Source organism: Grampus griseus (assembly GCF_964374135.1).
Source record: "Grampus griseus genome assembly, chromosome: 4".
In the NCBI taxonomy this organism is placed as follows: domain Eukaryota; kingdom Metazoa; phylum Chordata; class Mammalia; order Artiodactyla; family Delphinidae; genus Grampus; species Grampus griseus.
The window spans coordinates 117,871,224-118,015,402 of NC_138997.1; the positions used below are offsets into that span (position 1 = coordinate 117,871,224).

Here is a 144,179-nt window from a genome sequence, read left to right on the forward strand (position 1 = left end):
GAAAAATTCTCATGGGTACAGACATAAATTTTTTCTTACGAGAATATTTTAATGATGTCAGTTCTTCCCAAATTAATTTATGTACTTCTTGCAACTCTAAGTGAAAATAATAGTAGGATCATTTTAATACTCTGAAATAAAGATTTGAATATTTATTTGGAATGATTAAAAAAGGAAAACTGAGATGATCTAAATTTATTTTTTCTTCTTCCTTTTTTTTGAGTGGAAAAGTTGGACTGGGATCTTGCCCTAATAATGAATAGATTTTTAAAATATATTATTATAAAACTAGAAATAATGCTATTCATTGCCATAAGAATTGGTAGATAAATTAATTAGACCATAGTATGTGAATGTGTGTGTGTATGTATGTATAGACAAAATATGATATATTACAATTTACACATATATATGTAATTGTGGATGGATGAATTCTTCAATAAATGGCGTTAGAAACAGCCTTTACTTCGAGGGGATGTGTTAGCTTAAACCTTCTCATTTCATCATATATCAGAATAAAACCCAAGTGAATAAAAAAGTTAAGTACAGAAACTTCTAAATTATACTAGAAGAAAATTTAACTGAATACTTAATATCTCAGGATGGGGGTGGAATATCTGAGGATATACGCTATGGGAGAAAATACAAATGAAAAGAGTGATAGATTTCAAAAGTAAGACATTTTTAAGTTTTTCTGGAAGAAAAACATCAGAAAAGCAGATGAGAAATTAGGGAAACATAATAAGTTATAAAAAGAAGTTAATATACTTTTTTATAGGAAGACTTTTTTCTTCATTGATTTTATTTATTTATTTTTTTTAAGTTAATTTTTATTGGAGTATGGTTACTTTACAATGTTGTGTTAGCCACCACTGCACAACACAGGAAGACTTTTAAAGATAAATGAAAAACAAATTTAGTTCCAACAGAAAAACTGGAAATGATGCAGATAATTCATACATGAAAATATGCAAGTGGCCAATACACATGTTTTAAAAAATATCAAACTCACTAATAATAAAGGAAAAGAAAAAATACATTGTCATAAATTTTAAAAACTGCAGAAATACCCAAAGGTGCTGAAGATATGATTAGAAAGACTGTTATATGCACTGCTGGTCAAAGTCTAAGTGGAAATAACATTTCTTGGAAAGAAATTTTTAGGAAAACACATTTATAGTTATTTATATACATTTATCTTTGCATGATTTAATGGGAAAAATTATAAACAACCTAAATATTCAATTATAAGGGAATAGTGTATCACTTTTGTTGCATCTATATAATGGAATATCAGGCTACTAGTAAAAATTCAGCTTTTAGAAAATTATATTTATTATTATTTTCTAATACAGAAGTAATATCATTTATGGAAAATCAGAAAATACTGAAAAACCTAATAAACAAACAAACAAAAAGATTAGCCTAACCACACAGAGAAATCTTCACTTTTTTCCTTTTTAAATTGAAGTATAGTTGATATATAATATTATATCAGTTTCAGGTGTACAATGTAGTGATTTGATATTTACATATATTAGGAATTGATCAGCATGGTAAGTCTAGTAACCATCTGCCACCATACAAAATTATTAAAATATTATTGACTATATTCCCACTGCTGTACATGATGTCCCTATGACTTATTTATTTTATAACTGGAAGTTTGTACCTCTCTATCCCCTTCATCTATTTCCTACAACTCCCCTTACTCCCACTCCCTGCCCCAAGAAGACTTTTTCACGCGTGATTTTTTTCCTATCTTTAAAGTTAGGATTAACCTTATATTTAATTTTTAATCTATCACTTTACATAATTTTAATCCTGGGAGATTATATATGTGTGTGTATGTGTGTGGTGCAGAGAGGGAGAGTAAGAATGAGAGCTCGGGGAATTAGAGAGCTAGAGGGTAAGAAAGAGGGAAAGAGGGAATAGGAATTCCTTGGTAAAAAAAAAAGACTTAAGTCAGACACTACTGTTGCCTGGCTGTCTTTTGATCTACTACAGTTTTTTCTAATCAGTGATTGGAATAGGAGCATCTATGTGCATCGGATTATTTGCAAAGATGGCCACCCCAAATTCCTTCCATCCCTGTGATACCCCTCCTTCCATCAAGAGGTAGAGTCTGTCTTCCTCTGTCCTTGAATCTGGGCTGGTCCCATGACTTGCTTTGACTAGGAGACTGTGGAAATGCTGTTGATTGAATTCCGGGCCTATGTCTGAAGAGACCTTGCAGCTTCTGTTTTTTCACTCTCTTAGAAGCCAGGCGTCATGTAAAGAATTTTAACTATCTGGCTAGGAAAAGTTCATGAGGAGATAGAGAAGGGCCTTGGAGGATGAGAAATTATGAAGGAAAGGAGAGAGACCTAGTCAATCCCCAGTCATTCTGAGTGCCCAGCTGAGTGCCAGGTTTGTGAGTAAAGCCATTTTGGATCCTCCAGCCCCAGCTGAGCCGCCTCTGCTAACATCACCTGGAGCAGGGACTAGCTTCCCCTAGTGAAACCTATCCAAAAGGCAGAATTGTCAGCCATTTCATTGTTGTTTTAAGCCATTAAGTATTGGGATAATTTGTTATGCAGTACTGAGTTAACTGAAATACTATATGAACCAGATTTGGCTAATGATGAGAGGGGCTTCTGAGGCACAGAGCCATGGGTATGATCCTTTTTCTCCCACCCACCCCCCTTCTTTCTCCTTCCTGAAACATGACAGTTACAGGTGCAGCGGCCACCATATGACCACAAGGTGACGGGTATAAGGATGAAGCCCTATATGCTAAGGAGAGCAAGAAGAAGGATGGAGAGAGCCAGACTGCTGATGGCATCCTTGAACTACTATCCTGCCTTACATCTGCCTCTCTCTAGAATTCTTGTACTTGAAGAAGCAATTACATGTTTAAATGTTAAACTTATCTGTTAGGTTTGCTGTCCCTTCTAGCTGAATGTAATTTAAACTGACTTGACAGGATTTTAAATTTTTGGTAAAATTTCAAGGCATGGAAAAAATGCATGATATAATTGTACGTGGCTGAATCAGGTTTCAAATACAGCTGTCCTAACAATAAGAAAAGTATATCTATCTATGTATCTATCTATGTATGTATCTATGTATCTATATATCTATCATCTATCTCTTTATCTTGCTGTCTATCATCTATCAAAATGAATAAGTGAATAAAAAATGAGATGCAATACATCCACTTTCACCTTTTATGATTAGTGGTCCATTCACTTAATCACTTAAGTAACTTCACTAGTCTTGTTTTCTTCATCTATCAGATAGGGGTAAGCAGTGTAGTTACTGTGCAGTGCTGTTGGGAGGTAGAGAAAATGTATGTAAGATGCTTAGATTTGTGTTCACACTAAGTAAGCGCTGAACAAATGCTAGCTATAGTTATTTCTATGAAGTTTTCATTTGTCTACTTTTTTGCTTCTTTCATTTTCTACAATAAGAATAATTAATTTTATAATCAGAAAACAAAGCAAAGCAAAAAGTCTTGGAGAAAAATCTCTGCATGGTACTTATCTAATATTGAGCTCCAAAACAAATACAAAGTTCCATGGAGTAGAGGTTGAGTTTCAAAGTTTTGTGGCTTGGAAATATTTATTCACTACCTGAAATATTTATCAGTATTATTTAAATATTTTGTTTAATATTAAATGGCAAAAATAAATCTTTGTGGCAAATGAATCTTTATATCATGCTCATCTATGTATTCTTGACTAAATGTGTACTTTAAAATTGCCACAAAACCCCACCCGGTAAAGCTGCAGTGTTTCTAGATGGGTATTCACAAAACATCAAGTTGAACTTGTCTAAGATTTTTCTGACCATATGGCAAAAAGTGGGGAGCTAACACTTTGTTACTTATACTCACTGGATTTGCCTGGGTTGACATACTTCTGGAACTTTAATATTACTCAAAATAAAGTAGAGAAAACAGCACAAGGAATTTGATTATTTCTGACTGGTGGTTGATCCCCAGTGTTGATGGAAATCTGGCAATTATAGCAACAGAGTCTGATGGCTTTGGATTCTTGAATTTTAAGTTATTTCATAACTTGAAGGTGGATGTTCCAATTTCCGTTCTGCTACTGACTGGATGCCTATAATTACCACATTGTCCTGGTTTTTTTAATGTGTAAAATTGGGTTATAATGCTGAACTTTTCTTTGTTTTTCTCTCTTTCAGAGTGTTACTGTTTTCCAAATTCTTTACAGTGCAGTATAACAATGCATATAATGTATCCAGATAAAATAAAAATATGTAACTAAGGAAGTCAGCACAGCTGATCACAAGCTTTCTGATGGAGCACCTAGAGAGACATGGAAGGATTGCACAACTTTTAAGCAGTCTAAGCGACCACGTTTCTTTCAAATAAGGCTTTGTTAAGAACTGGATTGCTTTTACGACACATTGCCAGTTACACTTGAAGTTAATTGCCAGTTAAGTTTCAACGGACCTGGCAAGCAGAATTCACGTTCTCTTGTGCAAGTTGAGCTTAGCAAGCACGGTGCCAGAGCAGAGAGCCATCCTACTGCTTCATGCAGATGGGCTAAGGAGTCATCTGTGGGCAGGGCCAGGATTCTCCTCATGAACATGAGCCATGGAATGAGGTTGTTCAACAGAACAGAAAAAAAGTTAAAATGAAATAATAAATGAAAAACCAGACATTTAAGTAGGTGAAGTCTAACCAAAAGGCAGAAATAAGGTATAATTTTAATGCAAGAGAATTTATCCCAAAGACTCATATAAATTTTAAAATTTGGAAAAAGCAAGTAAGTTAAGAAAATGAAACTTGAAAAGAGACGCCAAAGAAGCTAGGTCTAAATGGTAAAAAGTTAAGAAAGAGGTTATTAAGACTAAAAGTGTTTTTTAAGACTACAAAATAAAGTTAAATTATGTTTATTAAAAATGTAGGAATAAGTGTTTAAGTTAAAAAATAAGCAGAAAATCTAAAATATAAAAATGAAATAAATTAGAAAAAAAATCAGGAGTAAACATCATAGGCGGTATTAATAATAAGTTTTAAGTCAGTGTTGAGGTGGTGAACCACAGACATCAGTTTTAGTTAAGGGAGATAACTCAACCACGCTGTAGGCAGGCTAGCAAAAGGAGCCCTTAGCTAGGACAGGTGCTTGGTTGAGAGGTGACCTCCCAAGTTGAGTCATCAGAAGGTGTTTCCTTCCTGAAAGAGCAGAGCTATGCAAATTCTTTAGCCTATATTTTTAGTTCAGGGGCTCACTCTTGTTAGAAACATTCACAATTATAAACAAAATTGTGATAAACATTTGTGTATCTACATCTTTACACATATTTAAAATTTTTTTTTTAGGAAAAAGTACTGAAAGTTTAGTAGGTTAAAGTATATACACATTTTAAAAAAGGTTTTTAATGACACACAGTGTCAATATGTCCCCCTGTGGCTGGGAGCAATTTATATTTAAACTAACAGTGCATAAAACATTGATTTCACTTCTCCCTTGTCTAACCCTGGTATTATACACTGTTTTCTTTGGTAATCTGACAGTTGAAAAATATCTTGTTTAAAATTGTATTTCTTTGACTGTTATTGAGATTGAGCCAATTCTTATGAAAGGAAAATTTATTTATTCAGAACTTTTCCCTTCCTCTTTTCTCGGTCTGCTAATCTTGATATAAACACTAGGATATTTCTTACAAGGTACATAACTTAATTGGCAAATAACTTTGGAGTAGTCACTACATACAAAACATGTTTGTTCATATTCCTTTGGTTAAACAGGTCTTTACCAAACCTCCTGCTTACTAGTTAGTTCTCAAATCTGGCTTGATTCATAAGAAAATGGAAATAATGATTAATTAGTGACAACAGTTGTTTGAATTCCCAACGTTATTTGGTAACATAAAACACGTTGACTCTTATGAACTTCCAGCTAGTTTAATTATAATTAAAAATGAGACAATAAATTAAACTCAAACTGCTCTATTGAAAAATCAAGACTAGTTGTCTTTTATGATAATCAAGTTGTATTATCAACTTTGGGTTTTAAAAAAATTTTTTTTGTATTATCAGAACTTGAAAATTAAAACAAAGTGACAAAATTAATATATTTAAGTTGCAGGTAATATACTATGCAATGCAAATTTTATTTTCTGAGTATAATTTATGAACCTACACATTTATATTCTTGTCTACTGCATACTGAGTTTTCTTTGGCTTTTAAAATGTTTTCTTACCACCCATTTAGAGGATATTGAGTTTTCAGAAGATAGGGTCGATAACTTCTGTATTTTAAGATCAGTGAATGAGAAAATTTAGTCTGTATATTAGAAATATTTACATCCCTCACACAAATAGTTTCAATATTGAAAAAGGAAGACAGATGTTCTCACATTTTAAAATTAGATTTCAGATTGCAACATATATAACTACAGGAAAGGTTTAAAATTTCTTAGAGAAAATAATAATTACAAAACATTTGGTCAAAATTTTGAAGTAGCTTATATGTTTGTGGCAATTGTTCAAAATGTACAAAACTGTTTGAAAACCCTAAAAAACTTCAAGATTAAAATTTCATTAGATACTATTTTAGGATTTTTTCCCCTTGCTTTTAATAGAGTTTATTGAATAACTTTCAGCACGCAAAGAGACATTAAAGTGTAAATCTAAGACTTTAATTTTGGCAAAATGGTTGACCAGTCAAGCAGAAAAACCCCTCCTAACATCAAATGCCTGAAATAATGGGTTAAATGTTAAAAAATATTTTAAAAATCATTGCTAATGTGGTAGTAAATTAAGAAAAACCATTAGAGGGCAGAATTGACAAAAAACACAAATCCAGAGCAGTAAGTGAGCACTGGAGTCACTGTTTGCCTGGAGAAAACCTGACAATTGTCAGTAAACTTGGGCCTGGATTTTAAAGTCCCGTGCACCCACGGAGCTGGAGGCAAAGCATGGGTCTGAGTGTCCTAGAAGGCTGGGTCAGAGATAACCTCAAAAATCTGAGACGCCACTTCCCAGAGGACAATACACTCAGTGACTGAAAAAAAGAGGCGAAATCCCCTTTCAGAGGAAGATGTTGAGAGTACTTGCCTGTCTAGCCTTGTGTATTATGATTTTTAATATTTTATGATGCTTTTATATCTTGGGGCCTTGCTGATTTGGGAGAGACTGCCCTACCCAGGGGTAACTAATTCCTAGAGTTAGCAACTACCTGTGAGCATGCCTTTCATATGCAAAACAAATAATCCTGCGTCCATATCCTCAGCCACCTCCTTTAGGTAACTCTCACATACCAAGTTAAGATTCCTTTTGCCCTAAATCACCCCAAGACCATGGATATCGAGCATTAATTCATACTACTGTGTGACTTAAAACCCAAGCCAATAATTAAGTCAAAGTGATTCTGGTTTGGCAGTGACCCCAAGAGCCCAGCAAAAGAAAGCACAAATCTGCTATGGAGGAAAGAAAACACAATTTTTAAACATTTCTCAGAGTTCCAAAGAATATCATCCCCTAATAAAAATATTAAAAACGTGAAGAAATAAGCCGTAAGCAAGGTTAACAGAAACAGAATGTTATGAACCATATTTGCAAAGCCTGTAGATACTGTAATAATCAGAAGAATATAAATGAGTACTTTTTAGTTCCTTAAGGAAAAAGAGTGAATCAAAAATATAAACAAAGACCAAATTACTATCAATTAAGAACCAAACAGAGTTGTAAAAATTAAAATATAAAATTAGATTAAAAAACCTGATTGATGGATAAAATAACACATTACACAGTTGAAGAAAGAATCATTAAATGATACAAAGAAATTACCCAGGATGCAGCAAAGAAAGAAAAGGAAAGGAAAATATGAGAGGACAGAGGGAAGAGTTCCCAGACACTCCTAATGATAGTTCCAGAATAATAAAATATAAAGATGGTGAGAAGAAAATATTTGAAGAGATAATTGCCATTTCAGATACACCAATATCAAATTCAGGAAACTCAATGAATCCCAAGGAGGTAAATAAAAACAAACATACACCTAGACGTAGTGAAATTAAGATATTAATGAAGAAGAAGAGATATTTAAAATATTAGAGAATAAAATAGAATAATCACAAAGGACAAACTATTAGATTAAAAATTGGTTACTCAGCAGTAGAAACTGAGGCCAGAAAATAGTGAAATAATATATTCTAAATACTGAGAAAAAATAATTGGTACCATAGAATTACAGATGAAGCAGAACTTTCTTTTACAAATGAGATGTACGTAGGTATTTTACATAAGAAAAAGAATACAAGTTACTGGTTGTTAATATGAAGTCTTATCTACTTTAGAATATAAATCTTGTAATCAATATAAGCTCTCCTTTCCCCAGAGTCCAGCGACTTAGAAATTGTGCTTAATGATGGGAGTGGAAAAAATCTCTCATAACCCTGTGTCTTTTCAAGCCCTTTGTCCACTGGTGTTGAGGCAGGGAGGAAGAGTCAAAATGTGTAAATACGTAACTGCCTACGGATAATTGGCTGACATTTACTTTGTTAGCTGAAACTGCTCTCCCATTACTTAAACTAATCCTCCACGGGTGGATTGCTCTTCACTTTCTGTCACTTGCAGCCACTTCTCTGTGGCAGGCATCTAAGTGCTGGTTTTCTAATGGGCAGGTATTTGCTAGTTCTCTGAAGGGCTCTGAGGGACTCTTAGCCTTTGTAGTCTGGCTTGGGAAAGTCAGCTGATGCTTAACCACCTATTATCCCTCACTTCTGCCAGGGGAAGTTTGCTTCATTACCTCTTGTGGTTGGGGATTCCTATCCTAGTTTGTAGTTCTCTTAGGGAGTGCTAGTAAAATAACTCAATGTCTAACCTACACTCACAGTGACTGTGGGAAACAAAGATATCCTTTTCACACCACACAGTGGGAGTACAGGCTGTGCCCCCTTGTGGTTCTCTCCTCTTTATGTCTCTTGCCCTTCTCTTCTCTAATCAGCAGCTTTAAATCTAGGATACCAAATGCTCTGCTGGTTCAGTAGCTTAGTAACTCATAGTTTTTTGATTTTAGAATTTGACATTACTTGACATTAGAATGTGGATTTGGGCACTAATTCTGGGAAAATAGGAAGATATGCTTGCATTACTTGGTGTTACACTGTGGACCCTAAGGCATTAATCCTGGGACAGTAAGAAAGTTTTCAACTGGCGCTCTGCCAACACCATGTTATAACAACATATCATCAAAGACAGAAATTGTCTTTTGCATAAATATTATGCAAACATCATTGAAGATCATTGAATTCTCTGCACTACGTTAGAAATTAATGTTTGTGGTGATACAGTACAAGTTTTAAAATATGGACAACTGTGGTTTTTGGTGATAACAGTAAACTATAAATAGCATTAGAAATACACAATGAAGGTAAAGCATGTGCAGGTAAATATGGATAAGAAAGCATTGTGGTTTGCAGAATTGTCCAGAATGAATACTATACACAGCTACTCAACCTGAGAACTTTCAGGGTACTAATTTCCTTTATAAATTCAATTTCATACTTCTGAGACTTATTCTGAATCCTAACCTACATAACACTTCCAAACTCATTTTCTATTCTCATTTCTATTCCCTCTATTCTTAGTCAGATTAGTACAGTAATAATAAAAAACTGGGGTGACTATGCAAAATGTTTTAATCTAGTCTTTCTATAAATTAGTATAAGAAAAAGGCAAGTTCTTTCTACCCAGAATATTCAGCCAAGGTATAATTAAATGAAAAGTTGAGCCAAGGCCCTGCCTTCTCATCTGATGGTCAAAGATCAGTTGAGTTTGTTTTTATTTAATATTTATTTCTTTATAAATTCTTACTGATTTTATACTAACAGTTATTTTCAGACTTTTGTCCTTTGAGAAAAACTCAAATCCCTGTCACATCTAGCCTCTTTCAAAGCCATTATATTTCTTTAGGGAAAAAAACAATTTAAGAAATCCTAACTTAAAGGTATGACAATAGGCTTATCCACTGATACGCTTCTTAATAATTAAAAAGCAAAGAGTAGTTGTAATGAATGAAGATTGATTCTGATGTAATGCTCAGCATATGCCTATGAATGAATTTAGCACACTTGTAGTTGATGTGATTAGGAGAAATGACGGCTCTTAGAAATACAGCTAAGGCTTATGAACTGACTCTTTTCTGCTGCAACACCTTGAGCTCTCTAGGGAGACTTGATCACAAACATCTGCATCATATGAATGGCAGCTGGCTGAATGAAATTTGGCAATAATTGGTCTGTACCTAATGTTTCCATATACAGTTAAAATAAAGAGCAATACTTTTCATAAATCCACAAAGCCACTCTCTGAAAAAAAAAAATTCATTTTATGGAAGAAATATATCTTCAAGATATATTCTCAGAACTTCATTTTCGAAATGTCTGTTACCTTATAACGATTCAAAACAAACATAAATGAAATGGTTCCCTCATTTACTATTTTTAAAAAGTAATTAACTGGTTAAGATGCATAAGAAAGAATATGTCCTCTGACCTCTTTCCCAAGCCACCTATTTAAAAATCCTATGATTTATAGAAAAGAGCTAACCTTAATTAAAGTTCCTTAAGTTGCTTCTTCAGTTTTGAATATATGAGAGGAAAAGGCAGAATATTTTATTGGCAAGAACTATTGTTTCTGATTGTCCCTTCTTTTTGAGAAAACTCTACTGCTGAGAATGGTTTGTTTCAATATGCTAAGAAAATTTGCTGTTATAAAGTTTCACTTTTGTAAGCTATTTTTGCCCTTTTAACATTTTCATCATTTTGAATAAGCTAAAATATTATACTTCATTATGTTATTTGTGAACATACTTTTCTCTTCCAATATTCAATATGCGTTAATGATGCAAGCAGACACTTCTGGGGTCCTCTGGTGTCACTCTTCCTGTCTCTTATAATCACATGGAATAGTTTAATGTATAATCTAATGTCAACATTATGGCTTCTGATATTCTTTTTCTCTAAAATATTCCAGAACTTCTTGAAATATAGATGACTCTACCTCATAAGATTGGAAAAATAAGAATGGGTTTGACATATCTTAATGTTATCAAAAACAAGGATGCTTTCAGAAATATCTGAGGTAGTATGAAAAAAGGCAAAGAGGGTAGTTTATGAGAGGTCTTCCCATGCCCAGGATATCAAATTTAACATCAAAAACATCAAAAATCAAAAGGGAAAAAAATGATTACAGTCGATTTGACCATGTTAAGTATGTTAAAGAAGACATGATTCTGTGATGAAACTAAAACAGCACAAGTTAAAAAGTGGTTGTAATGCTCATATAGGCTTCCACTGATTCTATAAAAATGCAATATATTAACCTCAATTATTTGAGACATACACTGAAGTTTTGATCAAATATAAGCTTTTAAATTACAGAAGTTGATCCCTCTTTACTTTTTTAATGGAGATAAAAATTCTGAGACAGACGTATGTAAAAGATGGGAAAACGATCTCACTTTCAAGGTGGGGAAATGTATTTGAGTTAGTCAGTAAAAATAAAATGTCAGCGAATCAAAGGAAAAGAGTATAGATCAACAAGACCCTGTAAAAAATAGGAAAAATAATAAGCGAGAAACTACAGAACGCTTGCATTTTAATAACACAAAAGTGAGGCCACAAGAATACAGAAGGAATTTGACCAGGTAGCATCTGTTTTAAGGAAACAAATTGTGCATTTAGGTTGCCCTGGCAGCAGGTGTGTCTTCTTATGCCAAGACATTATAATGAGAAAATCACATGAACTTAAAGTGAATTACAAATAGAGGTGACCCTATCTCCCTTGGAAATAGGTTTGGAAAAAGAGTTTGGAGCAGGTGTATGCCATCAACTAAAGATGAAATCATGAGAGTGAACATTTGATGTTCCAGGGGGAGAAGTTGAGCCTGTATGCTCACAAGCTTCTGAGTGTAGCACAAACCTGTTGTTTTTTCCTACTGATTTCAGTTGAAGACAGGGAAAATAAATAATATACACACCTATTCACATCATTAGAATCACTGCTGGGAAGGAACCTTGGACTGGGAAACCGTGGAAGGTCATTTTTCTGGTTGTCTGTGTAAGGTGGTTTTGTACCCAAACTACTGTAGCAGTCTGGGCTCTGGGCGACTCTCCCGGCTCTAATTAACACACAGAGTCTGGATGTGTCTCTCGCATGTAATGATTCCACTTTTGTTAGAGTTCTCTCAATAGCAGAAACACAGTGTTTTTTGAGTCTACCACATTCCACTGAAGGCAGCACTAGTACTAGAAAGGTCTTGCTTATATTGAACTAACACTTGCCTCTCAGTAATTTCAGTCTGTTAGTCCTAGGTTTGCTTTAGAGAGTCACCTATGCAGTTTTAAAAACATTTTAATCTAGTCATGAGCTCTAATGAGTGAGTTTAAGCTAATGCCTCTTTTTTTAAAAATTAATTTTTTAAAAAAATTAATAATTTTTTGGCTGTGTTGGGTCTTCACTGCTGCGTGCAGGCTTTCTCTAGTTGCAGCGAGCGGGAGCTACTCTTCACTGTGGTGAGCGGGCTTCTCATTGCAGTGGTTCCTCTTGTTGTGGAGCACGGGCTCTAGGCACGCAAGCTTCAGTAGTTGTGGTTCACCGGCTCTAGAGCACAGGCTCAGTAGTTGTGGCTCAGGGGCTTAGTTGCTCCGCGGTATGTGGGATCTTCCCCGACCAGGGCTCAAACCTGTGTCCCCTGCATTGGCAGGTGGATTCTTAACCACTGCACCACCAGGGAAGTCCCTATAATGCCTCTTAAAATGTGCCTAACAATGATATGCCTCCTAGTAACGTACTTCTGTTATTAACCATAATAAATAAGAAGAATATACTTCTCTTATTTATAATAATGATAATAATATTATGATTTGTTATTAGGCACACACTACTTTATATTTTATAAACAAATAGGAACAGCAACATTCCCTGCGTGTGGGTCTCTCCAGGCTGGAGAATAAGTGTGACGTACTGAAAGGAGAAGAGTGGTTGAACTCATCATTTGACTGATTTCAGACTTTTTATTGTTTAATGTTCTGTTAACTACCTACAGCTAAAGGATGAGATGAGACTCAGATGAGACTCCTGAGGGATTTGTCAAGCTCAAGGAAATTAGTGTTAAACATTTTTAAACATATTTTTTAAACATATTTTTAAACATTATGATCTGTGAAAAATCAGTTTTGCCTTTTACTGTCTTACTTTGATTTAGTCCAAACTTCTCTTGTTGTAGGAAATTAAGGCCCTGTACGAATGGTTGGTCTAAGAGAACACAGCTTTCCTACAAAGTTCTCATGTTTTTCATCTTGCAAAAACCCCCAAAAACCAAAAAATTAAAGAACTGGATCTGAGTAGTAATTTTGTTGTGTCTTTTCTCTGTAGAGGACATACACCAGCAATGTGAAGCTTCTAGCTACCTATTTTTCTTCCACTTACGTATCAAGGTTGGTTTTCCCATTCAGAGAAGGCAGTAAAATAAATAAAATGAAGTTACCAACGTTTTTATGAAATAGGCATTTCCCCTCTTTTCACACACAATTATAGGAAGTTCATTTAGTAACGCTGGTTAAATTTTTGATTCCTGGAGAATTTCTAAGATGACATATATTGTGAATGTGAGGTGAGAACAGGTGAATGGTTTTAGCATGGCAAATTCGATCATATTGCTTATTATTTATAAGATACACTCAATCTTAAAGGATACTTCAAGGTTTTAAAATAGTAAGAGTATCAGTAGTACATTTTGTAAGATAAAGAGATATTAGAACATTTGAACAATAGTTGAAATCTATTTGTTCAAGTTCCTTCACTCCTTGAAATTGAGATACTAGACTTTGGAAGTCAGATTTCAGAAATTTATATTTTGCATGTAAATAGTATACAAAATACTTTTTTAGTATAAGAGGAAAGACAAGTAATGATAGGGAAAATTTTCAAGGATTTACTTAGTATTTCACAAGCATGTACAGCATCAAAATCAGCTGATGAAATGTCTCAGCTCAAAGGCATCTTACAAAGACATTTTAAAGACATCAAAAGAGAAAGATGTTATAAAGGGCAAATAAATTAAGAAGTAAATTAGCATTAATAACAAGTTATAAGGAAATTAGAATATTTCCATATTGACCCAAAATCCCAAAATTATTTAACAATTTTAAAGGAAACAAAATAATTCATGGCGGGGTCTTCCCTGGTGGCGCAGTAGTTGAGAGTCCGCCTGCCGATGCAGGGGACACGGGTTCGTGCCCTGGTCCGGGAAGATCCCACATGCCACTGAGCGGCTGGGCCCGTGAGCCATGGCCGCTGGGCCTGCGCGTCCGGAGCCTGTGCTCCGCAACGGGAGAGGCCACAACAGTGAGAGGCCCACATACCGCAAAAAAAATAAAATAATAATTCATGGTGGAAAAAATAGTCAAATGATGTTTAGAGGGAAAAGGAGAACTACAATGTATTAATAATCTGAAGTTTATTGAAACCATAACTTTGTTTTTAATAGGAAGGTTTAGGAGAAATTTAGAGGTAGAACTAGGTAATTCATAAAATAACTATGGTTTCTTTAAATTTATCAGTCAATTTAAGACAGTTTAGAATAATTCAAAATATATTCTACTGAAATTATCCCATAACACAGCCTATTAGGTAATTTGACAAATGTGTCATGATGGAAGTCAGTAGGATATAATTTAATAAACTACTTCTTGCTGGAAAGAATTAATGCAGCTTAATAGAAAATGGTGATTCATCTTTTTGTTCATAAGTACTTAAATCTTACATTGATTTTACTTACAAAAATGATCATAAATATAAAAATATTGACAATTCAGGCAAACAAATATTTAACAATTCATAATCTAGAAAGCAGAGACTTGCTTATTGTTTTATTATGCAGGGTAATAATGTGAATCCAGTTAAAACTAGTTAATATCCTGTTAGTATATGCCTTTTTCCACTAGAAAATCTAACAAGACAAATTTTTGAGCTGCAAATGCATTTCCTCATTTAATGGTCAGTAATAGCTATAATTAGTTCTGGAACCATAATTCAAGCAAACATTATATGATTATAATTAAATATACAAACATATACACAAAGATATTTGTAAATCTGGCAATAGTAAATAAAGTTATCTTTTTTGAATATCATTACTACCTTTGACTGTAGGTAAAAATACAACTTTCAATCAGTAGTCTTTGTCACTCTTAGATTAGGTTGGAACATAAGTGGCAATTTGGCATAGCATATCCTAATGTGAAAGTTTGCTCAAAGACTTTTTTAAAGATAGGTGCACAGAACTAACATAAGTTAATATTAAATTTCAACAAGTGGGTTTGTTTAGTTTTTAGAGATATTAAATACAATATATTTATTGAAAGATGGGGAAGGAAAGGTAAGCATGAGAAACGGAAAAGAGCCAAAGAGGAGTGGTAGATAGACAAATAGGCAGAAGAAAGAGTGGCAGTGGTGGAGTGGGGCAGGGCAGAGAAGCAGAAGGATAGTCACTGCAAAGATGGGAACGACAGAGAGGAATTTGAGGGGAATTCTCATTTTCTTAGTAGAGTATCATATAATCAGAGGAAGGCATATATGCATGCCTTTTAATTTCAGTTTATATTTATTAGCAATTTTGGTTAGAATTGAGTTTTAATTGTGATTATTAGACATGAATCAATTGTGAATGAAATGTATATACAGATTTAATTGCACTTACCATTCAATATATCATTCACACTGCCTCAGTTTCATGGTTTAATTTTAAAGGACGTAGATTTAAATAATTAAAAATTAGTTACATACAGTTTCAGCCAGTTGAAAGAAACCTGTTGACATGACACCTGGTGGCAGTCATCTGTAACATGTAATTGGAGAGATGTTTATTTAGGTTCCACTAATTTCAACATGCTAGTTAACATGGTAGGAAAATTATTAAAATATCGAGTGATTATATTAGGCCTTTTTTGTTCTGTGTTCAATGTTAATTAAATACTACAGTGTACAAGACACTTTGCTAGGTATGTAATGGTTTTATTACTGGTTTTGGGTAAATATCTGGGAGTGGAATTGCTGTCATAGGGTAAGCATGTAGTAGACATTCCTACTGTCAACCAAAATAAAATAATGCAGGATGCTGCAGATAAGAAAAGAGTTTATTTGGGGTCTTAATGAAACCATATACAACTCCCTATGTCCCCATCTTTTGAAATAAAAGGCTTTTGGTTTAGTCTCTCAGGTTTTCCCCGAGTCTCAAAAGCTGGTTCAAGAGTTAATGATCAGGAAATGTGAAGATGCAGAAACAAAGAATAGCTGTTGAGCTGGGAAACAGGTAACAATTTAGACGATAAATCAGCCACATAGCAGAGTCACCGAACTCCCAGTTCCCTCAAAGATATAAAGGTCTGACACACATTCCAAAGTTGTTTTTATAGGAACTAGACCCCTACCAGATGAAAATTGCTGACCAAAAGCATGTAGACCCCAGACCAGTTGAAACCAGAAGATTGATGATGCTGGAAACTTCACCTTGATGTCAGCCAATACGGGAATTGAGCACAAGCTAATGAGGCACCTGCAGCCCTCTCCCTCACACTGCCTTTGAGAACCCTTCCCCAGAAGCCACTGGGGAGTTCGGGTCTTTTGAGCATGAGCTGCGCATTTTCCTTGCTTGGTGCCCTGCAAATAAACACTACTTTCCTTCACCACAACCCAGTGTCAGTACATTGGCTTTGCTGCGCTTAAGACCCAAGTCCAGATTCAGTAACATTAAGAACTGCGGTTCGGGAGACACAGATTCTGGTAACCCTGAAGGAGGGAAACTGGTGCAAGTCACTATACTCAGTAATGACAATGACAATGACAATGACTCTGATCTCTGCTCTGGAAGCTTCATGGTTGCTTTCGGGATAACAATGAAGAACTAGAGTAAAAATGTATCACTTTTGCTGACAAAGATGGGTTCCTGTTTGAAACATGGTTTGCTGAGAGAGACGGAGGAGATCCTCACAGGCTGGCAGGATTTGAGAAAAGTCCACAGAAATCAGTAGCAGACATGTTGAAAGGACTGAGACATTTGCTGGCTGAGGACTGTGAGGTAGGATTGGAACGAGCAGTCTAAATGGTGCTTTTGGCTTTTGCTTTCTATTCCAGGCAAGGGAAGAAAGGGTCCAGGCATTCCCGAAATTGGGCTGTGGGTGGCAGAGAATGTTAGAAGCCTCTGTTGCTCTCTCCTCTATGCTACATGAGAAAGAGCAGGAATTCCCAAAGGTAAGAAACAATAGAGAGAAAGCATTAATTAGATCCCCAAACTGAAGCAAGTCTTTGGGCTTTGCAGCTGTTGAGCTCTTTGAACCTGAAAGGAGATATAGCTCACTTATGCATGCACAAACACTTTATCTGCTTCCCCCAATGGCCCACTCCCCTTCTACCTTGATCTTGGCTGACTTAAGTTTAGGGGTAGCGCTCAGGGCTTCTTGTCACCAGCAGATGGGGGTAGCTCTACACACCCACCTCTTTATTCCAGGGAACTTCAGGAGGGGAGGGATTTAAATGTTAATAATCTGTTGGACACAGGTGTCTATGTGCCTAGTTCTGGGGCAGGAAGGGGTGTGGGACTCAGAGATGGACAATAAAGGAACCAAGAATAAAATGTGAAGCCATGGTTCTATGTGAGAGGACATAAAGAAACAGTCCAGCCACAGCCCAGGTGCTGGGAAGTGCACAGGCATGGAGTCAAAGAAAAAAACAAGGGAAGAACCTCTCTGCTTATCCCCCTCACTACACTGTCACTGCAGCCACTTGTCCCAGTAGGGAGATAATAGCTTACCCTGGCATCTGTGACTGTAATCTTTGAAATGCTAAGTTAACTCTTAGGGCTTTGAGCAAAACTTGAAGAAAAGAAAAACAAGTTTAATAAAAAGACTGTATATTTTATTTTTACATATGCATGGGCACCTTCACAGGAAAATGAAGACCCAAAGAAGCAATCAGAGCTGGATGCTTATGTCCTGGGTTGGACAAAGTATAGTAAACATTGAGGATGTGACAAGGCAAAGGGGTTTGGGCTAGGACAGTGAATTGTGGAAAAGTGACTAGAAAGATGAGGGTTAGTTTAACAAGTTCTTTTGTACAGATTTCTCTCAGCTTTGACTTCCCATCTCTGGTGATAAGAATGTCTTCTTTCCTCCTGATACAGAGAGGGCACCTTTCACTTGGGATTTTTATCTCCTCCTTTCAGGAAGAAAAAGGAAGGTCAAGGTGTCCTGATTGATCTGCTATTTTTAAGGTGCCTTTAACTCACTCAAAATAACCAATATTCCAAGGGGGCATATTTTGGGATGACACGCTCTGAACCCCTGCATTTTGTTGCTGTTAAGTCTGAATGTGTAGTAGAAATTATGTGGTGTTATATGCTTATAATTCCCTACCTTCTTGATGCTAGAGACAGTTGATTATTCCAATCAGGGAAACCTTAAAATAGAGAAATGTTAGTGGGACATGTATTAGAGACAGAATGAGTCTCCATGACTGATGAGTTATGCTATCACTTTTGTTGAAAAGGAGCCTCTGGAAGTTCTGGTGATGGTGATATAAGAAGATACAGTTTCAGATTATTAAGTAAAATCAAGGTTTTATTTTTTTAACCTTTGTTATGAAAATATTCTTTCTCACAGTTGTTTAGAATTTAGATGTTCAGTCGAAAGTAATCCCCAGTCATTCACAACTCTTAAGGCTGAAGAAACTTTAATTATTAAAGTATTGTTTCCAGAGCATTAATATGTCATATTGGGCTTCCCTGGTGGCGCAGTGGTTAAGAATCCGCCTGCCAGTGCAGGGGACATGGGTTCGAGCCCTGGTCCGGGAAGATCTCACATGCTGTGGAGCAACTAAGCCCATGTGCCACAGCTACTGAGCCTGCATTCTAGAGCCCGCGAGCCACAACTACTGAGCCCATGCGTCTAGAGCCCGTGCTCTACAACAAGAGAAGCCACCGCAGTGAGAAGCCCGCCCACTGCAACAGAGTAGCCCCTGCTCGCCGCAACTAGAGAAAGCCCGCGTCCAGCAATGAAGACCCAACGCAGCCAAAAAAAAAATAAATTTATAAAAAAAAGTCATATTAAAAATTGTTTTTGGATATTTATTCTGAAAGATAAATTTTACTTTTATTTGATTCATTAGATAAGATGCCCTCCATTTATAATTAACAGCTAAAGAATTTCTGCAAAGAATCAATACACATTTTTAATGAGCATATGTTATTTTCTTGGACCTTTTAAGTCGGTGGGATTGATTTTATCCAAAACTGCATAACCCAATTGACAAAGAATATTATAGGATTGTAGTACATTTGAGAGGAAGGAAATTTCAAATCATAGATATGAAATGGAAAGTTAAGTAAATATGTTCAAGTCTACCTAACTCCCACGGACAACATTTTCATGTCGTGTGTTTTATAATGTCATATCTAATCAATGAATCAATGGACTTCACAGAGATACTACGACCAATAAAATACTTAAGAAAAACTTACCTTTAAAGAAACAGATTTCTTTCTTTGCCAATTTGGAGAGCTTCGTAATAAGATACCCAAGGATGTGGGATATAGTCCATTTGGCTTCATAATTCTGTGAAGACACAGAGGTTTATTTGCTATTTATATTTTTCCCTTCTATGGCTTGCTACAAAAATTATTCACAATTTAATCCCCATTTCTCCTTTCTGGAAACTCTCATTTATACTGTATTCTGTTACATTCAAAGTAGTGTTAGAATAATTATGTTGTACTCTGTTAGGTAATAAAGATAAAATTTGCTCTCAGAATTGTATGATTTTTGCTTGGTTTTTGCTGTTAACACTCTGTTCCTATAACTATACATTACTCAAGTTAGTTTTTTCTAATGCTAGAAATTTCTTCATTTCACAACAATGCTATTATTATGAGGAATGGTATTAGGGATGATTAGTTCTATTTTTCAACAGTGAAATTCCTATACAACCGTGGAAAGTGGAAACCCAAGCAAATGTAGCTGAACATATGAATATTTGTGATTATCTTACCTATTCATGCAAAAAATAAATATATATTGAACACTGACTAGGAGCCAGGCATTGTTTTACATACTGGCAATACAGATGTAGATAGAGCAGACATAAAACTATTTTTGTTAAGAAGCTTACACTCTAGTGGGAAGAGCCAGAGAATAAATAAAATATGTAAGTAAAATATGAAATATATTAAAGGGTGATAAGTCTATGGAGAAAGATCAAGTAGGGGAAGAGAGTGGAGAAGAGGAGGGTGTTTGGTTATTTGACTAATGGCTGTGTCTCCCAGGAGCATGCAGACTACCTGAAAACAGGGACTCTGTCTCATGTTGCTAGTCACCATATCACAGCGTCTATCATATGTGGCACTTACCAAGTGCTGAACAAATGGATGGGTAAACTTGGTGTTGAATGAGTCCTCCCCTTATCCTGAGCTACTCTTTCTTTTCCACACTACTTTATATAGTATATAATTTATTTATATAGTATATAATTTATTTATTTATGTTTATTACTTATTGTTTGCATCACTTGGCTAGAATATCACCTGCACAAGGAATAAGAATTTTAATAAGAATTTTTATTTTGTTCACTGATGGATTTCAAGCACCAAGAACATTGCCTGCCAAGCAGGCAGTAGGATTTAACAAACATTTGTAGAACGAATGAATTTTAATAAGTAATTTCGCTAAGAGGAAACAATGAAATTACTAACTTCTGACACAAGAATTTTGTTTGCTGCTTCTGGCAAGCCAGTTTATTCCTGCCAACAACACACATTCTGATGGCTACTGACAAATTCACAGTGTATGTACTCAAGAATCCCAGGAATAAAATGCTTAAGAAGCTAATCCTGATGCCAAATGCATGTACCTTGGAATATCAAATGTTACAATGTATTAACTATCTACTCATTCAGCTATCAAAGGGACAGTTTCTCCTCTATTCTTAAGATTCTTAACAGGGAAAAGTGAGGGAAAAGTATGTAAATACAGATGAAACAAGACTTGACAGCCATGGTGTGGCTGTTTTTCACTGATTGAAAGGTACCACAGAGTTTTGTTTGTTTTGTCGTTTGAATAAAATGATTTAGATTCTTTCCCATCCAAGACACATAAGCCACATCCACAATTTATTTTCTGACAAAGCAAGGGGGATACTTATATTTCATTCCAGGGGTTTCCTTTGGTGTCCTAATAAAAGGATCAGAGGTTTTAAAGTGGTGCTATTTACACTTGAAAAAGCCACAGGCAACTCTCAGGTTGCAAAAGAAATGCAACCTGAGAATCACAGTTCAGGAAAATGAACTGTGAATAAAGGCCCCACGTGAACATAGTTTTAATGGTTAAGGCATAAAAGTCAAGTGCAGAGTATTTTCCTCCCTGGACATCTTGAAACACCTAGTGATTTGTTGACAGCATTTTGGAAACATTTCTGTTCATTATTTATACATGACTATTGTATTAGATTTTAGTTTCTTAAGGGCAAGACACAGACTTCTCCTAAATCGCCTACCCAGAGTCATGGGGGGGAGGGCAGGTACTCTCCTAAAAATAGTAAATAAGGTCCTTGAAGTCATTTCCAGGTAGAAAACTGTGGGCTAATTTATTTTCATTGAGAAAGTTATGGTCATTTACAGAGAATTTAAAATCACACCATATTACATAATATCTACTGGCCTCAAATGTGAGTTAATTTTCATGATCCTAATTTGCCTCTTTTCTCCTTTTTGTTTTGCTAGCGATTTCTAGAAGATTCTATGTTTACACTAAAAATTTCTGAGGTCTGTTCCATACTTTGCCTAGTCCTGTGTAATGTGCTATAGACAAGGGTTTTATGGTGAAATAAATTAGAAAACACTATATAAAAATTTCCTTCTGTTAGAGATTTACAAGGCAAGCTAAGATTTTAAAAACTGTAAGAAAGTCTGCATAAACTGAACCCTTTAACCTTGTTTAACTCCACATATCCTGAACTCATTTTTCCTCAGAACTCTTTTTTAATGTAATAATAACTATCTTTTGAATTATAAGATACTATCTATTTTATGACACCTCATTAATTTATGTGCCACTGAGAGGAAAACACTGACAGTATGCCTTTGATTTTTAAGACCCATTTAAATATACAGTTGACAAAACACAAACTCAGGAAGTAGTACTTAATCCTATATAATGAAACGGAGATATATATTCTAGAACTGAAATATTAAAATTTTTTAAATATTAAATTATTTTTGTCCATTTTAGTAATTTTGGTAACAGTCTATCAATTCTTTTATAGATTTCCATGAACTGTGAGAAGCTATCCTCTGAATTCTGATATAAATGTATTTAATAGTATGCTGCCATACTGCCACGTACATTTCTTTGATCACAATTGTAACTTCACATATCACAGTTCTAGCCCTCTGTGATTTTTTGAGTGCAAACTATGAGACTTACAGGTAATATTAGGAGAGGGCACCTTAAAGAAAACTCCAGGGCCCATGGGAACCACATCAACCTGTCCTCACTGATCACCAATGATAAACTTCATTACAGATCACGTTCTTTTAATCCTCCTCATGGCATTTGCATGCGTGAGTTTCAAATTCGATTTTTAACAACGCCAGATAGGACCCATATATTCATTTCTCTGTATCTCCCCACCAAGTCCACTTTGTATAAGAGTAGGGTCATTACAAGTCTTATTTATTAACAAGAGAACACTTTTCTCCATGCAGTGGCCAAGTGGAAATATCTCTTATTTGCAAAATCCATATTATATTACTATGGTTGTTAGCAAATCATACCTTCATTTGCCTATTTGCCTATTTGTAAAGATTTGTTAAAATGAATAATATAATTCTATATAGATGTTAAATCAGAAAAGCCACACAATCTGCTGGTGCTATAAAATATGTCATTTTAATAATTAAGATACATAAATAAAGTGTTTATGACAGAAACAATAAAGTTGTCTCTCAATTCTGTACAAACGCTGAATTTCCAAGTAATTTGTAAGGAATATATTCATCTTATTACATTCAAAATAATGGTTGAACAATGATGATTATCATTTTTTTCTTTTTATATTCTATAAATTCACACACTATTAATTTATAGTATTACAGTGCTTGATAATCTTGATAATATGAAATAAAATTCTTCTAATGGTATGTAGAAAATAAAAATAAAATAATTAAAAGTCATTTGTATAACTATTTATGAAAACAAAATAATTAATATTTTTTCTGTAAAAATAAATTATGTACTTTATTCTGAAACATCATTCTATTAAAGTGTTTAGAAAATAGTTACATTCACGTTTTGGCAGTGTGCTCAAACTTTCTTATTTGCCATTCCCTTATGCATGATAAAGTGAGGTGCAAGCTGTTCACATGTGAGAAAAACAGCTTATTTTCACAGGAAAGGAAATGATATATGAAATAGAATTAATTAAAAAAACCCAAGTGCCCTATGATAGATATACAAAAATTCTCTAAGAAAAAAATGTTCTTCAAGGCCTTTGAGGTGATGCAACCTTTGACTACACTTCATCAAAGGTGGTTTTTAATCATGCTGCTCTGTAACTTCCATCAAAGTAGCATGTCCATCAATTGCAGGTTACAGTCCAATGTTATAATTTAAAGCATAGTGTTTGGTCACTTGACTGAAGCACAACAGCTGGACTCGTCACTGACCACCTTTTATAAACCACCAAGAGAAACAAACATCTCCTTTCTGCTCTAAGCATGGCTTCCAAGAGTAGCACCTTTGGCACTGAGCACAAGTTTTCCAGGTGGCAGAAGTCTCTGGAGTAGCACAACACGAAAACAGCGAGGCTGATGGCAGGAATCCTACTGAGCCAAAAACATGCTGGTTCACCTAGAAAACTGGTGAAAGACTAAGTACTGATTTAAGTTTAACCAGACAGGAAAAAATTTGTACCTATCCACGAGGAACACCCAATCGGCAATTTGTAAACGAACCCACTTTCTGCTGTTTCTTCTTTGTCTTACTTTTCTTCTGCTTCTTCTCAGTCTTATTTTTGCGTAACTTCTGTTTCTTGTTTTCCTCTTTATACCATGGTCCCCAGACTCCTCCATTGAGCCGAGGGTTACTTCTGGGGTCTTTGGGGGGGTATCTGACAGGCACCGCGGTCTTGTTGAACTGTGAGAGCCTCCGGAGGAGCTGCTTCACAACTCCGGGATACCTGTTAGAAAGGTCCACTCTCTCGTAGGGGTCGGCTGTGATGTTGAACAGCCATACACTTTTGCCAGTTGACAACGTAATCCGTTCGTTGTGCCACCGGTTCGGCCCTAGGTTGCTGAATGACTGAGGGGGCACCCAGTCACTGTACCCGGGGTTCCCTGTGAGCAGTTTCCAGTGCTGCACTCTGATGGCCGACTGGATGGCAGTGTTCCAGATCCCATAGCCTGCCGCCCAGGAGCCATTTTTCGCCTTGGTATAAATGGGGTCGATGTTGTGCAAAATATCTATTCGGGGAGAACGAAGGCCTTCACTTATGGTCTCCCAGATGTCATAGCCATCCAGTTGAATGTCCTCATCAATTTGTCCTTCAGCCAGTGAAATCAGAGTGGGGTACCAGTCAGTGATGTGCACAAGCTCCTTACACACCGTTCCCTTGTTTTTCAGAAGTGGACTGTGCACGAAGCCAACAGCCCGGATCCCCCCTTCCCAGTAGGTTCCTTTGCTACCTCTGAGGGGCCAGTTACTTCCTCCTGCTGTGGGCTGGCCGCCGTTATCTGAAGAGTATATGATAATGCTGTTGTTATAGAAACCATATGTCTTTAGAGCCAGGGTCACATTGTTGATTGCTTCGTCTAAGCAGGAAAGCATGGCAGCATACCTGCGCCTATTTATGTTGATAATGGACCTGTAGTGTTCAAAATACCTGCCAGGGGCTTGTAGTGGAGAGTGCACAGCTTGGTAGGCAATATATAAAAATAGAGGCTTTCTGGGGTCATGAGAAGCTAAGATTTGCTGCACTCTCTGAGTGTACATCTGTGTGGAGTATATGCCATTGTCGTAGTCCCAGGCAGCATTGTCATTTTCGTACAAGTCATAGCCACACATCCCGGGACTGTCACATTTGTAGTGTGTATAGTAATCGCCACTTCCCAAGAGGGAACCAAAAAAGGTATCAAATCCTCTCTTGGTGGGCATACATTCTTTTCTATAAAAACCCAAATGCCATTTTCCAACCATATGTGTTGAATATCCAACCTCTTTCAGCTTCTGAGGTAGGGTTGCATTGTCCAGAGGTAAGCAGTTGGGCTGTGTAGGTCTTATGATAGAATGCTGAAGTCCGGTATGTATCTGATACCTTGACAAAAGAGTAAAAATTGTGTCAGTGCAGGATAAAAGATAGATTCCACATAAAACAATGATTCTTAAATTAAACAATGTTTCTATGAAGAGAAATGTACCCCAAATAAAATATGACCAATTCAGTATTCTACTGTTGCTCAAAAGTCCTACCCTAATTAGCTACATGTTTAACATTTGAAATGCATTTAAATCAGTACTTTTGAAACTAAGGTTTCACCACCTATCTCAAAATCTTTTTAAAGTTCTTATAACAGAATTAATCTGAATAAACTTTAATCTTTTAATTAATTACATAACAAACTAACATGAGAAAGGAAAGTATATAAATTTCAGAGTGTTTGTAACCCAGCAGGATCCTGTGGAGCCTTCTCAGGATAGACCCCACCTCCCAGCCCCCTCCCACCATGCCATGTCCTCTGTCTGCTTCTTGTTCTCAGAAAAACTTTAGCCTCCGAGGCCTTCCCCAAGTTCCAAAGAATAAATTTAATCAGAGAAGTGAGAAAATGTAGAAAGAAAGGAAAACAGTCAAGCAAGACAAAATAGTAATAGTTTAGCCATTAAACAAAGTCAAGGACCTTTAGTTCCTCCTCAAGGGCTAGAGATAATATTCTGAGCCATATCTTTGAACTATTTTGTCGATTCTGAAACCCCCACCAGGTGGGAGAAGTTAACTGAATGCTGCCCACAAGCACATAGACTCCAGGCTGGTTGGAACCAGAAGGTTGAAGATGTTGACTCCTGGTTACCTCACCACCAACCAATCAGAAGAATGTCTATGAGCTGATCACACACCCCATAACCGTCTCCCTCACTGTGTCTTTAAAAACCTTTCCCTGAAAGCCATTTCAGGGTCTTTTGAGCACTAGCTGCCTAGACTCCTTGCTTGGGGACTGCAATAAATGCTGCACTTTCCTTCACCACAACCCGGTGGCAGTAGACTGGCTTTACTGGGCACTGCGCACAGGTGAGTGGACTCAAGTTTGCTTTGGTAACATGCTGTTGTTATTGTTGTTGTCGGTTTTGGTCTAAGGACCTCACATTAGTTCCTAAATCATTTTCTGAAATAATTTCCAGCCGAGTAGGAAGAACTAAACATTCATGCAAAAATTATACAAAAATCTCCTGTTTGATTGTCAAAACCTGTTAAATCTCTGTAACGAGAAAGAAAATATTTCTGACTCACAATACACTATTGTTGAAAAGCCATTTTAGGTAAATCTTTTAGCTAATGCTACAGAAGAATTACATTTTTCCAAAAACAGCAGGAAATGAATCCTTTCATATGTTTCCCACAGTGTCTCCTTTTTAAGAAAATTATATTCACTTACAATGTAGTCTAAGAAAACAAGGTAACTCTTTCTATACATTAAAATTAAGCAGTTGTTAGTTTCTGGTATTGTTCTCTTCCCAAGGATATTTTGCCAAGGGACTTTTTTCCAGAGAATGGTATGAATTTTCAATTGGGTCAAGATGTACCCATTAGTTCATGCCATTTTAAAAGTGATTAATATCTATAGTTATTACATAAGTTTAAAAAGACTTTTTAAATAGGAACTATAGAGATTTTGAGAAAATGAAGTTTTTAGAGAGTGTTAGTGTAAAAGTAAAAATATTCTTGGAATCAAATTACAAAGAGTAATATTGAGATCAAAAAGAATTTTTTTTTCCAAATCGATTGAACCTGAAAGGTCAACGTATCACACATGTCTTTGGTGAATAGTTCAATTTATTTTCAAATGTTCAAATGATAGTATAATGCAACTGAGAGTTCTTTCAAAGTGTCAACAGCAGTAACAGGCTGATGGTTTCATAGAAGTTGTAGGGATGTCCGGTCACTAACACAAGGCAGCATTCATATGGGTCCTGTCTACACAGCTGATCATTTAGCTGTCAAAGTTCACAATTAACACACTTGTGGTAATTTAAGTAATAAATTGCCAAAGAAATAAGCTTTTCATATGTATTATTTAGCACTAAATTCATAAAGTGTTATTGCTCTTGATAATTATTGATTCAGTTCAGGATCATTCACTTCTGAAACCACTAAGTTTTGTATAAGCACATGACAAATTGGTAACACCTATCAATATAAACATTGAGGATATTTAAAAAGGAGAAATCTGTATGATGTAAGAATTTGAGGGAGGATTTGTGGGCATGGGTTACTAACTAATTACCTTATGCAGAAAATGTACTTGGCCAGAAATCTATTCAAGTAATTGAACAGGTAACCAACTAAAGTCTTTCTAATTAAATTGGGCATTTTTGCACCTAGTATTAAAGGCAAAGGGAATTGAGGCTTTTGAAATTGTAAAATAGAGAAAATGTTCATACAAAAAGAGTACGAAAGAAGAGGGCTGCTGCTTTCAGAAGATGGTACAGTGTTAGCAGATAAATAAGAGAGTTCAGCGCTATTAATCAACTATGTGGTTTCTGTCTTCTCCAGAATAGAATGGTTTTCATATTGCAAAATTTAGCATCAACAGTATAAAGGTTGGCAGCAGTTCCTAACAGAAGAGAGCTTTTCAGGGCAGCTCCTGCTTAAATGAGTTCAACGCTGTAGGGCCAAATAGGAGGGAGTATGAGGTAAAACTGGAGGCAAGGGTTAAGGGTATAGGTTTTGGGGCCAGACATAACTGGGTTTGAATTTGCTCGACTGCGAATTAGCTGTGTGACTTTGGGCAGTACTTATCCCCTCTGATCCTCAGCTTCCTCATTTGTAAAATAGGGATAATAATACATATTGGGTTGTTGTAGCATCAAAAGAGAGCACAGAGTCTGGTAAGGAGAGTACATTCAGTAAATGATAGCTTTTATTATTATTATCCCAGAGTTCTGAATCATATGTTACTAACACATTTCTTTAAAGTTTTATCATTTATAGGCCTTATTTCACATGCATTATTGCATTTAGTCCTCATTACAACAGTGAGAAGTAGGATTCTTTACGTTCATTTTATAGATGGAAGATAGAGACATAGAGATGTCCCCCAACTCCCCAACCTGCCCCCAGGCTGTGAAACATGTTCCTGAACAACAAGGGCTAAGCCTGATGCTTTCTCTAGTCTCTTAAAGAGTTAATTCCACTACTTCTTGAAAAATCAAGGAGCAGAGGAAAGATGCCACGTCAGTCTTGAGAAATGAATCTGTTCTAACTTTCTAATTAAAGATAGGAAGAATTTATAAACCAAATAGTGAGGCTTATGCTGACCTCCCCAAATTTTGAGAACTTTTTAAGTAGATAATTTGTGAGCATTAAACAAACAAACACACAAATTAGGTAGGATCAAAAGAAAAGTCCTGCCAAGTTAGCTTCATTTTCTTTTTTAAAAAAGGATCAGAATTAGGAGAATAGCTTAGGAAAATGATAGGCATTTGAAAAGGCTGCCCATGATTCTTTTCTTATAAAATAACAGAAAATCAACTGTATGACAGCACTATATATTTGTGATAAGAATGATAATCTTACACTTTCATACCAGTTAATTGCATACAGAAACTTTTCATTTACATGATATTCTCTGGCTTCTACAACAGTGTGGAGCAGGCAGGAGGGCTTCATTTATTAGTTCCATCTAACAACAACAATAAAAGGACACTGAAACTCAGAGTAATTTAGTGGCTTTCCCAAGTTTTACAGCTGTAAGTCTTGGGTTCTATACTGGAATCCAGATTTTTGGCTTTGGAGACTCACATTGTACACTCACAGCTAACTGAACAGTTAGACCCATGTAAAGTTTGGGTTAATTTATTTGCATTAATCTTCAGTATTTATTCATTTCCGTAGTTAAGTTATATTACTGAGTTTATAACATGTGCTAAGAATTAAGTTTTTGTTTTGTTCTGTTTCTCCCCCTGCCCCCAGAGCTGTTATATTACAAAGTGGGTTGTAAGTAAAGATCCTACTGGCAATGAGGGTGACATGAAGCTAAGAGTTCTCTGAACCCTGGGATCAGACGGAGATGGTGCTGTCAGTCATGAAGAGCAGCATGCTAAAAATGCTAAAAAAATTTTTTCTTTCAGGAAGGAGATGGTTGGGCTCTAGGGAAAATCTTGATAGAGTTTTTGGCTTGTCAGTGACCTTGACTTGGCAGCAGCAACTAGCTGGAAGACTAATCAGATAATTCTTCAAAATAAACTAAAAAATAGTATATTAATTAATATTAACTGATTAACTGGTTGAGAATCCCCGATCTGGAAAGAAGTTTCTGGAGCAGCACAACTGGGCCCTTTCTTTGGCTTCAACTCATTGATTATTATTATCCACGAATTGAATAAAGATATAGAAGACATGCTTATTATGTAAGAGGAATAGTGAAAAGCGGCATAATGAAGATTCAAAGTAATCTAAATGACCCGAAATGTTGTTGAAACAGATGATAAAATGTACATAGAAAGTTAAAGAAGGGCTTAAAGACTGAAAGGGAATATGTCAAAAAGACGTAGAAACCTGAATTAAGGGGCTCTTAACTGGCCAAATCTGGGACAAGGCAAGCATCAAAATAAACAGTAATAAATTACACCCGCTGAATAAAATAGGAGACCCTGAGTCCATACTAATATAAGTAAATAAGTAAATGGGAAAAGTTTGGTATGCAATGGGATATTGATAGAGTCTCAAAGTACCTCCCCACAAAACACTTATTAATTATATATATGGAAAAGAGTAACCACACACTGGAAGTGCTTGATAAACACCATATTAATCAAGTGATCAAAGTTAACATCATCAGTAATCAGGATAAATCGATATCATGTGCCACCAGATAGGATGCAATGAGAATATAGCATTGTTTCTACAGTGTTCCACCCTAAGGTACACAATCTGAATCTAATTCTCAGTAAATATCAGGCAAAACTAAACTGAGGGACATTCTACAAAATAACTGACCTAAAATCTTCAGAAGTATCAAGGTTATATAAGTCAAAGAAGGACTGAGGAACTCTTCCAATTTGAAAGAGACTAAGGAGACATGAATAAATGTAATAACGCGATTCTGAATTGGAATGGTTACAATAAAGGACATACTTTGAGGACTAAATAGGAATAATAATGTTCTCCTGTTTTTGATAGTTCTTTTGTGGCTAATGTAGGAAAATATCTTTGTAGGACATACACACTAAAGTATTGGAGATGATGGGGCATCAGGTTGGCAACTAACTCTCAAATGGTTCAGGAAAAAATGTTTTTTGTGCTGTACTTGAATTTTTTCTGTAGGTATAAGATAGTTTCAAAATTTTAAAAAAATGTGTAAGAAAATCTAAATGGGTTAAACGAAAGGCACTACATGTTATTTAAAAAAATCAACTCTTTACATGTTAGTTATATAAGACTATGTAAATAGATGTGGGAAGTTGGATCTATCAGACTATGAATTTAATAAAAAGCAAAAAAGAAAAATAAGAGCTAAAATATATACACTGTACTAATTTATAAACATTATAGAAACTTATACAAAAATAGAAATTAAGACAGATGAGATAAAAATAAATATAAATAGAACTTCTGGTATCTCTTCTTACATTCTAATGAATCATCTTGTGTTGTCCTAAGGTGTCAGGACTACAATTTGTAGATCGTTGGTATAGGAAGGAGATTGTAGGGAGATGAAAATCGAAGCACAGAGGTTTTTTTTTTAAGGCTATTAAAGTAGTTTGGGTCAAAGATGATGGTGGCTTGGACTACCATCTAGTGGCAGTAAAAATGGAAGTAAGTGGATGGATCAAATGTACACTTTGGACTTAGAACTGATAGGACAATTTCAATGAGGGGAGGGAGGATAATGAGAGAGGAAAGGGAAGAAAATAATGACTTATAGATTTGTGGCTTTCATCATTCGGTGAATAGCAGATGGACCAGCTGGTCTCTGTTTTATTCCAAAGTATATAATTGGGACTAATGGGTAACATTACAAGGAGGCAGATTTCAATTCAATGCAAAAAAAAAAAAAAAAAAAAAAAAAATTCTAAAAAAGAAAAGAAACAAAGACCACAAAAAAATAGGTTAGATGATCATCTACCAAAGATTCTGTAAAAGATATACCTGAATTGGAAAAGAAGTACTAAATGACCTCTAAGGTTCCTTCTATAAAAATTCATGTGTCAAGGACTATAGCTTGGTGTTTCCATAAAGAACTCCATACGACCTCAGAGCAGCTTTACAAAACCAAGTTTATAATATTTATGTACAAGTATTTGATAAACAGGTTTCCACAATGCATCAACATATATTTAACTTCTTTCTTTGATAATGTAAAGTTAGATTAAAAAATAGGTTTTTCACATAATGCATTCTGAATACATACTGTAATCATGTTTGCTAAAAAATAAACTAATTTTGAAATTTAGTGGATTTTTTTGGTCTCCATCTGGCTACCATGTGAAGAAAATTCCATATGAACAACAGTAAAACTAGAGTTGATGCCAAATCTGCTTAAAACAATAGCTATCATTCTCACTTTCTGGCCAACTTAGAAGAAAAAAGCTAAGTGAGTCTTTCAGCTTGGCATTAGAACATGTGAAGAGTTTTGTAATCTTTTAAAATATTAATTTATATTACTGAGTGCTGGCAGTGGCGGTAGTTTTTGAATTCTCCTTTTTCTAATAATATCTAATACAATATTATTATTTTAATCCAATTACATATTTAATGTATCCCTGTAAGTACAAACACTTACAAGGATAAAAAATGAATTCTAATAGTTTCATTCAGGCTCTAAAATCCAGGATGGTTACAGGGTACAAAAGCAGCCAATAGTGCAGTAGAAACTGATAGTTTGAAGGGAAGGAAACAGGTATAACTGACTATAGTTTACGAATCAAATGTCATACAGATATTTATAAGCTAGAAATATATAACTTATTTTCCATATGCTGAAAGGAGTTCCTTTATTACTTTCTTCCAAAGACTTTTTTTTATCTCAAAGACTATAATTCTATTTGTAGGCCTTAATTTCATTATTTAGTACTTATATATTCTGGTGGGAGGTGGAGGTTGTGGAGGGTTGTCATACCAAGTCTATGCCAAGTTTTTCATCTCATGAACAAATATCCACTCATTTATGAGATGCAAACTAGGCATAGTTTAGAATGAATTACTTATTTAACACTCTTTCATCCACCACGAGTCAGACACTGCTAGCTTTGGGGGGGTCACAAAGTTGAATAAGATGGGTTCTGCTCTCAAGGAACTCAGTCTATGTGAGATGCAGACGACAATCAGAGGATTATCACGACAGGAATAAATGCTACAGCAAAGACAACCACAGCCTTCTCTGAGTGCTCATAGCAGGATCAGGAAATGCTCTCAGAAGGGACCATGTTAGATGTGAATGCATTCACAGGAGTATCTGGGTGAATCTGGGAAAAGGACAGACATTTCAAACACTTGCAACAACATGGACAAAAGCAAAGTCACAGGGGAACACGAATCAGAGATGATTCTTGAGGGAGGAGGAGCCATCCAGGTAAAGGGCTGAAAGGAAGGCAAAGAGCATTTCAGTAAGGAGTGGAATGTTCAAATACAGAAAGGGAGAGAGAGTTTGGCCCTCTGTGGATCAACAGTTCAGAACACAGATTCAGACATATCTTGACGAGAGATGAGAGTATATAGACAAGTAGGTGCCAAATTACAGAGAGCTGTATTACAGCCTACAGCTCTACTAAGGTTTTTGTACTTAATGTAGAGCTCACAGGAAGCCACAGAAATGCTTTTGAAAAAAGAATAACATAATAAGTTTTGCATTAGAGAAAGCACTCTGGCTGTAGTGTGAAGAATGCATTGGAATGGAACAGGACTTAGGCAAGGGGATTTGCCCTAATCTAAGAGATAAATGTTGATAGTCAAAACTGAGATGGGTGACAGTAAGGATGAGAGAAGGGGATTAGAGATTATAAAGAGGGACATTTAATAGGGTTACAGACTGTAGGTGAAGAGCATGGGACAGAGAAATGTTGAGAATGAGGCCAGAATGTCTGGTCTGGGTGGCTGAGTAAAAGGAGGCTTCTTGCACTAAGAAATTCAGGAAGAGGAAAAGGGATGAGTGGGAAGACAATGAATCCTGCTCTGCATTAAGCTGGAGGCACCTGTGAGATACCCATCAGGAGGTGTACAGGATGACATAACATAAAGATCTGAGACTACTTAGCATATAGGTGGTATGTGAATTCACGGGAGCACATGACACTATCTACAGACAGAATGGAGACTGAGGGCCAAGGAAATAATACCATCATCTAGAAGAAAAGCAAGGAGCACCAGCGAAAGAGTCTGAGATGAAACAGCTATTGTGTGAACTAGAGCAGTGGAGGGGAGTTATACAGAGTGGCCTGTATCCCATACTGTGAAGGAGCCAAAGAAGGTGAGAACTGAACAGTGTCAACTGGATTTCACAACAAGCACATGGGAACTGATAAACAATATTTTAGTAGAACGGTGTGGGAAGAAGCCCAGACTTTTGTAAGTTGAGACATGATTGGAAAGTGAAAATGTATAGATGGTGAGCATAGACTACTTCAAGACTATAAATGGAAAAAGAAAATAAAAAAGGAGTATAGTGGGGCTCTAAGTGCTGATGCGGAAAAGTGCTTATGATGTACTGCTGCCTGGAAGGACATCTGGCTATGGCAGAATATCTTATTTATTATTAGCTCTTTATAATAAAAAATGTAAAGTCCCATAAGGGCAGGGACTAGTCACTGCTGTATCCACACCCCCTAAAACAATATTTGGCTCATTATAGGACATCAATAAATATTTTTTAAATGAATGAACGAATAAATGTGAGTGTGCATGTATTCGCTGAGAGAGAAAGAGAAAGAAAAAAATGTAAAGATATACACCAAACCCTTGGACATGATTATTTTCAGGGGAATAACAATTGTGGGAGAAGAGGAAGCTTTCACTTTCTGTTATATAAATTTATATATAGATGAAATTTAGATGAATGGGTTTCAAAATAACTAGCTTATTCTACTCAGACTAATTGTTAATACGGGATTAATTTTACCAAGGCAATTTGTTAGCAATTTAAAATAAAAAAACAAATCTAAATGCCAACAGAACGAAAAAACTCATTCATCTTATCAAGGAACGTTCTTTCTAGTAAGGACGTCTACTCGGAAGATTACCTTTAGACCAGAAGAAAGGGGATGGAATGTGCTAAATTAATTCTGTAATTATCCCCTAAAAGCCAGAGAAAATGTCTCCTTTCACTAAATAAACAAAAGGATAGATAACTTGTCACATAATTTTAAAAATTCCTACCTTTGAATGGTCTTTGCTGGTCATCGGAGGCTGCTGTTTATCCTTGCAATTGCCTTTGTCATCCACAAAGATTTTGCTACACTGATTACAGTTTTCCTGGTCTCATAAGAAACATGGCTGCAAATCACACGGTAAGTGGTTTCTTTCTGAAAACATTCTTTTTACTCTCATCTATAGTGTGTGTAAATTCTTGGTAGTTTCCATCAAAAAATAAGTTTAGTCCCTAACCAGAGGGACTTTGCCATGACCCCCTTTTTCCATGTTATCTTTTGGAAGTATTCCTTTTAAAGACCCGGACTTTCTACACTCCATTATTTAAACAAAATAAAGTTTAATACATAAATTAAAGACTACCAAACATCTATCTAAATGAACATTCACTTATATAGTTAACTGATTCCTCATCTATAAAATTATTTACAGAGTAAAATTTAAGAGGGAACTCCAGAGGTGCATTTAAAATGATTTAACTTAGACTTTTTCAAGGACACATGTATTCCAAAAAGCAAAGTGTACCCATACTGCCAAAATAAAATTTCTACTTTTCTTGCTATTTTTACTACTACCACAGAGTATTATTAAATCAATTTAGAAAAATTTTGATTTATCTCTTCTATTCTAAACAGAAAATGTGCTTTGAGGTGTAGAACAGAGAGCAGCTTAAATATTAAACCACATTTCACATTACCAACTTTGCCCTGAGACAGGATGTGTTACGAAAAATATTCTTAGCTAATATTCTATTGATATTAGTTAAAATTATCAATGTAAAGTGCAGATTCCTTAGGAAAAAATTCTTTAAATTTTTTTGAAAATACGATCTATTCATTTTCCTCTGTATGCATCAGTCCATCATTTATTTAATTCCCCTAGAAATAGGACTGCCATATTTTCAAATGGTGGAAAAGTCCAATGTTTTCTTTGTAGTTCTGACTTTGAAGAAAAAAAAATTATGAAGAGCTTGACGTTTCTGTTCACCAGGTGTCTTCTCTAGAAATTAGCCCAACAAAAAAGTGGTAACATTCTTGCATTCTTGAGCAGGATTATCTCCTCCTACCTGTCCTTAGGAATTCTCTTTCAAATAACTGAGTATCTTTGCACCTGAAATTAGCCACACATAAGTGAAAGTACTTTATGTCAAACTCATGTGGAAGGCATCAGTGTCTTAGCTGCAAGCTATGTGAAAAGAAACTGAAACTCAACGGCTTAGTAGGGAAAATGATGGCAGTCTCCAGAAAAATTTACAAATTCAATTTAATAAAAATTACATTTATTAAGAACCTACAATATTCCAGGCACTGTACTGTGTGGGGAACACAAAAGATAGTAAGAATTTATGATAAATAAATCTATGGGGCATATTGTGATATACTAAGTATCAAAAGTAGAGAATAATTTTTATGTTTTAGGGAAAGTTGCAAAAAGAATATACTTGCTTATTCCTCAAGGCAGATGGCTATTACACTTTCAGTTAATTAGCATTACTTGTAAAGGAACTTTATAATTCTATGCTATAAAGCAGTTTCAACTAAAGATAATTATTGTGTAAAACTGTATTAATTGGTATGACTAAATTCTCAAGGCTAGAGCCATGCCTTTTCATGTAGGCATCGTTAGAAATAGAACATAGGCACCAACTGACATGTATTAAATAATTTCTTTCCCAAAAGATAAATTCATGGCCTTCTAATCTATCTGTGACTTTGCCCTTCTATTGGTATCTTTTCTAAATTCTAATAGCGATGACAATTGATTCTGTCCTAAATACAGATATTGAACTATTTTAAATAGCTTAGAACTTATTATTAAAATGACAGTATTAATAAGCAACTAATGCTGGCAGATAAGAATGTGGAATTGATATTTTATATTCTGAGCTGTTGAACTATATAAGTAGTTAAATGAAAGAAATTTAGCAAATTTAAACGTATCCTTGTCCAAATCATTATCATAGATCATCTTTCTTCTACCCCATGTACAATAGCATAGTTACAACTGCCTTAATTTTTTTTTGCGGTACGCGGGCCTCTCACTGTTGTGGCCTCTCCCGTTGCGGAGCACAGTCTCCGGACCCGCAGGTTCAGCGGCCATGGCTCACGGGCCCAGCCACTCCACGGCATGTGGGATCTTCCCGGACCGGGGCACGAACCTGTGTCCCCTGCATTGGCAGGTGAACTCTCAACCACTGCGCCACCAGGGAAGCTCACAACTGCCTTAATTTTATATAATAATTCTTTTCATTCAACTTTCTCCTTTATGTAGAAAAATACCCAGAGTATTTGTTAAATTATTCTTAAGAAGCTTTCGTATGTTTGAAATATTTCACAGTGATAATAATAATTTAAAAAACTGGAAATAAAAAAGAGAACTAAATATGCCCTGAAGATCCCTCCACAGGACTTTTTTTTTTCTTTTTTAGTTGGGGTTATATGAAATAAAATACAGAAGACATATTGTAAATTGTAAAATTCTATACAAATGCTAGTTATAACTATTTATTACTACATCTTCTCTCTTCTGTGCCCTTCCCATCCATCATCTCTTTAACTCCATGTCTTTCTCCTACTGCTCTGTTGTGTGCAAGTGATGAAACCAAAACCAAAGCGAAACAAAACATAATGCCATCACTTGGGACTAGTGAATTAGTGTCTTGCCCATTGTCTTTCTTCCTGGCAGTCAGATTGGAATTTCCAGTTGTCAAACTGAAGCTTATGCCATGCAATTGCTTTTTTCCCCTTTTACGTGTCAGTTTACTTACATGTCTATGGAGGAATGCAAAGAAATAACACATTGATCTATAGGGAGACCCATGCCAAGTACTCAGCTTTATTTAAAAAAAATAAATGTTCTGAATGAAGACGGTTTGTAAAAAGAAGGATAGGCATTGAATCTATAGGAATATTTATGGTATGCTGAGCTGTAATGACATATTAGCAGAACCCACCTGATCTCTTTGTTGCCTGAGTCATACTTTCCAGTATTAATATATGGATCTTGTTATATTTCAGACATGGAAATAAACTTGTTCCCCAAAACTTTCTTTGGAGTGCTTTAATATTATTAAGTGATGCTTATTTTGTCTACCAGAGGGAAGATTTGACAAATAAATCTCAGCTGTGCTATTCCATCCAATTTTTTCTTATTCTTTACTCATACCATAACAGATAGGTTTCCAAAATATCACACAGATACTGCACCTATGACCCTGGGAAAGCATACTCACTACTGATCATAGGTTTCTCAGCTGAATGTATCCTGGAAAGCTCCCAGAAAGTACCATTAAAAATTCATGGCAGTAAAATTTGTTCTTGAAGCTGCTGCTTCTCTTACTGCCCGTTGCCCACTTTCCTGTACCATCAGAAGGAATCATGTGTCCTGTTAAGCTATACCTGCCAACTCCTCTAAAAATTTGTGTTGCAAGAGCCAAAACTGTCACTCCCATGTTCTTGAATTTCTGTAATCCTGAAAAGCTGTTAAGTGTTGTTTTAGCTGTATTTCTACTAGGATCCAAAATACAGATTCTCAAAATTAGTTTAATGGTATTTTTATAGTAACATAAGGGAAAGTGCATGCAAACATGTATTGATTTGCTAAAAATTATATTCAGAAGCTGAATTAATGTGGTTCTTAGAAGTCATATTCAGAAAAAATTATATTAGAAACAAGTTAAACATAGATCATTAACGACAATATAACTGGAGGCATACTAAGGGAATAATAAGTGATTTTGGCCTACTAACGGAGGACTGTGTGATCTCCCTTGGTAATTTACCAATTTATTATTAGAATGTTCAATATGTCATAAGATTATCAATAACTTTGCAATTCTATTACTTGTCCATGTTATTAGGGTTATTTTACTTTGAATTTACTATCTTGTAAAACAACAGAGCTGAAAACTAAAATGGCAAATTCACTTCAGAGAATCTCTGTGCATCAGTTTCCTCATTTCCATTTTTATGCCTCAGTTTACTCAGTTGCTTCAGTAACCTCAAAATGAAGTTAATATTAGCACCTTTCTCACTGAGTTATTATGAGGATTAAATGAGCTAATATATGCGAAGTGCTTAGAACAGTGTCCAGAACATAGAAACACAATAGAAAAAATTACAGAGTTCAATGGGGTTACTAGAGTTTTGCAGACAACACATTTTCCAACCTTTGGTTGTTGTCTGGTCTCACCTAACAATGAGTAAGAATCTCTAAATAACTACCACTTGACAAATTTTGGTATAGTAATCAAGAAGAGTATCACATGTATCTGAAAACACGACTCAAACACATCTCCCTTTTCCAGCTATATACCTTTATGAAGCTAAGTTTTCTTCACATACTTCAAACATAACAACAATGAAAATCCAATTATCTTCTATTAAGCTAGCCATTAAAGAGATAGTAAAATTAAAAATAATGCTAACCTTCTCACTATTTTTTAAAAAGAATATTGATATAGTCATAAAAAGATCTTATTTATGTTAACATGTAATTGGTTTGTCATTTTTAAATAAATATTTTAAGAAATTCTCAAGTTTTAATGTCTATTATGGTAAAAACCAATAGTATTAACTCATATAAGCAAAAGTTCTTTGGAGTCCTCAGTGATTTTTAAGAGTGCAAAAGGGCCCTGAGGCCAAAATGTTTGAGAACCACTGATGTCTTCATATTCTCTGAATTACTCTGATTAAAATTTTCTGAATAGATATATAAATAATTACCAAATCTAAATAACAAATACTTCTATGAAATAGTATTTTGTGGTACAAAGAATATGAGATTAGGAGTAAAAATTCCAATACTGAATCCATTGTTAACTCTCCAGCAAAATGAAAAAATTATTTTTTAAAGTCAAAATAGTATGCCAATTCTGGCAAAATTCATGTCAGTGGTGAGAAATTTCTGTATTGCTTTCTTCAACTTCTGGAGTAGCCAGCTTTGGTTTTTACAAAAAGTAAAATAAATAAATAAAAGACTATTTTTCATATCTGGGTTGCACTGAAGCTGAAAGGTATATTGTCCTAGGGAAAGGTGAGATTTAGCTGAGAGCAAGGGCTCAGCTGTAGGAAGAGATGACCATGAGACTAGTAATTAACAGAAATCCTTGGGAAACTACGGGACTTGCCACAAAGAGATGAAATCAATTTTAGGTAAATGAAATCTCAAAGGAAAGGGTAAAGTTGAGCATTAACAAACAGGCATTGCCTAAGGTAAGTCAATTCTCTATGTAACCATGTATGCTTCTTCAAAATGGAACAATAATACTTACCTCACAGCATTATTAAAGACATTAAAATGAGTTAACGTAAGTAAAATGTCTATGTAAATTGTAAAGTGCTAAACAACGGTTAATGTTGATATTTTTAAAGTAACAAGTGGAGCCCTGGATCTGTCATCAGAACACATGGTTTTCAGGTCATGTTCCATCATTTGGATCCATCACTAACCCCTCCTAAACCTAACTTTCCCCTCCTGTATGAGGGGCAGGGACATGTTTGATTCTTGTGGGTTTGGGGAAGGGGTAGTTAGTGAGGGCGAGAGCCAGAGAGATGGTAGAAACCCGTTGCTATGCAACATGACCCCACGTTTTCAGAAAAGTCAGTAATGCCTCAGAAAACTATTGGGAATCTTGTGGCAAAAGGAGGGGGCAGAGGTTCATAGCTCAGTGTGACTAGAGGAGAAAGCTGAAGGATGGGCAGATGCAGGAATGCAGCCCGGAAAGCCAAAGAAATGATGGGAATGGCCTTGGCCAGGCCTGACTATGGAAGAGGGCTGTGAATCATGGTTAACTAAATCACTGTTCCAAATGATATCTGACTTTCACTTAATATGGTCAGAATTGTAACACATGCCTTTCTCTTCAGGTTGCTGTGAAAGTTCAATGAGATAATATGTATAGAGGCCCTTTAATACAAGTTTAGTAATCATTATTAAGTAAGATAGGAGCAAAACAGAGTCCTGTAGATTCCGCTCATAGATACAATCTGGGTGTTGAAATAGTTTTGTATCTAACAGGATTCATGCTCTGTAAAGTGAATATTGTGATGCTTTATTAAAGATTTCTAGTAGGAACTAGAAACATACTGTTCTATGGAAAGGAAGCACTTCCTTCTGTGTACTGAATACTTTGTTCCACACCCCTTTGAATTTTAAAAAAGAGGAAGTAACTTGATATTCCCTTGTATAAAAGCCAACAGCTAGTTTCTGAGAGTTAGAAAAAAATGATACCACTATTCTGCCAAAGATCATAATTATTCTCTAGCTCTCATAACAGGGCAGTTTCAGTATGAACGAAAAGACTCCCATAGAATGTTCATGTTTACCTGAATGTCCAAATCTCATAAAACATTCTCTAGAAAAGTGTTCAGTAGCCATTAGGTACAGGTGAACAGACTTAAAGTACACATTTATAAAACAACGCAGCAAGAATAAAAATTATCCAGGATCACTTCACAAAACCTCTGTACACTGCAGACTACTGATACATTTGCAGAAATGGGTTAGAATAACAATTGGTGATACACTTTAAGAACTATACTAGCCAACATCAGGAAAACCCTTCCACAAAACTGTAAAACTTCTTGTATGAAATAAGGAGTCTAGAATTAGGAAGTCTCCAGGGCCTTTCTGTTCTAGCAGTCTATGAATCAGTAACTTTTACTAGTAGTTAGAAGCTGGAAGATGAACTGAATTCTCCTAAAATGAAAACTTTAAGGAGAAAAATCATAAAGTATCTAGAGGTCTCTATGTCTCTTCAGAGGCACAGACTTAGGATCAAAGTCCACATCAAATGTAAGTCCATGTGGGACATGAGTTATGACGATGGCCTTTTTTTTGTTTGTTTGTTTTTGCGGTACGCAGGCCTCTCACTGCTGTGGCCTCTCCCATTGCGGAGCACAGGCTCCAGACGTGCAGGCTCAGCGGCTATGGCTCACGGGCCCAGCCGCTCCGCGGCATGTGGGATCTTCCCGGACCGGGGCACGAACCCGTGTCCCCTGCATCAACAGGCGGACTCTCAACCACTGCACCACCAGGGAAGCCCCGATGGCCTGTTTTGAATGCCTATTATGAGAAAGTCAATCTGTACTTAACGTACCTTAATCACCTTTCAGAATAAGAATGAAGTTAAACATTTTTTGAATAGTCCTGAGGTCCAGGATAACCACAAATGTCACATTCTCATTCTTGAACAATTTAATCTGGGCCACTGACAAGCTTAAGAAGGTATTCGATAAAAAGCAATGGCACCAATAATGACATCCTAGAGCATTAAATCTAGGGTTACTGCACGAAATGGGACGACTGGACTGTGTGGGCATTGTATGGAGTTGAATTCGACTCATCAAACAAAGAGAAAGAGCAGAATATTGTTTAAAATTCTCTGAAATAGGGACTTCCCTGGCAGTCCAGCAGTTAACACTCAGTGCTCCCAATGCAGGGGGCACAGGTTTGATCCCTGGTCCGGGAACTAAGATCTTGCATGCTGCATGGTGCAGCCAAAAATAAAATGATCTGAAATAGATGTACAGATACACATTTTTAAAGATCATAACTGTGAAACCACTGGGAAACCTGAGTGTAGAAAGAAAAATTATAAGCTTTAAACTTTGAGTTATCTTTGGTTAAAATGAAAAGAAACTATAGAAAACCACTGTATTTGATGACAAGCCTTGAGAGAAAAGAATCTTGTTGACACAATTGCTTTCCAACTTCCATAAATGGTGCTGAGTATTACTCATTCCAGTAACAGAAGGAAGAGCACAAAGAACCAGGCTGTTAGGAGACTGGGGGTTGGGACGTGTGTGCAAAGGATTTAAGAAAGATTCTTTTAGTTTATAACACACTCTTCTTCTTATTATCTTGAATGACAGTTCCTGTGTTTAATTTTTTTGTTTGTTTTAATTTATTTATCTTTGGCTGTGTTGCTTCCCAGGCTTCCTCTAGTAGCGGAGAGCAGGGGCTGCTCTTCGTTGCGGAGCGCCGGCTTCTCATTGCGGTGGCTTCTCTTGTTGCAGGGCACAGGCTCTAGGCATGTGGGTTTCAGTAGTTGTGGCTTACCGGCTCTAGAGCGCAGGCTCAGTAGTTGTGGTTTAGTTGCTTAGTTGCTCTGTGGAATGTGGGATCTTCCTGGACCAGGGCTTGAACCTGTGTCCCCTGCATTGGCAGGCGGATTCTCAACCACTGCACCACCAGGGAAGCCCTCCCGTGCTTAATGTTTATTGAGGGGGGCAAAGGTTCTCAGAGTTATTCACTTGAAACTACAAAATCTGTTTAATCTACCAGAAATGTAACTTTTAACCCAGAGGCTAGGTCAACCACAAAGCTTATTAAAAAGGCTTGCTCTGGGCTTCCCTGGTGGCGCAGGGGTTGAGAGTCCGCCTGCCGATGCAGGGGACACGGGTTCGTGCCCCAGTCCGGGAGGATCCCACATGCTGCGGAGCAGCTAGACCCGTGAGCCATGGCCGCAGGGCCTGCGCGTCTGGAGCCTTTGCTCCGCAACGGGAGAGACCACAGCAGTGAGAGGGCCGCGTACCGCAGAAAGAAAAAAAAAAAAAAAGCCTTGCTCATCTAGGCTGTAAACAAAGCCACCAGCTAAGTGATTATTAACCCATCATTCTAGGAATAATCTCACCAGCCTTGTGTTAATTAAACTCACCACATGGCATAGCTTCTCTTCGTAGTCAGAAAGCTACAGTCACTTTGAGTTCAGCTTTCCATTTCGCAAATCACTAAAATGAAGGCTGCCTCCAGCCACTTTTAATCCAAATGCAACATAAAATTTCATCTTCACAATAGCCACATGCAGATAGCCTGGTGGACAACAACCAGAAATGAGGTACCTTGGTGAAAAATTCAGGTGGACAACGAGTCTAAGTATCAATGAATTCTCGGGCTTCCCTGGTGGCGCAGTGGTTGAGAGTCCGCCTGCCGATGCAGGGGACGCGGGTTTGTGTCCGGTCCGGGAGGATCCCGCATGCCGTGGAGCGGCTGGGCCCGTGGGCCATGGCCGCTGAGCCTGCGCGTCCGGAGCCTGTGCTCCGCAACAGGAGAGTCCACAACAGTGGGAGGCCCGCGTACCGCAAGAAAAAAAAAAATCAATGAATTCTCATATAGTTCTAAGAAAAAACCAAATAACAATCACTATGCTGTACAACGTGAACAGGGCAGATGTTTTCTTCCCTGTGATCCATCTTCCTCATTCAAATATGAAAGAGAGCAATGTAAACATTATAGTTTGTGAAGGAAGTAATGTCTACTACAGGGAAGAACACTTAAAAATGCAGGAAATATCTCTGTGTCTACTTCTCTTCCCAAGGCAGCCCTTTGCTTAAGTAAAATCTCATGACTTAGTCAAAGATGTTATGTTAGGAGAGTACTGAGCTGAAATCCTTGGTATGAAATTAAAAACCAGACCAAATCAAGTATTGTTATTCATTTTAAATAGTTCCAATTACTAAGAGTTTGTAATCAACGAAGAAATGTAATTTAACACTTACTTTTCATATTTGAAATGTAAATAGAAGGATTATTAACAAGTATTTTAATTATTCTTTTAGGATTAGCTATTGGTCCATGTTTAATTACGGCATGTGTTACATAGTATCATCCCATTAGCTCTATCGTTATGCTTTTTTTTCAAATATATTAGATATGTTCTATAGTTGTGTGATGGAAGTAATGGTAGATTCAACTCCCCTGAATCACTGTGATATTTTCACTATGGGAAAATGATAATATTAGAGCAGTCTTCATACTTTTTACTCAGATACTCTAGAAAACAAGAAAGTAGTATTGATAATAATTAGATAGCATCAAAGAATTTTAGAATACTCTGAAACAAGTAACATTAAATTAGAATGCTTTATCTGATGATTTATTAAACATGCTAGTTTTGTTTGATTTTATGAAAGCAATTCAATTTAGTACTGGTTAAATTCCTTTCCAGTGTACTCCATAGAATGATGTAATTTGTTGAACTGCGTACAAAAATGTTACGTGAACTATGTGATGATTAATTTTTGTGTCAACTTGACTAGGCCGTGCTACCCTGATATTTGGTCAAACATTTTAAATATTTCTGTGAAAATATTTTTAGATGAGATTAACATTTAGATCACCAGACTGAGTGAAGCAGATTATCCTCCATAATGAGTGGCATATTCCAATCAGTTGAAGGCCTTAATAGAAGAAGACTGACATCCTCTGAAGAAAGGGGAATTCTCCCAGTATACTGCCTTTGGACTTGAACTGGAGGGTCTATAGCCTGCTGGCTTATCCTGCAGATTTTTGGACTTGCCAACATCCACAATCATATGAGCCCATTCCTTAAAATAAATCTCTGTCTCTGCAATTATTTATATTAAAAGTAATTAAGTTAAACTAAATTAAAATTCACTTTCTCATTTATATTAGCCACATTTCAAGTTTTCAATAGTCACATATGGCTAGTGGCCACTATACTGGATAGCACAGATATAGACAATTTCTATCATTGAATAAAAGTTCCATTGGACCACATTTCTCCAGAGTAAGGCTGTCTAGATTCAAATTTTACTTCCAGGGCTTATTACCAATATGAACTTTGTGCATTTAGTTTCCTCATATGTAATATAATAGTAGTAGAATTTACCACCTAGGGTTGTTTTGAGAATTAAGTATTATAACTTATGTAAAGTACTTGGTTTTTTTGTAAGTATTCAATAATTGTTAGATTTTACTGTTAGTAATAGTACCATAGTCCCCAATTCTAATAAAATGTACATTTTTCATAACTTAATTAAAAAATTGTTTAGTATTATATAATTAACTTACATATTTAATATGATATTATTTAATATATTGGATTCTCTACTATAATGTCATCTTACAATCAATAAAATATGAAATATATTCCCAGAGCAATGTATATATTTGAAATTTGCATATCAAAGTGATATAAAATTCTAAAAGCACCATAAGATATAAATTAGGCAGGAACACTGAGATGAATAGCTTGGAAGAAAGATAATTTGTTTTTATTTTATGTCATAACTATAAAACTTCAAATTTATGTCCCTATCCTTCATATTATGAAAGATTTCCAGCAAATATTTACTTGTCTGTTTAAAGATGGAAGACCCAGAGCTCTTTAGGTTTCTTCAGTTCTATAATTAACTTTCTCCTTCTCTCCCCTCTCCTTCCTCCCTTCCCTCCCTCCCTTCCATCCCAAACAGTGTGCTGCTAAACAAAGGTGAACAAGATGTAGTGGCTTATCTCAAGGAGTTTACAGCCAAATAATAAAGGATAAGGTAAAGATCTAGGTAATTTCAATTCAGCGTGTTAAGTGCTTATATAGAAGTGATGACAGTGTGATATGGAAACTCAAAGGTTGGCATTTCAAGAAAGTTCAAAGAAATATTCCCTGGGGAAATATTTAAGCTGAGTTTCGAATATAGAATAGAAAGGTGAAGAGGGTAGGAAAAAAACCTTTCTAGCAGAGGCTAAATGATGTAAACAGGCACAATGGTGGAATTTTAAGTAGCTCAACATGGCAGGCAAGAGCCAGGGTTGAGGATGTTGGGAAGGGTTTTGTGTGGTTAAAGGATAGCTAAAACTAGCTAACTGGAATGTCACCTGATAGGACTTTGCCAGTAGAACTCTATAGTTTTCAAGATATTCTAGCTCTCAAGTTATAGCAAGAGAAAGTTCCTCTACTAAGGAATGCAGAACCATAAAGTTTCAAAATATTGACTGTGGGAGAGACAGGCAGAGAACCCAGGTGCTGTCCACAAAGGTCAGGACTAGGCAATGAGGGCACTGTACAATGGGGAAATGGAGCCCAGCTATAAGAGAGGGAAGTCCTGAAATAAAAGGTAAGAATGGCTTCCATTCAACAGGAGAATGAATGCAGTGGTTATGCCAACACAATAACATTCTATACCATATGAAAATTTGTATTTTAGGATAATAAATAATTTACTTGGTCTATGTACTTATGATGCCAGCTACTAAGTATATATTTCTTTTCTTTTTTTTCTTTGCAGTACGCGGGCCTCTCACTGTTGTGGCCTCTCCCCTTGCGGAGCACAGGCTCCGGACGCGCAGGCTCAGCGGCCATGGCTCACGGGCCTAGCCGCTCCGCGGCATGTGGGATCCTCCTGGACCGGGGCACAAACTCGTGTCCCCTGCATCGGCAGGCAGACTCTCAACCACTGTGCCACCAGGGAAGCCCCTAAGTATATATTCCTAAGAAAAAGATCCATTTTCCATGCAGTGGCTGAAAACTCAAATACCACACTCTGAATCATGAAAACTTAAAAGTTAAATATCACCCAATTAAGTACCAACAATTAAATACTGCTCTTTAATGTAATTTTTCAACATGGTCCGCACATGTTTCTGAATCTACTAACTGTAAGCAGTAGAAGTATAAATAAATATGCATAAAAATAAAGACTGTCAATGGCTCAGCTTCCTTTGCTTTGGCCCAAATTCAATATATTTTGAGCAAGAGGAAAAATAATGAGTGAATTTTTCCTATTCATTAACAACTTTACTCTCCTCTTGGACCTAGCATGATCCAAGATTAAATGAAAAGAGGAGGCAAAAGCAATTAATGAGATAACCAAAGCAAAGAAGGGTAGAGAAGAAGGAGGCCAATTGAGCTATAAATGGAGTAGCCACTTTTTCCACCTGCTCAGAAGAGAAGAAAGCCACCTTAAAGAAAGAATAGTTGTATTCTCCCCTATTCCATTCCTCATTTTATTTTGTTACTGAAATTAATTTAAAGTAAATGTATCCAATCAACTATTTTTCCCTGGTCATGATTAAAAATAATTTTTGGATTATTTTGGAATGGAAGAAGTTAAATATCTTTCTCCTTTGAGGAAGCTTTACATGTAAGCAAGAACTCATGTCAAGGGGTTCAGAATACCTGCAAGAAAAAAGTAATAACTGTAAGAACAAATAAACAAATAAAAATTAGAATTGAATTGAAAAGCAGGAAACATCTTGATCCAGGAGAAATTAAAATACAGTTTAACTGCTGAATCAAAATACACTGAAATGTAAACATAGGGGCAATGAGATTATTAATCTCAATCAGGAAAGAATGATGAGAATTAATAACAAACCAACAAACAAACCAAGACTGGAACTGAACAACACAGCCTCAAAAGCGGCAATGAGGAGAATCCACTTGAAGGTCAGAAGAAAAGGAAAGGATGCAAGAAATGAGAGAAAAAGAAAATAGCTCAGAGACGTCAACAATTTGCTGTTACTTAGATAGCTGGCAATTATCTAATTTTCATTTTTAAGCAGGGGATTTAAGAGTGTAAATGTATCTTTAAATAATTAAAGCTGATGCATGGACCAGAAAATTGGTTCACTCAGCATACTAAGTCCCTGTAATAACCATGATAAAGCTAAACATTATTAGTGAAGCTTAGACTCTGGGCAACTGAAGGGAAATATGGGGAAAAGGATGTTATTAATAAATCATATTATGTGAAAGTCCAGATTTTCCCCAAGAAGTTAATGACCAAACATATATGAATTCCTGGAACCACAGTATCAGCCTAGATCTGGCAAAACCTATAAAAATCATTCCCTAAACAATTTTTTTCTTTTATAAGCTAAGAATTAGCTTAGGCTAAATTTCTACAGAATATCATCAACTTATAAACGGCCCAAAGCAGAATTTTCTAGCAAAAGTTAAGACTCTACTCTTACTCACATTCTACCTTTCCACTCATGAACATCAAAACTACAGTCTCATTTGTCAAACACACTTGCTTTCCGATAATATATTCTCAGCTCTGCAGACCATCGGCAAGACCCTCCCCCATAACACGGACAGGTTCCCACCACACCCTGGATCAGCCCCCATCCCATTTGGTCTTTTATTCCTATTTAAGTCACACCCCAGGTGAAACCTGGGTTCCTCAAATCTGTATCTCCAGTTGCACAAAGGCTCTGTATATTCATTCCTCCTTTTGCTCCTCCATCTCCAACTCCTCCCTAACACACTGTGTCCTCTTGGAGCAGTTAGAAGAGAAGTTAATTCACTCTTCAATCTCTTCTTGAACGTGATCTTTATCTTCTTGTTGCCACTGAAAACTGGCTTTCTTCTGACAACACTCCTTCCCCCGTAGCTCTCTCAAGAGGTGGCTCTTCTTTCTTCCACACCTCTCATAACGCTGGGCCTGGAAGTGGGCTAAATACCCTACTTGCACTTCATAACTACTTCCAAACTTGCACTACATAACTACTTCCAATTCTCTTTCTCCTCCGTGTAAACCTGAACTTTGAATCCCATGTTATCAGACTACAGAAGATACTGCATCTCATTTTTTCATACCACTCTTCTTCAGTTTTTGAAGATTTTGGCTCTTAGTTTACTGTAAAACACTCTTCAACTCAACTTCAATATCCAGATGAATGATTCTCCAATGCCTTGAACTCAGTTCCTTGACATCCTCTCCTCCCATGATCTTGTCTCCCCAGCTATCAACTCCTGTGATCACATCCTAGAAGATCTTATCATTACCATTTATGGAAACCCCACTCTAATCACAATTTTAAGCACCTCATTCTCTAATCACCGACTCTCCTTTTTTCCCTGCTCATTCCTTCAAGTACCTAATTAAAAAAAAAAATCTGTGCCCACTGAGACTAGCAATCAATTTATTCTTTTCACTATCCTTATACCCATTGCCTAATTTAAATCCCATGTGCATTCTTTGTAATTACTTCCTTGTATATGTATGCAACTCTCTTTCCTTCCCTCTAACTTTATCACATTCTTTTGGTAAAAGTTTAATTTTGCCTAAATCCAACTCTCTGCCTAAGCCATTCCATGAAAAAAGAAAAACCTAAAATGACGTGTACTAGTCTCACTTTAAAGTCATGATCATGAATCGCAAGTGGGCCCTTAGTGCTGGCCATCAATCCTACTTTATTTTCCTTGTTCCTAGACAAACTTTTCATACCATACTCCTCTCCTCAACTCTGTAACAGCTCCACTGTCATCCTCACTCTCAGCGCATAAAGTTACTTCTTAATTCACAAAGGAAACAGAATGACTCAGATTCTAACTTCCACAAAGGACCCACCCCAATCTACCACTTCCTTGCCTCTGTGCTTATACGCTGTGCCTTCCTTCTTAATTCATGGATAAGGCCAATCCTCCACCTTACACATTAGAGTTCATCCTCTGTTGTCTACTCCGGAACATCTTTCCAGATATTCTGCCACTCTAACTTCAGCATCAGCAAATTCTTCCTTTCTACTGAACCAATCCCATCAGCTTAATAACGCTATTGCTGTTATTTACTCCATCTTATGAAATACCTTTTCTTGACCCTACTTCCCTTTCCAGGTACTGCCCCATTTTTTTAACTTCATTTTTACATCAAAACCCCTTGAAATATTTGTTGACACTTGTCTCCACCTAGCTTTCTCCCATTCTCTCTCTCTTTTTTTTTTTTTTTTTCGGTACGCGGGCCTCTCACTGTTGTGGCCTCTCCCGTTGCGGAGCACAGGCTCCGGACGCGCAGGCTCAGCGGCCATGGCTCACGGGCCCAGCCGCTCCGCGGCATGTGGGATCTTCCCGGACTGGGGCACGAACCCGTGTCCCCTGAATCGGCAGGTGGACTCTCAACCACTGCGCCACCAGGGAAGCCCTCCCATTCCCTTTTGAACATATTTCTAATAGGTTTCTCTACCCACAACTCCACTAAAAGATCACCATTGACCTCCATGTTGTTAAATCCAATGGCCCATATTCAGTCTTCCTCCCACTTGGTCCATGAGTAGCTTCTGGCAACTTGATCATTTGATTCTCCTTTACACACTTTCTTCGCTTGGCTTCCAGAACACTCTCTTGGTTTTCCTCCTACTTTGCTGGCTGCTTCTTTTTAAATAGTACCCTTTTGATTCCCTTAATCTAACAGACATCTTAACTCTGGAGTGCCCAGGTTCAACTTTGGATCCCATATAATCTCATGGCTCTCAATGTCTTTCACTTATACCTTCAGATATATAATCTCTCTTCCAAACCCCAGTTTCTTGTATTTAATTGCTTTCCTGAAAACTCCATTTTAATCTCTAATATGTGCCTCATACTTACCAAATCAAACTTTTTATTTACCTCCCTCCTCAAAAGACATAACTGATTTAAAACAATAAACAATTTAAATAAAGCTGCAGTGAACATTGTGGTGCATGACTCTTTTTGAATTATGGTTTTCTTAGGGTATATGCCCAGTAGTGGGATTGCTGGGTCGTATGGTAGTTCTACTTTTAGTTTTTTAAGGAACCTCCATGCTGTTCTCCATAGTGGTTGTATCAATTTACATTCCCACCAACAGTGCAAGAGGGTTCCCTTTTATCCACACCCTCTCCAGCATTTATTGTTTGTAGATTTTTTTTTTTTTTTTTGGTAGATTTTTTGATGATGGCCATTCTGACTGGTGTGAGGTGATACCTCATTGTAGTTTTGATATGCATTTCTCTAATGATTAGTGATGTTGAGCATCCTTTCATGTGTTTGTTGGCAATCTGTAAATCTTCTTTGGAGAAATGTCTATTTACAATAGCCAGGACATGGAAGCAACCTAAGTGTCCATCGACAGATGAATGAATAAAGAAGATGTGGCACATATATACAATGGAATATTACTCAACCATAAAAAGAAACGAAATTGAGTTATTTATAGTGAGGTGGATGGACCTAGAGACTGTCATACAGAGTGAAGTAAATCAGAAAGAGAAAAACAAATACCGTATGCTAACACATATATATGGAATCTTAAAAAAACAAAAAAAAGGTTCTGAAGAACCTAAGGGCAGGACAGGAATAAAGATGCAGATGTAGAGAATGGACTTGAGGACACAGAGTGGGGAAGGGTAAGCTGGGACAAAGTGAGAGAGTGGCATGGACATATATACACTACCAAATGTAAAATAGATAGCTAGTGGGAAGCAGCCACATAGCACAGGGAGATCAGCTCGGTGCTTTGTGACCATCTAGAGGGGTGGGATAGGGAGGGTGGGAGGGAGATGCAAGAGGGAGAATATATGGGGATATATGTATATGTATAGCTGATTCACTCTGTTATAAAGCAGAAACTAATACACCATTGTAAAGCAATTATACTCCAATAAAGATGTTAAAAAACAAAAACAAAACAATTTAAAATTGTGCATTCTAAACCTTGGAGTTTATCTTTTACTAAACCGGAATATGAATTGATCCAAGAAAGTAAGAGCAAACAAAACCAGTTTTCTGGTGCAAACTCAATTCAGGGATTCTCTATGTCCTTGTTTTGAGTGCATGCTCAACCCTTTCTCTGCTTTCCCATTTATCCTAAGTATATAACATGATTCTCAAACTTCCCCTAAAATAGCAATTAATAGGGTCTGGGTTTCATATTACTTTTCTTCTGAAAGTCAGTACCTTTGAAAACTTAAAATGAATTTTAAACATTCTTTCTAATCTTATGTAATTAATTAAGGATACCAACCGAGGGAATTAAATGTCAGATAAAACCAAATAATTAGGAAACGTGCTGCCCATTATATCCTCACCATAATTCACAATGTAAATAAATGCAAAATATGATGCTTTAACCTAGAAAACACATACTGATCACACAGGTAACAACTCTGACTTAGTCTGACCTTTTTCTCATTCATGTAATAAACAGGTACTGAGCAATTTCTGTGGATAAGGCACAACTTTTGATGTCATGAATAATGCCAAAATATATAAGAAATAAAGAGCTAAGTAAGGAAGACAAGACATATATAGAAATAAATGCAAGACAAAAAATTCTTTGTGTGCTCTGAAGAGGAGGAAATTAATTCTGGCTGGATAGACAGAAAGAATGTCACATGGTTTACAATTTACTGGAGGGTAGAGTCTGAGTACTGGCTTTCTACTTCATACAAGAACACTGAAATAAAGGTTTTACTTTAAAGGTTATTGAATGAATGAGTGAATGAATAAATGAATGAATTTTGTGTACTTGAATCAGATTGACATTCAAAAGAAAGAGAATGTATCTGCTACCTTCTGAAAAAGAGGACATTTGCATGTAGAGGTAGATAACAGTGGGCAGATGTATTCCAAAGGGCAATCTGGTTTGGTCAGCAAAAAAAAATTTGAAGAACATTCAGAAAACACATCTACAACTTTCATTAGGTAGCTGCTTTTCACACTTCACACTTCACACACAGGCACCTGAGTTCGTAATTTCTGGTGCACACAATAGCTACTTAAGAACTAAATAGGGCTTCCCTGGTGGCGCGGTGGTTGAGAATCTGCCTGCCAATGCAGGGGACATGGGTTCGAGCCCTGGTCTGGGAAGATCCCACATGCCGCGGAGCAGCTAAGCCCGTGAGCCACAACTACTGAGCCTGCGCGTCTGGAGCCTGTGCTCCGCAACAAGAGAGGCCGCGATAGTGAGAGGCCCACGCACCACGATGAAGAGTGGCCCCTGCTTGCCGCAACTAGAGAAAGCCCTCGCACAGAAACGAAGACCCAACACAGACAAAAAATAAATTAAAAAAAAAAAAGAACTAAATATATTGAATGAATACATGCATAAGTGAAGGCTGAATGTTAAATAGTATTCTCTATCAACTCAACCTGTATATTTTCTATGTAGCATAATCTGAAGTTATCTTACTCATTGGGTTATTTGTTCCCTATATACTGCACACTGGAACTAGAATATAAGTTCCATGCAGGTGAGGGCCTTTTCTGACTTCTTCATCATTGTATTTTTGGTGCACTGCAAAGTGCCAGATACATAATATGACTGAAATAGTACAGCATGAGTGTTTTAGCATAGGGGTGTGGCAGAGTGAAGAAGGCAATAAAGTTAACTATTACAAATGAGGAAAGTTGACTTGAAAAATGGACACATAGCTAACAACTGATACTTTTTGAATATTCACAACTTGTGTGACATTGGGCAGGATGCTATATGGGATTTATACACTAAAAATCAAGCAAGGAATATAAAAAATTATAGTGTCTTTACCCTCTGTTCATAAAATGAAGACAGTAATATGATCTTCCCCACTATAACCCATAAACACAGAAAAATACATTTTTCATTAGACATAGAGAATTGTTCAGAGAATGTTACTACATAAAGAAGAGAAAATTTTAATAGCTAGAATTAAAAATAATGTTCTAATTAAAAAAATAATTTGGTTTCTACTTTTTATACTATGCTGAAATAATCTAACCACAAAAAAAACTAGTACATATTCTTTTAGAATTAGAATCAGATTCTCTGTAGGCTTTAACCTAAAAATAATTAGAAGGGCACTTTCATTAATCATAGAAGTGAAGATATTTTATTAGGGCTCAAATACCAAAACATTTTTGTTTTGCAGCTCATAAAAGCAGAATAATAATGAAGCAAAATAAATTTAAAAAATACCTCTAAGGGGCTTCCCTGGTGGCGCAGTGGTTGGGAATCTGCCTGCCAATGCAGGGGACGTGAGTTCGAGCCCTGATCTGGGAAGATCCCACATGCTGCGGAGCAACTAGGCCCGTGAGCCACAACTACTGAGCCTGCGCGTCTGGAGCTTGTGCTCCGCAACGGGAGAGGCCACAACAGTGAGAGGCCCGTGCACCGCGATGAAGAGTGGCTTCCGCTCACCGCAACTGGAGAAAGCCCTCACACAGAAACGAAGACAACACAGCCAAAAATAAATAAATAAATTTATATATATTAAAAAAAATACCTCTAAGAATGCAATAAGTATTTGGTTGTTTCAAATGAAATATTAATGTGTCTTTAATATCTTCTGTTCATATGTTCACATCCCCACTTTTAGTTATATCGCATCAAAGTCTGTGAACACAAGAATATTAAGGCATCTAAAGGACACGGAAAACTTAGTGAGAATTAGGTCCTGCTGGGTTAAGCAACAGAGTAATGCTGAATGCCTAGAAAGCAGGGGTAAAGAAAGAGAACTCAGAGAAGGAGGTGTAGTTAACAAAGATGGATTTTATCCACTTTAAAACTTGGCCTAGAATTGGTTCTAAGAAAAAGTTACATTAAAGAGTAAATTCAAAATGGATTACAAATTTAAAATAAAAGAAAAATTTTTTTTCATGTTAAATCCAAATATTTTGACAGGCTGTATACATACTTTTTGAATTTAAGTATATATGTTTAAAGCAGACTATTCTTGGGGTAAGGTTCTTAGGGACCCCTTACACAATTGATTTTCTTTTTCTTTTCCAGTTTCTACAAGGCCATCCTGAAGTAAACCTCCAGGTTTCAGAGGAAAAGGAGATAGCCTTCCGCTAAGTAGCCTCTGAAGGTTTATTAATAGATAAACAGATCTTTCCGTTTGGTTCTACATCTGAATTTCTTTGCTCTTCACAGAGTTGGGAACACTGTAGAGGCTCATAAATATTTCTAGAAAGAATGAACGCCATCTTTCCAGATGTAAATGTGATGTACACAGCAACATGAGAACACCCTCTATATTCTGAAAATAAGATGCACTAGTCAGAGTTTCTAAGGACTTTGAAAGTTGTAAAACAAAAAAGCCACTTTTCAGTTACATAAATAAGCAAGTCAACGTGTAGTTCTTTGGCATCTCAGAGAACTTAAAATGACACAAGCGTCACTTCTTCTGTGTTCATGTTTTGGTTCATCAAGTATTTATTTAGTTCCTACCATTTTGGAAGAAGTTCCTACCAAGTATTTATTTAGTTCCTACCATTTGAAAGATGGGAAGACATGGCCTATCTGCCCTCAAATGATTTACAATGAAATAAAGTATCTGATATTTGTGTGTTCCCCAGAAGCCCCCAAATAATCACAATTCAAAACAGATGTGCTGTTAAAAGTTATAAATTGTCACTTAATTCAAGTTAAAAACATGAATTAAATACCTAATATATAAGGCAGTACATGAAACTCTATGGTGGAAACAAAAATAATATACAATTTATACTTTAAATTATAATCTACATGAAGCAATAACTCATATACATGAATTACTGAAAGCAAGACAAAATGTTAAATTAACATTGCCAAGTTAAACCTGCAATTCAAAAACAAGAACACTCAAAATATTATCATTCATTATCGACTGTAGCACAATTCTGAGATAGACATTATTATTATAATTACAGATTATAAATTAGAGGTTTACAGAGGTAAGAAATGTATGAAAGGTCATGTTTCCAGAACATGGATTTGCAGGGATGATGGTGGGAGCAGGATAGAGAAAGTGTCAGGGACCTGACTTCCCTGAAATACGATTAAACTGTTGAGATGCTAAAGGAGGAAGATGGGATACCAGTTACAAGGAATCTTGTTAGGTAAATGTGGGATGAGTAGTGAGTAATAAAGGCAAAGAAAGATTAGATCCTGGGGAGACTTGAAGACCTAGTAAAATGATGGTAACAGTCTCTGAATTCATGCTTCCACCCCTTCTTCTCACTTTCCATATTGTTCTACTCAGACTAATTTATTAAGCAGCTTCAGGATCAATATTTTACAAAATAAAGCCCAATGACATAATCCTGCTGTTAAAAAAAACCCAGTTACCTACAAAGTACACATAGTATAGACACTGCAGAATATAAGCCCACTTTGTCACTGTTTGAAATAAACCCCAAACAACATCACTCCTGTGACTTTATTCAAAATGAATCATTGTTCTGGAACCACTTCCATATTTAAAGGCCCATTTCAAATACCACCTCTGCCATGGAGTTTCCCTCTCTACTTCAAACACAAAGTAGAATACAATCAACAAGGACTAGGGAATGTTCTTAGATTTGTCAAGGAGTGGATATGAGTGATCTTTTTACAGTATTTTTATTTTTGTGAGTGATCTTTTTAGATCTTTAAGTTGGTATATACACAATGGGCAGTGCTGCTAGAACTTGAGTTTTTTCTTAAAATGGAAAAGTCATAAAACTATGAAAAAAATATTTACTACATGTTTATTTAAATAGCACCCAAGATATATGTTCCATCATAGCCTAGAATAGGTAACTTTTGGGTACAGCTAATATATATATGATATGTGAAGAAAATATATGGCCTAGTCAACATCACCAATTAACAAATAAGAAATTTCAAGTAGTGATAACTGTTATGGAAAAAACCCAAAAATGGTAGAAGAGAATGTTTCCTTTCCTACAGAAGTAATATGCTTGTGAGTTATTTATGACTTCATTCTAAAATACTATCTTATCTATAAGAGCCTGAAGAGGAAATTACTTGTTGAGATTTATATTCATTCATAACTATAAATCGGCAAATCCAAATGGTTTATAATCACCAAGAAATTTGAACCAGGAAAAAATTAAAAACTATTACTTTTTACTTTGGAATCTTCTTTACAATTAACATTGTAGATTTGAACATTCCCTGGAACCCTAAAGCTATACAAAATGTCATATTTTATAATGTCTAGGCAGCTTTACTTATTTTAAAACCAACCACTTAAAACTTTCTATGCCCTGATAATAGTTGCAAGCATGCTGTATTCTAGGATTTTTTCCAAGCATATCATTAGTGCTAACCTTATAGCCTTGAATTTTATTGTGCTTCACTGATATATATATTCCAGGAAACATAACAATTACATTACTGCAGGAGCACAAAGGGAGGAGTGCAGCCCAGTGCTGTTCCACATCCTCTTCTAGGCTTTTTGGATAATATCTGTCTTTGTTCTTAGAATTTTCTGTATCTCTTCATTTGGCTTTGCTCTTATTATTTTCTGTATTTCTTCACTGCAACAGATGTTCAACAAGTTTCTTAAAGTCCACCTTTAAGAAATGTGTGATCTCATCTATGACACCATTTTTTTTCTGGCTAGAAGTGAAGATACAGTGAATACCAGAGATCATCTCTTTCCTTTATGCTTGACTTTCATCAGAGGAGGGAAAAAAGGCATATGGACAAAAGATGAGGAAGCACACGCTAGAATCTGCCATTTCTCAACAAAGTTCATGATCTGCACACAGTGAACTAGGACTGGTATTCAATGACCCACTGTCATTCCACAGATACTCACTGATGGCCCCTTCAATGTCCAACTTAGACAGGAATGATGTTAACAGCCGAGTGTTAGTGAGGTTTGACTCTAGGCCTGTCCCTGTGCTAAGGGCTTTACCACCTTCTTCCTATGTATTTCTCATAATGACCCCATGGGTTAGGTATGCTACTGTCATTTTAAATATGAAGAAATGAAGGCATAAAGAGATGAAGCAGATGTTCTCATCACTAATAAAACACTTTTGAAATGTATAGAGTTACCCTACTCTATACATATCATATTAGTTCCTTATGCCTCCCAATAAGCCTGCAGAGCAGATGAAGATCATTGTTATTATGGCTCAAAGCCTTTCCTCCACTTCATATTTAAAGGCTCTTTGGAGGAAAAAAAAGTATGGAGGGATTTTCTTTCCTAGGTTTTTCCTACTTTTAACCTGGGAATGTCTGGGAATCAGACATTGTAAATGCCAAGACACTAGGGGTCCACAGAAATGCGTGCTACACAGATGCAAACTACATGGTTTTTCAGGAAATAAAAAGAAGTTCTAATAAAACGTACTGAAAAGTGATTACACAGGAATAATAATATGGGGCTGTCTGAAAGGAGAAACCTGCTTCTGAAAGAACAGCTTCTCTATTTCCCTCCCTTTGAAGGGATTTCAGCTGTCCAGAGCTGTCCTGAAGGAAATCCATCACAGAGAGGAAAGGACATTTCTATTCTACATCCTCCCCATTCTTTTTATGCTCCCCCTAAACCTGCCTCCTCTTGCACCCTCATGGTTGCTTTGCTGCCAGCTGGTGAAGGGAAAGCTATTCCTACAGCAGATGTAGGAAGCACCAGCCAGATGAGCCCTGGACCTGGCAGTCGGTTTGGTTTGGTAATAAGGAAACAGCTTATTCCTAAGAGAAACATAGGAACGGGACACTGAATCATTCTGAGAAACGTTATGCAACAGCTGTGAGATAAATCTTGAAAGAAAGAGGGGGAAAAAAGGTAGGAAGGGAAGAAAAGAAAGAGAAAGAGAGAGAGAGGTTGGTTTTGTTTCAAAAGGCCTACAAATTCTGGAGTTATGTGAATTCTATTTGGTTCTGTAATATGAATATCAAAATGCTGCTCACCAGCTCCTTAGGCTTCGGTGAAAGTGATTGTGTTCTCTTTATTTTTTTTTATTTTTTGTTGTTGCAGTACGCAGGCCTCTCACCGCTGTGGCCTCTCCCGTTGCAGAGCACAGGCTCCGGTGCGCAGGCTCAGCGGCCATGGCTCACGGGCCCAGCCGCTCCGCGGCATGTGGGATCTTCGCGGACCGGGGCACGAATCCGTGTCCCCTGCATCGGCAGGCGGACTCTCAACCACTGCGCCACCAGGGAAGCCCTGTTCTCTTTATTTTTATAGTCACTGATTATAAAGGCTTGCGTATTAAGAGGCTATGCTTTTCTGATTATCCATAACTAGGCATAGGAATAAGAATTATTTTTTTCTGGAGTCTGTTCTGGGATGGCATCCTATTCTTAAAGAAATCTGCATACAGTTGAGCACTGGCATACTGGTTTGGCCAGGATACTATGTAATTCTGTTTATGGCACTCTCTTGTCCAACTCTGCACAAGTCTGGGGGAAGGAATCGAGGAATAAAAGAAAATAAATGAAGGTTTCCATGTTTGAAGAAACAAATGTAAAAAAGGGAAAGGAACCAGAATCACAGAAGTTAAAGATATATGAGAAAGGCATTAAAAGCCCAAACGGTAAAGCTGTAAAGAGCCAGACAGCTCATTTTATTTCTGAAGAGTTTGCTAATAGAAGGTTCTTATTTGGATTGATCTAGGCTCTACTTGTCTGGAGTCTTAATAAATGCAGACTCTCTTCTACATTATAGTTCTTCAAATATGTGAAGACAGTTACCATGTTTCTGAGTTGTCTCAGCTATTTCAGCCAATCCTCACGCTCTGCGGTTGTCAGAGCTCCCCTTGGCCCGCAATCCAGTTTGTTGGTGTCCTTCTGAAAAGCTGGCATGTGAATTGAACCTAATACTCCAGATGTAGTCTGAACAGTGCAAAGTTCAAGTGGGACTATTACCTTCCTTGATGTGCGATCTACACTTTGTGAGGATTCACATCAGTTTATTTGGAAGTTCACGTGGGTGGCATATGATGAGTTCACAGGCAGCTAAAACCCTAAGTTATTTTTTTTCATGTATAATTGTCTTAAGCCAGGTTTCCTGCATTTTGCAGAAGAACAGTTTAATTGGTGAATCTACACAGAGAATTTCCCATTTCCTGATTTTTTTCTCATTCTTCCTGCCATTTAATGACCCAGAAGATACTTGATTTTGTCATCCAGTATGTTAGCTATTCCTCCTCTGTTAATTTTGGTAAATATGTCTTCACTTGAATCATGTGTTAAAGACTTTGAGCGGACAGCACTAACTCAGAGCAAAGTCTTATAAAATGTTACTGGAGACCTGCCCTCAGATTAACTTTCATTTATCACTCAATTCACTTTGAATGGCTCATTCAACTTTTTACTTACCATTAAGTCTTTTTTTTTTTTTACTTAAAAGGATTGACTTTTCTATAAACTTTGTTGAAACTGAGCTATTGTATACCTATAACTTCCCCTGATGTTGGCATGCCAAAAGAAAATTAAGTGATATTTGGGGGGCATGATTTCTTCTCCATGAATCTGAGGTAGATTCTAATGATCACTGATTACTAACTTAATAATAATCAATTGCCTAGTCAAGTAGAATTTTTATTCAGGGCACCATAATCAATTAAACAGTCCTGTTCCTAAAATCCAGACTTTTCTCTTTTTGACATTGGGATACTACACATCTTCAATATTCTGATACATTTACTTTTCAGGAGTCTTCAATAGATGCTTTTCAATTTTTTCACACACGTATTAATGTTCAAAATATGGCAGGTAATTTAATCCACTGTGGATTTTCAATTCAGCTAACTGTTCTTAAAATCTCTTAACCCCCTGGATGAGGTAGTGCTGAAAGCAGTCACTAGAGGGCAATAGAGGGCTGAGAAATAGGTACCAGACTGAGTGACAGCTGGTAGGGCCAAGACACCTGTAGGCTAGAGAAGACCAGCACTTGGTAGGAGAGGCATATCTTTTAGTCTTATCCAAAAATTCCAGTTTAGATACATGGTTCACATAAAAACTGGGACATGATCAAGATGGATCTGCCAGTCAGCACTCAGATGGAGAATACAGCAATGACACACATTTTTAGAAGTTTGATATCAATGTCAGAAAATATCCTTGACAACAGGAATCTTGGTGTCATGGTTGAAGTCTGTATTCAAAGCTAAGATCAAAATAGCACAGACTCAGCCATAACAGCTACAATTTATTGAGTGTCTACCCATATATCTAGCAATAAACCAACAATATCTCTCATTCTTGGAACAGCCTTTGGAAAGTAATAGCATCCTCATTTCATAAAAAGGAAAGTGGGGTTTAAGAAATTTAAGTGGAAGAACTGGAATCTGGATGGAGGTCTGTTGAGCTCCAAAGCATGTGTTCTCTATGCTGAAAGACTGTAGAGTATCCTGATTCAATAATTAGAACTCTGGGAAGAGAGTATGGCAAAAACTTATGACAATCTGCTTCAAAGACCTGCCCTTCTCTCTTAGAACTTGTGGAGAGTGGACACATCTTCTCATTTATCTTGGGCTTCTATTTGCCAGTAATTGTAATCATATTTCATCAATCTTTTACAGTTTGAAGTTCATTCTGCTTTCCAAGGAGACTGTAAACAAAATACATTCTATTTTCTTTAAAGTCTTGAGGCATATGTATACTTTGTAAACATAAAATACCATTTTTTTTTAGTTCTATGGATTTAATACAAACTTAATGCAATATTCTCAGTAATAGTTTGAATTTCGAATAGGACCTGTACCTTTTGGCCCCAAATATTATCCACATAAATGCAGCACCAGATGGACCTAGTGAAAATGCATACTAATTAATTAAGGGAGGAAATATTTAAAGAGGTAAAAAAGTATTTCCAATTTTAGTATCTGTAAAAAAATTATTAATGATAGCATAAGAAATGATTTTAAAACTGCTGAATGTTAAATAACTTAGATGGAAGTGAAGATTAAGTGCTCTGGGGAGAAAATAAGATTCAAAAAGTAGCAGAAGTGATGATAAGGTCACTGATGTCAAAGATGCGGGACATGTTTAAATAAAATAAAATTGTTTCAAGAAATGTGAGATTCAAAAAGGCAATGTTTTTAAATATATTGAAAGCATTCTACAACAAGCTTTAGGACTAAGTAAATGAGTATGGTTCTTTATAACTTTACTGTTCTGGGTTTCTAATGGCTTTCTCAGCAAAGAAGTAATTAAAATAATATATTAAAACCAAAATCTATTTTAGACTTTCTGAAAGGATGTCCTCTGGTTTCCTAGAGTCACTGACATCTCATTAGATAGCTGAACATATCCATTACATATCTGAATATACAGAAATCTATTAACAGTGGTCTCCCTTCTCTTTGCCTCCCTCCTTCCCAGCAAATAAAAAATATTCCTTGCAATCAATACAGATTTTTCCTTGAAATTAATATATAAGTTTTCCACAGTAGCTTTCTCTGATCTTAAAAAGTATAATCTGAAAGGAGTATGAAATAGAACAAAATTTCAAGCTTATGTAAATAAACCCATATTTCATATTATTTGCTTGTTTTCATCCTTAATGAGGATATAGATTTCAAATACTTATAAAAGAAAATAAATAAAATGTTTATTTCAAATTCTGCCTCAAACAAAATACTTAGGAAGCTCTATGTTTCAAAAAACCAAAATATCTTCATTCACTTAAAGTTCAACATAGATTATACTTTAGAAGCACACATCTATCTCTTTTATCTCTCACTGCACTAACTGTCCCAAGGACAAAGATTTCCATAGTTACAGGCATTTTTTGATGTACAGGTATTACCAATAGGTGGGAGTTTATCTCATAGTAGCGAGAGAGATGAAGCCAGTTCATACTGGCCAGCAATCCACCAATGGCCCACTTACTGAAAATAGAGCCATGCCTTTTAAATTTGTGCTGTTTCTGAAAGGTCCATGGACATTCAACACCTACACCCCAGGAGCCAGATGTCCGGAAGCTCTTAAAAATAATTTCCAATTTGTTCTAATGCAGTAATGCTTCCTCTTTATTATTCTCTGTGCACTTATCTGTCTTATGTTATTTCTGGTCTCCTTCTTTTCCCCTACAAACAGAGCTATGTTCTTTTTTATCCCCCCTCTCAGTTTCTTGACTGTTTTCTTTAGCATATGTGAGCACACAGCATCTGTTTCTGAGTCTATGCCAGATGGATGCAATTAATTATTGGATAAATCTGAGGAAAGGGAGATCAAGGTACTTTTAACATAGGCAGGGGATAATGGAATGGTAGAACAGGAACTGAAAAACGGAGACACTCATTATCAGGAACACACTAAAGCCACTTCTCAGAGTTTTGTCAGATCCAGTGGCACTTATGTCTAGTTTGAGAAAGTCCTTGAGCAGTTATGGCAGATGTATTACACTTACCTCCCCCTCCCCTCCCCCAAATTCTCATTAAAATCTATTAAAATAAGTGGACACACTGGTTATTAGTTACATGTTAACTCAACCGATTAACCAACTTCTTTTAGGTCCTAAATCTACGTGGACTCATGGTAATCTAAGTGATTATGTAATTAAAAAGAAAATTTGGAAAAAAGAATCAACAGAAATACTCAGAAGCCCAGGTTCCACGCCATCTTGCAGGGGCTGTGCCAGAGTTTTTATTATAAGAGAAACTACTAGGCTGCAATCTGTTTGGTTTTTCCAAGCACCAAATTCATATGACTAGACCTCAGTAAATACCATGAAAATAATAATGACATGTGCAGAGTGCTTTCCAGTCTACATATTGCTTTATTTAAACTTCATAATTGTTATAATCCTCATTTATGGTTAAGGGAACTGAATCTTAGGGAGGTAAAATGAATTAGTTAGGATCACATAGTGAAAGACAGTGTTTTAAACCACAACTTTCAAAGTCCAAAATGAGACTTTCTGATCCCAAATCTTGTGTTATTTCTACAATGTCGTGCTGGCTTTCTTCAAAATCCTTTAACAGATTCTACATTGTAGGAACAATAATGTTGCTATTTTTTAATATTTTTTAATGTGATTTTTAAAGAAAATGTTGCCTTTTAGTATCTTCCAGCAACAGGGGCTATGGTTTAACATTTTATGAAGATAATGTTTCTAAGCCATTTGTAGTATGGTAACTGAGTCTTTTTAAACCAAAAGTTTAGAAATGTTATTGAAATCTACTTAAACATGCTTACTCGGTTCCACTTTATTTTATTTGGTCAGAATTTTTTTTTCTGTGTATTGAAACTTGCAGTTTCTGTAGACTGTAGCCTTAGCAAACCTAAAACCTCACCCAGGGATCCTCATGGTTACTGACAAGTACTTACCTAAATGTGCCAACAACTCATGAATAATGTAATGCCTCAGGATAAAGAGCACTGATTTAACCAAAATGTGTTAAGAAAATAAAGTTTCAAAGCACACTAATTTTGATTACCTTTGATTAAAGTGCTGTTACAATTATACAGGTTTCTGAACTAAAGATAAAGGACATATATTCATTGAGATGAGGGAAAAATAGATAACCATGTCTTTAATTAGACAATATAATCTCTAAGTTAATGTGTTTTCACATTAAGCATGTTTGAGCTCACACTTTTTATAAAAAGGCCTGAAATATCTCTATAGCTGAAATATTCAAAAAAAAGTTAAAGGCAATTGCTCAAATTTTAAAGCAAGTATGTTCACTCTGCTTGGGGCAAAACATAAAAATATTTAGCTGAATAGGGAATAGTTTATGAAGTTCTGAGCAGCTAAAACAAGAGTGTTTTTTATAAAAACATTGCAAATGACAATTTTGTAATTTTAATAGAAACAAAGAATACCATGAACAAGTCTCTTTCTTAGAGATTTTGATCTTGTCCAGAGGCCAAAATAAATGGACTCTTTGATCCTCACTGATCCTCTGATAGTACTGTACAGGTGCTTCAGTGAAAGGACTGGAAATGACCTGTGAGCTGCCTATTTATGATGCTGCCCTAACTCCACCAAACTCTTCCACTAGTGGCCTGGGATGAAGGACAAGGCCCTACACTTGCCAGATGGCCAGCATTAGATAAATAAGCTATGGAGGCTCCTGGAAACTACAGTGAGGTGTGGTGGTGTTCCCTGCTTCTGAACACTTGGGTAGGGTTTGGGGTAGGAGTGGGGAAGCTTGCCTTGGAAGCCTGGGGAGTCAGGCTACATTTGTGCAGGTGGGAGAGCGCATATTTTGTAGTAGAGGCTTGTTTGTGGATGAACGTTTACTTCTGTGGACCAGCTTCTCTTGACTTAGCCCAGTATTCAAGTGGCTATGAGAAGAGAAAGCAAATTCCACCCTATCCTGGGAGACACACTAACCTTATTTTGTGAATTTGGAGTCCTCTGCCTCATACAGTCCGGCTGAGGTACTGAAAGCAAGAAAAACCATTTTGAAATATAAATTAGATCATGGCACATCTGCTCAAAACCTTTTCTGTGGCATCTCATCACTCGGGTTAAGGACCATACATGGTCTGGTCCCTGATTTTGCCTCTGTTCTCATTTCCTACCATGTTCTGCTCATTCACTCCACACCAGCGTCCTGACCATTTCTCAACAACACCAAGCCGGCTCCAATCCCAGGCCCTTTGTCCCTGTTGTTCCCTCAGCCTGGACCAACTGTGGGCTTACCTTATTCCTCATTTCATTCAAATTGCAAATGTTTCCTCTTCACAGACACCTACACTGTGTGCCCTATAGAAATAGGGCAATTCCTCTCACTCTCTTTTTCCTTAAGTTGCTTTATTTTTTTAATAGTATTTACGACTTCTTAACATTGTATCATCTTTTTATTAATATACCTATTAGGTATAAAGTGCCATTTTTATAGGTTAAAAAGTCCCAATATCAGAAACTTAAATGATACTGCCTAGTAGATATACATGCAACCTGTTTATCTTCATTGATGTATTTTTTTATGTGAAAAAATTTCATGTAAATTAACTTCTATTAGGAAGAATGCAAGTTGGTTGGATTATTCTATTCTATTTTATCTAGTCTATATTATTTTATAAGTTTTGTTTATTTTGTAAGGAAATTAGCTATTGTCACAAAATGTTCTTTTTGAATCACATACATTTATTATATATAAATTAGAGTATATCTATATAAACCATTATACAGTTTATGAAAACTAAGTGCTTTGCTAACATTTACTTCACATTGAGTTCTTATTACATGTATAACCCAATCATGATGAAACAGAAAAACACTCCACAAAACAAAAGCTCAAGGAAATAAGGCTAAGGAATGAATTAAGGTATTTATAAGTTATGAAAATGATAGCTTATGGTAAGTATTCTAATCCCACTGAATATAAGTAAGGACAGAAGAAGCTTAACTGGAATTTAAAATTGGTAAGGAAGGGGAACTTTCTTGCTTATGTGGTTGAAAATAACCATCATTTTTTTAAATCAGAGAAGTATTTGGATTTTCTTCTCTGGATTTTTTTTTTTAATGAAAATTACCTTTTGGAAATTGTTTAGCTATCATGTAACTCCAACTTAAGCAAACTGACTATGTCCAAAGCTGCTACAGAAAGAAACAAAACTCATTCCCAAGTTGTTCTGGGATAATAACACATCATCTTACTTATGAGAAGACAAATTACATAATTCAGCCTCTCCCTATTGTATCTTGATTTTAATCAGAAAATTAATATATTAAGAAATGTAAAAAATAAAAAATCTTTTCACTTATAATAAGTAAAATTAAATTATTCAGTAAGGATAAAACAGTCTTGTAACTTTAAAAGTTTTGATTTGAAATTTATAGTAGAGATATAAGATAACTGTTTATCCACAGGATATACTGATATTAGTGATAAAATACAAGTGGATATAAAATATCTGGAAAATGCACAATATATATTTATGCTTCTTTGCCAGTTATATCCAAATGGTAGCTCTTTGGATTATAGTCTGATGATAATTTCTCTTTTTCCCTTTCTCTTTTCGTTGTCTTTATATTTCCAACTGACTTAGGCCTCTCTCTAATTATCTGGAACAAGATATAATTTAAATTATAACCAAGTATTCATTGAACCCCATCTCTTAAACAAGACTAAATGGGTAGATGAGACAAGTTAACGAAACAGACTTGAATTGAAATATAATAATTTTTCAAGTCAACACTGGAGAAGTTGAATATTCATTGAGCTATATGCCCAAGCTTAAAAAAAATTAAAATATCTTTTAAAATTTCTTTGTCTAAAAATATGAGAATAATATTGGGGAGGATAGTGATTTTGCAAGAAAGTGAGATAAAGCCGACTCCATAAAAAAAAACACTTAGAATAAAAAAAAATTAGGATCCAAATTATTCATAATAATAAAGGAGCCTCCTTTTTTTTACAGGGTGTTGTTAATATATTGTTCCCTTAGAACATAAAGAGTTAAGAAAAAAAGAGGATCTAAGCTATGAAAAGCAAAAATATTAAGAAATATTACAAATATACTAGAAACAATTAAGACACATATTCACTTGATAAATAGTGACTGTTTACTATATGCCATGTAATGTCAGATACAAGGCAAATTAAAAATTTTAAGACAAGGCCTGTGCCTTTGAAGATCTGTAGTACTGGTAAGTGTCAATAAAATGTGTGAATAAAAAAGGAGAAACCCATCTGCAGGAATAAACAAAGGAAGTAAAATTTGACTTGAGTTTTGAAGGATAAATCACAGGATGAGAAAGGGGTAAAAGGCATTACAAAAGGAACAGCATGAAAAGGCATAAAAGTATGAAAAAGAGATAAGTTCATGAAATGGTGACACGATCAGATGTAAGTAGGTACTTGGGTACTTGGAGGAGTGATGAGAAAGGAGTCTTGGAGGAGTGATGAGAAAGGAGTCTGGGAGGATAGCAAGAGGCTGGTTTGTGAGGGGTCTTTTGTGCCAAGCAAGACGTAGGCGCCCCATTGTCGAGAGTACCATCCAATATGCAATTTAGTAAGGTAATTTCAGTGGCTTAATGAAAAAAAATGGCAGAACGAAGAGAATGGTGGCCATGGACCATTTCATAAGCTGTTGCAACTGTACAGGTAAGACGAACCTACATAATTATGTATTTTGTCGTACATAGAGAATACATTTTACTTTAGAATAATTAGTGTTTTAAATAACTGTGGGCTGCTCATAATTATGAAATGTTTTTAGGCAAGGCTAGGTTTATGGAGGCAGCCTGAGGAGGACTCATTACATAGCAAGTTAATAGCATTAAGGCTTCAATGTGATGTCTGATGCTTTGGGATGATGACAGTTCTTTTATATTCAGCTCTGCCTAAGGTATTTTTTAATTTACATAGCTTTTATTTACATATCTTATTTCCATTTTATTTATGTATCTTTATTACCATATCTAAACATCTTCTTTTAAAAAATTAATTTCAGAAACCTCTCCTGAGAAAAGTGAATACAAAAATAAATCCTGTATGACTGCAAAGCTAATAAGCAATACATTTTATTGGAAAATAAAATGTAAAATTAAGTCAGCTAGCCATTTATTTGAGAATGGCAATGGGTCTTTAAAGTTCTTCTGCAACAAATGTGCCTTTTAATTCCATCGAGTAGGAAAATTTTAAATCCATCTTTCCAGTATACAACATTGAAAAACAAAACCTAACAACTCCAAGTTCTCTCTCTATTGTTGAGCACAAAACCATACGCACAAATGCACAACATATGTTCTCATAGTTCATGCCCACTGATTTGTCTGTATATTGAACACAATGGTTTTCTTCTTTTACGTTTCTTTAAAAAAAAAAAAGTAACATTAACTTGCAAGAAAGACTCCAAATTGCCTATGTGAGGAAAAACCTTAAAAGTCAGACAGAATTTCATCTACATGGCTTAAATACATCTTTTAATCTCATGATGTAATGGCAGTTGTAAAACTTTTATGCATAAATAACAAATCGGTCAAGCACACAGACCTTTTAAGACATCCTCTCTGGACAACATTCCCTAAGTCAGGAGTCAGTGATTACCATTCTATGTTCCATGCTAAGGTGCTCAAGAAAACAGCTTTGTATTGTGTGACATATACAAGTGCAGCAAATCTTTTTAAATTTTCATGTTGTTTTGGGAACCTTTTTAAAAGAAACTGTAAGCCAGCATACGGAAAATTATAAACATGGCCCAAGTCTGCCTGGAATCTAATTAGGGATGCCTTCCAGCTGTTGCCAATGCCTGGAGCCTCTATTTCATCTTACTCTCTCCTTCCAAACTACCATGGAAAAGAAAGTTGAACAGCAGTTCTACTGATGCAACTTGAACTGAATGAGGCGGCCCAGTAAAAAAGGAGATGAAAAATCAGCCACCTTACTTAGTGTTCCTGTACATAAAGCACTGCACTATGAAAATCCAGTCTAACTGGGGAGAGTTACAGAAGCAAAATTAGTCCTAAATAAAAAATTATATGCTTAACCAGTAGCCAAGAACAGTGTTATCAAGGTTATGATTAAAGACAGAATTCAGTCTCATGTTTCCCCATGTGTAGAGAGGTTAAGGAATCCATTAATTATTTTCCTATTTGTACTACATTCCCCAAACCAGACACCTATGATAATTAAAGAAGGTCTGTAAATCATTAGCTTTGATAAATGTCAGGTCTCTGCATCACAGATTTGCTCTTTTTTCTCTCAATATATTAACCTGAATATTTTGTCTTTAGCTGTTATATATATATATATATATATATATATATATATACACACACATATATATATATACTAATGTATATATAACAGGGCTTAAGGCATAGCATATTTGGAAAACACTGATCTGGATCTTTAAGGATAAATAAGATTTCAAATAGGCTAAGAAGAGGGCAACTGTGGCACGATTTTACCTCTCTCTTTTGTTTAATCACTTACTTTCCGCTAAATTCCCCTCTATTTTCTGCTATGCCTTCACCCACCTCTTCAAGTGTTTGTCTGTATCTTGAAAATACGCTGTCTTTGAACCTGCTACTTTTTAAATTACCACACTATTTCTCTCCTGCTTTTCTTTCAAGACCAAAGCCGTCACACAGGTTGCACACACTCTTTTTATTTTTATACTCCACTTACTCTTTTAATAATTTCTGCAGAATCAAAACTATTTGAGTTTTGGGAGGGGGATAAAATGATGACTTTCTTCTTAAAATAATGACTTTAAAGCACTATAAAAATTGTAATAATAACTAGAACTGTCTGAAAAGAATGTTTCCTTGCAGGCAAATGTTGTTAAATTAAGTAATCTGCCTCAAATTGCTGCAGACATATTTTTGAATGGCTCACCCAGAACATATACCTCATAAACCAATAGCATACTGTGGGGTTGGGGTGATGGAGAAATGATTTCTGTTTACCCTCAGTGCAGTGTTCCGTCCCATTAACAGCTTTACCTCTAAATATGCATGACATTTCCTTCAAAAAAAATCTTCTGTTTAATGTTTCAAATGCACAGACCAGTCCTGACCTAGTGAATTAATTCCCTAATATTGAATCATTCTGGCCAAACATGAGTCAGAGTAATAAAGTTCGCCAAGACACTTAGCTGTTAGAACATCAGGGACATATGTGAACTTGTGAACAATTTCACAGTCTCAAGGGAGACAGAATATTTAACTTTTATGAAAGGCCAGGGTAAGAGAGAAACAGCATTTCATTTGTTTCATATCTTTTTTAAAAAATTGAAGTATAGTTGATGTTATATATGTTATAATACAATATTATATATGTTACAGATGTACAATATAGTGATTCACAATTTTTATGTTTCATGTTTTATCTTTTATGAATTTCAACATTTATTAGAGGAACCTCAGTTTGCTATCTTTTTTTATTTATATAGGTACAACGATCAGGTATAGCATTTAAACACAAATTTTACAGACACTCGCTAATGTTTCACTTTCTATTTATTTAGCTTGATTTTTTTTAGACCATTTGGCAACTACAATCAACATAGGATTAACTATTTCATCAGAATGTTGTATATGGTTGCATAGTACCAAATAGTATTTTGTTTCTGAAAAATGGAGTACAAATATGAAGCCAAATAGCGTGGCTTAAAGTCAGAATATTCTCCACTTTGAATTTTGATTAATGCCTATTTTGGTTAATGTTACTATGATCTACCAATCACCTGAATAGAACTTTTCTGAAAACCGTCTAGTTTCTCCTCTACTTCAAGCTATGTTCATTCAGGTATTAAGTAATGTCCATTCTATCACTAACTGTCTCTTAAATTTTTGTTCTCTTTTCCTCTCTTACTATTTGACTTATCAACTTCTCATTTCTCATCTGAACAACTGATTCTCCTGCTGTAGAATTAGAGAAATAATAATGAGTCATTTGAAGTATAGTAGGCATTTTATAAAGTCTACAAAGGAGAACAAATTCTAAATGTTAGTTCCCAATAACTGTTCTACAACATGTTAACTACAACTTAGTTATTGAATAGCAATTTCCTCCTACTCTTTTCTCTCTACTGGGATATTGAAATGGTATTTGATGACAAGAGAAAATCTTGAAAGTCTGACACCTGAAACGCCTTTTCCGCTGTATAGGCATTGTGGTTTCATTATTATTTTCCACGTACCTCCATATCCCCTCCTTTGGGTGTTAAAGTCTTGCATGCCCCCTCCACTGTAGTATTATAATACCTCAAGATTATTACTGAATTGCCTCATCTTTAAAAGCTATTATCGATTCTTTAAAAGCATCAAAATGAACATCATAATTTGTAAAAAAAAAAAATATGCTGTAATCAAAGCATTTTCTTTAAGAAATGTGTTTAAGAGATTGGTGGCTTTTTGTTGCTGCTCCTTCTGTGTCATTATTTTTACATTTTATACACTGATGCCTGTATTCTATATTCTTGAGAGAGATTATTGAAAAGGTACTCATTTGTAGCATTCAGTCAGTAATTCATCTTCCTTGACATGTTGGAAAATTACTCCCAGAGTAGATTAAATAGGCCTGAGTATCTCAAACAATGACCCAGGAGCCCTGGAGACTGGGCAGAGGGGCCCTGAGTCTACCTTAGAAGGAAGGGGTTGAGGGTGGGAACCCCTGCCAGCAGCTCTGCTTTATATGTTTTGTATACTGGGCTATTCCATCAAAGAAATTCACATGAATAAAAAGTTCCACAGTTAAAAAAAAAAAAATGGAGTTTGTAAATCACAGAACAAGTTTTAAGTCCAACAAGGAAATAAACAAATTTACCTATGGCAGGCAAACATGTGTGAACTGGCCAGCTCCTTGAGATCAAAAATAAGTAATGGAGAAAGAGACAGCAGTGTGGTTCCTGTGTAGACAGCCAGGGATGTGATACTAAAATCCTGCTTCAGAGACCAGGGGAAGGCCTTCAGCACTTGGGAAGTGAAATAACACTTATGTGACAAGAGAATGTGGCTTGACTACAGTTTCACACAAAGATTTAAAACTAAGAGACTTACAGGAGGGATCTGAAATTGCAAAAGGTTCTTTTAGATTCAGCATTCTTTAAGAAATAAATCATTGAAAAATATCTTTTGCATCAGTAAGAGATTTTTTGCAGTGCTTGTCCTTAAAATCCAAGAAAAGGAAAATGTGGGTTTGCCGTTACATCAGACAAGGTTGGACCTTTTGATCTCAATAGGAGGGTAACTAAGGTGAATGAATGGAAGCAAACATTCCTCTCAATAAACCTTTTCTCAGGATCTGCACAGCTGTTGACTGACTCTTTGGTCCAGAAAACAACAGCAGTAATACAACTTATTCAGGGCGGTTCATAAGCTATTTAGGAAGTGCTTTACTAACTTGAAGAACAAAAAGAAGAGATCACCAAAGGGGGACGTTTTATTAAAAAATGCCTGTTTTTCTAAAAATAAAAGCAGATATTCTATTTTTAGTCATTTTAAACTGAGAAACAAAATGGGTGTGCCTTAAATTAAAAACAATGTAATATAAGAAGTAAAGCATTAATATCATAACTCTAAAATTACAGGTGCAGGGCCAACCACAAAGCACTGTCCAGACTCTTTGGCACTGACATTAATCCAAGAGAAAGGGAGATATGTGTAGGTGTGTGCATGTTTGTTTGCAGACACTTGGTATTTGATCTGTCTGAAGGAGCAGCATTTTCAGCATGGTGGAAATAGAGGGAAATGTTGAGTTCATACTTCGGGTCTTCTTGTTGGTTTCTTTTTTCATCAACCATCTAAGAAACTCTGGATGTGCAGAGTTTGTGCCTGTAAATCCAATCCGGTAAAGTGATGGGAATGGTGAATTCACCCAGTCAATGCCATCCTGGGACAGCCTTGGGGCCCATGGACAGCCATCCTTGCCCTAAAAAGCCTCTTCCTCCACAATTACCTGTGCTGCTTTGTCTTTGTTTTTAAATATTAGTAAGTGGCTGAGCCAGAATCAAATGCTCAAATGCAGATCTTCTGACCCCCATCTACTACTCTTTCCCCAAACTATACTGTGAAATGAAATATATATATATTATATATATAATGAAAAAAAATATTACTGCAATCCTTCAAACCTCAGGGAGTCAGGCAAAGGAGAATGGAGAAGCAAAGGCTAGTTTTCATTGATGGGCTTTGAAGTGTACAATGTAATTGTCAAAGAAGTTCCTATAATTTGTGATCAGTAGTAACTTTACCTGTTTGAGTGAGCACTTTTATTTTATTTTTTTTTGATTTGTTTTTTTTTGCTTATAGCAGAATGAATGACCTTGAAGTTGTACTTGATTCCTCTTTTTCTTTCCAACCATCCAACCCATTTGTAGTCCATCCAAAAATTCTGTCTGCTCTACCTGTGGAATGTACTTAGAATTGACCCCTCTCCATCACTCCTCTCCACACCCCATCACTTCTCACACAGGTTAGTGCGATGGTCTCTTTACTAGGTCTTCCTGCTGCAAACCTTACCTCCAGGATCTATCCTCAATAATCTGCCAAAGCAATTCTGTTAACACCAAAGTTGGGTCATGTCACCCCTCCGCTCCAAGCCTTCCAATGGCTCCCATTTCACTCAGAGTGGAAGTCAAGATTCCCTGCCTTGGCCTTCATTGCACTACAGGATCTGGCTCCCTTAACTGCCTTGACCTCACCTCCTCCTACTCTCCCCTACCCCCTCTCTGATCCAGCCTAGCTGGACTGGCCTCTTGATGGTACTTGAGCACACCAGGGGTGCCCCTGTCACAGGGCCTGTGTGGTTACTGTCTGCCTGGAGCAGCAACATACGAGACTCCCTCCTTCACCTCCTTTCTTAGTGAAGCCTTCCCTGACCTCCATGATATTGCTCTCTTCACCCTTAACTCTTAACCTCTTAATTCCCATCCTGTTTCCTGCTATGTTTTCCTTCTCAGGGCATATTGCCCTCTAGCACACTATATATTTTATTTATTTGTGTCTCCTTGCACTAGAATAAATCCCACGAGAACAGGGATTTTTGGAGGTTGTGTCAACTGATATGTTTCCCAGTGCCTAGAACAGTTTCTGGCAGAGTAGGTGCTCAGTATTGAATGAATGAATGAATACTGAATGAATTTCAAGGAAACAAAAACAAGAAGCCCAATTAAATCAAGGGTCATTACCTCATGAACCATCAAATGGTAATGGGAAGCTTCATGAAGGCTTACACTGAGTTTGACAAATTAGTCAATGCATAGTTTTCTTCCCTATAGAATATCTAAGGATATGCATTTAACTTTGGGAATCTCCTTTACAAGAATGAGAAATAGTAACATTCACCTACCTCACAGATTTGTGGTGAGGATTAAGTGACAATATAAACATTTGCCTCAACAAAACTCTAAGTTACTTATGTTTTTTGTTTTGTTATTTTGACATCTGAGATCATTCAGAGCCGTATCAGAAAACAGACCTGAAAAGTTCTGTTGTTGGAACCAAATCACTAAATTATTCTAGCAATTCTCAGACTACTGATCCAAATGGCCCAATTTTCTTTTAAAGGCAAACAATTACAATGAATTCCTCAGCTAATTCAGACTATGTACAACACTATAGAAAATTAGGATATACATGTATTCATCAGGAGACTGATGCAAATTAGATCAAATCCATAGTTTAATTTAAACAAGACCCTGAAATAAATGTCCACTTTCTTCAAGTTGTCATTGTAGTAGAAAAGTTCTAAAAGAAAAGAGTAGTGTGCCAAAATGTCTATCTCCTAGCATCTTTAATTTTAGGATTTAGTCCTTAGAAATTCAGTTGCTTTTTGCTCTTGAGTCAACTGCTTTGCCCAAAATAGGAATCTTTTTATCATTCATTCTATGGGAGAGCAGAAACACATTAATAGAGAAGGTGTCTCTTCAAAAGTTGGACCTTTGAGACCTGAAACAAGCTTTCAATTGTAGAACATAGGAGGAAAAATGCACTTGCAGCTTGGATAGTACTTAATTAAATAGTCATATGCACAGAGTAGGTGTTAAATAAATGGTGAAAAAAAGAGAGATAAAGATGGTAATAAATAGTCTTGGAACATTAAAGGCTAAAAGTATATTGCAGTGTTAATCAGTATGGTTTCTGACGAGCAACTTCACTATCACCAAGCAGCCTGTTAGTGATCTGGCATCTCAGGCCTCACCCTAGACCTTCTGAAACAAATTTCTGGGGAAGAGCCCAGAGGAATAAATGCTCTAACAAATTCTCCAGGTGGTTGATAATTTTATTAATAATTTAAGTATTCTTACAAATTCTAAAAGGTAAACTAATAACATTATCCTTAATTTATATGTGAAACAAATGAACAGCAAGAACAGATTCCAGTTTTCCCAAATTGAATGGGAAAGCCAGTTTGAAATGAGTTTCTGGTTCTTAGAATAACTATATTTAGGTTTTTGTTGTTTTACTTAAATAAGATATTCATTTATTTCTACTCTAAAGATAAGCTATGCAGCTATACCTAACCCCTCCTGTCAACCATCTGAATAATGTAGTGGAAAATCATAATTTTGGGGGTTGGAATTCTAGTCTCATTACTTACTATGGGATTTTGGCCAAGACACTTTACTTCTGTGAGCTTGATTTCTTCTTATGTAAAATGTGGATATTAATAATTATCCCCAAGTTATGAGGCTTAGAGAATATATTGAGATATATATATATAATACATATATAGATAAATAGATTAGATAAAATATATTAGAGAATAGTATACGTATACAAAATATATTCCTTAAGTGTCACATAAATGGTACATCTCCACTCCCAATATTTTATCTTCAACTAAATGCTTTAGCTAGAAAATGTACAATTAAATTAATTTTATAGCATTACAAAGACAACCAAACAAGGATCAAAGAAAAAACTGATTTCAAGTATTTGAGCTTATATTTTTAAGTGTGTTAAAAAATCTAAACTAAATTAAACTTTAATTTGATGAGTATGAATTACTCAGTTTACATACATTTATTATACATTTATTATGGCCTTATCTATGCAAGAACCTGATGTGTTCAAAGGATATAACACTGTCTTTAACCTCATGATGTTCAATCTCAAAGATAATTTTTAAGTCTAATAAAACAATTAAAAAATTCTTGAGTTCTTCAGATTCAAGAATATGGCACAATCTTTTTATAAATTTGTAATAAATTACAGATTTATTAAAAATCTTAAAATTAATGATCATTTATGGTATACATTTATAGTATAATATACTATATTATAATATAGTATATGTTTAGTATATTATAATATAGTATAATATATGTTTAGTATACATTATGGCATACATAATACAATTAATATAGCATCATATTATACTATCAAAATTACACTATAGATTGATAATTATAGTATAGACTAATATAGTATAAATTAATAATTAGAGCGGAGCTCGCAAGTACAGATAACTCATGAATTTTTGCTAGATAGGAGAGCAGAGAAATTGGGTCAATTAACTTTTTTGCTTTGCTTTTGTTTGTAGACAGAAGGAACTTAAATTCATTTACATGCTGATGGAAATGATTTTGTAGAGACATAAAAATTAATAACGAAGGAGAGAAATGGTAAAACTGTAGGGCTCAGGAGCGTGAGGAGGGGAGAAGGAGCTCTGGGAGCCACGTGTCTTTGACGGGTTCGAACACTTCAATGCCCTACTGGAGGAAGGAAGGCAGAGACATGGCTGTCGATGCCCGTAGGTCAGGAAATGTTACACTGGTGATAGGAAAGAGATAAGTCACTATTGCTTCTTTCCTCTCAGTGGAATTGTGAAGAAAAGTAATGAGCTGATGAGGGGATATTGGCAATCTGAGGAGATGAGAAATCTTGAAATAGTAGTTCTGAAGAATTGGACATATACTAGAGGAAGGTTAGAGGATCACTGGGGCATTTATGCGTGCCTATTTCGGATTTGTGGTCATGAATTTAATTTAATCGAGTATTGGTTGCCACTCAGGTTCCTGCTACTGTGTCCACCTATTGGTTGGACCTTCTCAGACTCTGAACGTTGCGAAACCATGCTTATCCAGCTTGTATGGACACTGTGCATGGAATAACCCAGTACTCTCACAGGGTCCTGTTAGTTTCCCCAGCCTTTTTCTCATCCAGATCTGGTTCCCTTACTCTCTCCAGCAAGCTGGAGAACGACCAAGTATTGAGAAAGCGTATCAATGTATCTCCTCAGCAAGGGTACAATGACCTAGCAATTATTTTCTGGCTTTTCTCCTGCCAGGTGTAGGTGGTTAGTAGACTGGTGTTGGTGATATGATGGATACATGACACTGATTCTGTCTGGTCAGTGGAGAGAAGAGTCCCATTTATTGCTTTAAAATGATCAATAATGTTCTTTGTTGGAAAAAATCATGTGCAACATGCCTTTGAATTCTAAGAATTCTATCACTTTTTTGGCTGCCACATTTTATTATACCCAAGAAAATGTGTATAAAGGTGTAAAATGATCAGGGAAGTACTGAAGGGGAGATGAGGGACATAGAAGGTCTGCAAGGATGCAATGGTGTTTCCCAGAGGAGAATGAAGAACATTCTAGCAAAGGGAATTCTGCTTAGAAGGGAACAGGGGGGTTAAGGAGCATAGCCCTTGTGGGAAAGTATAAGTACCCTGGCAGTGATAATCCACAGAGGGTATAAATGGAAAAGTGTTGGGAGATTGTACCCGAATCTTGTCAGAGGGCAGATTTTGAAGGTCCTTATATGGAATGCTTAGGAACTGGGCTTTAGTCTACAGGTAATGGCAGTTTCTAAAAGATTTTAAAGCAGGGAGTGGCATGATTTTGACTGTGCTGCAGAGATTTCACTCAGGTCTTAGGGTGGAGTGTGGATTCAAATGCTGCAGGCAATATAATCATTTAGGAAGTTAATGAAATAGTGATCATAAAGTACGTGAAATTTCAATCACCATGAAGCCTAGAACAATGTCTTATTTTAAAACTCTTTATTGCACACCTACTGAGTGGTAGTCCCTGGGGTGAGCAGCATTCAAAGCTGAATAAGATGTAGTAATGATATTCAAGAAAATGTTTTAAAATGATTGTTGATTGAAGGAATTTGAAGTAATTAATCACTGGCCTTTCCATTACCCAATTTTTAATTCTTCTCATTTAGTGTGGTACTCTTAATGTCACTGTTTAAACATACATCTACTTTTGCTTGTCACAGCCTTAGCAGGCTTCCAGCAGATTTGGCCAAGCATGACGACAGCAGCATGCCAAGTGTGACAACCAGCAACAACACACACAATCTCCAAGTGCAGAAACTTAAAAAATATACCCCTAATCACCTTCCTGGACATTTCAGAACAAAAATATACGAGAAATCCTGGTGGGTAAAATATATTAAAATTGACACATGGAATTTAACTTTTTGTGCTTACAGATTGAAACTGGAAAAGAGATATGAGTATACCCACAGCTTTTATAAAGAACAAGTAGTCAGTTCTTTTAAAGTTAGTATGTGATTAAACATTATGGAGCTATAGCTCTAAATGTAGAAGAATGTTTACTTAAAAACTATGTAATACTTAAACGTTTTCAAACTATTTTCATATATGTTATCTCAAGTGCTATAACCTTTGAGATTATCATTATTCCTATCCTACAGATGAAAACATGGAGTCTCCGAAAGATTAAATTACTCATTCAAGGGTCATAGAAATTTGCTGAATCAGTACTGTAATTCGGATTTCCTCACTACATATTTTATGTCTTTTCTGCTCTGTCACATTGCCTGCCAGACGGAAATATTTAAATGATTGTTTGTTCATTTTTTCATTCATTCATTCGTTCCTTACATTTATTCTTTGTGCCTATTAGTACAAAGCACTAGATTGGCTGCTGCGTGATTTATGGAGGTAATAAATCAGTCTTGCTACTCAGGGGGCCAGTGTGTGAACCAGGTGGAAAATCATGCCTAATATGACAGTAATAGAAATAATTATGTAAGGTCATCATTGGAATAAGTATTTCTGGCTAAGGAATCATGGAAACCTGTATAGGGAAGGTGGTATTTTAGCTGAGTCTTAATGACTTAATGAGTGGCTGGCATTTGGGCCAAGTGAGATAGGGTGTGAATTCCAAGGAGTGGAAACGGTATGTGCAGAAGGAGGGAGAAAGTCAAGTATAAGCCGTGCTCGAGAAACAGTGAATCATTCTTTTCTCTGGAGTAGAGAGTTTGAAGACAGAAAAAGATAAGGCTAAAAATTTTTTTGAAGACAGGACTAAGGTACTTACAAATTTCATGGCAGATGGAATGGGGTGATGAAAACAACAAGGGTTTTGTTGAAGCCACACGAGTTTAGGTTCCAATATAAGTTCTGCTGCTTAGAAGCTGTATGACCACCCACAACTTGTATAATTTCTCTAAAACATTCATATATCATCCATAAAATGAGGACATTTGTTAAATGTGTGATACATATTTTTTGAAATAATAAAAATATTTTACCTTCAGGGTGGATGTGAAGATCAAATATCAGGATGTTTGAAAAGCAAATAGCACAAGAAGGCCCTCAGTTAAAATCACTTTCTTTCCCCATTCTGTGGTAGTCAGTGGGAACTAGGAATTCCCTAGTTTGCCGAGGGTGGTGATGTAGTGATAGTCATGTTTGAGTAAAGCCAATGTGTTAGGTGAATTAGAAGACAGAGGGAATAAGGGAAAAGACACAAAAAGTGTTTTTTGCAATACAGCACACAGGGAAATGAATGTCTCAATGAAGTTACACTCCTGGGAATATTTAATATCTGGAATGAGAAAAGAACATTGCAACACACTCTAATTATATCAAAGTAAGGTACGGAAAAAGATTACATAAAAACTAATTCCATAATATTGCTATAGGAAAAAGTCCAAATGAAACTAAACTTTGAAATATAAGACGTTTTCATGCTGAGCTCCTATTAGAAGCAGGGGCTCCAAGCCTTTTTGGTCCTCCCTTCTTTGATCTCTGGGAGAGGCCATACGGATGAAACAAAATGATCCGAACCCTCGGCACCTGGATATATTTCCACCTTTCAGGACAGCTATTCAGGAAACTCACCAGAATTACCTGAATAGGGATTCACTTCAAAGGGTGTCTTTTTAAAAAGACTCATTTAAAAGTAGGGATTTTGATCATAAGGGTGTGCCAATAGCTTACTTGACCATGATTCTACTGTCAGAAAAATCCATATGTTCAAATAGGAAAAGGCAGCTATTTGTTGAATGGTGTTGTCTTTTGAGCCACTCTCTTTGAAATGGATATGTGAAGTTTTAAAGCCACCCTCCCCATTTGCTCTTACATTCATTTTCTAAAGCCGAAGTGAGGCTTGGGAAAAACTCCTGTTTCTTCCAAACTTCTAACCATAAACATTTTTCTAAATATTTATGTATTAACTAAATATTTATGAATGTAATAAGTGAACTCTTAGTAACTGATCTTTATTGTGTACTCTTAAGTGGTAGAACACTACTTAAAACTAGGTCTTGGATAACAGAAGTGGATGGAAGAGGAAGCATGCATGACCCTTGATGTTTATGATCTAAGTGGGGGTGGGGGGGTAATATTTCTGAATGTACCACATGCCTATGAATTGGAATGATCAAACCCTACTCCCCTTTGCTTTCTTGAATCTTTCTCCTGTGAAAGTGACTGAAAGAATTCAATTACTTTTTCAGGGTTTTCAACACTAGGGTAATTGTTAATTGATAATTTCATATCTAAAAAGAATACTTTATAAACTACTGGGAGACACATTCCTTTGCTTCTATAGCCCACTGCAGTCCATAGAGGAGGTCTACATAGACCTTGCCTTCCTGGACCAAACCCACAGACTTCCTGACTATGTGCCTGACTGTACACAGTGTGGCTGCAGTGGTTGGCTATGGACAGGCAGGAGGCCCAGCTCAATCAATCTCTAGAAAGAAGCTATAATTAAAACTTGACACTTAACATTTCCCAAGAGATCATCTGGAAAAAATCCCACCATACTTTTCAGGACTTTTTATTTGAATCTTCATCCTAACTCCAATCTTTCCAATGTATCTGCTTTCATTCATATTCTAATCTCTATATATCTCTGTACATTCTCTGCTCTAATTAAATCCTTCTCCCCTTCTAACTCCCTAACTCCTTCCAAGGAGCCTTCTGTTACTGAAAGTCTGTAATTAGCAAAATCCTCTATGATCTCATTTCTTTCCTGGACATTTCTTCCACCTTCTTGCTCTAGCTGATTGCTGGCTATCCTCTCAACTTAGCGCTGGTCTTCTACCCATACCCCAATTATCGAAGAGTCTGAAGCAGGGACTGGGTATCTTCTTAGTTCCTCACTGGCACTTCTACACAGTTTGGCTCCTGTTTCTTTCTTTTTTTTTTTTTTTTTTGCATTATGCGGGCCTCTCACTGTTGTGGCCTCTCCCGTTGCGGAGCACAGGCTCCGGATGCGCAGGCTCAGCGGCCATGGCTCACGGGCCCAGCCGCTCCGCGCCATGCGGGATCTTCCCGGACTGGGGCACGAACCCCTGTCCCCTGCATCGGCAGGCGGACTCTCAACCACTGCGCCACCAGGGAAGCCCTCCTGTTTCTTTTTAAAGGTGCAACTTTTTTGAAAAGTCAGGCAACAGATTAGAGACTCACTATCTTTCCTGTTAGAGTCCTTTATCCAATTCCAGGCCCTGCCCTCCCACCGCTCAGTCATAGATGATTCCAGCAACTGGCTCACTCTATGCTCTTTAATACAATTTCTCCCATTATTCTTAATGGTCTAAATATCCACCCAAGTGATCCATCCAACTTCCTGCCCTTCCAATACCTTGCCTTCCTCACTTCCAAAGATGTTTTCCTCCAACTCACTTTAGTACTATTCCCCTATCATTTCTAAAAACTGCACTACTTATGAAATTTTGATTCCAAGCATGCACTTCTCCAACTACCATTATCTATCTTTTCAGCTTTCCAAGTATACTGTGGTATCCTCACTTCAACCCTAGTCAGACAGTCAATCCATTGACCCTGGCACTTTTTTAGAGAACATAAACCCCTTATAGTTTTCCCCTTTTTCTTGCCAAGTTTAGAGTCCACAATCCCACTCTATTCATTTGGCAAAGGTCCAAATCTAGTTAAATCCACCTCTTCAACAGCGCTTCTTCTGCACACAAGTACCTGAACATGGCGCAAGAAAAACAAGCAATGACTCGTCTCTGTTTAAATTTATGACCACAAATCTCAGATGGGCTCTCATTGCTGCCCAATATTTTTACAGTACTGCCCTACTTAATTCACTTTCTCCCTTTCCTAGAATATTTTCTATCTCTGTCTTTAAACCTTAAGATCCTCATTCTCATCTAATGACCTCATTTGTTATTTCACTTAGAAAGTAGAATAATTCAGAAGAGAACTACCTCATATTCTCCAAAACCAAATCTTTCAATCTCTTTGAATCTGTACATCCATACCCTCCCTTCTTTCATATTAAAGTGAGTGAACTGGTAAAGAATAGCTAAAGCATTTTGGAAGAAGAAAAAGTAAAAGGACTTACATTCCAGATATCAATATTTATTATAGAGCTATAGTAGTTAAGAGAATGTAGGATTGGCACAAGAATAGACAAAGAGACTAATGGTGCAGAATACAGTCCAGAAACAGACCCAAACATGTATATTTATCTGATTTATGAAAAAGATGACACTGTAGTGAGGTAGAGAAAGTATGACATTGTTAATAAATAGTGTGGATCAAATGGATTTACATATGGAAAAAATATGCTTGAATCCTAACTTATACCATATTAGAAATTAATTCCAGATGAATTATAGATGTAAATAGAAAAATAAAGCTATAAAACTTAAAAAAAGGCCACTGTCATGATCATGATTTAGTCAAAGATATCTCAAATAGGACATAAAGAAAAAGATTATAAATAAGCCTACAATAAAGTTAAAACCCTCTGTTCATCAAAAAACTTAATTAAGAGAGCGACGAAGCAAGCCGCAGAATGGGAGAAGTCATTTGCAATACAAATATCTGACAAAGGAATAGAATATAAAAATAACTGCCACAAATCAATAAGGAAAAGCCAGCATCTGATGAAAAAACAGGCAAAAAAATTGAATAGATACAATGAGATATCCAAACAGTCCACAAAAATATGAAAAGATGCTCAATTTCTTTAGTAACCAAGGAAACACAAATCAAACCATTATGGTATACCAGTGCATAACAACCAGAATGACTAAAATGAAGAAGACAATGCCAAATGTCAGCAATGAGGTGAAGCAAATAGAACTTTCCATACATTGCTAATGAGAGTGTATAATGGTGGAACCACTTTGGGTAACTGCTGGACAGTATCTACAAAAACTGAACATACACATCCTGATAATCCAGTAATCCCACTTTTTGATAGATACCCAAGAGAAACGTACCCCTGTATTCACCAAAAAACATTTGCAAATATGTTTACGGCAGCACTATTAATAATGGTCCAACACTGGAAACAACCCATGTCTTTCAACAGAATGGATGAATAAATTACAGTATATTTATATAAAAGAACACTATTCAGTAATTGGAATAAATGAATTATATCTACAGGCAACAACATGGATAAATTTTACAAACATAGTGTTAAGAGAAAGAAGCCAGACGTGAAAAAATACCTTCTTTACAATTCCATTTATATGATGTTTGAAAACAGGCAAAATTAATCTAAGGTGTTAGAAATTGGGAGTGTGATTACCCTTGTCAAGGGGCAGGGGTTGTTTGTAAAAAGAAATTGATTTATCAAATATTCTATTACAAATACACATTATTTGAGTTACCTTTGCATTTGTTAAAAATGATCATCATGGTATTTCAAGTGGGAAAAATGAATAACAAAATAGTAAAAACACAAAATTATTGCCCAAGATATGAATTCAGCTCAGACTGCCAATCTTTCCAACTCTAAAGTCTGCATAAAACACATCTAAATTTTGCAAAACTCATAATTCTCTTTCTGAGGCCTTCACTATATTCTCTTTTAAGAAGAAATGATGTCATGTCTACATGTCTTTATTTGAAAAACTATTTTTAAAAAAAGGTGAAAAAATTACTTTGAAATAAACCAAATGTAGGCAGCTGCTTTCTCAATCAACCTTTATATTACCAGTCTAACTTTGAACACCTACACTGTTGTTTCTCAAAGTCCAGTGTACAGAACTTCTGCATCACTACCTCTCTTGGAATCTACTGCCACAACTATTTAAAACGGGGTAACAATAGTTACTACCTCATAGAATGGTTATAAAGATTAAATGAGATAAAAATGCATTATCTTGGAACACAGTAACTGCTCAGTAGATGCTAGCATTTAATACTAACACTCAATTTATATTAGTACCATTATTAGAATAACCTGGTATGTTTGTTAAATTACTATTAATTTCTGAGCTCACCCCCAGACCACTGAAGCTGAGTCATTGGTTGGGCCTGGAAATCTGCACTTTAGCTACTACCATTTGGCTAATTCCTTCTGTGCAAATTTGAGAATCCCTGTCCAGAGATTAGGGCTTACTTATTTGTTCCTCACAGTTCCAATACAGGGATCTGCACACAATGAATGCTTATTGACAGGCTGGCTTATGTTCAATATTGCCAGACTGATACGACATAAATTATTAAAGAATCTGGAATTTATTAAGATTTGTGCAGTATAAGGGAATAGATTTTTACATTTTGACTCCAGCAAAATATAAAGGGAGGATTGTTTTGTTAATAGTATCAAAAGTAGCTCCAGCTTCAATCACTTAAAACTCTCTTTATAAATGTGAAGATATTTGAATTCTATCATATTCCACATAACTTATTCTTTCCCTTAATATAACTCAGTCCATTTACATTTTTATTGCTTTTTTTAACTTTAGAGGATCCAGAAATCATAGATATGTACTCATGGAGAGGACAAATGACCACATTCTCTGGGCTTGCATTATGAATATTAGACCCAGAACTAGGCTTCTATAACCACTTTCTTTCTTACATCTGTGTTCATTTAAGGAAGGTTCCAGCAATTTGTCTAAAAGGAGAACTGAAAGTGCAAATGTCTTCAACTGTTTAATTCAAACAGAAATTTAAGTCAAATCACAGTAGTTATTTGAAATTTTTGTCTATAAGACAGTTATACAACTTATTACACTGAACAGAAAATTTTAATAAGGAGAATAAATCTTCTCATGAGATGTTTGCATTGAAAAGACAGGAGGGTCAACCTTTGACAGCAAAGAAAATGGAGGATTTATTTCCACCCTCATGTCTGCTTCATGTATTAACATAAAGATTAAAGGATAAAACCCAGATATTTTATCAGTGCAAGATAATGTTTAGGAACTAAAGAAGAACTTCTTTAGTGAAAAGTCTTAAACGAATGTTCTATTGTGAAAGATAAATTCATACAATTTAGTTACACGTTTTTCAATTACTCTTGGTTATCTGAATAAATCTAAATTCTATAAATTTAGTTTAAGAGGTTCAGGGAGACTTTATGACTCATTTATTTCATAAACCAAATATAAGAGTGTTTGGATTAGACATGAAGAACTTGACCCACAGGCCATCAAATGGACTTGTTATTTTCCAGCCAACAATCTTCTCCTTTATAAATACCAAATGCCCTTCACTTTCTGATGCCACAGTTAACCTTTAAAATGACTCTGAAGTACAGTGAGTCTTCTTTACTCTCCCACTAAAGAGAGGAAAGGACTGTTTTTTTTTCTTTTCTGGCAGTGACGCTAACTTGTGACAGTTTGCTAAGCAGTAGAAATCGTATATTAAGCAAAAGTCTCTGCAAGACAGAGATTACTACAAAATAGTCTTTATTTTTCCAATGGATACTGGCTACTCTTATAGGATCCAATTCCAAGAACAACTTCACTGAAGCAAGGGTCCCCTGGAACTGAAATCACAAGACTCATACACTGAAACCACTCAGGCTTTCCTTCCACCTCTGTCCAGTGGCAGCTGGACCTCTGCGTCTCCTAGTTTATCTCAGTTCCACAGGCTGAATTTGGACATGCAAATCAGTTATAGTAACCTACATTCTGACAGGATAGAGTAAAAATATGAAAATGAGTGAACACCCTAAGTAGAATATTTAGCTGTTTAGCAAAGCAATGATAATACTAAAAACACTTACTTAAGCATCCTAATAATCTGCTTTTTCTTAGAGTTAATCAGAAAATTCCCAGATGTGTGAGGAGCAGCAGAAAACTTCAGATGACGTTTAACTCATGCTGAGCATTTACAACTGTTATCTTCTCCCATTTTGAGAACTACCCTGGTAATTACACATTGCCTTCCTTAGTGATCCTGTCAGAGAAAATTACTTATCAAAGACCCAAATAGAGTCACATGTACACTGGTCAGATTTTACACTGCCTTCCATACGTTTCTTTGGCCCCTCTTCTCTCTGTGATTACCTGTGGCTTTGATTATTCAGTCCCAGATTTAAGAATAAACCAAGAGGGACTTCCCTGGTGGCACAGTGGTTAAGAATCCGCCTGCCAACGCAGGGGACACAGGTTTGAGCCCTGGCCCGGGAAGATCCACATGCCGCGGAGCAACTAAGCCCATGCGCCACAACTACTGAGCCTGCGCTCTACAGCCTACAAGCCACAACTACTGAAGCTCATGTGCCACAACTAATGAAGCTCACGCGCTTAGAGCCCATGCTCTGCAACAAGAGAAGCCACCCCAATGAGAAGCCCGCGCACTGCAACCAAGAGTAGCCCCTGCTCACTGCAACTAGAGAAAGCCCATGCACAGCAACAAAGACCCAACGCAGCCAAAAATAAATAAATTTATAAAAAAAAAGAAAGAAGAAGAAACCAAGAGTCCAGAAAAAATTTGGTCTGTTTTTCTTATCAATGATGGTGACTGTGAATTCTATTGTGACACCTGAAACAAAATCTGAACATGCTCAAAAGCCAAAATAGATTTAGAAAAGGAGAACACTTCTGGAGACCTCTGGTTGGTAGGTGGGAGTTTACAAGTTCTGATCTCATTTTAAAACTCTGAAGGCCCTTCACAGCAGGCTCTGAGAGTAAGAAAAATGAGACTAAACTAGTGATGAGACTTTCAAGATCATCAACAGGACATCCATTTTAATTCCCACCACAACTAAATGCATTTGATCCATTCATTCATTCACTCATTCATACATTTAGTTCCCCATATCTTCTGCAACTCCAGTAAGTTAGGAGCTGGATCATAATTAAGTGCTTAATATATCTCCGAGGAATAAATATATGAAGCAGTAACACTTACTTTCCAGTAATAAACTGACTCCTGGACGGTGTGCAAATAGGCTGGACATAGTAGTTCTCCAGTTTAACTCCTTCGGCAGCAAGCTTGTCAAGAGTGGGAGTCTTTATCTCCGATCCGTGGTAACCCACATCTCTAAATCCCTGATCATCCGCTAGGATGAAAATGAGATGGGGCTGGGAGATGGTAGTTATGCTGGGCTCTGGTCTCTCTCCAGTTTGAGGTCGCATAGCCCCTTCCTCTTCCTCCTCCAAGCCCTGGCCCCAGGACAGGTAACCGTAGGTGAGGAGGCTGAGGACCCAGAAGCCTGCCAGCACCCCCATGGCTAGCATCTTTCCGGGCCAGACCCAGGCCTGCGGAGGAAGTGGCGGCGGCGGAGGTCCTGCGCAGCCCCTGGGGGCCATTCACTCTGGTCCCGGCTGAAACTCCAAGGCAGAACAACGCACCGCGCGCCGCCGCTGGCGCACACATGCACGCAGGAGGGGTAGAACCAACAGGCGGTGGAGGTGGAGGGGTCTCCGCCTGGAAAGAAGTCCGTGCTCCTCTCAGCTGTCAACACGTCCAACAACTTTAATCTTCTACACGTGGTGGCTTAGGGGATGGGACGTGTCAGAGATCAAGGAGTCGCTTTTCTCCATCAGATCGCACTTTTTCCTCCTCCTCCTCGCTCCCCAAAGTAGCTTCCACACAAAAAGTTAATGCCTCCACCCAAAAGTTCTCAAGAGAAAAAAAAAAATCAAGTAAGGAATTGATAATCACCTTGGGCAGGAACTTTTCGTAGCCATAACTTTTTGCCCTCGAGGTGGAGGAGTGAGGTTCTCCCAGGGGCGCGCGCACCGTTGGTTGCGGGGTCGACCGTAGGTCCGGCAGTCCGGTCACCTGGAAAGTACTGGGAAGTGGAACCGCCGAAAAAGAGCTCTTACCCATGCAGATAACAAGCAGCATGCAGTGAACCGGCCTCCGGATCACTCTCTCCACTTTTCCAGAGCTATTTCTCTCGGTCTTCTCCGAGGCGTTTGCCAATCTCCCCGACACTCACCAGGCGGCGAAATGACAAAAACAGCCCGCTTTACTGATCTCCCTCCACCGCTGACCACCTCTTCTCCGCAGGAATTTCGAGCAGCGGTTCCTTCTCTCCGCTGCTGGAGCGCACGGGGACCGAAGTGGGTCCCTGACCCCGTGCACGCTCCACGCCAAGCCCACTTGGTCTCCGCGGGGTTGGTGGCCCGGCGGAGGCGCCGCAAGCTGCGTGCGTTTTGTCAGAGAACTTACTTAGTTTTGGCACTGGAGTTCTCTGCTGCCTCCACCCTCTTTTCTCTCCAGTGAATCACAGAACTGTACTCTCTGCTTTAGCTCCCCCAGGAAGAGGGGGAGGGGTAAAGCCGGTTTAGAGGTTCGATCTTTTTCCTTTTCGGGAGGAGGAGGGAGGAGGGAGGGGAGGTTTTGCCGGAGAGAGAGCTGCCCGCTGCTTGAGCCCTGCTGGATCCAGGGGGATCCGCCTGGGCTACCGCTTCCCTGGGTCTCGAGGACTGCCCTCCATCCTCCGGAGAGGGGGAAAACGGCGGCGGGAACGGGGAAGGGTGAAGTGGGCGCTTCTCCTCACGGGTCTGCAAATCAAGAGACCGCTCTCCCATTCCGAATGCTGTGCATGCAAACTTTTTCTAGCTTCTGGAGGGAGTGAGAGAGGAAGAGCAGGAGAAACAACAAATTGCGTAGATAACACTCCTTCCTTCCTCTTCTGGTTTTCCTTTTCTAGTCTCTCTCCTCCCCCCAATTTTTCCTACTTCTTTTATTCCCGCCTCCTTTTTTTTTTAAACAGTCCCGACTACAAGTTAAGTTGAATTCCCTTTCCCTATTGCTGGCCTTTACAGCCTGACTTCCTCATTAGCGTCTCTCTACCCGAAGATACTGAAATCGCCTTCTCCTTACATTTCCACAAACTGACCCTTAGCGTGTCTCAGCCAAGAACGTGGGGGAGGAAGAGGAGTTACACATCTCGCCCTCAGGAACCACGAGGCCGGTCTGCACTCCTGCAGTACAGAAACCACCATTTCCCATCTAGAAATTCGGGAAACTTTGTCCCCCCCCGCGTTTTTTTATAACTATGTGTAGTAAAGCAAAAGCTTGTCCTGATTATGAAGATATGCCTGCTTTTACTAGAGTCCTGTTTTTAAATCTCTGCTCAAAGACAGGAATGGGATTTATAGTATCTGTAGGGGGAGGCAATTAATGCCAAGAGCCACCGAGACATGCTTTCTCCCCTCCCCAAATTCATTCAGTAGTTATTTATTGAGCACCTACTATATGCTGGCACATAAAATGTCAGATTCTCCCAATTGCCTAGGTATAAATCTAAGTTTCATTTAGCCATTTACTTATTTTTATCTACTTATTTTATTGAAGTATAGTTGATTTACAATGTTATATTCTGTCCTGTTGCTAAAGTTCCTGTTAAGTTTCTAAGCAAAACATTAGTCAAATGGAAATTTAACACCGTTGAAACTTGTAGTGTGCACTATGCAGTTATTTTTGCTAACATGTGTAGCCTTCTACTAGTCTGTTCTCTTCCCTGAGGCCATTCTGGTTAGTCTGTGGAGAGATGGGCAGTTTTAGAAGACCAGCTTGGAAATGTGATCTTGGCAATTCTCTGAGTTAAATCACCAAATGTGTAATGAGTGAACTGAGTATTGGGAGATTGAAAGCACTGTGAGGTAATGCTCCCAGCTCTGTGGGTCTAGCCAGGTGCTTGAGTAGAAAAGATGAAAATAAACATTCAGATCAATCCAGGTACTTTTAGTTGGGGAGGGTCAATGACATAATACAAGAAGTGTCCGTGTTGCTATACAAGAAAGAGGGCCATTTTCAGTTCACATTTCAAGCAAGAGTAAAAAAATAAACGTTAACATTTACCAAATACTTACCATGTGCTAACCATAACACTCTATGTACTGATAAACACACACACACACATATCTGTAAGTATTTATACACTGTTTTATACACTTTGCCTCCTTTCCTTCTCCACCAACCTTATAAGATATCCACCCATTCAACAAATATTTGAGGAGCTGGGCCAGTGCTGGAAGCTGGAAATATAATCGTGAACTACGTCAGGTATAGCCTCTGCTCTAGTGGAACTTACATTGTGGTAGGGAAGAAATATACTGATAAACTAATCATTCCTAAACTCTAATACCTACTATTCTGTGGTATTCTGTATAAGTATCCAGATAAGTATTCAAAAGAGAAGGAACAAAATTCCAAGACATTTTAAAACAAAGTAAGCTGACTTAGTGTGGTTAGTGGGTAAGGTGGTACAAGGAAGTAACCTTAAAACTGAGGGAGATGTTATATTGTTTATTATCCTCTTTTGCAGGAAATTTAGACTTAGAAATCTGTCTGACTTTAAAACCCATATTTTTCAAAAGCTGTTCTTCCCACAAGTGGCTTTAAGATGTTTTCCAGCCATACAGCACAGAAAGAACACAGCTGCCAGAGTCAGAGAATTCTAATCCCCACACAAGGCATGCAGACTATCCACACACAGGATGGAAAGGCAGAACTCAGCCCTAAAAAAGCCATTTCTGGAGTAACACTAAAGGAGACTAAGAACTACTTACAGTTAGTAATAAGAGCCAAGAAGCAAGAATGGTCATGCCATGGTAGACCAAAGGAGATGTGACTCAAAGGGGAAAATCCATCAGCTGAGTGCCCCACCCACGGCAGGATATAGGTAAGGATTATTTCCACATACATAAGACTTGAGAATGAAATCATAGGCTGTTGAATGGCCTATGCTTTATTGTACCTATATTGATATTTTAAATACATAAACTTTGCATTTCTAATTATAGGATTGGTTTCATGCACTCTAAGCAATAGTTTTAACATCCTTATGAAATCCCAAGTTAAAGACCCTCAATAACTTATGGTTCTTTCCTGAGCTGGCATCTTGGTGTTCAGGCATCAGGTTCCCTTGTGGAATCACATCTTAGGTTTATTTTGGCTTGGATGTGGTCACATTGCAAATACACTACTCTAGTTATGGAATGATTATATAAAAATTAAAGATACTATTTGATTCAGTTAAAAAGATGAGAAAAGCAGAATTGCTTAGAGGTGAAATTAGTGTGAACCAATTATTCAGGTAAAGCTTAATCAGGAGATGGGATTGAAGCTATGCCTTAAAGTATGATGGAAATTTGGAAAGGAGGAGAAGTTAAAGGAAGGACATTTCAGATAAAAGGAAAGAGAATACCAACTGGCCAAGACACAGTTGGACTGGGAGAGTTTGGAAAATAATGTTAGAATGTTCAAGTGACACCAGATATTGAAGGACTTGAAAAGCTATGAAGGGATGGACCTTGATTCTGAGGGCATTAGGAGTGATGAGGTCCTTTAAACAGGACATAATATGATAAAATATTCTACTAAATCTTATTTAGGTTATTTCTGGGATTTGTAGAGATAGAAGCTACAAATGAATTGCTTCAGTCCATAAAAGTTTGAAGAGTTGTAGTTTTACCCTGAGAAGACTAAGTCTATTGAAGTTTTTTGTTTTAGAGCAAGACGTGATGAAAAATATAAGAAATCACAGGATATTTTTAGGGAGAGATTTGAGGGAGTAAAGACTAGACTCACACAACTGCCACAATGTGTAAAATTTCTACAGCAATATATATTTTAGGATAAAGAACTATGCTATGGCTATGCCATCTGATGGGAGATGGGCATTCACTGAAAGTTTAGAAAGAAGTAAGTAATCAACTAAGAGGAACACATGGGACAAAGGAATAAGGGACACAAGATAGGACCTCCTTTGATTGGATAATGTTAAAGGAAAAAAAGGAGTAGGGTAAATTGGCAGGATGGTCACTACTAGAGAGGGGAGATCAGAATAAGGCACCACAGTGTGGCCTGGGGCTCCCCAGGGGACAGACCAAGGGTAGTAGATGGCTAGGAGTGGAGGGTGGAATGAAGGAGTGGATATGAGGAGCCTATCAGTAAATAGAGAAGCTAAGAAAAATCACAGATAAGCAGTAAAATGTGTAGTTGCACAGAATTTCTTTGAAACATTTATGTTAAGCCTCACCATAAAGATGACATTTCCTGTAGCACAGTATGCATGGACAGAATTGCCCTAGCTTACAAATTGCATACATATAAACAAGTTTTGTTTTTTGGTGTTTTTTCCCTAGTAGGATAGCATGCCTACTACACTGTTTCCTTTTCTTCTGTAGGTTATTTATTTTCAACTAAACATGTACTCAGATGCTTAAAAGATACAGCTAATTTTTAAATGCAGCTTTAAAAAAATGTGAAAATGGTCAATCTAGGGATCTACAGACTATTAAAAGATTTAAAATCCTAATTGGTGCTTGTTTGGGTTTATAAGTATATTAAGTTCTTAAAAATGAAGGCTATTACTAAGTTTAAGTTCATACACAAATTGTCTAAAACAAGTTTGTCCTAATATAGTCATCTTCACATGAATTCCATATAATAAACTCCTTATTAATCATTATTAACTCTTTTTGAGGCTATGGATCTAAGGCTACTTTGAGCCATTGTCACAAGAAACAACAGCTCGCTGAATAAGACCAAGTAGGATGGTTAAATGCCTGGTTTAGTAACTGAGATCACTTCCCCTTTTATGGAAAGTCTCTGTTGAAATAAGCTATAATAATTTACAAAGAAAACATGAGACACCAAAGTTTCAACTGTGTAAAACTGTGGTTACCCAAAAGTAGCAAGGTTTTTGACATGAGAAATTCAGAAAATCTGAAGTCTCAAAGAAGAGATCTTTCTTCCATTCTATAAACATCTTTATGTGAAAGCAGACTTTTAAACAAAATGTTTATTATGGGAAAGCATGGTAATTTCTATAATTTTAAAATCTGTTTTACTGATTAAATTGTAAATAAAATTCTATATCATTTACATAGCAATTTTCTGTTTACAGTATCAATTCCTAAGCCTGGCTGCTCAATAGAATCCTTTAGTGATTTTTTTAAAAAGGAAATTCCCAGCTCCACCCAAAACCTAAATCAAAATACCCAAAGTCTGAAAATATCTATATTAGAAAAAACTTTCCGGGTGATTCTCATGTGTGTTGAGTTTTGAGCACCACTGATTTAGAACCTAAAGCATCAAGAAGCTTTAATGCGATTGCTTAATGGATAAGGTTGGTGCCATCTACCAAATATAATATGGGAAACACAGCGGAAAAATAGGTGGATAAGTCTAGAGTCAGCACATCTGAGGACTGAGCACCTAGTTCCTGTAAGATGGCAGGAAGAAGCACAGTTGGGATATGGCTAAACCACCAGGATCTAGAAAAGAAGGGAGAGGCATTAAAGTCTAAGGGGGTGATTATGTGGGACAGCAGTCTGTGCAGGCATTGGTGGATTCAGAAACACTCAAAGGGAAGACCAGCAGGAAGAGCTAAGTTTGGAATCCAGCTCCTCCATAGATGTCTTTGGGTAAAATTCCTGTTACTATCCCTGTGGCATGGACCAAAGGTGTAGGGTGCTGACCTCCTGATATTGATGTGGTGTGGTGTCTGGTCTCAATGGGGCTAGACAGATGTGAAATCCAAAGTCAAGGCTCACCAGTAAGAGTAAGTGCTTGATCAGATATCCAGGGAAGTAGCATATTCCTGATTATGGACTTTATGAATCTATAACAATCATATGAATTTAAGAATATAAGAATCAATTGAATCAAAGAATAAAAGTTGTATGAAATTTATAAGATATTCAGTAGTAAAATAAATAGAAGTTAGTGACTGGAGAAAAAGAATGAGGGAGGAATGAATGATTATACCTAGTTTCTGGCTTGGAGAAATTGAATGAATAGTGGTACCATTTATAATGGTAGGAGTCATGAAAGCACTAGCAGGTTTGGGAGTAGACAGCAAATAATTACTTTAATGTTGTTGAATTTGAGGTCTGTGAGCCATCTCAATGAAGGAGTGCAATAGTTAGGTGGATATATGGGTCTGGACCTTAGGGAATAGGGCAGAACAGAAAATTTCATCCACACCTAGAGTGGGTAAAATTTCCCAGAGAAAGGTGGAAAATGGGAGTGAGAAAGGGCCTAGGACAGAACTATTTAAGGATAGGGAAGATAAAATGGGGCCCACAAGGAGACTAAGAAGTAGCAAGAGAAATATAACGGCAAAGGGGGCGACATTTATTGAACATTACTTAATAATGGCATGGTGCCAGCACTATATGAAGCGGTTTTTCATGAACCGTCTCAGTGCTCTTCACAACCATACTTTACTTATACAGGTGTTATTATTTTATAACAAAGTGGGGAGCAAGAGAAGGACATCAAAGAGAATAGTATATCAAATAGCCAAGAACCAGAGAACCAGCACACCAGGAAGTGGGAGAGGTCAATAGAGTCAAGAGTAAAGAGGACAGTGAGATAAAGAACACAGTAGGTGTTAGTTCATTGGGATAAGTTCTCTGCGAATAGCTTACTAAAGCTTATTTCTCATCTGTGTTTACCAACATTGACAATGATAAAGCTCTAAAGTTTTGAAGTATTGATAACAAAGTAGGTTGAAAAATAAAACAAGGTTTTAGTCCAAAATCTATAAAGAAAAACCCTAATAATCATCAAATAATATAAATGTTAGAATAAACTAGATGAGACGTGTGGAGTCCTTACAAAGAAAAGTATATATTTATATTGGAAGATGAAAAAATTTGAAAAAATGGTTTTGAATAAACTTTCTTCAAAACGAAGTACCAAATATTGTAAAGATAGTTAAAAGCATGCATCTAGCGCCATTCTGCCCATTTGCTAGCTAATAAGTTACTTATCTTCTCTTTGCCTCATTTTTCTCATTTGTAAAATGGGGATAGTAACAGTACCTAATGGATAGTGTGGCATATTACTTAGCTGTTGCCAAACAGTGCTGCTTAACAAACCGCTCCAAAACTCAATGGCTAAAAACAACAATAATTTAGTCTTACAGGTCTGTGCATCTGCTGGACCAGCTCTGCTCCAAGTGTTTCCCATCTCCTGCGTTCAGTGGGATAGACGCAGGTTCTTCTCATGGCAATGGCTGAAGCACAGAGAGCAAGCCCAGCCAAGCAAGCACATACCAACACTCAGCTTATCTCCTCATGTGCCATTGGCCAATGCAAATCTTATGACCAAGCCCAGAGTCAAGGGGTAGAAAATACACCCTTCCCAGGATTAGGCCAGGACAAAGCTGTGGATACAGGAAGAGTTGAAGAAATAGGGCCAATAATTAAATAGACCAAAGTTGTTTTTTTTTTTTTTCAAAGTTGTTTTGAGAATTAAATGAGTTAATATTTGAAAAGCACATAGAACAATGCTTGGTCCATTGTAAGCATTATTAATGTTTGTTTTAATTTGCTATTACTATGATAATTATTCCTAAATTATAAATTATTCCTAAGTTTAATGAGTTTAATGTCATTGAGTCAAAACCTCTATCTGATGATAATTCAGAACTCAACATAAGGTAATCTCAAGAAGAAGAGTTATAGGAAGGCCCCAGCCTTACCAGGTAGTAGAACATATTATTGTACAACAATAATTAAACACTGATTAATTAAAGAAAGAAGAGGCCAAAAATGGATTTGATGTTATAGGAAAACATATACGAAAATAAACTTTTCAAAATGAAAGGTTAAAGACAGAGTGATGAACATAATACTTGGATAATTATGTAACCATACTAAAAAAAATGAATAATTAGCACACACCAAGAGAAAAACATATCTAGTTGAAGTTGGAGAGCTTAAAAAAATTTAAATGAAGGAAACTCCAACAGAAAATTTAATTGACTATATGTCAGGTATATGGGGAAACTTTTATTTTCAGTTTTTAAATGATACAGAAATTTCAATGGTAAATGACTGATCATGAAATACTTTTAACAGACTATTACATCAGAAGTTTTAATAAAGGTGCCAAGATTCAAGCTGTGATTTTCCAAAGAGGTATGCCAGAACAAGATACCAGTTTTCAAAGGAGATTATTAAAAACAAGTTTGACAACTCTTAAAATTCTCACCCATGCCAAGGCAACAAAGGGTCAGAGTGTGTGGAGATTAGAAAGGATTTGTGAAGACATATTTTTATAAAGTTGTTGGTGTGCCCTGAGAACACCTAAACCTGCCTCTAAACCTGCCTACATGGGTCCAAGGTGGGAGATACTGACTCTGAGGTCCTGTGGTCTGGTACCTGGTTGTTGCTTGAGACACATCAGGACAGGGTGTCAATGAACCAAAGGAAGAGAGGGGTTTACAGGGGCTGGCCAGCTCTCCCAGAGTTTGGTGGGGCAAAGGATGCTCGAGTGTTCCCTGGAAACCAGATGTGGGCCACATGTGAAAGGAAGCAGGCCTGGAATTGTCTCAGGTCCTGTTCAGGAAGGTCTCCTGCAGGCTCAGGCAGACTTCCATAAAGAGAATCAAGGGGTAGCTGTCCATTCTGAGGGGCTGACTCTTTAGAATATGCCTAGAGACGCCTGTTCCCATGTCAAGGGAATTGCAGATAAGACACTGTGGGGGGCCCACATGAAGAAAAGTCACCCTGAGCACCTGCTAGGCCCAGATGCATCAGAGGCATCATTCAAGAACCTACTTGACTCACCTACCTGTTCTCCCTCCCTGCACACCGATCCTAGAGGAGTAGAAGTTGAAGTTAACAAGCTAGAGAAGGAGAAGTGGAAATACAAGGCAGGGAACAGGGAACTGGAAAAATACTCTAGGTTTCCAGGCTGAAGTAGTACTGATCTGGGGAACAGACAGAAGATTTGCTTTAAATGAAGCTCAGAGTTTTCCTAATTATATATGATTGGGGATCCTAATTCTGAATTAAGATCAGGTTCTGTGATGTACCACGACCACAGATTATTTGTTATTTGTGAGTGAGTCTAGAAGTCTGAGGGCAAGAGACATTAGGCCCACAGAATTTAAAGAAACACTGAGAAATAAAAACAAAGTTGTTAGAATCTGCTGGTTGTGCTTGTTCAACGTAATAGATATACAATTTTAACTGTGTGAAAATTAATTTACAAAGCTAAACCCTAAAAGGAAAATAAGCTGGTAAAATACTTCTAGTACTATAGCAAGAAAAGAGATCATATGTTTTCCATATAAAGAGTTCATTCGAATTTATAAGAAAAATATCCTGACCACCAATAATTAGTATGTAAAGAAGTTGGGCAATTAATGCAAATAGAAATGGATCAAAAGAAAGTAAAAACATTTATCTTATTTGTAATGAAAGGAATATAAAGTGAAGCAAATTATCATACTCTTTTTTTTTTTTTTTTTTTTTTTTTGCGGTACGCGGGCCTCTCACTGTTGTGGCCTCTCCCGTTGCAGAGCACAGGCTCCGGACGCGCAGGCTCAGCGGCCATGGCTCATGGGCCCAGCCGCTCCGCGGCATGTGGGATCTTCCCGGACCGGGGCACAAACCTGTGTCCCCTGCATCGGCAGGCGGACTCTCAACCACTGCGCCACCAGGGAAGCCCTATCATACATTTTTATACCTATTAAGTTAGTAAAAAGAATGGTATATGATATATAATATTAGTAAGATTGGCGTGAAATTGGTACTCCTCTGAGAGCATTGGTTTGATATATCCTTTAAGCATAATACGTATCACAATATCGTATCACAAACGATACAGATATCTCAACATATTAGCTCAGTAACAGCATTCTTTGATACTATCCTAAGGAAATAATTCAGTGGAATAAAAAAGGTATATTGATGCAAACGGTCATGGGAGCACTATTTATATATAATGCAAGGGAGTGAAAACAGTTTAACGGGACACAGCAAGAAGGAAAGCCTCAGAGTTGTGAATCAGATGTGGTTTCATGGTCATATTCTTCCTTCTGTCTCTTTGTGATTTGGGGCAATTCACTTAACTTTTCTGAGCCTCAGTGACATCAGGTAAAAATAAAGAGTGAGAAGAATTCTAGCCCTAAAATTATACCCTCTGTTTCTTTTTTTTATTCCTTTTCTCTCTCCTTCATAAAAGTACAGGCTTTCTAGGCCTTAAGCCTGTTAGATACCAGCTAAATTGATAAGGTCAGAGAGGTTTCAAAACAGAAGCCAGCGAAGAATTTATGTATTTTCAAAAAATACTATATCATCTTCTCACAGTGAAATTACATATAGGTATTCACTGTAGGTTCACATATCTTGTTTTATTAAAAAATATCCTCAAATTTTGTAAATATGGTACTTCTTTCCTTACTTGAAAAATAAAGTACATTTGAAGACTAGATTCAAGTTTAGTTCTGTTGTCCACCATGGTGCTATCTCTTTGAGTTTCAGTTTTCAGCTGTGAAGAAAGAAAATAATAACTTCCCCATCCACTTTTACAGCGTGGTTCTAAGAACCAAATTGAGATGATAAACATAAAAGTGTTTTGAAACTATCAAGCACCATATTGGTCTTTCATCTCTTCCCAGTTTCCTTAATTTTTCTGACTTCAGAAAACGCTTTGCCTCTGGGGTCTCCTGAACAAATGAATGACTCTGTGCCCATCTGAAAAGAGTGGGTAGAACTCTAAACCTAAGCCAGTGGTTGTGGAAAGAGTCTGGTTAACTTTCCACATAAAAATAAGAGTTATGGATACTAAGAAGTCCACAACCAGCCAAGATCAACCCATAGTGAAAGATCATTACAGAATCACAGCTTTCTAGTATAAGGTAAACATCCTGGCTAGGCCCACCCCTAACATTACAGAGCTGGTGTCAAGATTGAAAATGGAGGCCTATGTGCCATATATCTAAATATTTAATAGTTATGTCAAGCTAATAAATTGTTAAACAAAATAGATTCTACCCTCCTATCTACAATGAATTCCTCTGGTTGGCTTCCGTTTGAAATCTCTGACTTCATCAATTTAGCTCATATCTAACTTGTTTCTGCCCTAGAAATCCTGCATTCTCCTATTATAGGACGAGCAAAGGAATATACATGGGAAACAAAGATATCATTTGAGAGCTGGAATGTATATTTACCTTCAAAATGATCTGGAAGTCTATCAAGATTAGAATTCCTGGACTTGTCAGAGTTCCCTGTCATTAGTTGGTGGTTTGAGTGGTCCTAAGTTCATGTTCATGCCTTTCTTTTCCTGTCCCTGCTCCTGCACCAGAAGGCCTTTAGATTCTTAGTGTGCAGACACTCTAGACCACAGGACCAAACTGTCCATATCCCCATAAACGGTTGTGTTCTCTCCTTGATCCAGGGAGCATACTATAGGTGTGTGGTCCACCCTCAGGAGAACAGACCTGCAAAAGGGATCTTTGCATGGAATTTTTGGGTCCCAAATGTGATCTAAAAGGGGGTATGTGGACTCTGTGTAGGCTTCCTGCCCTCTGGGAAGGAACAGAACTGAAGGAGGGCTGGAGAGTAGGCCCTTTACAGGGCAGGTGCTCCTCTTGCCCAGGTCTACAGTACTCTTTCTGGCTTTTTGATTTATCAGCCTCTTTAACTGCCCAATCTCTTTCTTACTTCCACCTTAACCACCCTTAGGCTCAGTTTCACTTTGGGCCTCCTAATCCCTCAAAGTGGGAAATCTTTGCTCATGCCCTACTTCTACTTTCATTCCTACCAAATATATTTTTGTTATAGTTCTTTCAGTGGATGATCATTTCCTTTCTTAATATGTGTAGGCAGGCCCCTCTCCTATTTATTCCTTCACTCAGCTCACATCCTCTCAATCAATTCAAATCAATTTCAAAAATATGCTTGTTTTATGTCTTTGTTTTTTCCTTCCTGCTGCTTTGCCATTTGTTAAACTATCCCCTATCAAGGGTCCACTATAATTGTCAGTCATTGGAGATACATACAACAGAGCATAAGACAGGCACAGTCCATGCTTTCATGGAGATTGCAGTTTACTGGTAGAATAAATAATGGCTGATTAGCTACAATTGTGATAAGTGCTTTGAAGGTGATATATCTAGTTCTATGAGAGTCTAAAACAGGGGTCCTAATCTATATGGGAGAAACCATATGCCAACTTTAGGTAAACAGCTCTATTTATTTTCTTTACTTTGGCTTCCGTGCTGCTGAGTATTGCTTGATTTCATGCTATTCAGTCTCAGGGGAGTTTTTCTTGCTGTTTAGTTATCCTTTTAATGATTTTGAAGGTTCTCTCCCACAGCTTTTGAAGACTAAAATGTAATCAATGTAAAGTAGGCTGTGATGTAATTGTCACCTACATGTGGTAATCTCATGCCAGAAGGATACAGACAAATTTAACAGAGAAAAGGTGACAGATGTAGGTTTTCCCCTTCATATTGGAGCCTAGATACTCTCAGCTTCTATCTACACCTGCATAAAATATCTCTTAAGAATCATCATATCTATATACCTTGATTCATTTCTCACTGCTTGACCTTTTATTACTATGCACATTATAAGGAAAAGAGAAAGCAGTTACCTTCACTAGCAAATGCAGCCTGTCTGGCTACTGAAAATATAATAATAAATTCAAAATAATAAACTAGCATTCTTATTTTTTTGATCATTTTCTTATAGTTTTGGTTAGTGTAAATTACTCACACATAAATTGCTAATCTGCTAATGCTTGGATGAAATAATACAATAGAGCTGGAGTTTCTGAACCTAGAATGCTGAGAATGTATCCTGAATCCATGTTAATATTACTGACACCATAAAACTAGGATGAGCTGTTAAGTTTTAGGTTTACCTCTGAAACTGCTTCTTCTAAAACTGTACCAACTATGGATGCTACCAGAGAAGAGGACGACTGGAAGAAGACCCCTAGGGTTTCTAAATGCTATGATCTGAATGAATCACCCCAAAATGCATTTGTTGAAATCCTAACCTCTCAAAGGTGATGGTAGTAGTAGGTGGGGCTTTTGGGAGGTGCTTAAGCCACGAGGGTGGAAATTTCACGGGGAGTAGTACCTTATAAAAGAGGCTCCAGAGAGATCCCTAGCTGCTTCCACCATGTAAGGACATAGCAAGGAGGCACTAGATAGGAACCAAGAAGAGAGACTTCACCAGAACACAACTATGCTGGCACTTTGATCTTGGACTCTTGGCCTTCAGAACTGTGAGGAATAAATTTATGTTACTTTTAAGCTACCCAGTCTGTGGTATTTCGTTATGGCAGCCCAAATGGACTAAGACACTAAGTAATGAAAAGGAGTTGGTGTCCATTTTTGTTCCACATATAATTTAAAACATCAAGATCCTATGTCATTATAAGGAAATCCAACTTAGTACTGATCTTTCCATTATAACCACTTTAATGCCTTCTTGAATTTCAAATATCAAAAATTTCATTTTCCCCTAATATTTGTGATGTCGTGAGTTTTTTTTTAGGCTCACCCTCCTGTGCAGACTGGTCATAAATTCTTCCCTTCTCTGTATGCTGCCCTTTGCAAAGCTTCTCCTATCAAGAGGAGGAATCAATATTCCCCTCCTTGAATCTGAGCTTGACTATGTGACTTCCTTTGTCCAATGGGACCCAAGTACACTTAAGGTAAACAGAGGCTTAAAAAGTGTTTGTACCTGGGGACTTGCCTTTCCTTTTTCTGTTTTTCAGAACCTTGAGATCTCTGTGATAGAAACCAGAACTAGCCTACTGGAGGATGGGAAACTGCATGAAGCAGAGACGAATTGTCTCTTGTTCCAGAGATGAAGCCCAGTAGACCTAACTAGTTATGAATGACGCCATCCAAAATCATCATCCCCAGCTGAGTTACCTTCTGACCATAGCGAAGAACTGCCCAGCTTACTCAGAGAATCATGAGCAAATAAAGTGGCTGTTACTTTAAGCTACTCAGTTTGGGTGTTGTTTGCTATATAGCAAGTCACACTGCCAAACAACCCTGTAGTTAATTTGCCTCTGCCTGTACCCAGGCCATGATACAAGGCCTGACAATAAAGGGCCATATTCGATGGATGCTCCTCCTAAAACAGCAGCATGCTGAAGTGAGAGTGGAAAGACCAACAAGGACTGATTCCAGGGACCAAAGTGAGGAGGAAATGAATTGAATGGCTTCTTAGAAAAGAGATGCAAACTAGAGGGAAAAAGTCACCTGGGAATAAAAGTTATGAACATAATGGACATGGTAGAAAGTCTATTCTGACCTTAACTTTTGTCATATAATAAAAAGGCCTTTTTTGAAAGAAATTCCTTCAATATTATGCATACAGAGTTTCAACATATTTCAGGCACATATCAGTAAATATTTGTGGAAGAGAAGTAAATTCAATGGATATTTTTCCATTAGGATATTTCAAGATTAATAATAGCATACTGCCCAGTGCTATCCACTTTTAAAAAATACTTGATGTCAGATTTTTGGGGCTTAAGAAACATAACGATATCCTAGTGATATCTTTCTTTAAGAGAATACAAATTATTATTATTATTATTTTTTTGCCCCAGAGAACATTAATTGGGCATCAAGAATGAGATGATTTTGTGAAAGCATTGTGCATAGTACCTGGCAGGATGTGATATTTTCACCATAACTCTTTTACTGAATGGCTTACTAGTCCTAGGCACTTTCTTCACACTGTGTGTGTATTAACATATTTAATCCTTGCATCAGCCTTATGAATGGGTAGTGTCTTTACCTCCATTTTAGAATTAAGGAAACTGAGACAGAGGTAAGTTAAGTAACTAGCTACACAGCTAATATATTGGAACAGAGATTCGATTTGGTCTCCCAACCCACCTCTCTAAAACTAACAATTTTGTTTAGTACTTTTATATTTCAGGAATTTCACTAAGGTTTTACCAGTGAGTCAAGTTTTTTAACGCTCATAACATCCTCTGAGGTACTGTCGCCATTTGCATTTTATAGTAGGTGCTCAAAATGTGCTAGTTTTGTGTCCCTCCTTTCTCTTTTTCTCCCCTTTTCCCATTTCTGCCCTCTCAGCTCCTGGTTCTACAGTGACTGGAAGAGGACCTGTCTCCCAACGCACCCAACTTTCTCTGCATAGTCTCACCTGAGGTGCCAGGTGCCGTTCTTTCTTCTGCTTCATTTAGTCTGCTGTTGAACCCTGGTAGTGTATTTTTCGGTTCAGTTATTGTATGCTTCAGCTCTGTAACTTCTGTTTGGTACTTTCTTATATTTTCTGTCTCTTTGTTGAAGTTCCCACAGTTCATCCATTTTTCTACCAAGTTCAGGGAGCATCTTTATGACCATTATGTTGAACTCTTTATCAGGTAAATTACGTACCTCATTTCATAAGGTTTTACCGAGGTTTTTATCTGTTCTTTCATTTGGAACACATTCCTCTGTTTCCTCATTTTGCTCAACTCTCTGTTTCTATGTATCAGATGAAAGAGCTACCTCTCCCAGTTTTGAAGGAGTAGCCTTGTGTAGAAGATGAAACTTACTGTTCAACCTTGCCCCAGCTCTTGGTTGTCTCTGGAACCTTTGTGATTGTCCAAGCAGGCTATTTTATTTTTAATAGCTCCCAGTTGTTGAGGGTGTGCCCAGACCTGTCAGTTTCCCAAGGGGAAGAAGCTTAGCACATTATTTCAGACTAACTGGAAGCCAGATTCTCAGGCAGCAGGTTTTAAAGTATGAAAATATATATAGTAATGTGGGACCACAATGGTAAATTCTGCTGACCTCCAGAGCAGGGGATCTGGAGGTACCTCTTGGGTGACAGTTGCAAAAATTGACGTTCCACGATTGTGTAAGCTCCCATCTGGGAGATACCAGCCAGCTGGAGTGAGGTAGAGGAACAGCACAAACTGAGAACATCTTCCTAGCCTCTAGATGTGGGGCAAACCTAAAGCCTACCCCTCAGGCTGAAGCTCCAGGATGAGTAAATAGGCCTCTTTCACAGAAAGACTGTGGAGGAGTTTCAGTCTGTGGTCCGTGCAGTGCCCTGGAGGCGGTAGCCTGGCAAGAACTGTTTCTGCAATTGTTACAGTCCCCTGGGACCCAGGAATGCAAGTCCCACTGGCCCCCCAGAGCCGGGCGATGAAGGGGCATCCCCTGGGCAGCAGCTGCAAAAACTGGGGCACCAGACACGTGTAAGAGTTTCCTCCAGAAGATCCTGACGCTCTGGGGCAGAGGAAGAGTGTGAAGACAGCGCCCACCCTCTGAGTCTCAGGGGAGGTTGACCATCAGCCCTTAGATGTGTGTTGAATTAGGAGCCTGCCCTTCAGGCTGCAGCTCTGATGGAAAGCCGATAGGCTCCTTTCACGGAAAAACTGAGCTCCCGGCTCTGTTGCCTCTTGCTGTGCCCTGAGAGTGGTAGCAGTTTAAGGGCTCTTTCTCCCTTGGTTATAGTCCCGTGGGACCCACCAGCATAAACCCGCCTGGTCACCGGAGACAAGTGATGTAGAGGTGTCCCCTGGCAGCAGCTGCAAAAATCAGGGTACCAGACAGGGGGATGAACTCCTTCCCGGAAAAGGCCGGTGAGCTGGAGGGGGGTGGGGGGGGAGCACAGCTATGGTGGCGGCCGGCCTCCGTTCCCCGAGAGGACCTTCAGAGCCTCTAGAAGAGTGCCAGTCAGAAGCCTGCCCCTCAGGCCAAAGCTCCAGGACAAGAAAACAGGCCTCCTTCTCAGAAAAGCTGTAAGTTTGCTTCAGTCCGTGGTCCTCTGTGCAGCACCCTGAGGATGGTAGTCAGCTGAGAACTCTCTCACGGATCGCTACTGTCTTGTGGGTCCCAGGGACGCAAGGCCCCCTGGACGCCAGAGGCAGGTGATGAAGCGGTGTCCCCTAAACTGCAGCCGCAAAATCCAGGGCACCAGACGTGTGTAAAAGCTCTCCTTCGGGAGCTACTGGCGCTGTGGAGGGCGGTAAAGTGAAGATGGCGCCCACCGACAGGAAAAATGGCGCCAGGCGGCGTAGGTAAGGTGGAGGGGGAACACGAAAAGGTCACCTGCCAGCACCTCTGTCCCCGGAGAGTAACCTGACAGGCCCTGCCCCTCTTGCAGAAGCTTTAAGTGTAGCAACTAAATCTCCTTCATCTATAGTCTCAGCACTTTTCAAACTGCTGCTTCTGCGCTGGGACCTGGGGCGAGTGGGTCTGTGCGTGCGCCTTTAAGAACAGTTTCTGGTTCGCCACGGCTCCTCGGATTTCTGGATGTGACCCCGCTGGTTTTCAAAGACGTTTTAGGGGCTCCCTCTCTCAAGTTCAGGTCTTTAAAAGCTGGGGGGGCCCGATGTGGGGTGTGAACCCTTCACCCCTCAGGAAGAAGTTCTGAATTCCGCTCTGCGGTCGAGGCGTGCTCAGGGCATGTTTATCGCGAGACTGTGTCTCAGCCTCTCGTACTGTACCTGTACCTCGAAGTGGCCCTTTTCTCATTTCCTGAGGCGAGGGAGCTGTTTGGCTAGTTTTAGGGTCTTCTCCAGAGGGAACGGTTCCATATGTAGCTGCAGACTCAGTGTGTCTGTGGGAGGAACGGTGCCGTCCTGGACCACCTCTGGCCTGACGCCGTCCTGTGTGGTGTCCGCTGGGCCTGAGGCGCTGTGATGGAGCCCATCCCTTTTGGTCATAGACAGGCTCGGCCAGACCCAGATGAGAGGCATTTATGTATTATAACATGGGAAGATCCCACCCAGACTCATGGACCCTGGAAACAGCTGGTAACTATTACTTTGTGTTTGCTTCACAGACATGTAAAGGGAGGCTTTGAGTTGTTAGTTGCCTTCTCAAGGTCACATAGAAAAATCCTTGACTAAAGAGGCAATGAAAGGACAAGCCTTCTATTGCTTCTGCTTTCGTGCTTTCCTTTTTCATGACATCACGCCCTTTATTATTTATTAAAGTGTCTTCCTTCTTGTTTATAAATTAAATGCCAGAAGATTTTAGCTTAAAGTTAAAAAACATAGTCCTCTGTAAAATATTATTAATGAAGTCAGTTCTTACGCTCAATTATTCGGAAGGAATTTGATTTTAAGAAAATAAGTGGAGGAGAGACCTTCAAGATGGCGGAAGAGTAAGACGCGGAGATCACCTTACTCCCCACAAATACATCAGACATACATCTACATGTGGAACAACTCCTACAGAACACCTACTGAACGCTGGCAGAAGACCTCAGACCTCCCAAAAGGCAAGAAACTCCGCACGTACCTGGGTAGGGCAAAAGAAAAAAGAAAAACAGAGACAAAAGAATAGGGACGGGACCTGCACCAGTGGGAGGGAGCTGTGAAGGAGGAAAAGTTTCCACACACTAGGAAGCCCCTTCGCGGGCGGAGACTGCGGGTGGCGGAGGGGTAACTTCGGGGCCCCGGAGGAGAGCGCAGCGACAGGGGTGTGGAGAGCAAAGCAGCGAGATTCCCGCACACAGGATCGGTGCCGACCAGCACTCACCAGCCCGAGAGGCTTGTCTGCTCACCCGCCGGGGCGGGCGGGGCTGGGAGCTGAGGCTCGGGCTTCGGTCGGAGCGCAGGGAGAGGACTGGTGTTGGCGGCGTGAACACAGCCTGAAGGGGGTTAGTGCACCACGGCTAGCCGGGAGGGAGTCCGGGAAAAGGTCTGGACCTGCCGAAGAGGCAAGAGACCATTGTTTCAGGGTGCGTGAGGAGAGGGGATTCAGGGCACCGCCTAAACAAGCTCCAGAGACGGGCGCGAGCCTCGGCTATCAGCGCGGACCCCAGAGACGGGCATGGGACGCTAAGGCTGCTGCTGCCGCCACCAAGAAGCCTGTGTGCAAGCACAGGTCACTCTCCACACCGCCCCTCCCGGGAGCCTGTGCAGCCCGCCACTGCCAGGGTCCCGTGATCCAGGGACAACTTCCCCGAGATAACGCACGGCGCGCCTCAGGCTGGTGCAACGTCACGCCGGCCTCTGCCGCCGCAGGCCCGCCCCGCGCTCCGTGCCCCTCCCTCTCCCCGGCCTGAGTGAGCCAGAGCCACCTAATCAGCTGCTCCTTTAACCCCGTCTTGTCTGAGCGAAGAACAGACGCCCTCAGGCGACCTACACACAGAGGCGGGTCCAAATCCAAAGCTGAACCCTGGGAGCTGTGAGAACAAAGAAGAGAAAGGGAAATCTCTCCCAGCAGCCTCAGGAGCAGCGGAGTAAATCTCCACAATCAACTTGACGTACCCTGCATCTGTGGAATACCTGAATAGACAGGAATCATTCCAAAATTGAGGCAGTGGACTTTGAGAGCAACTGTAGACTTGGGGTTTGCTTTCTGCATCTAATTTGTTTCTGGTTGTATGTTTATCTTAGTTTAGTATTTAGAGTTTATCATCATTGGTAGATTTGTTTACTGATTTGGTTGCTCTCTTCCAGATATATATATATGTATATATATATATATATATATTTCCTTTTTCTCTTTTTGTGAGTGTGCATGTGTATGCTTCTGTGTGTGATTTTGTCTGTATAGGTTTGCTTTTACCGTTGGTCCTAGGGTTCTGTCTGTCCATTTTTTTTTCCACTAATGTGAACCAATTCATTTGATTTTAATTACAGAAAAACATGGCCACACTTTGTCTAAATACATAGCCAGCTATTGAATAAAAAGTAGTTTGAAACATTTCACAGTCAAAGCAGTTTTTGTACAAATGACCTAAAATATTAGGTGTCTTTTGTAGCATAGCTCTATCATCCAGTCAAATTAAAGTAACTTGAACCCTCTGTTTTTCTTAGTGTCATCACTTCTTTGCTAGCCAGTTTTCCATCGTTCTCTAAAATAATATGGCTCTTTTATAACCCCATAACTATAATATCCCTCCGCCCAAAAGTCTCTTTTTACTCCTTATTTACTACATATTTACGTTAACTAGCATAAATGTTATGGCTCTATTAACCTCCCAACTCACTAAAGAAGTGTTATCTACCCTATTGTTGATGTCACAGCCTAAATTCATCATCTGTTATAGCACATTAGAGATTATATTATTAGTTATAACAATTTGATTGTTTCCCCTGTCAAACATGGATGATATCTTCCCCAGAGCAAAGCTCCTGGAATATAATTAATTCCTTAATAAATATTTAATAAATAGATGACAGTGTCATATCTCCTCTATTTGAAGGCCAGAATTAGGGAAACTGCTATCAGGTTTTCACTTCTGGGTCAAGCAGCATAAGACACAGCAGCTGAAAGTGTGTGAAACCAGAGAATATTGAGGAGTTTGTTTTAATTTGTGACTTTCAGGTCACAAGGAAAAATAGGTATACTCAAGTTTTCTCCAGTGATGTGGTTTATTAGTAGATAAAGACAAAATGTATGGAAGGAAACAAAGAAAGCGTATCAAGAGCCAGGCAGCTCTCATGAAGATTCAAAGCAATAGCCACTGCTGTTTTGGATTCAACAGCAATTGTAGTGGATCAGCAGTAATTTCACTAACTCAGCCATGGCTCTGGTGACCCAACCCATTTGTCTAGTGGACACCCAGTGCTTACTACTCTAGTGACTTTGTGACCCAGCTCCTCTTACCTCTGATATTTCTAAATTTGCTACTCTGTATACTTCCTTTGCTTCAACTCTGGGTTTTTCTCTAATCTACTTCTGCATCATCTGTCCGCTTTTTGTGTACTTACATTCTACATTTTTCAAGATTGTAATTTACTGAATTTTTTCTAATAGGTAGAATACTTAATATCAGGTCTCCTTATATGTTACTGGACTTCCTTCACCTAGCCTGTAGATGGTTCTCTTTACAGCATTATCTTTGCTAATTAAATCAGTTTTGGTCAATATAGCAAGATCATGAAGCACTAAGTAGGCAAAATAAGGCATAATTTCTGTATGTATGATAATGAAAGTGTGGTTATGTTAAATACTCTTATTCTGGAGATACATGTGCTGAAATATTGGGGGGGATGCAAGGCTTAGATTTCTGCAACTACTTTTCAATGGATCAGCAAAGATATATGTGAGAGAGAGAGAATGTTAATTACTGGGTGATAGGCAGAGAGGTGTGTATTATTCTATTCAGTTTTTTTTTCCTGTATGTTTGAAATTTTGCATAATAAAGTTGCAAGAAATAAGGAAAACATTAAGGAAAAATGACTAAACTGGATGCTTTTCATGCCAGGATTTTTTAAAGGTTGTTCTCTGTGTTTTAAGACATACATGGGAAGAAATTAAAAATGTAAGGTTATTGCTGTGGTTTTATCATGTCTTATATGAGTTTGGCTCATTCCATTATTCTAGGTAAATATTGAACATTTGTTGCCTGTTCAGGATGTTGCCAGAATTAAGGTGTTAATATCTTCATAATTCTCTGAACTCCTTAGATGAGAAGTGCTATGCAATTGAAACATATTGCTGAAATGGTGATCATCACTATTAACCTTGCATGGCACCTTGTATTTGAAAGTGCTTGGTAACCATTTTCTTTTAATTTTAAGTAACATGCCCAAGATGACATATATATATATATTTTTTTTCTATGTCATAATATTGACATTCAGTCCAATAATCCTCCACTGTAACAGCTCCTTTACTTTACAGTGAAAATTGATTTGTATATTTTTTGCCTCTGAGTCCTTGTGGGATTTTTTTTTTTAATTCAAACAAAAGTCACAAAAATTATAATCATCCTCATCAGTTCACTCAGTCCCATGTAATTAATTTTTTTATCTCGATCTTTTGTTAGCACTTTTATGAATTCATCAGTTTTCCATTAGAGTTCTGAAAATGCTTATTGATTCAGTTCAGCAGTATAGTCAGTTACCAGAAACCTGTACTTGTCAGTCTTTTCCATGAATTCCTTGAAGATGAAACCCTTTTATAGGAACATTTTTGCAAAAACATCAGAGTACACCCGAACTGTCTGTAAATGACAAGAGACTTAAAAATGACCATGGATAAAGATTTGATGAAAGTTCAAAATAATGCAATTGACAAGGAAATTTAGTTATTTCTGAGATATACATTTTAAAGTAGTAATTAGAATTATGATGTAACATTATACCAGAACATATAAGATTTTTAGAAATTTCATGTAATGTCTGAAACATTTATATTAACATATATACATACATATAACCCAAAGAAAGTTTAGTATTAGTTGTTTTCTTGGTTTGTTTTTTTATACTGCATGTTCTTATTAGTCATCAATTTTATACACATCAGTGTATACATGTCAGTCCCAATCGCCCAATTCAGCACACCACCATCCCCACCCCACTGCTGTTTTCTCCCCTTGGTGTCCATACGTTTGTTCTCTACATCTGTGTCTCAACTTCTTCCCTGCAAACCGGTTCATCTGTACCATTTTTTGAGGTTCCACATACATGTGTTAATATACGATATTTATTTTTCTCATTCTGACTTACTTCACTCTGTATGACAGTCTTTAGATCCATCCACAACTCAACAAATGACTCAATTTCGTTCCTTTTAATGGCTGAGTAATATTCCATTGTATACATGTACCACAACTTCTTTATCCATTCATCTGTCGATGGGCATTTAGGTTGCTTCCATGACCTGGCTATTGTAAATAGTGCTGCAATGAACATTGGGGTGCATGTGTTTTTTTGAATTATGGTTTTCTCTGGGTATATGCCCAGCAGTGGGATTGCTGGATCATATGGTAATTCTACTTTTAGTTTTTTAAGGAACCTCCATACTGTTCTCCATAGTGGCTGTATCAATTTACATTCCCACCAACAGTGCAAGAGGGTTCCCTTTTCTCCACACCCTCTCCAGCATTTGTTGTTTGTAGATTTTTCTGATGATGCCCATTCTAACTGGTGTGAGGTGATACCTCATTGTAGTTTTGATTTGCATTTCTCTCATAATTAGTGATGTTGAGCAGCTTTTCATGTGCTTCTTGGCCATCTGTATGTCTTCTTTGGAGAAATGTCTATTTAGGTCTTCTGCCCATTTTTGGATTGGGTTGTTTGTTTCTTTAATATTGAGCTGCATGAGCTGTTTATATATTTTGGAGATTAATCCTTTGTTGATTCATTTGCAAATATTTTCTCCCATTCTGAGGGTTGTCTTTTGGTCTTGTTTATGGTTTCCTTTACTGTGCAAAAGCTTTGAAGTTTCATTAGGTCCCATTTGTTTATTTTTGTTTTTATTTCCATGTCTCTAGGAGGTGGGTCAAAAAGGATCGCGCTGTGATTTATGTCATAGAGTGTTATGCCTAGGTTTTCCTCTAAGAGTTTTATAGTGTCCGGTCTTACATTTAAGTCTCGAATACATTTTGAGTTTATTTTTGTCTATGGTGTTAAGGAGTGTTCTAATTTCATTCTTTTACATGTAGCTCTCCAGTTTTCCCGGCACCACTTATTGAAGAGACTGTCTTTTCTCCATTGTATATCTTTGCCTCTTTTGTCATAGATTAGTTGACTATAGGTGCGTGGGTTTATCTCTGGGCTTTCTATCTTGTTCCATTGATCTATGTTTCTGATTTTGTGCCAGTACCATATTGTCTTGATTACTGTAGCTTTGTACTATAGTCTGAAGTCAGGGAGCCTGATTCCTCCAGCTCCATTTTTCTTTCTCAAGATTATTTTGGCTATTAGGGGTCTTTTGTGTTTCCATACAAATTGTGAAAACTTTTTTTCTATTTCTGTGAAAAATGCCAGCAGTAGTTTGATAGGGATTTCATTGACTCTGTAGATTGCTTTGGGTAGTATAGTCATTTTCACAATGTTGATTTTTCCAATCCAAGAGCATGGTATATCTCTCCATCTGTTTGTATCATCTTTAATTTCTTTCATCAGTGTCTTATAGTTTTCTGCATACAGGTCTTTTGTCTCCCTAGATAGGTTTATTCTTAGGTATTTTATTCTTTTTGTTGCAATGGTAAATGGGAGTGTTTCCAAAATTACTCTTTCAGATTTTTCATCATTAGTTTATAGGAATGCAAGAGATTTCTGTGCATTAATTTTGTATCCTGCAACTTTACCAAATTCATTGATTAGCTCTAGTAGTTTTCTTGTGGCATCTTTAGGATTCTCTGTGTATAGTATCATGTCATCTGCAAACAGTGAGAGTTTTACTTCTTCTTTTCCAATCTGTATCCCTTTTATTTCTTTTTCTTCTCTGATTGCCGTGGCTAGGACTTCCAAAACTATGTTGCATAATAGTGGTGAGAGTGGACATCCTTGTCTCATTCCTGATCTTAGAGGAAATGCTTTCAGTTTTTCACCATTGAGAATGATGTTTGCTGTGGGTTTTTCGTATATGGCCTTTATTATGTTGAGGTAGGTTCCCTCTCTGCCCACTTTCTGGAGAGTTTTTATCATAAATGGGTGTTGAATTTTGTCAAAAGCTTTTTCTGAATCTATTGAGATGATCATATGGTTTTTATTCTTCAATTTGTTATTATGATGTATCACATTAATTGATTTACGTATATTGAAGAATCCTTGCATCTCTGGGATAAATCCCACTTGATCATGGTGTATGATCCTTTCAATGTGCTGCTGGATTTAGTTTGCTAGTATTTTGTTGAGGATTTTTGCATCTATATTCATCAGTGATATTGGTCTGTATACTTTTTTTGTAGTATCTTTGTCTGGTTCGGGTGTCAGGGTGATGGTGGCCTCAAAGAATGAGTTTGAGAGTGTTCTTTCCTCTGCAATTGTTGGAAGAGTTTGAGAAGGATGGGTGTTAGCTCTTCTCTAAATGTTTGATAGAATTCACCTCTGAAGCCATCTGGTACTGGACTTTTGTTTGTTGGAAGATTTTTAATTACAGTTTCAATTTCATTACTTGTGATTGGTCTGTTCATATTTTCTATTTCTTCCTGTTTCAGTCTTGGAATATTATACCTTTCTAAGAATTTGTCCATTTCTTCCAGGTTGTCCATTTTATTGGCATAGAGTTGCTTGTAGTAGTCTCTTAGGTTGCTTTGTATTTCTGCGGGGTGTGTTGTGACTTCTCCTTTTTCATTTCTAATTTTAATTATTTGAGTCCTGTCCCTCTTTTCCTTGATGAGTCTGGCTAATGGTTTATCAATTTTGTTTATTTTCTCAAAGAACCAGCTTTTAGTTTTATTGATCTTTGCTATTGTTTTCTTTGTTTCTATTTCATTTATTTCTGCTCTGATCTTGATGATTTCTTTCCTTCTGCTAACTTTGGGTTTTGTTTCTTCTTCTTTATCTAGCTCCCTTAGGTGTAAGGTTAGATTGTTTACTTGAGATTTTTCTTGTTTCTTGAGGTAGGCTTGTATAGCTATAAACTTCCCTCTTAGAACGGCTTTTGCTGCATCCCATAGGTTTTGGATCATCGTGTTTTCCTTGTCATTTGTCTCTAGGTATTTTTTGATTTCCTCTTTGATTTCTTCAGTGATCTCTTGCTAATTTAGTGACGTATTGTTTAGCCTCCATGTGTTTGTTTTTTTACCTTTTTTCCCTGTAATTCATTTCTAATCTTATAGTGTTGTGGTCAGAAAAGATGCTTGATGTGATTTCAGTTTTCTTAAATTTACTGAGGCTTGATTTGTGACCCAAGATGTGATCTATCCTGGAGAATCTTCTGTGTGCACTTGAGAAGAAAGTGTAATCTGCTGTTTTTGGATTTAATGTCCTATAACAGTCAATTAAATCTATGTGGTCTATTGTGTCATTTAAAGCTTCTGTTTATTTATTTATTTTCATTTTGGATGAACTGTCCATTGGTGTCAGTGAGGTGTTAAAGTCCCCCACTATTATTGTGTTACTGTCGATTTCCTCTTTTATAGCTGTTAGCAGTTGCCTTATGTATTGAGTTGCTCCTATGTTGGGTGCATATATATTTATAATTGTTATATCTTCTTCTTGGATTTATCCCTTGACCATTATGTAATGTCCTTCATTGTCTCTTGTAACAGTCTTTATTTTAAAGTTTATTTTATCTGATATGAGTATTGCTACTCCAGCTTTCTTTTGATTTCCATTTGCATGGAATACCTTTTTCCATCCCCTCACTTTCAGTCTGTATGTGGCCCTAGGTCTGAAGTGGGTCTCTTGTAGACAGCATATAGATGGGTCTTGTTTTTGTATCCATTCAGCAAGCCTGTGTCTTTTGGTTGGAGCATTTAATCCATTCATGTTTAAGGTAATTATCGATATGTATGTTCCTGTGACCATTTTCTTAAATGTTTTTGTATATCCTTTTCTTCTCTCCTGTTTCCCACTTAGAGAAGTTCCTTTAGCATTTTTTGTAGAGCTGGTCTGGTGGTGCTGAATTCTCTTAGCTTTTGCTTGTCTGTAAAGCTTTTGATTTCTCCGGCGAATCTGAGTGAGATCCATGCTGGGTAGAGTAATCTTGGTTGTAGGTTCTTCTCTTTCATCACCTTAAGTATATCATGCCACTCCTTCTGGCTTGTAGAGTTTCTGCTGAGAAATCAGCTGTTAACCTCATGGGAGTTCCCTTGTATGTTATTTGTCATTTTTCTCTTGCTGCTTTCAATTAATTTTCTTTGTCTTTAATTTTTGCCAGTTTGATTACTATGTGTCTTGGCATGTTTCTCCTTGGGTTTATCCTGGGACTCTATGTGCTTCCTGGACTTTGGTGGCTATTTCCTTTCCCATGTTAAGGAAGTTTTTGACTATAATCTCTTCAAATATTTTCTCTGGTCCTTTCTCCCTCTCTTCTCCTTCTGGGACCCCTATAATGCGAATGTTGTTGCGTTTAATGTTGTCCCAGAGGTCTCTTAGGCTGTCTTCAGTTCTTTTCATTCTTTTTTCTTTTTTCTGTTCTGCAGCAGTGAATTCCACTTTTCTGTCTTGCAGGTCACTTATCCGTTCTTCTGCTTCAGTTATTCTGCTATTGATTCCTTCTAGTATAGTTTTCATTTCAGTTATTGTATTGTTCATTTCTGTTTGTTCTTTAATTCTTCTAGGTGTTTGTTAAACATTTCTTGCATCTTCTCGATCTTTGCCTCCATTCTTTTTCCGAGGTCCTGGATGATCTTCACTATCATTATTCTGAATTCTTTTTCTGGAAGGTTGCCTATCTCCACTTCATTTAGTTGTTTTTCTGGGCTTTTATCTTTTTCATTCATCTAGTATATAGCCCTCTGCCTTTTCATCTTGTCTATCTTTCTGTGAATGTGGTTTTTGTTCCACAGGCTGCAGGATTGTAGTTCTTGCTTCTGCTGTCTGCCCTCTGGTGGATGGGACTATCTAAGAGGCTAAATGGGCAGGACTGGTGGTGGGTAGAGCTGACTGTTGCTCTGGTGGGCAGAGCTCAGTAAAACTCTAATCTACTTGAATGCTGATGGGTGGGGCTGGGTTCCCTCCCTGTTGGTTGTTTGGCCTGAGGCAACCCAATAGTGGATGCAACGTGGGCTCTTCGCTGGGGCTAATGGCAGACTCTGGGAGGGCTCACAGCAAGGAGTACTTCCCAGAACTTCTGCTGCCTGTGTTCTTGTCCCCACGGTGAGCCACAGCCACCCCCGGCTTCTGCAGGAGACCCTCCAACACTAGCAGGTAGGTCTGGTTCAGTCTCCTCTGGGGTCACTGCTCCTGCCCCTGGGTCCCGATGCACACACTAGTTTGTGTGTGCCCTCCAAGAGTGGAGTCTCTGTTTCCCCCAGTCCTGTCAAAGTCCTGCAATCAATTCCCACTAGGCTTCAAAGTCTGATCCTCTAGGAATTCCTGCTCCCATTGCCGGACCCCCAGGTTGGAAGCCTGACGTGGGGCTCAGTACCTTCACTGCAGTGGGTGGACTTCTGTGGTATAAGTGTTCTCCAGTCTGTGATTTACCCACCCACTAGTTATGGGATTTGATTTTACTGTGATTGGCCCCTCCTACTGTCTAATTGTGGTTTCTCCTTTGCCTTTGGATGTGGGGTATTTTTTTGGTGAGTTACAGTGTCTTCCTGTCGATAATTGTCTAGCAGCTGGTTGTGATTCTGGTGTTCTCGCAAGAAGGAGTGAGAGCACATCCTTCTACTCCGCCATCTTGGTTCCTCTCTCTCTGTCCATTTTTTTTTAGAATAGTTTTTAGCAGTTTTTTCCACTTGCTCTCATTGGTGAATTTGTTTTGTGGTTTAGATGCTCTCTTCTTTCTTTTTTTAAATTACTTTTTAATTTCTTTATTTTTCACAATTTTTTATTTTAATAACTTTATTTTATTCTATTTTCTTTTCTTTCTTTCTTTTTTTTCTCACTTTTTTTCAGAGCCGTGTGAGGCTGATAGTGTCTTGGTGCTCTCGCCTGGTGTCAGGCTTGTGCCTTTGAGGTGGGAGAGCCAAGTTCAGGATATTGACCCACCAGAGAAATCACAGCTCCATCTAATATTAAACGGTGAAAGCTCTCCCAGAGATCTCCATCTCAACGCTAAGACCCAGCTCCACTCAACAACCAGCAAACTAAAGTGCTGGACACTCAATGCCAAGCAACGAGCAAGACTGGAACACAACCCCACCCATTAGCACAGAGGTGGCCTAAAATAATAATAAGGTCAAAGACACCCCAAAATGCAACGGACACGGTCCTGCCGACCAGAAAGCCAAGATCCACCTCATCCACCAGAACACAGGCACCAGTACCCTCCACCAGGAAGCCTGCACAACTCACTGAACCAAACTTAGCCACTAGGGGAAGACACCAAAAACAACGGGAACAACGAACCTGCAGCCTGCATAAAGGAGACCCCAAACACAGTAAGTGAAGCAAAATGAGAAGACAGAGAAACACACAGTAGATGAAGGAGCAAGGTAAAAACCCACCAGACCAAACAAATGAAGAGGAAATAGCAGTCTACCTGAAAAGTAATTCATAGTAATGATAGTAAAGATGATCCAAAATCTTGGAAATAAAATGGAGAAAATACAAGAAACTTTTAACAAGGACCTAGAAGAACTAAAGGGCAGAAAAACAATGATGAACAACACAAGAAATGAAATTAAAATATCTCTAGAAGGAATCAACAGCAGAATAACTGAGGCAGAAGAACAGATAAGTGACCTGGAAGATAAAATAGTAAAAATAAATACCTCAGAGCAGAATAAAGAAAACGGAATGAAAAGAATTGAGAACAGTCTCAAAGATTTCTGGGACAACATTAAACACACCAACATTCAAATTATAGGGGTCCCAGAAGAGGAAGAGAAAAAGAAAGGGTCTGAGAAAATATTTGATGAGATTATTATAGTTGAAAACTTCCCTAATATGCGAAATGAAATAGTTAATCAAGTCCAGGAAGTGCAGGGAGTCCCATACAGCATAAATCCAAGGAGAAACATGCCAAGACACATATTAATCCAACTACCAAAATTTAAATACAAAGAAAAAATATTAAAAGCAGCAAGGGGAAAACAACAAATAACACTCAAAGGAATCCCCATAAGGGTAGCAGCTGATCTTTCAGCAGAATCTCTGCAAGCCAGAAGGAAGTGGCAGGACATTTAAAATGATGAAAGGGAAAAACCTACAACCAAGCTTACTCTACCCAGCAAGGATCTCATTCAGATTCGATGGAGAAATTAAAACATTTAGAGACAAGCAAAAGCTAAGAGAATTCAGCACCACCAAACTAGCTTTACAACAAATGCTGAAGGAACTTCTCTAGGCAGGAAACACAAGAGAAGTCAAAGACCTACAGTAACAAACCCAAAATAATTAAGAAAAAGGTAACAGGAACATACATATCAATAACTACCTTAAATGTAAGTGGATTAAATGCTCCAACCAAAAGACAAAGACTGGCTGAATGGATACAAAAACAAGACCTATATATATTATGTCTACAAGAGACCCACTTCATCCCTAGGGACACATACAGACTGAAAGTTAGGGGATGGAAAAGATATTCCATGCAAGTGGAAATCAAAAGAAAGCTGGAGTAGACAGCCTTTCATATCAGACAAAATAGACTTTAAAACAAAGACTATTACAAGAGACAAAGAAGAACACTACATAATGATCAAGGTATCGATCCAAGAAGAAGATACAGCAATTGAAAATATTTATGCACCCAACATAGGAGCACCACAATACATAAGGCAAAGGCTAACAGCCATAAAAGGGGAAATACACAGTAACACAGTCATAGTAGGGGACTTTAACACACCACTTTCACCAATAGACAGATCATCCAAAATGAAAATAAATAATGAAACACAAGCTTTAAATGATACATTAAACAAGATGGACTTGATTGATATTTATAGGACATTCCATCCAAAAACAACAGAATACACTTTCTTCTCAAGTGCTCATGGAACATTCTCCAGGATAGATCAAATCTTGGGTCACAAATCAAGCCTTGCTAAAATTACGAAAATTGAAATTGTATCAAGTATCTTTTCTGACCACAGCACTATGAGAATAGATATCAATTCCAGGAAAAGATCTGAATAAAATACAAACACATGGAGGCTAAACAATACACTACTTAATAATCAAGAGATCACTGGATAAATCAAAGAGGAAATCAAAAAATACCTAGAAAAAAATGACAATGAAAACACGATGGCCCAAAACCTATGGGTTGCAGCAAAAGCAGTTCTAAGAGGGAAGTTTATAGCAATAAAATCCTACCTCAAGAAACAAGAAATATCTGAAATAAACAACCTAACCTTACACCTAAAGCATTTAGAGAAAAAAGAACAAAAAATCCCCAAAGTTAGCAGAAGGAAAGAAATCATTAGGATCATATCAGAATAAATGAAAAAGAAATGAAGGAAACAATAGCATAGATGAATAAAACTAAAAGCTGGTTCTTTGAGAAGATAAACAAAATTGATAAACCATTAGCCAGACTCATCAAGAAAAAAGGGAGAAGACTCAAATCAGTAGAGTTAGAAATGAAAAAGGGAAGTAACAACTGACACTGAAGAAATACAGAAGATCATGAGATTACTACAAGCAACTATACGCCTATAAAATGGACAACCTGGAAGAAATGGACAGTTTCTTAGAAAAGCAGAAGCCTCTGAGACTGAACCAGGAAGAAATAGAAAATATAAACAGCCAATCACAAGCACTGAAATTGAGATTGTGATTAAAAATATTCCAAGAAACAAAAGTCCAGGACCAGATGGCTTCACAGAAGAACTGTATCAAACATTGAGCGAAGAGCTCACACCTATCCTTCTCAAACTCTTCCGAAATATAGCAGAGTGAGGAACTCCCAGTCCCAAACTCTTTCTATGAGGCCACCATCACCCTGATACCAAAACTAGCGAAAGATGTCACAAGGAAAGAAAACTACAGGCCATTATCACTGATGAACATAGATGCAAAACTCCTCAACAAAATACAAACAAAGAGGACCCAGCAGCACATTAAAAGGATCATACACCATGATCAAGTGCGGTTCATCCCAGGAGTGCAAGGATTCTTCAATATACTCAAATCAATCAATGTGATACACCGTATTAACAGATTGAAGGAGAAAAACCATACGATCATCTCAATAGATGCAGAAAAAGCTTTCAACAAAATTCAACACTGTTTTATGATAAAAACCTTCCAGAAAATAGGCATAGAGGGAAGTTACTGCAACATAATAAAGGCAATATATGACAGTCCCACAGCCAACATCGTTCTCAGTGGTGAAAAACTGAAACCGTTTCCACTAAGATCAGGAACAAGACAAGGTTGTCCACTCTCTCCAGTATTATTCAACATAGTTTTGGAAGTTTTAGCCACAGCAATCAGAGAAGAAAAAGCAATCGAAGGAATCCAAATCAGAAAAGAAGAAGTAAAGCTGTCACTGTTTGCAGACGACATGATGCTATACATAGAGAATCCTAAAGATGCCACAAGAAAACTACTAGAGCTAATCAATGAATTTGGTAAATTAGCAGGTTAGAAAATTAATGCACAGAAATCTCTTGCATTCCTATTAACTAATGATGAAAAATCTGAAACAGAAATTAAGGAAACACTCCCATTTACCACTGCAGCAAAAAGAATAAAATACCTTGGAATAAACCTACCTAAAGAGACAAAAGACCTGTATGCAGAAAGCTATAAGAGACTGATGAAAGAAATTAAAGGTGATACAAACAGATGGAGAGATATACCATGTTCTTGGATTGGAAAAATCAACATTGTGATAATGACCATATTACCCAAAGCAATCTACAGATTCGATGAAATCCCTATCAAACTACCGCTGGTATTTTTTACAGAAATAGAAAAAATTTTTTCACAATTTGTATGGAAACACAAAAGACCCCAAATAGCCAAGGCAATCTTGAGAAAGAAAAACGGAGCTGGAGGAATCAGGCTCCCTGACTTCAGACTATACTACAAAGCTACAGTAATGAAGATAGTATGGTACTGACACAAAAACATAAATATAAATCAGTGGAACAGATAGAAAGCCCAGAGATAAACCGACACACATATGGCCATGTTATCTTTTTTTTTTTTTTTTTTTTTTGCGGTACGCGGGCCTCTCACTGTTGTGGCCTCTCCTGTTGCGGAGCACAGGCTCCGGATGTGCAGGCTCAGTGGCCATGGCTCAGGGGCCCAGCTGCTCTGCGGCATGTGGGATCTTCCCGGACCGGGGCACAAACCCATGTACCCTGCATCGGCAGGTGGAGTCTCAACCACTGAGCCACCAGGGAAGCCCATGGCCACCTTATCTTTGATAAAGGAGTCAAGAATATACAATGGAGAAAAGACAGCCTCTTTAATAAGTGTTGCTGGGAAAAGTGGACAGCTACATGTAATAGAATGAAATTAGAACTCTCCCTAACACCATACACAAAAATAAACTCAAAATGGGTTAATGACCTAAATGTAAGGCCAGACACTATAAAACTTTTATAGGAAAACATAAGCAGAACACTCTATGATATAAATCACAGCAAGTTCCTTTTTGACCCACCTCCCAGAGAAATGGAAATAAAAACAAAAATAAACAAATGGGACCTAATGAAACTTCAAAGCTTTTGCACAGCAAAGGAAACCATAAACAAGACCAAAAGACAACCCTCAGAATGGGAGAAAATATTTGCAAATGAAGCAATTGACAAAGGATTAATCTCTAAAGTTTACAAGCAGCTCATGCAGCTCAACATCAAAAAAAAAAAAACCCAATCCAAAAATGGGTAGAAGACCTAAATAGGCATTTCTCCAAAGAAGATGTACAGGTTGCCAACAAACACATGAAAGAATGCTCAACAGGGCTTCCCTGGTGGCGCAGTGGTTGAGAGTCCGCCTGCTGATGCAGGGGACACGGGTTCGTGCCCCGGTCCAGGAAGATCCCAGATGCCGCCAAGCGGCTGTGCCCCTGAGCCATGGCCACTGAGCCTGCGTGTCCGGAGCCTGGGCTCCGCAACGGGAGAGGCCACAACAGTGAGAGGCCTGCGTACCGCAAAAAGACAAAAAAACAAAACAAAGAAACAAATAGAATGCTCCACATCATTAATCATTAGAGAAATGCAAATCAAAACTACAGTGAGGTATCACCTCACACCAGTCAGAATGGCCATCATCAAAAAATCTACAAACAATAAATGCTGGAGAGGGTGTGGAGAAAAGGGAACCCTCTTGTACCATTGGTGGGAATGTAAACTGGTGCAGCCACTATGGAGAACAGTACGGAGGTTCCTCAAAAAACTAAAAGTAGAACTGCCGTACGACCCAGCAATCCCACTACTGGGCATATACCCTGAGAAAACGATAATTCAAAAAGAGTCATGTACCACAATGTTCACTGAATCACTATTTACAATAGCCAGGACATGTTAGCAACCTAAGTGTCCACTCACAGATGAATGGATAAAAATGTGGCACATATGTAAAATGGAATATTAATCAGTCATAAAAAGAAACGAAACTGAGTTATTTGTAGTGAGGTGGATGGACCTAGAGTCTGTCATACAGAGTGAAGTAAGTCAGAAAGAGAAAAACAAATACTGTATGCTAACACATATATATGGAATGTATAAAATAAAAAAATGGTTCTAAAGAACTTAGGGGCCAGACAGGAATAAAGATGCAGCCATAGAGAATGGACTTGAGAACAAAGAGAGGGGGAAGGGTAAGCTGGGACGAAGTGAGAGAGTGGCATGGACATATATACACTACCAAATGTAAAATAGATAACTAGTGGGAAGCAGCCACATAGCACAAGGAGAGCAGCTTGGTGCTTTGTAACCACCTAGAGGGGTGAGATAGGGAGGGTGGGAGGGAGACGCAAGAGGGTTGAGATAAGGAGATATATGTATATGTATAGCTGATTCACTTTGTTATAAAGCAGAAACTTACACACCTTTGTAAAGTAATTATACTCCAGTAAAGATGTTCAAAAAAAAAAAAAGGAAAATAAGTGGAATGGGCATTACATATGCTTTTATATTTTGATGGAATATGACGCTTAGCCCCCCATCCCCTTCCAGTCTCTTAGGAAGCTTCTGATTTTAAGTTGCTGGGTCAACTGTAGCAATAATAACGTATTTTGGCAACAGTAAAACATATGCAGATGTTTTACATTATTCCCTGTCCACAGTGGAGGAAACGAATATTGCTGATAAGAGTTTTTTTTAAATGTCTTTTAAAATTACATTCCATATTTAAAATGTTGTTTGTCAGATTTTCATATTAAAATAATACCATGGGAAAGGCATTTCATTGCTTTAAACTATTGTAATTTATATAATTTCCTGTTGATATCAAAGATTTGGCTCATAAAAATAAGATTTTATAGGTCATGTTTCCCCTTGTGGCCCTTTGTGTTTACTTGGCATTATAAATAAAAATATAGATTATCTGCAGATGTTTCTATTAGCATATTGAAAATTCTGAGCCATAAATTCTGGTTATAAAGTAGCGTCTGACTCTGGTTTACAATAAATATCTGCCTTAAAAATTTTTGGAGACAAAATGAAAGTATTCTGTTTCTTTCAGTTTAATACCACATGGAAACTAGTTTTGAAACATTCATAAATTTCTTTTCATATGAATGAATTTAAGGAACCTGCATTTCCTTTGTGATGATATGTTAATAGTTTTAGTTTAAAAAGTACATGTAAATATACATTTAATCATATAGTATCATTTTTGTGGAAATATCCAATTAACCTATCTGAATTGAACATAAAATAACCAATAATTATGGGTGTACAGCTATTATGGGAGCTTTTAAAATTTATAAATTGATAGGTGGAAAATAATTCTGATTTGGTTAAGTATTCTTTCCCTCACTGCTATAAACTTTAATGACATTTGTAACAAGAGAATTTCTACTTCCTATCTTGTGAAGTAGAAAAAGTCAAAATTCAAAGGAAGGAAGTAAATACTTTACAATGTTAGAAACTTTCTGAATATACTTTAGACTATATAAGGAGTGGTAAGCAAATAGTGGTGTTTCAAATAATTTGAGATTAAATGGGAAAAGACTGTAGAGGAATAATGGAAGAATAATTGAATTTTTAGAGAAAATCAATATACAAATATATATTACATAAAAATGGAAAGATAAAAATGGGAGTATTGTCTCATTATAGATTTAAAATATATTTTATTTAAGTCACTTTCAATAAAAAGGTATCATTTTCCCACACTATTCTAATTTTAACATTTTTGATGTTATATGTATTAGTTGAATTTCTTAAGTCAATGTTATTTTCTGGAAATAACTAGAGGAATCTGTTATGACAAGGTATATTTTGTGTTTTGATTCCTTTTAAAGATCCATGTTGTTGACCTAATACATTGATTCAGAAATAACAAACAACTAGTTGAATCTAGTTCCACCGTTAACCATATCTTGAAGCTTTATAGAGCAAACGATTAGAGCAAGTTTTAACAAAGGGTACTTGCCTGCCACCCACTCACACCCTAATCCAATTAAAACATGCATGAACAACCCTCAGAATGAGAGAAAATATTTGCAAATAAAACAAAGGACAAATAAAGACAAAGGATTAATCTCCAAAATATACAAACAGCTCATATAGCTCAATATCAGAAAAACAAACAATCCCGTTAAAAAATGGGTGGAAGACCTAAATAGACATTTCACCAAGGAAGACATACAGATGGCCAAGAGGCACATGAAAAGATGCTCAGCGTCACTAATTATTAGAGAAATGCAAATCAAAACTACAATGAGGTATCACCTCATGCCAGTCAGAATGGCCATTATCAAAAAATCTAGAAACAATAAATGCTGGAAAAGGTGTGGTGAAAAGGGAACCCTCCTGTGCTGTTGGTGGGAATGTAAATTGATACAGCCACTATGGAGAACAGTATGGAGGTTCCTAAAAAACTAAAAATAGAACTACCATATGACCCAGCAATCCCACTACTGGGCATATACCCTGAGAAAACCATAATTCAAAAAGAGTCATGTACCACAATGTTCATTGCAGCTCTATTTACAATAGCCAGGGCATGGAAGCACCCTAAGTGTTCATCAACAGATGAATGGATGAAGAAGATGTGGCACATATATACAATGGAATATTACTCAGCCATAAAAGAAATGAAACTGAGTTATTTGTAGTGAGGTGGGTGGACCTAGAGTCTGTCATACAGAATGAAGTAAGTCAGGAAGAGAAAAACAAATACCGTATGCTAATGAATATATATGGAATCTAAAAAAAAAAATGGTACTGATGAACCTAGTTGCAGAGCAGTAATAAAGATGTAGACATAGAGAATGAACTTGGGAACATGGGGTGGGAGGGGGAAGCTGGGGCACAGTGAGAGTAAAATCTACATATATACCCTACCGAACATAAAATAGTTAGCTAATGGGAAGCAGCAGCATAGCACAGAGAGATCAGCTCGGTGCTTTGCGATGACCTAGAGGGGTGTGATGGGGAGGATGGGAGGGAGGCTTAAGAGGGTGGGGATATGGGGACATATGTATGCATGTGGCTGATTCACTTTGGTGTACAACAGAAACCAACACAGTACTGTGAAGCAATTATACTCCAAAAAAGATCTATTTAAAAAATTTTAAAAATGTAATTGTGAATCACTATATTGTACATCTGTAACATAGAATATTGTACATCACTATACTTCAATTAAAAAATAAATTTAAAAAAATGCATGAAAAGAATACACAACAAAACATCAAAAGTATCTTGAATGTAGAGTTACTTTGCCTAGATGTTGCTCAGCTTATATGTTTTCCCACGTGGAGTATAAAATTTAGTTTTCAAAGTTCCAGAGAAGTGCACATAAGATGAGGTTTCCTCTATGTATATTTTTATTAACCTAATATTAAAAATAGGTTACTTTGCAAAGAGATGAATTACTTGGGCTTCCTCCAATTGATTTTCTACATTCAGCAATTATATTAAAAAAAAATACAGATCTGATCATGCACCAGTCCTGCCCTACATCTACCTTAAATTCCTTTTGTCCAGAATGTTTATTTTAGCTTATAATTATTTTATATATATATATATATATATATATATATTTTTTTTTTTTTTACGGTACGCGGGCCTCTCACTGTTGCGGCCTCTCCCGTTGCGGAGCACAGGCTCCAGACGCGCAGGCTCAGCGGCCATGGCTCGCGGGCCCAGCCGCTCCGTGGCATGTGGGATCCTCCCAGACCGGGGCACGAACCCGTGTCCCCTGCAACGGCACGCGTACCCCCAACCACTGTGCCACCAGGGAAGCCCTAATTATAATATATTTGATTAATACCTGCCCCCGCCGCCACTGAAGTAGGAACTAGGTCAGGTTTTGCTAGGCTTAAGGCTTAGTGCAATGTCTGTTCTATAGCAATACTTAATGAATATCAGCTGAAGGAAGAGGGGTCATGGAAATTGATGTTGCATGGAACCGGGGTCCTTTCTATCATGCTGGCCAAAAGGTTCGTTTGGTTTTTTTCTGCAAGATGGCTCTAGTAGCACTTAGATGTCTTTAACTTCATTTGAAACAATTTTGTTAGATTGTATGTGACAATTGTCATATCAGCGTGCATTTAAGAAAAGATTTATCAAAATTGGTGAATTTTTATGTAGCCATTTTAATACTGAAGATGGAAGAAAAAAGCAACATTTTTGGTATATTATGCTTTATTATTTCAAGAAAGGTAAAAACGCAACTGAAACACACACACACAAAAGATTTGTGCAGTGTATGGAGAAGGTGCTGTGACTGATTGAAAATGTCAAAAGTGGTTTGTGAAGTTTTGTGTTGGAGATTTCTTACTGGATGATTCTCCGTGGTCGGGTAGACCAGTTGAAGTTGATAGCGATCAAATGGAGACATTAACTGAGAACAATTAAAGTTATACCATGCGGGAGATAGCCGACATACTCAAAATATCCAAATCAAGGGTTGAAAATCATTTGCACTTGTTTATGTGAATCGATTTGATGTTTGGGTTCCACATAAATTAAGCGAAAAAACCTTCTTGACTGTATTTTCGCATGCGATTCTCTACTTAACCGTAAACGAAAACGTTCTGTTTTTAAGACAAATTGTGACAGGTGATGAAAAGTGGATACTGTATAATAATGTGGAACGGAAGAGATCATGGGGCAAGTGAAATGAACCACCACCAACCACACCAAAGACCAGTCTTCATCCAAAGACGATGGCGTTGTGTACACGGTGGGATTGGAAGGGAGTCCTGTATTATGAGCTCCTTCCTGAAAACCAAATGATTAATTCCAAGTATTGCTCCCAATTAGACCAACTGAAAGCAGCATTCGACGAAAAGCATCCAGAATTAGTCAATAGAAAACGCATAATCTTCCATCAGGATAACGCAAGACTGCATGTTTCTTTGATGAACACCAAGTAAAAACTGTTACCAGCTTGGCTGGGAAGTTCTGATTCATCTGCCATATTCACCAGACATTGCACCTTCGGATTTCCATTTATTTCGGTCTTTACAAAGTTCTCTTAATGGGAAAAAATTCAATTCCCTGGAAGACTGTAAAAGGCACCTGGAACAGTTCTTTGCTCAAAAAGATAAAAACCTTTAGGAAGATGGAATTATGAAGTTGCCTGAAAAATGGCAGAGGTAGTGGAACAAAAGGGTGAATATGTTGTTCAATAAAATTCTTGGTGAAAATGAAAAATGTGTCTTTTATTTTTACTCAAAAACCGAAGGCACTTTTTGTCCAACAAAATACATTGTGTCTAATTATCTTCAGTGGGTATGAAGGTCCTGGGATCTTTGGTATTGTTTGTTAGCTTTGAAAAATGCCTCAGTTAACTCCACCCCTCCATCAGTGCCCCCCATCCCCTTGCCCCCTTGGAAGTGAGAGACTGATTGGGAAGTTTTGGGGGCTGCTAAAGTCCATTTAATGTCTGGCTGAAAAAATGCTTTTGTCTTTCTTAGGCACACTGAGATAACTGTTGTATTCATTAATTTGCTCTTCTATCCTCACTCAACAAATATTTAAGAAGTATGTTACAACAAACACTAGAATAAAGAGTAATGAAGGTTTGACTATGTAGCCAAGTCTACTTTTACAGTTGGCAATATGGCAGCAAAAAAGCAAATGTACACTGGCTCACAGACCAATTTCCTTGCTTGAGACTCACTCACCTGAGAGGACTGTTACCTTTTCAGAAAGGATGGGTTGAAGAATTAAAGTGCAGTTTAACAGGCTGAGCAGAGATTCTTTCCTCTTTAGGAATATGGAGCCCAAATTGAAAAATAACCTGCCAACCCTACCCCTTCATCCCCCTGTGGAGAGGAAAAGGAAGAAAGAGAGAGAGAATATGAGAGAGAATAAGAGAGAGAGAAAATAAGAGAGAGAGAAGAAGTGGACAGAGATACAAAGAAAAACCATTCTGTACCACTGGAGACATTCTTTGAAGGTTCTCTCTCTCTCTCTCTCTCTCTCTCTCTCTCTCTCTCTCTCTCTCTCTCTCTCTCTCTCTCTCTCTCTTTTTTCAGAGAATTCCAAAACAATAGGAAACATCCCCGACTCTGAAAGATGCAAAGAAATCTGCTACTGGTTCTGTGAGGAAACAAGGATTTATGATAGCTTTTGACATTGAATATAGTCTCTTTGGGCAGCTGGGTTCTGCTTCTTCAAGCATGTTTCAAGAGGTGGGAATAGGGCCATGAAAAAAGGACAATCAGAATCAGATGTATTGAGGCTCTGCTCTATCAGTTGCTAGATAAGACCTTTAATAATGTGCTTAGCTTGTCTAAATATTCTAGGTTCTATGTGGATGGGCTAATGTCCTTTATAAAGTTATTGTGAGGATTATATGAAACAATTGGCATATCACACTATCTTCAAAGTGTGCTTTCCATGTTAGCGTGTTATTTCTACTCTCCTAAGATTTTTCAAAGTTCAGGTAGAGATACGTAATTGATGTGGGGGTGAGTGATAATCTGATGAAAAAACATGGAGGTATATTTAGGGTGTACAATTATTCTTGTGTAGGAAATTAGAAGTTTGAGGTCATAATTGAAGTTTGCATTGCTTCTTCCTACTGACAGTTGGATCTTTCAAACAGAGACAGTAAAAAGTGAAAGATCTGCTATGCATATGGTATAAGTGAGTAACAGTTTTCTGATGTATTCTTGGCTTTTAGTTAGGTATGGGGTTAGGGATGAAGAGCAATCCAGAAAAAACAGCTTTCATTCACGAGTGTGAATGCCAGGAGGTGGGGATCATTGGAGGCCATCTTAGAGGCTGCCTTTCACAGTAACCGAATTCCTACTTCTAATAAGAGCATGAAGATAATTGGAATTACTACCATTTTCAGGAAGGACCCTGCATTACCACTGCAAATGTAGTGTTGTTTTGAGCTAATTATAATTTATACTTGCTGAAATGTATGCACTAGTTAATGCATTTGTAGACTTGACCTTAAAACTTAACTTCTACGACCTTTTATTTTTTGTGTATTTACTGCCTTTCTACATTTTTAATGGCATTCTGTTTTTATCAGTTCTTTGTTACCACTGCCCCATCCTCCCCTGATGGAAAAGAGAAATGTAAATATGTTTCAGAACTGGCATAGGGAATTGGATGCTGTATTCAGTTTAGGGCCAAGAATGATAAACTGTAGTTGACAGCTTGAACCCCAAAGATCATTTCCTCTGAAATATACTTTGAAAATACAAGTAGTCAAGATTAGGATAAAGTTGTTTTTTTTTTCCCGATTCTAAAATTTTCTTATTATAATTAGGCAACTTACTGGGACAAGGACATTCAAGTTTTCAGTTTCTCCTATAGATAAGATTTAAAGGAGACAATAAAATCAAAGTATATAGCTGGAAGAGAATCTTAGAGATGACTTACTCATTCTCTCACTTTACAGATACAAAAAGTGAGCCCCTACAAGCCTCAGGTTCAAAGATACCTCAAACACAGTAATGTAAAACCAGACTCATGACCTTCCCTGCAAACATGGTCCATTTCAGTCAACGGCATATGCAAGCCCCAAACCTGTAGGTCCCTGTGGACACTCTCATCCACTATATCCAATTCATCGTGAAGTTCTATTCATTTCACTCCTCAAATAAAGTATATTTAAATCCATTTACTTTTTTCCTATGAAACACGTACCTGGTCTAAATGACCATAAACTATATTCTGGATTCCTGTAATGGTCTCTTCCTTGATTCTACTCTTGCACTTTTTTAATCCATTCTCCCCAGATTAGCACAATAATTCTTTTAAATGCAAATCTGATGCCATCACTTCCATTTCTTTACATTGCTGTTAACTTCAAGACCAAAATTGTTAAGAAGCCCTCCCAATATCCTGCAGGATCTGGCCTTTTCTGTCATATCTGATGATTCTCTCTTCCCCTTACCTAGGGACCTAAAGTTCCTTTTTAAACTACTCTGCTGCTTCAGGGCCTTCCTTTAAAGACTTTCCTCACCTGGACCAGTGTTCTCTGCTCCCTATGTCCAAACTATTCATATCTTGGGTCAGATATAACTTCCTCTAAGAAGCATTCTTTAACCTTTCTGATGCAGTCAAGTTTCCCTTATATTCTAATGTCACATTTGTAATTATATTTTTAATTTGTGTGATTATTTGATTACTTCTTATTTTCCTCACCAGATTGTGTTAGGAGGACAGAGGAAATGAATGTTTTGTGCACCATATTATTTCACTATTGGGCACAGAATTTGAGATCTAGAAACACTTTTGTGAACAATGTCTGAATGAATGAGTTGCGTCTTGAACTCAGGTCCCTTAACTCAGGTCCGGTGTGATTTCTACCACATTTTGCTGCCTTTTCCTCTCTTGTTAAATAAATAATTCTATCTTTTAATTGAAAGTGGAAGAAGCATAGGAGTTTTAACTTGATAGTGAATTTAAAAATGGGAGGTGAATAATCACTGAAATGAAAAACCAAGGTCAATTGTTCATAATGGAATTGCGTAAATAAAAAAACGAAGCACACACAAGACAGTGCTAAAAATACAGAGGGACATGGGGCAACAGGTAAAAATTAGTTATTTTAGCATTATCATGCTAAAATAAAAGCAGGGACTATATGTGTATGTTATAAGTGGGCCCAGTGTAGAAAGTAAGTTAGAAGGACACAGGAGCGGAGAAAAAGCATCTGTCACACAACCATTGCTAGCATACCTAAGAGAGATACGCAAAGCAATGGCTTCTTTTTAAGCTCTAAAATGTAATATCCCAGACTATTCACTTTTCTCTAGTTAGTCCTGAAAAACTGTACAAACACTGATCCTATTGATATTTGGTTATGGCATTCTCCTCTACCCTCACCCTCTGGAAAGATTAGCTTAAAGTAAGGAAAAAGAATTTTGATGACCTACTAACCTAGTTAGATTATTAGAGTCAGACTTTGGCCACAAAATGATTCCCTGTGATTCACACTGGGCCTTGAATAAATATCCTAAAACTTTTGGCAAAAGCTTTAAAACATTTTTTTGCACAATATTTTTTCCCAAACAATGAGAAGATCTACCTTGAAAGTTATGACTGAGGTGCTTGGAATTCTGCTGTCTCCTGTGGAGGAGGCAAATAGAAAAGACTGCCAAAAAAACTAAACCCCTGGAAAGGATGGGCTTTAAGCTCTCTCTCAGGAAATGATCATACTCTACATCTCACACCTGGGTAGAGGTATGCATTCTTACTAACATCCTGAGTAGGACTGTGTTATTTTAAAACTGACAAATGAAAGACTTGCCTAGACCATATCTGACTGTGTAATTGTTATTAAGGATGATCACTCTAACAAGAAATTGCTTTTGCACAAGTATTCACAGGTACCAATTCAATAATTTTTGGATTCTATGCAACAGTAAAGTAATAAATATAATTTTAAAAGTACTTATGTTTGGAAAAAGGAAAAATTAGTGTCTAGAGAGAAAAGAAGAAAGAAGAAGTAAGATATCTGTATCTTTTTTACTTCATACAAAAATCTTTGCTATTTATATATAGTAGGTCAAAATTTTTCAAATAATGACTTATATGAAAATCTTAATTTCTAATGAAAGTGCCGAACTTGGATTTGATCCTGAACACATAGGCACATCGTGTCTGGTTGTTCAACCCCAAGGAAGCAGAATATATTAAATGAGGAATTGTATTTTCAACTTAAAAAAATCAATAATTGGGGATAGAATTTTCCTTTGCTATTTATTTTATATTACATGAAAACCCTTCAAGAAATACTTTACTTGTGATATTTGAACAGCGAATATCAGTGGCATTGTCGAAACTTAAGGCAATAATGCAAGTTATTTGCATTTTGGGAGCTTTAGTTTCTTAATCCATAAAATAAGGATAATTGTTCATTCCGTATATATATGCCTATTCTAACCACTTTATATAACAGTATTAAAATAAGCAGCAAAATTAAACTATAAAGGAAAACTAGAGAAGTAGGAAATTAAACACACCCCAAACATACACATACACACAGAAAGTAACTCACTTTCCAGGTCTCCCCACCTTTTTGTTAAAGGAAAAGTAAACACATTTTTGGTTTTCAAAGGTCTATCTTAGAAATGTTACTGTATCAATGACTACATTTACTAAGTAAAAAGAAACAATAATAAACTTCCCGATGCCATGGCTTAATTTAGTATGGGTTTCATACGTATCTCAATGGAATGTTTTTCTGCCTATAGACCCCGTTTCCTAAGGTTCTATGAAGCAGAGTTGGGCATCCTCTGTCCTTACTCCCCCAGCACCAATAAAAGTGTTAAAGCCTGTAGCCTGCAGTAGAGAAGCCACAACAGATAAAACAATAAGTGTACCTTTTATAACTGGAAAAGTTTCATGGTGTAAGAAGATAGTACCGTTTAAGTAAAATGAGGATTTGATTATTTTAACTATGATTTGCAGTCACTAAGTACTAATTTTATGATCTATAAAATAATTGATGAGAATCCTGAAATGCCTTATTCCAATTTCAAATTATAAACGGAGGATTTATAAAACCATCTACCAAGTTTTTATGCAAAGAGGGCAATATTTTGAACAGTTATAAAGCCCATGGGATTTATCAAAGCAAAACAAATTAGAAGCATTCTCACTTTGCTTAGCTCTACAAGGCATAAACAGATTAACTGGTCTTTCTTTTATTTCTGAGATTTATATCTGATAGCTTGCTCTGAGCAATATGATTATGAGTGGAGAACAAGAGAATTTCTTATTCCTTTTAAATTCCCGTTACTAAATCTCAGGGCTGCAGCCACTTGCTAAAATGCTCAGAGTTTTAGCACTTAACACCATCCTGCTTTGTGTAGATTAAAAATACACTCATTGACTACATGAATGAATAATTGTCAGAAATTGAATAGCTTATATGTTAAATTTCCATCCTTGAAAAAATATGCTGTTTTTGTTAAATCTTGAGATCTTTCTCTTAACCTATTTTTTGGAGTTCACAAGAGGCACAATATCAGACAATAGGTCAGAATTTAGAAAACATGGTTTCTCTGTTAAAAGAACAAAACAACATAAAGAGAGTAGATATGTCTTACTTTATAGAAATTAACCTGCCCAGCATGTGTTATAGATAAAAAGAACAATGGGGTGGATGAATAAACCAATACGTCAGCTTATCTGGCCTAAATCAGATTTGTAATGGGCATTTTCCAAAGTGGGTGTGTTTTTCTGGTTTCCCGTCTGCCTGGTCCTCCTGATTTAGTGATGTGTTGTGGACTCCCTCCATTTGCAATCATTCTGATTCATTTCCTGTCTTTTAAAGTTCTTTCCTGGAATATTTTCTTCTTGGGCTGCCATCTCAGAAGCAGACCTCTCTTCCTTCTTTGGACTTATTCCAAAATCAACTATGTGCAACTCAGGCCTTTGTGTGAAGACTTGACAAACCAAGGCCCAGATCCATTTACTTTTAGCTGTAAAAGATAAAATAACCAGACGGAAGCAAAATACCTCCTTTAGTCTTTTTTACCTTGGTCTTTTAAACAAAAGTTTTTAAATAATTTTATTGGCTTGTAGGAAAAACACAATTGATAGTGTTGACTAAGAGGATCTGTAACAATGAGAAAGCATGGTAGGCACATTATTTTTATTTTTTTATTTTTTATTTTTTACATGTTTATTGGAGTATAATTGCTTTACAATTGTGTGTTAGTTTCTGCTTTATAACAAAGTGAATCAGTTATACATATACATATGTTCCCATATCTTCCCTCTTGCGTCTCCCTCGCTCCCACCCTCCCTATCCCACCCCTCTAGGTGGTCACAAAGCACCAAGCTGATCTCCCTGAGCTATGCAGCTGCTTCCCACTAGCTATCTATTTTACGTTTGGTAGTGTATATATATCCATGCCACTCTCTCGCTTTGTCACAGCTTACCCTTCCCCCTCCCCATATCCTCAAGTCCATTCTCTAGTAGGTCTGTGTCTTTATTCCTATCTTACCTCTAGGTTCTTCATGACATTTTTTCCCTTAAATTCCATATATATGTGTTAGCATACGGTATTTGTCTTTCTCTTTCTGACTTACTTCACTCTGTATGACAGACTCTAGGTCCATCCACCTCATTACAAATAGCTCAATTTCCTTTCTTTTTATGGCTGAGTAATATTCCATTGTATATATGTGCCACATCTTCTTTATCCATTCATCTGTTGATGGACACTTAGGTTGCTTCCATATCCTGGCTATTGTAAATAGAGCTGCAATGAACATTTTGGTACATGACTCTTTTTGAATTATGGTTTTCTCAGGGTATATGCCCAGTAGTGGGATTGCTGGGTCATATTGTAGTTCTATTTGCAGTTTTTTAAGGAACCTCCATACTGTTCTCCATAGTGGCTGTATCAATTTACATTCCCACCAGCAGTTCAAGAGGCTTCCCTTTCCTCTGCACCCTCTCCAGCATTTATTGTTTATAGATTGTTTGATGATGGCTGTTCTGACTGGTGTGAGATGATATCTCATTGTAGTTTTGATTTGCATTTCTCTAATGATTAATGATGTTGAGCATTCTTTCATGTGTTTGTTGGCAGTCTGTACATCTTCTTTGGAGAAATGTCTATTTAGGTCTTCTGCACATTTTTGGATTGGGTTGTTTGTTTTTTTGTTATTGAGCTGCATGAGCTGCTTGTACATTTTGGAGATTAATCCTTTGTCAGTTGCTTCATTTGCAAATATTATCTCCCATTCTGAAAGTTCTCTTTATGTCTTGTTTATGGTTTCCTTTGCTGTGCAAAAGCTTTGAAGTTTCATTAGGTCCCATTTTTTAATTTTTGTTTTTATTTCCATTTCTCTAGGAGGTGGGTCAAAAAAGATCTTGCTGTGATTTATGTCATAGAGTGTTCTGCCTATGTTTTCCTCTAAGAGTTTGATAGTTTCTGGCCTTACATTTAGGTCTTTAATCCATTTTGAGCCTAGTTTTGTGTATGGTGTTAGGGAGTGATCTAATCTCATACTTTTACATGTAGCTGTCCAGTTTTCCCAGCACCACTTATTGAAGAGGCTGTCCTTTCTCCACTGTACATTCCTTCCTCCTTTATCAAAGATAAGGTGACCATATGTGCATGGGTTTATCTCTGGGCTTTCTATCCTGTTCCATTTTTCTATCTTTTTGTTTTTGTGCCAGTACCATACTGTCTTGATTACTGTAGCTTTGTAGTATAGTCTGAAGTCAGGGAGCCTGATTCCTCCAGCTCCATTTTTCTTTCTCAAGATTGCTTTGACTATTTGGGGTCTTATGGTAGGCACATTAATTCAGCATTACGAGGCACTTCTGTGTCCAGTGCACAGTCTCCAGTCATACATCCTGGGTCTTCTCCCTGTATCTTCCAGTAAATCCTTAATTGATTCAGAGGCTTACTGGATATCTCCATACCTCATTTCCATCCCTTGTATAAATGAGGAAAAAATTATGGTCACTACCGTCTTTTAGAAAATAGCTATTTAAATGTTTTGTTCTCTTTTTTTTGTGTGTGTGGTATGCGGGCCTCTCACTGTCGTGGCCTCTCCCGTTGTGGAGCACAGTCTCCAGACACGCAGGCTCAGCGGCCATGGCTCACGGGCGCAGCCGCTCCACGGCATGTGGGATCCTCCCGGACCGGGGCACAAACCCGTGTCCCCTGCATCGGCAGGCGGACTCTCAACCACTGCGCCACCAGGGAAGCCCTGTTCTCATTTTTTAAATCCATCAGTCTGAAGATTCACTCACTACTCCTCTAAAACTTTTGAATGTTTTAACAATCCATTTGTTGTAGAGTATAAGTAGCAAAAATAATTGCAGCTGTCCTTCGTATCTCAGTCTTCACTAAAACAAATTAATACTTGACTTCAAGCTGCTAAGCACCTAGAAGGTCTCAGAGGAAAGAATTAATGATTTTGTTTGCATCTTGTTTTCAGTTGGAATATAGTGGTACAAAAAGTATATTCTCAAGTTATGAAAAATATTCATGGTTATCTTTTAGTAGAAATATTTATTTTAGAATAACTAAAGTTCAATCTATTTATTTGTGCAATACAATTGCATATACTTATTTTTGTGTTAGTGACTGTAGAAGAGCATGCTTGCATCTTATTATTATTTTTTCCCAGCACATAATGGAAATTTGGAGATGTCCGTATGGTTTTGACTTCATGGTAATGATTTTTGTGCTTATGTAGGTCTTCCAAGTGAACAGAGAAAAATTCTCATTCCAAGACTACTGGTGTTAACCAACTGCCATTCAGATTTGAGGTCTGGGTAAAAAGAGAAGGAGAGAGAATGAGTATAGCACATAATCCAGAATGTGTAACATATTCTTCATATAAGCAGTCTGGTACATGGAACTCCTCCAAGCAAAATTATGCATCATGAATCTGTAAGAACACACTGCAGATTTAAAAAATGATTTCAGTTTCATTTCAAGGGTGGAGTGCCCCACAATAGAGATTATAGTAGGCTAGTGGCAACATGTACAGTAGATTGGCTCCCAAGCCTAGTTCATTGCTGGAATCTCCTGGTGTGACCCCAGCAATGCTAAAATCAAAAGTTCTAGCATATGTCCTGAGAATTCTATTATTTTAAATATTCAATATTTTAAAAATCTCTCTAGTATGGGAGTTATCCTTGTAGTGGTCAGAGAGTACACATGAAGTCAGAGAAGCCAGGGTCTAATTTTGCCAAGTCTCACTTTTCTTGTGATTAAATGGAGGGAAATGATACCTGTTCTGTAAAGTGCTGCAATATGAGAGTAAACCATATGCAAAACACCTGCTAAAAAATTGTCTCTCAGAGGATAACCACTATTTTAAAAATTGATAATAAATGTTATAATGCAAGGTGAAGAACTTCAACCAGGAGAACAAGATTTGTTAAGTGGGACTAGAGAAGAGTTCAGAAGCTGAGGGTTAAGAAATAATGTAATAAACAAGAAAAATGGTACATGAGGAAGTGGATGAGCAATTCATAGTGATGACAGAGATGCTGATGTGGGAGGTGTGAATAGTATAGGTCAGAACCATGGAGAAAGTGAGAACCAAGTTGTCAAATATTGTTGAAGGATCATCCTGGAGAGAGAAGCAACTCAGAACTCAGGGAGAAAGTCCCTGAAACCTAAATCAAGAACCAATGCAAAGAGCCTGGACAGCAGAGATCAGAACCTTCCACGTGTGAGAATGTGGCATGTAGTCCAGCACTAGGTTACTGTTGGTACAGTCTTCCTAGATTTAGGGGATGGGAGCAGGGAATGGGGAGCACATAATTATGGATCATGAGTGAGCACAGTCAGTGCTGGACCATAGTGTCTGAGGTGATGGTACAATTCTCTCCATTTGCTTTTCTGTGGATATTAAGAAACTGATCAAAAGACCAAGGCAGTTGATATTGTTCTCACATTTGAGCAGAACATGAGGAAATAGATGTGTCTTTCATGACAATAATATGACACCATATTTTTATTAATTAGTGTAGAAGATTTTCTCTCAACATAAAGGTCGAAAAAAATGGGCGGCTTTGGATCTGAGAAAGGCAAAGACTTTCCTTGTGAGGAAAATATAAACTGAGACTTAGAGGTAAAAGTAACAGCATCATTTCAGAGGAGAAAGTGGTCAATCAACAGAGTTACGAGTAGATTGGAAGTGGATGCAATGATTGAAAATAGAACAATTAGAATATTACTGCTACATTTATTTGGGTGTTGCACTTACTGAAATTTTACTATCTAGTCCAGATCATAGGATAATATTAGATTTTAAAAAGTCAATTTTTATATTATTTTTTCCTATTTGATTTTGGTAAAGGCATTTTATTCCTTTGAGGTTCATAAAATTATTCACATGGTTTTAATCTTACTATTTAATTGTGTAAGTACCAGACAGAACTAGATTAATTTCTTGTTTGAATGTTGTTTACTCAAAATGTTTAACGATGTCATTTGAATACTTTGACTGAGGCATGACCATTTAAAAGCCTTCACAGAATCTAGGAAACTTTAGAGATCTGACTTTCTCTTATAACAAATATATTAAGATGTTACCTTTCCACATTAAATATTTATACATAATTAAATAAGTTGAGTTTCAGTGCAGTTGAAATAACGTACAATTTTGTACATACGTTATTATCAGTTAATAATAATTTCAATTTATAATTTTCTTTTCATATTTTTGAGCCCATAAAAATTTTAGAGTCTTGAAAATCTGACAAGCATAAGATACAGTGCTTTTAAAGATTTATGGAAAAACAATTGGTCTAGGAGTAGGGAGTATTTTACATATGTAGGATAACCTCTTAGAAAAAGTACATCTTAAGACTCATTACAAAGGAGTAGAGAGAATATTTGTTGATCCATTAAATATCCCATTTCTCAAAATAATAGGATTTAGTGATTAGTTTGGGGGGTTGATATATTTACATTTATGTGGTTTCTTTCCTGAAGTATCTTGTAAACTACTTAAGACATAGCTTTCTTTTTAGGCCTCGTTTTATCCTCAGGATCAGTCTAGCAACTTCTACTTAGTAAGAGTTTATAGATTAATTATTCCTTCAAATCTAACCACCTCCTTTATTTGTTTTTTTCGTTTTGCTTTAACATTGTGAGTATAGTTCCTATGTTGGTGGCAACTTGCAGAAATCATGAAAACGTGTCACTAATAGATTGTGCAATATTTAAGGATTTACTGTGACTTCCTATGTTCTAACCAACAGAAAAATATTTTAACAGGTCAGCATATGGGTCTTTGTATTAAAAATAACCTTCTCAAAATTTACGTCTTTGCATATTATTGAGTCTAATGCCAGCGCTGAGCTAATATATAAGTAGAAAAAAAACATCTGCCATTTCACAGACTTGCTAATAAAATTCTGTTACAAATTAACTGACCCCTTTGCTAAGAATTTTCTAGTATGAAGAAAATTTGTCTTATAAACATAGTAAAATCCAATATGTATAATATTTATGCCAGATCTAATTTCATCTACTTTTCCTTTTCAACTGACTGTTTAAAATCAAGTGGTGTTGAAAGGCATTGTGCCACATCTAAGCCTGAGATGCCTTAGAATTGTAACTTGGGTGGAGGTGCAAAAACAAACTGGTTCACAGGAAATTTATTGTAAAAAGGCCACAGGGACCACTAATTTCATGGTGCAGAGCAGATTCAGAAAGTCACCTAAGCCTACAACGTTGCTGTCTTCGTATAGTCAAATAAAAAGATACAGTCGATATAATGGTGGAAGAATGAAATGGGTAAAATGGGAATAAATGTCCTGAATTATTATTAAATAGTGGAATTGACTTTTATTTTGAAGTTAAGTTCGTTTTTCTCTATTTTTGCTAACTTATTTTAAAAGAAAATGATATTACCTGTTAAAATGTCACTCATTTGGAAAAATATAAAAAATGTACCACAGATATTATCTCTATATACAAGTAAGGGGGATTAAATGAAAAATGTTATTCTACTATATGACATTTGGGAGAAAGAGAACAATGAAATCATTTAGCAGTTTTTGAATTTGTAAAAACATAATGTGAAAAAAGTAGCCAGCATATCTAGCCAGCCTACATCATTACAGATTCTTACATGTCTATATTACTAAGAAAGAAACAAAAACAAATGAAAATTATAGAGGATGACATACACCATCTTAGTCATAGCTTTCCGTATGTTTCCTTAACAAGTTTTGGTTACATCTAAATGCTTCTAAATAGGAACAAAACAACTCATTAGATTTTTGCCTGAGCATGTGCAAGAAAGTATTTGTTCCTTAGAGAAAAGCAAAGGGAATGATATAAAGAGTGCAGAGAAGCAAGGAAAAAGACATCTGTGTGGTCTGATAGAATAACGGGTGCAGAGTCTTGTAGAGAGATCCTTATGTATTTGAGAATGTGCTGGAACCCATGACAAGAACTTAGTCTAAGTAAAATAAAAACATTGCCAAATATAGAGGACCACAGAGTAGGGTCCCAAAGTATATTTGCTGAACCTAATTGGATAGCTTTCAATGTATTTGAATATCTGGTTCATGTTTAAAAAAAAAAAAGCACTGTTGAAAACATCGGTAGCTGCTGCTCTCCTTCCCCAAAGCTATTACCATGGAAACCACACTCCACTTTTAAACAAGTATGAGTGTTTTGGTCTCACGTACTTAGTGATACTCTTTTGGCCATTTTCAAGATGGTGGTTTTTCTTTCCCAAACATTAAAGCCCAAATCCTGATGTAAGAAGCCCTGTGAAGACAAAACAAGGTCTCAAAACCCTTTGTTAAATGGAGATGAAATACCTACCTTTCAGTATAGCTATGAAGATTAAGTAAAATGATGTTTTAAAACAGACTAGTATAATAATTGTGATAATAACACTAATAACAACTGTTATGGCTGAATTGTGTCTTCCTCAAAATTCATATTTTGAAGCCCTAATTTCTAGTACCTTAGAATGTGAATCTATTTGGAAATAGGACCTTTAAAGGGGTGATTAAGTTAAAATGAAGTCATTAGGGTGGGCCCTAATTCAATCTGACTAGTGTCCTTATAAGAATAAACTTGGACACAACAGAGAGACACTATGAATGCTCCAGCACAGAGGAAAGACCATGTGAGGATAGTGAGAGAAGGCGGCCATCTGCAAGCAAAGGAGAGAGGCCTTGGAAGAAACCAAGCCTGCCAACACCTTAATCTTGAACATCTAGCTTCCTGAAATGTGAGAAAATACGTTTCTGTTGTTTAAGCCACCCAGTCTGTGGTATTTTGTTACTGCAGCCCTAGAAAACTAATATAATAACAGGGATTGAAAACTTACCATAGTTTTTACAATTACTACTGTTCCTTGGTACAGTCGCTGAATCAAATTAGAGGATGGGTGAGGATGTGAAGGGAGCACTCCTCCACCTTTGCCTTTAACATCCTGGTAGACCAGCTGTAGTTCAGGCAATTAATTGTGTCTTAGTATTGCAAGAACAGAGAGAAACAATCTCTGACAGTAACTGACAGGGTCCTTCACAGTTTATCTTTGGTGTGTTACTTAGCTCTGGATGGAATCTACCTAATTATCAAATAATTATTATTATTTATTATCAAATTATCAAATAAAATCTGCATATTATCAAATAAAATTATCAAATAAAATCTGCATATTTTATTAAAGTTTTATTCACCATTCTTCCTATGGAAATTTAAATACACAATAATGACTCAGATTTTACTTTTCTTTCAAATTTTCTTTCTTTCAAATTTTGAGCGTGGAGTGAATGGAAAGGAAAATCCATTCCATACAATGTATTTGTTTACTGTATTCTTGCAAGGCATCCTTCATATTGGTTCAACTAGGAAGATCTACCACTGTTTTCTAAGTAAGGCCAGTTTTACTTTCTCACATTTTAATACAGATTTATTTATTCTGGTGAATATGGTATGTTTATTCTTTCTTTCTTAGCAAGCAGGAAGAAGTCTGAACCCCAATTAAAAATGCAAATTTGGGTTTCCCTGGTGGCGCAGTGGTTGAGAGTCCGCCTGCCGATGCACGGGACACAGGTTCGTGCCCCGGTCCGGGAAGATCCCACATGCCGTGGAGCGGCTGGGCCCGTGAACCATGGCCGCTGAGCCTGCGCGTACGGAGCCTGTGCTCCGCAACGGGAGAGGCCACAACAGTGAGAGGCCCGCATACCGCAAAAAAAAAAAAAAAAAAAAAAAAGCAAATTTATTCTAAGTCCAAAATTGGGGGAACCACTAAATAGATGGGCAAAAGTATTATGATGCTTTAAGAATGCCAGTAAAATTTCTGTTGGTTAAGATTTCTGTACGTGTGTATATATTATATATGCATATATATGTGTATTATCAATTACATATTAAAAGTCACCTATACTGTATGTTTACCTATCCATCTGTCTGTTATCTTTATCAAATCCATTTTAACTTAGGACGTATGTATAGATTAGGTGATGACTAAACCTTAGAAAATTAATTAAAATGATAATTCTTTCTATGAGATTAAACATATCTCAAGCTATAGATACCAACCCACATGTTAATTTCAGTGTTGATCGTTTCCTTTAAAGAACAAGTCTGATTACCATTTGTAAATTATTTTTAAGGCAGTTAAATGACTAATATCTTGGCTCATTTACCTGAGAGAGAAAGCAAAATTGAGAAGACTCATTCAAAGGCATATTGACTACAAACTGTGGTAATGCTAGAGTTTCTAATAAAAATCAAATATGTAAGGTTTATTTATACACATTACTAATGCCTTGGGACATCTTAAATTTGCAGTATGTGTCCACTAGTTTTTCTGCAATTTAATTGAATAAGGCATACTTTGTAACCTGCTTGTTTTGGTTACTGTTAGTTTCTTCCTGACTCTTCTAGTTTTTCTTCCCATGGTCAGTTAGTTTTTTATGTTTGTTAAAACACATGTTTAATCACAAAATGATATCCTTTAAACCAAGGAATAGATGTCTTTCATAGACTATTGTAGTATTACTAAAATTGTGCTAATTTTGTATTTTCTTTGCTGTGTATTTTTAAAATAAGCTTTGACAAGCCCTTACATTTATTTTTTCTCTAACCCTGCATATTTTTTATTTTGAAATCAGATACTGTTGCTTTTATACTCGGGTAAGAGAATAATTTTGCGTGTTAAAGAGCAGGTGAAACATTTAAATATTTTTGTTTTTGCATTGGAATAACTTACTTGGAAAAATAAATCAGTGTAAACTAATATTTTAAGATTTTTCTAGGGGCTTCCCTGGTGGCGCAGTGGTTGAGAGTCTGCCTGCCGATGCAGGGGATGCGGGTTCGTGCCCCGGTCCGGGAAGATCCCACATGCCGCGGAGCAGCTAGGCATGTGAGCCATGGCTGCTGAGCCTGTGCGTCCGGAGCCTGTGCTCCGCAACGGGAGAGGCCACAACAGTGAGTGCGAGGCCCGCGTACCGCAAAAAAAAAAAAAAAAAAAAAAAGATTTTCTAGGTGCTTAATGCATAGTAGAATTGTAGTAGTTTTTGTTGGATGCATAAATGAACAATAATAATTTAAAATGTAGCTACCATAATTTGGAAAAAACTTAAATTTTTAGTTTATCATTTTTTAAAGGAAAATATACGAGGCCTACCACTTTTATAGATATTTTGACTGACAGATTCTTTTCTCAAAAAGTAGCTCATTTGTAATATCATGAAGGTAGTAGTTTATTGAGAGTAAGTTTTGATAACCTGTCAATAGTAGTTGACTTCCACACTGTGACTTGTACTCACATTCCATTTGAAAACTGATCACCTTCACTGTTACTGAGAGTATCTGCCTATAGAGCATAAGAATACTAGATCACTCATTCTTGATTTGTTCATTATGAGTTTGGCCATTAGCTGATGACAGTGGCTGTGGTGGTCATATGGGAGGTTTTTTTTTTAACATCTTTATTGGAGTATAATTGCTTTACAATGGTGTGTTAGTTTCTACTTTATAACAAAGTGAATCAGCTATACATATACATATATCCCCATATCTCCTCCCTCTTACATCTCCCTCCCTCCCCCCCTCCCTATCCCACCCCTCTAGGTGGTCACAAAGCACCAAGCTGACTCCCTCTGCTATGCGGCTGCTTCCCACTAGCTATCGGTTTTACATTTGGTAGTGTATGTATGCACATGCCACTCTCCACTTTGTCCCAGCTTACCCTTCTCCCTTCCCATGTCCTCAAGTCAATTCTCTAGTAGGTCTGCGTCCTTATTCCCATCATGCCCCTAGGTTCTTCATGACCTTTTTTTTTTTTTTTTTTTTTTTTAGATTCTATATATATGTGTTAGCATATGGTATTTGTTTTTCTCTTTCTGACTTACTTCACTCTGTATGACAGACTCTAGGTCCATCAACCTCACTACAAATAACTCAATTTCG

General features: G+C 37.1%; 1 protein-coding gene across 1 annotated transcript; it reads right to left on the reverse strand.

Annotated features, from left to right (window-relative positions):
* Positions 1–23,982: 23,982 nt before the first annotated feature.
* Positions 23,983–87,987, reverse strand: ARSJ (arylsulfatase family member J; the record flags this gene model as incomplete). Its single annotated transcript, XM_082653942.1, has 2 exons — positions 23,983–25,381; positions 87,587–87,987. 2 exons carry the CDS (start codon positions 87,985–87,987, stop codon positions 23,983–23,985), a joined length of 1,800 nt encoding a protein of 599 aa, XP_082510068.1.
* Positions 87,988–144,179: the final 56,192 nt, after the last annotated feature.